This window comes from Moschus berezovskii, chromosome 15, assembly GCF_049115385.1.
Source record: "Moschus berezovskii isolate FMDL1 chromosome 15, NW_MosBer_1.0, whole genome shotgun sequence".
Classification (NCBI taxonomy): Eukaryota; Metazoa; Chordata; class Mammalia; order Artiodactyla; family Moschidae; genus Moschus; species Moschus berezovskii.
The window spans coordinates 41,192,881-41,308,335 of NC_142474.1; the positions used below are offsets into that span (position 1 = coordinate 41,192,881).

At 41.5% G+C, this 115,455-nt stretch overlaps 2 protein-coding genes and 1 pseudogene across 3 annotated transcripts; all 3 read right to left on the reverse strand.

The window, feature by feature from the left end:
- Positions 1-27,498: 27,498 nt before the first annotated feature.
- Positions 27,499-40,278, reverse strand: LOC129547517 (aldo-keto reductase family 1 member C3-like). Of its 2 annotated transcripts, none has more exons than XM_055413267.2 (9): positions 40,151-40,278; positions 37,738-37,905; positions 37,355-37,471; positions 35,847-35,924; positions 34,974-35,096; positions 32,717-32,826; positions 31,692-31,857; positions 28,642-28,724; positions 27,499-28,159 (listed from the first exon to the last, which is right to left on the reverse strand). In XM_055413267.2, the coding sequence occupies exons 1-9, from the start codon at positions 40,232-40,234 to the stop codon at positions 28,117-28,119; spliced, it is 972 nt and encodes a 323-aa protein (XP_055269242.2). In that variant the 5' UTR covers positions 40,235-40,278; the 3' UTR covers positions 27,499-28,116. The 2 variants fall into 2 exon arrangements, with proteins under 2 accessions (XP_055269242.2, XP_088700536.1); XM_088844410.1 differs by lacking the exon at positions 40,151-40,278 and adding an exon at positions 39,980-40,061.
- Positions 40,279-45,803: 5,525 nt separating this feature from the next.
- LOC148775427 (aldo-keto reductase family 1 member C3-like) lies at positions 45,804-64,060 on the reverse strand. The gene is made up of 10 exons (XM_088844411.1): positions 63,941-64,060; positions 62,332-62,458; positions 59,085-59,252; positions 58,683-58,799; positions 57,404-57,481; positions 56,866-56,988; positions 55,955-56,064; positions 54,934-55,099; positions 48,096-48,178; positions 45,804-45,955 (listed from the first exon to the last, which is right to left on the reverse strand). Exons 2-10 carry the CDS (start codon positions 62,413-62,415, stop codon positions 45,913-45,915), a joined length of 972 nt encoding a protein of 323 aa, XP_088700537.1. The 5' UTR covers positions 62,416-62,458; positions 63,941-64,060; the 3' UTR covers positions 45,804-45,912.
- Positions 64,061-72,005: 7,945 nt separating this feature from the next.
- Positions 72,006-103,292, reverse strand: LOC148775428 (aldo-keto reductase family 1 member C3-like; annotated as a pseudogene).
- Between the last annotated feature and the right edge of the window lie 12,163 nt (positions 103,293-115,455).

Consider the following 115,455-nt stretch of genomic DNA (forward strand, 5'->3'; position numbering starts at 1 on the left):
TACTGCTATTTTCCTTTTATCCCTGTTTGTACTTTTCATTCTAATGTGTCCTTTTCAATTCAATTCATTATAAAGTGTATTTTTTCCAATTCCATGTTCCAGGGGCTGTGCTATTGAATTGAGCCCACAAAGATAGGCATTCACAGCCTAATGAAGGAGAACATAGAATTTAAAAGCCTTTGAGAACTTAAAAGCCTTTGAGTACAGAAGAGGAGCTTTCCATGTTTTTTCCATGTATCATATCTTTTCTTAGAATCATGATATAGCTTTGCAACAACTGGGGCAGTTTTGAGATCTTTCACTGAAATTAAATCTTCATTTTGACAATAATTTGTATTCTCATTTCTCAAAACTCCCTTCCAAATTTCTATTGTGTCTCTTCAATCCTGATCTCCTTCTTCAGTAATTAGGCAGCTGGAGTCACATGTTAGTGACTAAGTCAGAGTCCAGGTGATAGGGGCTTCCAAAAGGTTGTACCGCTGATGGACAGAAGCTACAGTGGGGTAAGTGCTGACTCAAGAAACCAAACACCCAGCCGATCTTACCTGGGCATGTCCTGCTAAAGACAAAGAAGTCACTCACTGAAGAGTCAGTTAAGTTAATGACCTACTCGTAATTCAGTTTTGTGAAATTATAACGATGAGGAAATGGGAATTAGAATAGGGAAAAAGGCCAATGAAGAGATCAATTTGAAAAAAATGGATAATGTCTTGGAGAAGAAATGCCCATTAGGGAGAAAACCCACCAGGCACTTAGGGGAGGGGGTGGAAGTAGGCCCCCTGTGACTTCTGAGCACTGATGCACATTGGCCTGCCTGGATCCCTCCAGAAAAACAATGACATGACATTTTACAATTGTACATGTGCAAACATCAACGCGGGCTTCCAAGTTGTTCAATGGTGAAGGATCCCACTGCCCTTGCAGGAGACATGGGTTCAATCCCTGGGTTGGGAAGATCCATGGAGAGGGAAATGCTTGGGAAATCCCATGAAGAGAAGAGCCTAGTAGGCTACAGTCCATGGGGTTGCAAAAGAGTCAGACAGGACTTCACAACTGAACAACAACAAAACACGAATGTAATGCATGATGGATTCATTCTTATATAGCTATTATTAATATAATAATTTTCCCTCACACAAAAAGAATTAAAGATGAAACATGTTCACAGGTCCCTGAAGGAATAGTGGGCTGCAGGCACTATGCCATTTGTGTTTCCTGGGTCCCTCTGCCCTGAGAGTAGGCACACTAGGCTTAGGGATTAGGGACACAAAGTAGTGACATCACCATGATGTCAAAGCTGGGGATTCTACTGATGGGCTGTCCTGGGCCCAAGTCACATTTCTGTTGGTCAGAGACGGAGCTCTGGAGGAAACCTCTGGTCTGAGGTCTGCAGGAAGCCCCTGGTTTACTCCTACACTGGAAATCAGGACTCTCTTCCCAGAATTAAGCTTTTGAAAAGCTTAGTTCTCCTGCCGACCTGCCTGCTACAGAAAATACTGTGTGTGTGAAATATCTGCAAGTCACTTGCAATAGTATCTCGTTATATCTTATATTTCTGTTGATGCCATCAATTGCTTTCATGTCTTCTGGACTCAGTTCAAAGTCAACACCTAGAAGGAAGGAACAATTACATTAACCTCTTCTTGAAGGAGAGAGGCTTCCCCCTGGGGACTGGAGGACTTTCCAGCTGGACAGAGACACCAAGAGGGGACAGCAAAGCTGTGTCTGTCCTCAGCTTCCAGGAGAACAACCTGGGACCCTCTGCTGAGTTCTCACCTCTCCTTCCCACATCTTCTCCTTCTCTGTCCACCTCACAAACATTACAGTGCATCAGTCCCTTATCTTTCTTAGAGAATCACTTGTGGCAGAAAACAAACTAAACTCTTCTTTTTCCAAACACATTGCCTTTGGACACTCCTGACTCGATACCTGATCCTGAGCTAACATTAGAGTGAGTAACTCTCCCCAACATGCCCTAAGGGTGACAACATTCAGCTGAAGCACTGTAGGAAGGAGGCTCCCCATGAAAGCCTATTCAAGAATCTGATATCAAACTATCATTAGCTATGATTGAATCTAATAAAAGCTTTATGTAAATGTGTTTCTGGAGACAGTTATGAAAAATATTTAACTTAAAGAACACCTAGATAATTAAAATTTCATATCATAATCATGAAGTGGAAAGCTCAATTTTGTAAAGAAATTCATTTTCTCCAAATGATCTAGTGTTTCAATGCAACATGAACCAAAGACTTGAGCACGCATTCTTCCCTAGAAGTTGGTAGAGTGTTACTAAATTTTAAATAAAGGAGAGCTAAACAAAAGCAGTCAGGACATTCTTTAAAAATAAAAAATTATCATTCTGAAAAGCATACTTATTTTCCACTTTCATAAATAACACATTGCAGAAAACAGACTAGTTAAATAGAAGAGAGACACCAGAAATGTACTTCTGGACACTTGCTATATGACAGAGTTGACAATGAAAATCTGTGAGGAAATATGAAATTTTAGGTTTAAATTTAAATATACATAAAGGTGTATGCATCCATTTTCATATCCTCTTAGATAATCAGTTCCAGCTCAACTAGATTTAAATGGAAACATGGAAACAATTGATCAGGGGACAATTTCCCTTCCCCTTGGCTTGGCCTGACTTGTAACCTGCGGCACTAAACAGTGATATCCCAGAAGAGCTGAGGCAGATCTGAGCCAAGACAGGAAGAGGATTTTTTCCCTAATCACTGACGTGGGATCACAGCACTGTGCTGAGATGAAGATCAAGTCGTTTGACCACAGTCTAGCCACACATATATGAAAAACTACACAGAGAAGTGTGCAGGCTCCTCTAACAAGAGCCACATCCACCTGCTCAAGTAGAACTGCTGAGCTGCTCTACACTGAACTGCAAATACGTGAGAGAGCCCAGCCAAGAGGACAACAGCTTGGTTGAGTGCAGGCCGATTGTCAAACCACAGAATCAAGAGAAGCATACATTAAATGCTCTACATTAAATCCTGAAATTCGGGAGAGTTTTCTGTACACCTATGCCTAGGGGAACAATACTGGTCTCCTACACTGAAGTAAAAATAGAAACAACCTAGCTAAAGTGGACAAAGTCTTGAAGAGGAGTTCTCAAACGCAGAAACCCATGGGGAGTAAATGTATGAAAATGAAACCTTATTGGTATTCAGGGAAATATTCTGTTTTCCCCTCCACTATGTTAAGGTACAAGGAGAAGCCTGTGTGTGACCTGGAGGAGGGCCCTCACCCAACCACACGAGCCCCTGACCTCAAGACTCCAGCTTCATAAATGTGAGGGAAAAAATTCAACTTTTTCTCAGCCACTCAATCTGTGGTATTTTGTTAGTCCAAACGGCCAAAAAAATTCACAATTTCATCTATTGAGAACAAAGAAAATAAGATGTCATTTGCACAAGGTGACAGAAAAAATTGCAGCCATAACACTGGAAATAAATCTCTGTTATCTATCCAACCTTGGCTCAGTGGTAAAGAACCTGCCTGCAATGCAGGAGATTCCAGTTCAATTCCTGGATTGGGAAGATCCCATGGAGAAGGGATAGTCTACCAACTCCAGTGTTCTTGGGCTTTCCTGGTGACTCAGACAGTAAAAGCAATCTGCCTGCAATGTGGGAGACCCGAGTTCAATCCCTGGGTTGGGAAGATCCCCTGGAGGAGGGCGTGGCAACCCACTCCACTATTCCTGCCTGAAGAATCCCCATGGATAGAACAGCCTGGCAGGCTACAGTCCATGGGGTCGCAAAGAGTCAGACACTACTGAGCGACTTCACTTTCACTTTTCACTTTCATGCACTGGAGAAGGAAATGGCAACCCACTCCAGCATTCTTGCCTGGAGAATCCCAAGGACGGAGGAGCCTGGTAGGCTGCCGTCTATGGGGTTGCACAGAGTCGGACATGACTGAAGCGACTAGCAGCAAGGAATTCTTATGGGCAGAAAGTGAAGAAGAACTAAAGAGCCTCTTGATGAAAGTGAAGGAGGAGCCTCTTGATGAAAGTGAAGGAGGAGAGTGAAAAATTTGGCTTAAAGATCAACATTCAGAAAACTAAGATCATGGCATCTGGTCCTGTCACTTCATGGGAAATAGATGGGGAAACAGTGGAAACAGTGGCTGACTTTATCTGGGGGGGGGGGGGCTGCAAAATCACTGCAGATGATGATTGAAGCCTTGGAAAGAAAGTTATGATCAACCCAGACACCAATTTAAAAAGCAGAGACATTACTTTGTAAACAGAGGTCCTTCTAGTCAAGGCTATGGTTTTTCCGGTAGTCATGTATGGATGTGATTGTTGGACTATAAAGAAAGCTGAGTTCCAAAGAATTGATGCTCTTGAACTGTGGGGTTGTAGAAGACTCTTGAGAGTCCCTTGGACTGCAGGGAGATCCAACCAGTCCATCCTAAAGGAGATCAGTCCTGGGTGTTCATTGGAAGGACTGATGTTGAAGCTGAAACTCCAATATTTTGGCCACCTGATGTGGAGAGCTGACTCATTGGAAAAGATCATGATGCTAGGAAAGACTGGGGGCAGGAGGAGAAGGGGATGACAGAGGATGAGATGGTTGGATGGCATCACCTACTCAATGGACATGAGTTTGGGTAAACTCCGGGAGTTAGTGATGGACAGGAAGGCCTGGAGCGCTGCGTTTCATGGGGTCGCAAAGAGTCGGACACGACTGAGCAACGGAACTGAACTGAACTGAAGGCATTCAAAAACAATGATAAATTCCCCAGAATCAGAAAGGCTCTCATGGGCCAGGTAAGTTGTTGACTCAGAAATGAACTGAGTTTCCCTAAGTTTCCTATTGGGTTGACACAATGACCTGGCACATGCCATGCCAGCTAGTGAAGGACAATCAGGATGTGGTACAGATCTGCAGTAGGTGTGCTGTGCTTGTCCAAGTACCCAGCCATGAACACAAAGAGGGAGAGAGAGAAAAGGAATACAATAAAGAAAGGTGAAAAAAGAAAGCTAATAAAAGAAACACAGATGAAAAAAGAGAGAAAAACATGAGCCATGAAACAGTTTTGTTACTGTTTAGTCGCTAAGTCAGACTATTGCAACTCCATGGATGGTAGCCCCACAGGTTTCTCCGTCCATGGGATTCTGCAGCTAAGAATACTGGAGTGGGCTGCCATTTCCTTTTCCAGTGAATCTTCCTGGATCTGAGATCCAACCCGCATCTACTTCATTGACAGGCAGATTCTTTACTATTGACCTACTTGGGAAGACTGGTCCACGAAAGGAAGAAAAGAAATCGGCACCAACTCTTTCTGAACTATCACAGGAGCCACACTTAGCATACAGAGAGTATCACACACTGTTCTGGGAAGGAGCTCCAGATGGGCAAGAGGACACTGAGCTCAGCTCCCCCAAGAGAACATCAGGGGGTCACATCTCCTGAAAATATACAACAGCAGCAGGAAGCACCCTCCACACCAAGGCTGTAAAGAACTGTCCCCACGGAGCTGGGTGGGAAGGGAAGAGAAGCCGGTAGATCAAGACTGAGTCCCCAGGAGGGCCCCAGACGAGAAGGGGGACAGGGGCTCACGGGTCCTCCCTGCAGAGACCCGTGCACACCACACACTGGGCACCGCAGCCCTGGGAAGACCCTGGGAGGTCACAGCCCTGCAGCTGCTGTGAACCCAGGGGGACCCACAGGAGGCCCGGGAACCTGACTCCTCTCCTGAAACATGCACCCACTCCTGTTCCTGGAACAGGCTGACGAGGCCCTTGGACACTGCCTAGGACTCGGCCAGTTTACTGGGCAGTCTGTGTGCCCCCCAGCCCACAAATGCCCCCTCAGTGCCTCTGGATCCAGTTCACTCCCCCTGGGGCAAGGGCCACCCGTGCTGGGCAGTGGGCAGTGGGGGTACAGAGCTAGCTCAGACCAACAGGACATCTGGACAGGCCAGGGAGGCCATTGGCTGTAAGAGGGGATCGAGGAGCAGTGTTCTGGAAATATCCTTCTTCATTTCCCTCACAGTAAAGTCCTTTAAAATCCTATGTGACAAGGACCCCGTGCCCCACCAGCTCTCTGACCTGTCTTCAGCACCTGTCTCCCTCCTTCACTAAATATCACCCACAACAGTCGACTTGCTTGCCCTTAAATGTTCCATGAACACTCTTCCTTCCTGGAATAAGCATTCTCTGTTCCAGAGAAATTCAGGGAGCCACTGTCTCTGTGTTTCAAGGCTGTTTGGTACAAATGAAAAGTTGTGTGGAATGAAGTGTAGTTGATGCCACTGTCTAACAGAAGTATAGCGATAGGAGTGATTGTGCAGAATTATCTCAACAGGCACTCACCCATTTCTAACAGTTAAACTCTCTTGATTTCATTCACAGCCTCATTCTCCATGAGACTAGCAACTCAAAACATTTCTCATTTCACTTATTGACATTTGTTGATATGACAGTGTCTTTCTAAAGAATGTCAATAAAGTTTTGCTCAATAACCACTGAATAAACTCAAAATATGAAAAGATTCATCAAGATGCTGAGCACGGGCAGGCAGATAAGAAATTACATAAATGACTAAGATGTGCTCCTTGCTATACAGGAAGCAAAATATAATACTGGATTTTTTAAATCATATTTTTAGCTTACCAAGATACTTAGGCTGTTTCAAATGAAGTATGCAATCTGTACACTGATGTTTATAACTTTTTGTAAATAAACAAATGCACATATGTGTCTAGGAAAATTATAAGCTAAATGCACCAAAGGTAAGTATTATCGAATGGGTAAACACAGCTGATCTTTATTTCCTATCCTGCCCCTTCTCTATCTAAATATTTTGTCATACATATGTATTATTTCAATGATCAATAAACAAGAGTATTTTTACTTTTAAGTCTATGCTGTTTCATGAAATGGTTATTTTTAAAAGGAAAGGCATGTTTTCAGAAGTTCAGACACCTTATTTAAACTTCTCCATCAAGAAATAAAAACCTTCACAGACAAGCAAAAGCTGAGAAAATTCAGCACCACCAAACCAGCTCTCCAACAAATGCTAAAGGATCTTCCCGAGACACGAAACACAGAAAGGGTGTATAAACTTGAACAAAGTAAATAGCAATGGGATCATACTGATCAATAATCACCTTAAATGTAAATGGGTTGAATACCCCGACCAAAAGACAAAGACTGGCTGAATGGATATATAAACAAGACCTCTATATATGTTGTCTAAAAGAGACCCACCTCAAAACAAAGGACACATTCAGATTGAAAGTGAAGGGCTGGAAAAAGATATTCCATGCAAATAGAGACCAAAAGAAAAGAGAGACCAAATAGTGACCAAAAGAAAGCAATACTCATAACAAATAAAATAGACTTTAAAATAAAGGCTGTGAAAAAAGACAAAGAAGGACACTATATAATGACCAAAGGATCAATCCAAGAAGAAGATATAACAGTTATAAATATATATGCACCCAACCTAGGAGCATCACAGTATGTAAGGCAAATGCTAACAAGTATAAAAGGGGAAATAAACAATAACACAATAATAGTGGGAGACTTTAATACCCTACTCAAACCTATGGATAGATCATCTAAAGAGAAAATTAACAAGGAAACAGAAACTTTAAAGGACACAATAAATCAGTTCAGTTCAGTCGCTCAGTCGTGTCCGAATCTCCGCGACCCCATGAAACACAGCACGCCAGGCCTCCCTGTCCATCACCAACTCCGGAAGTTCACTTAAACTCATGTCCATAGAGTCGGTGATGCCATCCAGCCATCTCATTCTCTGTCATCCCCTTCTCCTCCCGCCCCAAACCTTTCCCAGCATCAGAGTCTTTTCCAGTGAGTCAACTCGTCGCATGAGGTGACCAAAGTATTGCAGTTTCAGCTTTAGCATCAGTCCTTCCAATGAACACGCAGGATTGATCTCCTTTAGAATGGACTGGTTGGATCTACTTGCAGGACAAGGAACTCTCAAGAGTCTTCTCCAACATCACAGTTCAAAAGCATCAATTCTTCGGCAATCAGCTTTCTTCACAGTCCAACTCTCACATCCATACATGACCACGGGATAAACCATGGCCTTGACTAGACGGACCTTTGTTGGCAAAGTAATGTCTCTGTTTTTTAATATACTATCAAGGTTGGTCATAACTTTCCTTCCAAGGATCATGGTCAACAAAAGAGTCCGAAATGCAGTACTTGGATGCAATCTTAAAAATGACAGAACGATTTCTATTCGTTTCCAAGGCAAACCATTCAATATTACAGTAATCAAGGCCTATGTCCCAACCAGTAACGCTGAAGAAGCCAAAGTTGAACGGTTCTATGAAGACCTACAAGACCTTTTAGAACTAACACCCAAAAAAGATGTCCTTTTCATTATAGGGGACTGGAATGCAAAAGTAGGAAGTCAAGAAACACCTGGAATAACAGGCAAATTTGGCCTTGGAGCATGGAATGAAACAGGGCAAAGGCTAATAGAGTTTTGCCAAGAGAACGCACTGGTCATAGCAAACACCCTCTTCCAACAACACAAGAGAAGACTCTACACATGGACATCACCAGATGGTCAACACTGAAATCAGATTGATTATAATCTTTGCAGCCAAAGATGGAGAAGCTCTATACAGTTAGCAAAAACAAGACCAGGAGCTGACTGTGGCTCAGATCATGAACTGCTTATTACCAAATTCAGACTTAAACTGAAGAAAGTAGGGAAAACCACTAGACCATTTAGATATGACCTAAATCAAATCCCTTATGATTACACAGTGGAAGTGAGAAATAGATTTAAGGGACTAGATCTGATAGACAGATTGCCTGATGAACTCTGGACGGAGGTTCGTGACATTGTACAGGAGACAGGGACCAAGATCATCCCCATGGAAAAGAAATGCAAAAAGGCAAAATGGCTGTCTGAGGAGGCCTTACAAATAGCTGTGAAACAAGAGAAGGGAAAAGCAAAGGAGAAATGGAAAGATATAAGCATCTGAATACAGAGTTCCAAAGAATAGCAAGGAGAGATAAGAAAGCCTTCCTCAGCAATGCATGCAAAGAAATAGAGGAAAACAACAGAATAGGAAAGACCAGAGATCTCTTCAAGAAAATTAGAGATACCAACGGAACATTTCATGCAAAGATGGGCTCGATAAAGGACAGAAATGGTAGGGACCTAACAGAAGCAGAAGATGGTAAGACGAGGTGGCAAGAATACACACAAGAAATGGACAAAAAAGGTCTTCACGACCAAGATAACCACGATGGTGTGATCACTGACCTAGAGCAAGACATCTTGGAATGTGAAGTCAAGTGGGCCTTAGGAAACATCACTACGAACAAGCTAGTGGTGGTTACGAAATTCCAGTTGAGCTATTTCAAATCCTGGAAGATGATGCTGTGAAAGTGCAGCACTCAATATGACAGCAAATTTGGAAAACTCAGCAGTGGCCACAGGACTGGAAAAGGACAGTCTTCATTCCAAACCCCAAAGAAAGGCAATGCCAAAAAATGCTCAAACTACCGCACAATTGCACTCATCTCACATGCTACTAAAGTCATGCTCAAAATATTCCAAGCCAAGCTTCATCAATAAGTGAACCGTGAAACTTCCAGATATTCAAGCTGGTTTTATTTTTTTTTAAGTAATTTATTTTTTATTGAAGGCAAATTATTTTACAATATTATATTGGTTGGTTTTGCCATATATTGACATGAATTCGCCCCGGGTTTACATAAGTTCCCCCTCCTGAACCACCCTCCCACCTCCCTCCTCCCTTTATCCTCCCTCTGGGTCATCCCCGCACGTCAGCCCCGAGCATCCTATAACATGCATCGACCCTGAACTAGTGATTCATTTCACGTATGACAACATACGTATTTCAATGCCATTCTCCCAAATCATCCCACCCTCACCCTCTCCCACAGAGTCCCAAAGACTGTTCTATACATCTGTGTCTCTTTGGCTGTCTCGTATACAGGGTTATCATTTGCATCTTTCTAAATTCCATATATATAGAAAAGGCAGAGGAACCAGAGATCAAATTGTCAACATCCGCTGGATCATGGATAAAACAAGAGAGTTCCAGAAAAACATCTATTTCTGCTTTATTGACTATGCCAAAGCATTTGACTGTGTGGATCACAACAAACTCTGGAAAATTCTGAAAGAGATGGATATACCAGACCACCTGACCTGCCTCTTCAAAAACCTGCATGCAGGTCAGGAAGCAACAGTTAGAACTGGACATGGAACAACAGACTGGTTCCAAATAGGAAAAGGAGTACATCAAGGTTCTATATTGTCACCCTGCTTACTTAACTTATATGCAGAGTACATCACGGGGAACCCTGGGCTGGAAGAAGCACAGGCTAGAATCACGATAAGATTGCTGGGAGAAATATCAATAACCTCAGATATGCAGATGACACCACCCTTATGGCAGAAAGTGAAGAGGAACTCAAAAGCCTCTTGATGAAAGTGAAAGAGCAGAGTGAAAAGGTTGGCTTGAAGCTCAACATTCAGAAAACGAAGATCATGGCATCTGGTCCAATCATTTCATGGGTAATAGATGGTGAAACAGTGGAAACAGTGTCAGACTTTATTTTTTTGGGGCTCCAAAATGACTGCAGATGCTGATTGCAGCCATGAAATTAAAAGATGTTTACTCCTTGGAAGGAAAGTTATGACCAACCTAGATAGCATATTCAAAACCAGAGACATTACTTTGCCAACCAAAGTCTGTCTAGTCAGGGCTATTGTTTTTCCCGTGGTTACATATAGATGTGAGAGTTGGACTGTGAAGAAAGCTGTGCGCTGAAGAATTGATGCTTTTGAACTGTGGTGTTGGAGAAGACTCTTGAGAGTCCCTTCGACTGCAAGGAGATCCAGCCAGTCCATTCTAAAGGAGATCAATCCTGAGTGTTCATTCGAAGGACTGATGCTAAAGCTGAAGCTCCAACCTTTGGCCACCTCATGCGAAGATTTGATTCACTGGAAAAGACTCTGATACTGGGAAGTATTGGGGGCAGGAGGAGAAGGGGATGACAGAGAATGAGATGGCTGGATGGTATCACCGACTCGATGGACATGAGTTTGAGTGAACTCCGGGAGTTGGTGATGGACAGGGAGGCCTGGCGTGCTGTGATTCATGGGGTCGTGGAGAGTTGGACACGACTGAGCGACTGAAATGAACTGAACTGAACTGAAATGAACGCATATATTTGGAATTTAGAAAGATGATAATGATAACCCTGTATACGAGACAGGAAAAGAGACACAGATGTATAGAACAGTCTTTTGGACTCTGTGGGAGAGGGTGAGGTGGGATGATTTGGGAGAATGGCATTGAAACATGTATATTATCATATGTGAAACGAATCGCCAGTCCAAGTTTGATGCATGATACAGGATGCTCAGGGCTGGTGCACTGGGATGACCCAGAGGGATGGGATGGAGAGGTAGGTGGGAGGGGTGTTCAAGATGGGGAGCACATGTACACCCAGGGCGGATTCATGTCAATGTATGGCAAAACCAATACAATATTGTAAAGTAATTAGCCTCCAATTACAATAAATAAATTTTTAAAAATAAAGAAAAATCGAAAGCATTTCCCCTAAAGTTGGAACAAAACAAGAGTGCTCACTCTCACCACTACTATTCAGCATAGTTTTGGAAGTTTTGGCCATAGCACTCAGAGCAGAAAAAGAAATAAAAGGAATCCAGATTGGAAAAGAGGAAGTAAAACTCTCACTGTTTGCAGATGACATGCTCCTCTACATAGAAAACCCTAAAGACACTACCAAAAATTACTAGAGATAATCAATGAATATAGTAAAGTTGCAGGATATAAAATGAACACACAGAAATCCTTTGCATTCCTGTACACTAACAATGAGGAAACCAAAAGAGAAATGAAGGAAATTATTCCATTCATCATTGCAATGAAAAGAATAAGATACTTCGGAATGTATCTACCTAAAGAAACAAAAGACCTATATAGAGAAAACTATAAAGCGCTGATGAAAGAAATCAAAGATGACCCAAATAGATGGAGAAATATACCATGTTCATGGATCGGAAAAATCAATATAGTGAAAATGAGTGTACTACCCAAAGGAATCTATAGATTCAATCCAATCTTTATTAAGCTACCAACGGTATTTTTCAGAGAACTAGAACAGATAATTTCACAATTTGTTTGGAATACGAAAAACCTCGAATAGCCAAAGCAATCTTGAGAAAGAAGAAAGGAACTGAAGGAATCTACCTGCTTGACTTCAGGCTATACTACAAAGATACAGTCATCAAGACAGTATGGTACTGGTGCAAAGACAGAAATATTGATCAATGGAACAAAATAGAAAGCCCAGAGATAAATCGATCCACCTATGGACACCTTAACTTTGACAAAGGAGGCAAGAATATACAATGGAGAAAAGACAATGTCTTCAACAAGTGGTGCTAGGAAAACTGGGAAACCACTTCTAAAAGAATGAAACTATAACACTTTCTAACACCATAAACAAAAATAAACTCAAAATGGATTAAAGATCCAAATATAAGACCAGAAACTATAAAACTCCTAGAGGAGAACATAGGCAAAACACTCTCTGACATAAATCACAGCAGGATCCTCTAGGACCCACCTCCCAGAGTAATGGAAATAAAAGGAAAAATAAACAAATGGGACCTAACTAAACTTAAAAACTTTTAACAGTGAAGGAAACTATAAGCAAGGTGAAAAAACAGCCTTCAGAATGGGAGAAAATAACAGCAAACAAAGCAACTGACAAAGAATTAATCTCAAAAATACACAAGCAACGCCTGCAGCTCAATTGCAGAAAAATAAACGATCCAATCAAAAAATGGGCCAAGGAACTAAACAGACATTTCTCCAAAGAGGACAAACAGATGGCTAACAAATACATGAAAAGATGCCCAACATCAAACATTATCAGAAAAATGCAAATCAAAACCACAACAAGGTACCATTTCATGCCAGTCAGAATGGCTGCTATCCAAAAGCCTACAAACAATAGATGCTGGAGAAGGTGTGGGGAAAAGGGACTCCTCTTACACTGTTGGAGGGAATGCAAGCTAGTACAGCCACTATGGAGAACAGTGTGGAAATTCCTTTAAAAAGTGGAAATAGAACTGCCATATGACCCAGCAATACCACTGCTGGGCATACACACCGAGGAAACCAGAAATGAAAGAGACACATGTACTGCAATGTTCATCGCAGCACTGTTTATAATAGCCAGGACGTGAAAGCAACTTAGATGTCCATCAGCAGATGAATGGATAAGAAAGCTGTGGTACATATACACAATAGAATATTACTCAAACATTAAAAAGAATATATTTGAATCAGTTCTCATCAGGTGGATGAAACCGGAGCCTATTATACAGAGTGAAGTAAGCCAGAAAGAAAAACATCAATACAGTAGGCTAACGCATATATATGGAATTAAGAAAGATAGTAACGATAACCCTATATGCGAGACAGCAAAAGAGACACAGATGTATAGAACAGTCTTTTAGACTCTGTGGTAGAGGGCGAGGGTGGAAAGATTTGGGAGAATGGCATTGAAACATGTCTATTATCATATGTGAAATGGATCACCAGTCCAGGTTCGATGCATGGGACAGGGTTCTCGGGGCTGGTGCACTGGGATGACCCAGAGGGATGGGATGGGGAAGGAGGTGGGAGGGGGGTTCAGGATGGTGAACACTTGTACACCCATGGCTGACTCATGTCAATGTATGACAAAAAAAAAACTACAGTATTATAAAGTAATTAGCCTCCAATTAAAATGAATAAATTTATTTTAAAAATAAATAAAGTGAGATGAAAGTACAAAAAATAAATAGATAGACAGATACCTAATAACCCTTACATCCCATATGATCCGTGGTTGTTCACTGGCATCGGAGGACCCCAAGACCACTTCCAGGTTAAGTGATTTGCTAGAAGAACCAAAAGGTCTCAGCATAAAGTTGTAGTCATGAACATGATTTATACTACAAGTCAGGTGAAACAATATCAGAAAACGTATAAGGTACTTGGTAAAGACATTAAACTACAGGAGATAGAGACAGGGAGCCTGGCCTGTTGCAATCCATAGGATCACAAAGAGTCGGACATGACTTAGTGACTGAACAGCAACAATAACAAAAAGCATCAAGAAGCAAGGTGAAAGCTTCTAAGACCGCTGTCTACCAGTGAAGCTATGTGGAATACACCAAATATAAACTGTGTCTATTCAAGGCGGACAAAGTGATGTTCTCATATAAGGATCCATTGTTGATGATCACAAAAATCAAGCTAGTTAGCAGATCCATCTCCTCACATACCTTACTTTAGGGGGTGTTTGTAAGAAGGATTACGATCTAGTCTCTACAAAATCTCAGGGTATCACCCATTATTTTTAACTATAGTCATGGTGCTATACATCAGGTCTCCAATTTATTCATCTTGTAACTGAAGGGCTGGACTGTTGACCAACAATTTCCATTTTTCCCAGATTTGTCTCAGCTTCTGGTCATCATTTCTCTACTGTTCCTGTAAGTTCCACTGTTTTAGATTCCACCTACAAAGAGATCATGTAGTATCGTCTTTTTATTTCTGGCTTACTTCACTTAGCTAGAGTTCTCCCAGTTCACCTGTGTGGTTTCAAATGGCTGGATTAACTTTGTTTTAAATGCTAAACAATATCCCATATCTTTTTCATGTGTCAGAATCTTCCTGTTTTAAGGAGGTAGATAATTGGTGTAACCACCCTCTATTGGGTTCAGTCCCGGTCTTTCTTAAACACTTGGGCATTCAGGGGTGTACTGAGGAATGGACCAGTGAGCTTCAGTACTAGCCTGGACACTTTAACCCCCGCAACCTACTTTGCACTACAAAGTCCTGTCTTCTCTTTCCAAAATGCCTGTGAATATTTCCTTCTGTTCTCCAAATGATAAAAGTGAGATGCAAAGTTTCAGGGTCAGAACTTGTCACAACAACAGTCTCTAAAGACGAGATGGACAGCAAACTTTCTGGCTTCAGGTCTAGAGACTTGTCCACTAGTCCCTTTTCTGTCCAAGTACTGAAAACTACACTTAATAAAAAGACATTACAACACCCAAGGATACATTGCAAAACCTGGCCTGTAAGATGGTAGCTTATCCCCTCAAATGGCACTATATTTTCCATTAGAAGAAGTTTCCAAGGAGCAACAGAAGTACAAGGCAAAACACAGCTGGAGTGTCTTGCCTGGCACCTAGCAGTCACCCCACGGTAGAAAAGAAATTCTCTCCCCTTAGTTCCTATTCACCTCATCCTTAGGACCTTCCACCTCAAATACTTCTCTGGGTCACATCCTTTTTGATGGAGGTAAGAGTTCTGGAATTAATGAAATACACAGAGAAACCCGGCCATTGCAATCACCCTCAAAGCAAAGCAGTGGACAGTCAGTGATCTTGACAGCCAAGTCTCACCTCTTCTGCCAAGCTGGGAAAGAGACAGAAGCTGAGGAGGTGGGGGGGGGGGTGGAGGGGAACCTAGAGTAATCTGCAGGTGAGCACAGTCTCAGACCCTGATGCAAAGTGAAAATGGGATGCTCTCTCCCCTTTCACAGGACATGGTTCTAGCCTGATTGTGGGACCACGTGACCCCCCCCAGAGTCAGACAGGAGCTCTGTGCATGACAGCCCAAGTCCCTTCCACTCATGTTACATCCACTACTATTTATATCTCAACCCCATACCAGTACTGATACCTCTGGAGGTACAGCGGTGCCAAATCCCAGGCAGGAATGAAGTGCCATCATTAAGCTTCACCCTCTGGCCTTTGGGATCCATTGCCTGTTTTGCCTCTGAATAAGCAGACTCTGATCTTTTCTTCCACCTCCACAGGTTATAAATAACAGGAAGTTAACACCTCAGCTGACTGTCCAATGTTAGCAGATACATTGGAGGAGGAGAAGAATTAAACCAGTGCCCATAGAGTTAGAAGAGAATTGACGCCAGTTACATTGCTTTTTTTAAATCAGAATAACTTGTTATATAATGATGAAATATTCCAAGTAATTTTTGACCAAGGGTTACACAGAAACCTCCACATATCAGTCATTTCATTTTCCTAATTGTGAAGCCCACTTTTGATCAAACATCAATTGAAACAACTACGTCATTGTATAGAAAGTCACACCAATCACACAATTGAAAACTGATGATTACTAAACATTTTCCTAAATGTAACCCTAAAATAAAGAATCAAAATGTGAAATGAAACTAAATTTGCCTTCTTAAATTTCCCAACAACAAAAGTATTTTGCTTTACACTCCTGCGGTTGCTGCAGCCAGCACAGCAAGGTAGGGATCCAAAGTGGTCGACGCACGGTATGGGAAAAAGAAACTAGACAGAATGAAAGTGTTATTTTATTTTATTTTTACTTTACAATATTGTATTGGTTTTGCCATACATTGACATGATGCTGCCACGAGTGTACACGTGTTCCCCATCTTGAACCCCCCTCCCACCTCTCTCCCCATATCATCCCTCTGGGTCATCCCAGTGCACAAGCCCGGAGCAGCCTATATCATGCATCAAACCTGGACTGGCGATTCGTTTCACACATGTTTCATGCCATTCTCCCACATCATCCCACCCTCGCCCTCTCCATCAGTTCTAACAAGGCGGATGAAGCTGGAGCCTATCATACAGAGTGAAGTAACCCAGAAAGAAAAACACCAATACAGAATGAATGTTTTAAAGATGGGACTGGGGGAATCAAGACCTCTTGGATCAAGAGCCCTGTTCCTCAGAGCTACATCACTTTTATTTAGTGTCTTGGCAAGCAGAAAGCATCTGTTGTGCTACAATGAAGTCAGCCTCCTGTGTCCCCTGTCACGTCTACCATTTTATTGATTACTTTAAACCATCTTCACTATTTCCTCGTGCAAGGACTATCACCTAGCTGGAGGTCATAGACCCGCATATGCCTTGGGAAAATATCTTGGTGTGTGCACAATCCACATTCTGAACTTGCCCTCACCTGGCATCCCAGGGTCCACACTGTTTTCCCTTAGCTTAATAGGGTATGACGACCCCATCTAATCAACCTAATGTGCTTTTATTGAGGTTATGCTCTATTGCTATATTTTGCTTTTATTCTTTTCCCATGGTGATTTTCTCATGGCTTAGCCAGAGCAACAGGGGGCTGACTATTAAACCCTGCATATCCCCCTTTTTGTTTTTATAGCAGAAAATATGTTGATCTCGCAACTTCTTTCTTCATTAGCTTTCTTGCATGCATCTAAGGACTAAAGAGAAGATTATAGTGAAACAGCAAAACATTGCTAGTGTTCCAGTGAGACCACCTCCCATACCTTTGATCCACTCAAGAGGACTCAGTGAGTTAAGACCCTCTGTTATTCCTAGAAGTGATTCTGTACCTGATAATAGCCTAAGAGAAACATGCTGTATGCCAATGATTTTTGCTTGTAGCTTTTTAATATGTAGAGTAAGGTTGTCAGCCATATGGCCCTGCAAGTGCCATCTAATATTTTCCCAGGAGTTTTCAGATTGGTTATATTCCCGGGGGGTTACACAGAAAGTAGTAATGTTCCAGTCACACTTTAGATGCATTTGTAATTTAAGATTTTGTACTTCTTCTCCTGAGAGTAGCACTGCATTTTCGAAATCCACCAACCTGTTAATCTCCTCATCTATACGAGTTTGGGCTCTGCAAGCGGAACTGGCATTTTTATGCCATTCCTGGACAAAAGCGGTGGTTTGTACTATCTGATGGAGAGCTATTTCTGCCACTGCCACCGTGGTGGTTATGGCAAAAAATGCCCATTATGGCGGCAATAAGGCCAATAAAACGTTTGGATCTTTTCAGAATAATATTTAGGTCTGTGAGCAAAGTACGAGTGTCAGGGGAGAGTGCCCAAGGTCTATTTTGAGTTACTGGCAGCCAAACTCCTAAACATCTATGCAAAATCACATAGGAATGTTTAGAGTTAAATAATGAACTGTTCAAGTTCACAGTTTGCAATCCTGGCAGGTCAGATTCCTTTCTATCTGATTAATAGTTATAGTGCCAGTTATAATCACATATGGATCTGTAACACAAGCTTGAGTATAAAATGCCCATATTGTTGGTATATTGAATGATAAAATATACCTCATGGAATAAGAATGATTTCTGTCCCAAAATCGATATTTCTTTAGGCTTTGGCCAGCTTCCATATTTCTGTTTGAGCCCTACCTAATTTGAGCTGCCACTGCCATGCCAGATAATAGGATATTCTGAGTGTGCAGTAATATTAGTGTGATTGTATACAAACACATGCCAATGCAACTTCTCATAAAGATTGTAGGATGAGTTACGGTGTGGGCAATTCGAGGCTGCATACCCCTTAGAGGACCAGTCCCAGACAATTCCATAGGAACCATTAAGTAAGATCACCCCCTCAATCCCACGACAATTATTCCAGAGTATTTGATCTTGTCATTTGGCCCTTATGTGTCTGCTCTCACACAAGGGTCTATCTGGCTTGGTTAGATTATTTTGATCAGTCCCTTGATATTCAAAGCTCGATCCAGAAAGCAAATGCAGTTGAGCCTTAGTGTGATTTCTGTTCAAAGAATTTACAGAAAGCCAAGCCTGCATTGATAGATTAAGACAGCCCTGATCAGCACCCAGGAAAACAGGACAAGTGTCAAAACACAAAGTACTACTGCAGGGGGTCCCCCTCTTCCTTTTTATGAATGGGCAAATGCTTGTCTTCTTGACCAGGGATCCAGAGGAGTCATTAACATAAACAAGGATAGATCGTTCACCCTAATCAATAGCCTTAGCAATGGTACATAGGCCCAATAGGTATAATTCTTTGCTTCTACTAAAGCTAGGGTTATTCTCACTGTGATGGTTATCAACATAACCTTGATCAGGTTGCCTGGAATCATTGGTTGTCTCTGCTCGGTTTTACTCTATGATCTGGAATCCACATAGATTCTAGACCTTCTTCTGGGGAGATACAAGTAAACCCTCGTCCCCTTGTAATTAACTTCCCCGGTGACCAAGCATTTGTTAGTGGATGTTGCCGCTGAATCACAGGCTTTGTTGTATTTGTGGGTGTAGCCTGAAAATGTCACTCAGCTGCAGTTTCTGTAGTTTGTGACAAAATATTCAAAAAGTTGAGAGTAATTAAGCAGAGACATTACTTTGCCAACTAAGGTCCATCTAGTCAAGGCTATGGTTTTTCCAGTGGTCATGTATGGATGTGAGAGTTGGACTGTGAAGAAAACTGATCACCGAAGAATTGATGCTTTTGAACTGTGGTGTTGGAGAAGACTCTTGAGAGTCCCTTGGACTGCAAGGAGATCCAACCAGTCTATTCTAAAGGAGACCAATCCTGGGTGTTCGTTGGAAGGACTGATGTTGGAGCTGAAACTCTAATACTTTGGCCACCTCATGTGAAGAGTTCACTCACTGGAAAAGAGTCTGATGCTGGGAGGGATTGGGGGCGGGAGGAGAAGGGGACAACGGAGAATGAGATGGCTGGATGGCATCCCCGACTTGATGGACATGAGTTTGAGTGAACTCCGGGAGTTGGTGATGGACAGGGAGGCCTGGCGTGCTGTGATTTATGGGGTCGCAAAGAGTCGGACACGACTGAGCTACCGAACTGAACTGAACTGAAAACTTTATTAATATTGTTTTCTGTCCTATGGCATCTCCCCCTTTTTGTTTTGCATCATATGTTTAACTGATTGATTAGCCCCCTCTACTATGGCCTGTCCTTATGGATTATAGGGAATTCCAGTAGAATGTTTTATAGACCAAATTTTAAGAAATTGTTGGAATACTCTACTGGTATAAGCAGGGCCATTATCGGTTTTTATAGTTTTGGTAGTTTTATAACAGCAAAAAATGAGCATATAGGTGTCTTTGTACATATTTCATAGTCTCACGGGATTGAGTAGTGGTCTATATAAATTGAAAGAATGTGTCAATAGTCACATGTGCATAAGAGAGCTTACCAAAGGAAGATATATGAGTTACATTCATTACAACTATGGATTTCACATGGAACTATATACCATCATTATATCAGTGGCTCAGTCACATCTTTGACAACACTTTTTGAAATACGCAATGTAGAAAACAATATAGCTAGCAGTAATAGTAAAATCATAAGTAAGAACTTAAGCCAAGAACTTTCATTAGGTATAGCCCAGTGACATATTTAAGTCATCTGACTTAGTTTGTTAAATAACTATAGATTGTTGTTAACTTCCTGGTTGTAGATCCTGGAGCATCTGATCTTTGTTTAAAGACTGGTTACTGAGATAAGTTTTAGAAACAAACTTAGAGTGTACTATTTAATGAAGGGCCCTTTTAATTTAACTTAATGAATGTTTGAGTGAACTCCGGGAGTTGGTGATGGACAGGGAGGCCTGGCGTGCTGTGATTCATGGGGTCGCAAAGAGTCGGACACGACTGAGCAACTGAACTGAACTGAACTGAATGAATGTCCTTTTAGCAATGTAACAAAACCACAAGGGACTATCTAAGAAGTGAGTCTTATTAAATACAGACCTTTATTAACAAAACTAGAACTTAATATGCAGTGAAATATATTAGATGTCATGGGCCTGACATCAGTTGGGTGGCTATTTCTTTTAGAGCTCCCTAGTATTACTCTGAGCTTTTGTATAAGTCTGGAGACAGTCTTTTTTTACCTTGATGAGGCTGTTTAGAACTCAAAATGTCTCTGATTTTTGGAGGGATGAGGCAGAGAGAAAAGAAAAATGTTTTAATTTTACCCACACGTGTAAATCACTAAATTGTTTTAAACCATCAGTGACTCAAGGAGAAGAGCTTTTTTATATCTGAAAACAAAGATTAGAAGCCAGTAATACATCAGACAAAAAGCCATGAAAATTGTAGTCATATTTAGCAGGCTGTTTAATCTCATGTAACCAATCCTTTAGTTTTGTGGTCCTTGTCTGATGACAAAGGATATTAGTGAAAGTGGTAGTCTCTAAGAAGCTCATTAAGTTTTTGCTAGTATCTGTATGACTTGTCCAGCAAAGTGGGTGCCCTGATCACTGGAGATCACAGAAAATGCATTTTAACCATTTCTTCCATTGTGGGATACTAACCCTGCAGCCAGGAAAGGCTTTATCCTATCAAATAAAAGGGAGGTTTTACAGGGAGCCAGGAAAAGCCAAGCTGCCATCTTGGACTTCCCATTGCCTTGATTGTCTGGTTTATAGCCATTGTTTATCCATTTTAAATTTCTTGATGGGGGTTAATTTTGTAGAAGCAGAATGAGCTTTGTCTCTGTGTGCCATGGATTCCATAGATCACTGTGAAATAACACTCATTTATTTTATCAAAGTAACAACAGATTTTAAAAGCAAGTATGAGTCATTTAAAGAAATTTACATAATCTGTTATCAAAAGCCATATTCCAAGAAACCTTTGTTTTTTTAATAGGAAGAGAAAACCAAATTCCAGATTGGTACCACCTTATATTCAGTGTGAAACAATAATTTTTTACTTAGTCAAAGTAACAATAAGACTTCTTATTGTTATAAGAAGACTTCAAACTGTTTAATGTCTTAAGAAAATGGTACCATGCACAAAACTCTTTTTTCACTTGTCATAAGCCTTTTTTTACGTTTTCTGTAGTCATCACTTCATTTATCTATTTAGAGAATAGCCACTTGTAAGTTTAGATATACTTTATCTTTTTCCTTAATAGACTGCAATTTTATTTTTCAGTATATTTTATTATTATTAAAAGCATAAATCTTATTTTTCTTAAGCAACCATGAACTGTCTTGTGCATTAGCATTTTACAGATTGGTGAACATAACTACCAGTTTTAATTTTTTTAATATTTGCTTTTTTTTTTCTTTTTTAATAGAGAACATCTCAGGGTGGCACCAAACATATTTATTAATAGTCCAAAATCTCTTTAGCTTCTCTGTAAGAGGAAGTTCAGTTCACTTCAGTTCAGTTCAGTTCAGTTCAGTCGCTCAGTCGTGTCCAACTCTCCGCGACCCCATGAATCACAGCACGCCAGGCCTCCCTGTCCATCACCAACTCCCGGAGTACACTCAAACTCATGTCCACGGAGTCGGTGATGCCATCCAGCCATCTCATTCTCCGTCGTCCCCTTATCCTCCCGCCCCCAACCTTTCCCAGCATCAGAGTCTTTGCCAGTGAGTCAACTCGTCGCATGAGGTGGCCAAAGTATTGCAGTTTCAGCTTTAGCATCAGTCCTTCCAATGAATACCCAGGATTGATCTCCTTTAGAATGGACTGGTTGGATCTCCTTGCAGTATAAGGGACTCTCAAGAGTCTTCTCCAACACCACAGTTCAAAAGCATCGATTCTTCGGCGATCAGCTTTCTTCACAGTCCAACTAGTGTTCAGTAATTAATGTTTCAAAATCTTATTTTATTTGGATTTGGAAATGACCTAGCTATTTAATAAACTTTTATCACTTAGTTTAGTACAACTCTAGAAATTTAACTTACCCCAATCTTCAGAGATTATTTTAGATAGACATTTCTAAAATATAGCTATTTTTAACAGACTTTATCTAAAAGTTTTCCTCTCATTTGTATATATAAAGAGTGACTTTCTTTGTTGACAAGTTTAGTTTACCTCAAACCTAGGCACAATATAAATATTACACAATGTTGATGACTTACTGCTGCTGCTGCTGCTAAGTCACTTCAGTCGTGTCCGACTCTGTGTGACCCCATAGACGGAAGCCCACCAGGCTCCCCCATCCTTGGGATTCTCCAGGCAAGAATACTGGAGTGGGTTGCCATTTCCTTCTCCAATGTGTGAAAGTGAAAAGTGAAAGTGAAGGCGCTCAGTCGTGTCCGACCCTTAGAGACCCCCACGGACTGCAGCCTACCAGGCTCCTCCATCCATGGGATTTTCCAAGCAAGAGTACTGGAGTGGGGTGCCATTGCCTTCTCCGGTATTGTCACTAAGAATGCCATAATCATAGCCTCCAAGTCACCCTCCTGTCGAGTCTAACAAACACCTTTCTGGAGGGGTGACAGAACTGCTGTGTTGTAAGGAAGGAAGTGCTTGAGCCCTTCCAAAGGTTAAGGCAGGAGGGGGCAGAGGAAACCGGTCTTTCCCAAACAAAGGTGCAGAAGGAACTGCAGTTTTAAGAGCCTCCTGCGTTTTTTGTTCTACCCCATTGGGCTCTGCATTTTCAGGTCCTCCCTCTGATGGGATTTCACTTTCATCTTCACTCCCTTCTGAGCTTTCCGGGATCTGAAGAGGTTCCAAATTGGATTTTATCAGTGCCCAAGTTGACCAGATAGATACCAGCAAGAGCACTCCCTTGCAAAGAGGTTTCTCTAATTCACTACCTACCTTCTCCCACGTTCCTAAATCTAAAGCACCGAGAGAAGGGAACTATGAGCAACGTTTCTCAATGGTTTGTGAAATCGCCAATAGCCGGCCCTCACTTGTTTTTGTTCCCCCTGCTTTCAAAAGCTGCCTTTTATTCCCAGCTTTCTCAGGTCCCATGCCAGGTTTCAATGCCTGGGAGAGTATCACTTCCCGCAAAGGGGGATTTTCAGAGGCCCCACCCCTCTCTTCTGCAGGTCCAAGCGCTGCCCATATTTCAACTTCAGTTTCTCTCTCAGAGATCCTTCATATCCCAGCCTCAAGTTGGGTGCCACTTGCTGCAGCAAGCGCAGCAGGTAGGGATCCAAAGTGGTCAACAACGCACAGTTTGGGACAAAGAAACTAGAGACAGAATGAAAGTTTTAAAGATGGGACTGCGGTACTTAAGACCTCTTGGATCAAGAGCGCTGTTCCTTGGAGACACATCATTTTTATTTAGTGTCTTGGCAAGCAGAAAGTCTCTGTTATGCTACGATGAAGTCCGCCTCCTGTGTCCCCAGTCACATCTCCCATTTTATTGATTACTTTAACTTATCTTTGTTATTTCCTTGTACAAGGGCTATCACCTAGCTGGAGGTCATAGACCTGCATATGCCTTGGGAAAATATCTTGGTGTGTACACAACCTGTGTTCTGAACTAGAGCTCACCCGGTGTTTTAAGGTCCACACTATGCTTTTCCTTAGCTTAGCAGGGTATGATAACCCCAACTAATCAACACGATGTGCTTTTATTTGGGTTATGCTGTATTGCTATATTTTGTTTTATTCTTTTCCCATGGTGATTTTCTCAAGGCTTAATCAGAGCAACAGGTGGCTGACTATTAACCCCTGCATGTGGTGGTGGAGGTTTAGTCAATAAGTCATGTCCGAGTCTTAACCCCATGAACTGTAGCCACCAGGCTCCATAGTTCATGGATTTCCAGGCTAGAATACTGGAGTTGGTTGCCATTTACTATACCGTGGGAACTTCCTGGCCCTCGGATTGAACCCAAGTCTCTTATGTCACTTTCCTTAAGGGGTGTATTCTTACCACTGGGCCACCTGGGAAGCCCCTACAGAAGTGACAAGGGAGAAATCCTACAAAGGTTACAAAACCAGATATTTTGGCAACATGTATATTGAAAGCTAATTATTAATAACTTCAGGATATCATGTGCAGGATGCAAAGAGACTCTGATTGTTTATACCTTGTACTTAGTTATAGAACATTTAGAGTACTCATAATGTAGCTGAAACATATTTATTATACATACTTTATTATCTTGTTCATTATTCATAAGAGGAAAACCTATAAACAACTGAAATTGCAACAAATTTGGGAAGAGTAAGTGAAATCATGATGCACTGGTACAAGTGGATGTTGTGAAGTAAAATACAATTTAACACATAGAGTGATGTCAGCAAAATACTGAGCTAGAAGGAGTGAAGTCCCCCTTGGAAAGGAAAACAGGGAAAGAGAAAGCAGCTGAAAAACATCACAGGAGTTTTGGGAAACAGTCAAACAAACAACTACAGCAACAAAGTGAACACGCAGCTAGGGAAGATCCAGAAGACTGGAAGGACGTGCTGTGTGTTTTTGTTCATACTCACCTCTCCCCTGACTTGAACAGAGCCATCTTGATCTGTAAAGGGTGGTACAGTTGCAGGCGGACTGTGTATATATATGGGGCCAATGACAAGGGAGTAAGGGTACAGACACAGACTAGACCATGTAAAACGCTGATAGAACTGGGGTGTGGATTTGGGGAATTGTAGGGCTTCGAGGACGGAGGAGGCAATGGCAAGCCACTCCAGTGTTCTTGCCTGGAGAATCCCAGGGACGGGGGAGCCTGGTGGGCTTCCGTCTATGGGGTCGCACAGAGTCGGACACGACTGAAGTGACTTAGCAGCAGCGGCAGCAGCAGGGCTTTGAGGAAGGAAAGGCATCAACAGAGAGTGTGTTTTCAGGCCTCTATCTATCAGGAACCGTCCAGCTTCTAAGTCTGCCATAAGGCCTAACTTCCAGAGACAGGGCAGTGTATCTCCTTGCACTTTCCATGCCTTGTAAACACATTCCTAGGTTATACTGAGACTGCCCATGAAGAAGCAGGTTGCGGGAGTGTGTCTGAGAGTGCTGGGTGCCATACTGTGGTTGCCTAGACAAGGTGATATTAGCTCAAACAGTAGAGAATCTGCCTGTGATGCAGGAGACCAGGGTTCAGTCCCCAGGTTGGGAAGTTTCTCTGCAGAAGGAAATAGCAATCCACTTCAGTATTCTGCCTGGAGAATTCTATGGACAGAGAAACCTGGCGGGTTACAATCCATGGGGTCACAGAGAGTTGGACACGCCTGCACGACTAACACACACACACACACGCACACATACACGGCACTCAAAAACAGCCACAAATTCCCCAGAACCAGAGTCACTGAGGGGCCAGGTAAGTTGTGACTCAGAAATGAACTGAGTTGCCCTTAGTTTCTTTATGGGCTGACCCCAGGACCAGGCACATGCCATGCCAGCTAGTGAAGGACAATCAGGATGTGGTACAAATCTGCAAACACTGGGTATGCTGTGGTTGTTCAAGTACCCAGTCATGAACACACAGAGGAAGAGAGAGAAAAGGCATACAATAAAGAAACGAGGCGGGAAAAGCTAAAAAGAGAGACAGAAAAAACGAAAGAGAAAAACATGAGCCATGAAACTGTTTTTCTTACGGTTTAGTCGCTAAGTCAAGACCCTTCTTTTGTGACCCCATGGATGGTAGCCCCACAGGTTTCTCTGTCCATGGGATTCTGGAGACAAGAATACTGGAGTGGGCTGCCATTTCCTTTGCCAGAGGATCTTCCTGGATCAGGGATCCAACCTGCATTGGTAGGCAGATTCTTTACCCCTGCCCTACCTAGGAGGTCTGATCCACGAAAGGAAGAAAAGAAATCGGCACCGACTCTTCCAGAACTGTCAAGGGAGCCACACTTAGTGCATAGTGAGTGTCACACACTGTCCTGGGGAGGAGCTTCAGGTGGGCTAGCTGATGCTGAGATCAACCCCCCAGTAACTCATCAGGGTCACATCTCCTGAAAACACACGACACCAGCAGGAAGCCCCCTCTACCAAGGCTGGATAGAACCATCCCTAAGGAGCTGGGTGGGAAGGGAAGAGAAGCTGTCAGATCAGGACTGAGCCCACGGGAGGGCCCCACATGAGGAAGGGGGACAAGGGATTGGAGGTCCTCCCTGCAGAGACTTGTGCACACCACACACTGGGCACCGCAGCCCTGGGACAATGCCAGGAGGTCGCGGCCCCACAGCTGCTGTGAACCCAGGGGGACCCACAGGAGGCCCGGGAACCTGACTCCTCTCCTGAGACACGCACCCGCTCCTGCTCCTAGAACAGGCTGCGGAAGACACCAAACGTTGCCAGGATTGGCTGGTTTACTGGGCAGCCCGTGTGCCCCATGACCCTTCAGTGCCTTTGGATCCAGTTCACTCTCCCTGGGGTGAGGGCCACTTATGCTGGGCAGAATGGGCAGTGGGGGATACAGAGCTGGCTCAGACCAGCAGGATGTCTGGACACGCCAGGGTGGCCACTGGCTATCAGAGAGGGGCCCAAGAAGCAGTATTCTGGAAATATCCTTCTCCATTGCCCTCACAGTAAAGTCCTGTAAAAGCTTATGTGACAAGAAACTCCTGCCCCACCGGCTCTCTGACTTTTCTTCAGCTCCTCTCTCCCCACCTTACTAAATCTGCCCAAATCAGCCAACTTGCTGACCCTTAAATGTTCCATGAATACTCTTCCTTCCTGGAATAAGTGTTTCCTATTCCAGAGAATTGCAGGGAGCCACTGTCTCTGTGTTTCAAGGCTGTTTGTAAAAATGAAAAGGTGTGTGAGGTGAAGGGGATTTGGTGTCTCTGCCTAAAAGATATATAGAAGAAATGGGAGAGACTGTGCAGAATCATCTCAACAGACACTTACCCATTTCTAACAGTTAAATTCTCCTGATATCATTCACAGTTTTATTTTCCATAAGACTAATGACTCAAGACATTTCTCACTTCACTTATTGACATTTATTGATATAACAATTTCTTACTAAAGAATGTTCAATAAAGTTTGGTTAAATGACCAATGAATAAACTCAAAATATATAAAGATTCATCCAAATGCTGAGCGTGGGCAGACAAATAAGAAATTACATAATTGACTAAGATGTGCTGCTTACTATACAGGAAGCAAAATATAATACTGGATTTTTTAACTCATATTTTTAGCTTACCAACATAATTAGGCTATATTTCAAGAGAAGTATACAACCTGTAGGCTGAAGTTTATTTATCTTTGTAAATGAACAAACGCATATATTTGTCTAGGAAAATCACAAGGTAAACACATCAAAGGTAATTGTTACCCAGTGGGTAAGCACAGCTGATCATCATTGCCCATCCTGTCCCTTCTCTATCTAAATATTCTGTCATATATATGTATTATTTCAATCATCAGGAAGAAAGAGTATCCTTACTTTGAAGTCTATGCTTTTTCATAAAATGCTTATTTTTAAAAAGAAAGGTGTGGTTTCAGAAGTTCAGATACTTTATTCAAATTTCTCCTTCAGGCATAAAAATTTTCTTCACCACCCTAAAAGTAACAACTTATGGAAGAACCACAGTGAAAGCTGAGAGTCAGTATTCTTCAGTGAATGGATACTCAGGGTGATTGGAACCACTGGAAGACAAAGAGGTGGATTCATGTATGAAATCTGGTGTCATTATACCATAGTTTTAGTTAATATAATCATTTTCCCCTGACATAAGTAGAAATAACAATTAAACATGTTCACTGCTCCTTGAAAGAATAATGGACGGCAGGCACTGTGCCCTTTGTGTTTCCTGGCTCCCTGGGCTCTGAGAGGAGGTACACCAGGCACAGGGATTAGGGGAACAAAGTAGTGAATTTATTCACCATAAATGTCAACTGTGGGAATTTTACTGATGGGCTGTCCTGGTCCCCAATCACATTTCTGTTGATCAAGGATGAAGCCCTGGAGGAAATCTCTGGTTTGAGGTCTGCAGGAAGTACCTGGCTGACTCCTACACTAGAAATCAGGACTATCTTCCAAGAATTAAGTTTTTTAAAAGATTAGTTCCCCTACTCACCTGCCTGCGACAAAAAAAAAAAAAAGCTGTGTGTGTGAAACAGTCACTTACATTAGAAATTCATAATATCTTATATTTCTGTTGAGGCCATCGATTGCTTTCATGTCATCCGGACTCAGTTCAAAGTCAAACACCTGGAAGGAAGGAACAATCACATTAACCTCTCCCGGAAGGAGTTAGCCTCCCCCTGGGGACTGGAAGACTTTCCAGCTGGATGGAGACAGGAAGAGGGGACAGGGAAGACATGTCTATCCTCAGCTTCCAGGAGAACAAACTGGGATCCTCTGATGAGTTCTCACCTCTCCTTCCCACACCTTCTCCTTCTCTGTCCACCTCACAAACATTACAGTGCATCAGTCCCTTATCTGAGTGAATCACTTGTGGCAGAAAACAAACTAAGATCTGCTTTTTCCAAACACTCTACTTTAGACACTCCTGATTTGATACTGAACCTGAGCTAACATTACACTGTTTGCCTCTCCCCAACACTCCCTAAGGGTGACAGCGTTCAGCTGAAGCAGTGTGGGAAGGAAATGCCCCCTTGAAATCCTGTTCAGAAATATGTTATGAAACTTGCTCGTTATCTACTGGTAAATCTAACGAAACCATTACATCAATGGCTTAGTGGAGAAGATCCCTGTGTTGGGAAAATGTTCTGGAGAAAGAAATGGCAACCCACTCCAGCATTCTTGACTCGAGAATCACACGGACAGAGGAGCCTGGCGGGATACAGTCTATGGGGTTGCAAAGAGTCAGACACATCTAAAGCAACTAATGCTTTAGTGTAAACAGTTATGAATGAAAAGTGTTTAAAACATTAAGGAACAACAAATTATTAAAAATTCACATCACAGTCATGAAAAAAAAGCTCAATTTTCTAAAGAAATACATTTTCCAGAGTGATCCAATGATTCAGTGCAACATGAACATGACTTAATCACATATTCTTTTGTGGAAATCAGTACAGTGACACTAAATTTTAAATAAAGGAACAGCTAATCAAGAACAGTCAGGACATCCTTAAAGACAAATGTATCATTCTGAGAAAGAACACTTATTTTCCATTTTAAAAACACAGAACTGAAAACTGAAAGTTAAATGAAAGAGAAGGGCCACAAATGTACTTATGGTCACTTATTATGACACAGTTGATAATGAAAATCTATAAAATACATTAAGTAAATAAACATATAGGCAATCATTTTTATATCATATTTTAGAATCAAATTTAAACGGAAACAGAAAAAACAATTTTTCAAGGGCCCATGCACCTGACCCTAGACATGGCCTGACCTATAACTTGTAATGGAGACTGAAATTTGCAAGAAGTGGTGACTTAGTTCTGAGCTGATGACTTGGATTTTTTCCCACTCCCTGGCTTGAAATCACAGCACTGTCCTGAGATGAAAATCAAGTTAGTTGACCACAGCCTAGCCAAATATATATGAAAAACTACAGGGAGAAGCGTGAAGGCTTCTCTGAGAAGAATCATATCCACTTGCTACAGCAGAACTGCCAAGCTGCTCTGCACTGAACTGCAAATGCCTGAGGGAGCCCAGCCAAGAGGACAACAGCTAAGCTGGGTGCAGGCAGAATCTCAAACCACAAAATCAAGAGATACATAACTGATCTCTGCATTAAATCTTAAAACTGGGGAGAGTTTTCTGAACACCTATGCCTAAGGGAAGAGCAATGGTCTCTTACACAGAAAACAAATGAGAGACATCACGCAAAAGTGGACAAAGACTTGAAGAGGAAATTCACAAAGACAGGAACTCAAGAAGGTTAAATATATGAAGATGAAACCTTATTAGTATTCAGGAAAATGCAAAATAAAATCACGATGATTTGGAGATGAAAGATTGCTGCCATAATTTTCATGCCCCAAAATTCACATGTGGATGGTGTTAGAAATGGAGCCATTCAGGGATGATTAGGTCATGATGGTGGAGCCTTTGTGAATGAGATTTCAACAATATCACAATCATATAAGAAACTTGGGGGAACTCTGTTGCCCCTCAACCATGTCAAGATACAAAGAGAGCTTTATGACGTAGAGGAGGGGCCATTACATGAACGTACAGGCACCCTGACCTCAAACCTCCAGCTTCAGAAATGTGAGAAACAAATTTTAATTGTTTCTAAGACACCAAATTTGAGGCATTTTGTTAACACAGTTCAAATGGCTTAAAATAATCACATAATGCAATTTCATCCATTGAGAATGAAGGTCAGAAGACATCATTTGTACACGGTGATAGGGTAAATAACAGACATAGCACTGGAACTAAAATCTCCATTTTCTGTCCAAATTTATTTTCCTGGGCTCCAAAATCACAATGGATCGTGACTGCAGTCATGAAATTAAAAGACCTTTGCTCCTTCTAAGAAAAGCTATGACAAAACTAGACAGCATATTAAAAAGCAAAGATATTACTTTATCGACAAATGTCCACAGTCAAAGCTGTGCTTTTTCCAGTAGCCATGTATGGATGTGAGAGGTAGACCCTAAAGAAAGCTGAGTGCCAAAGAACTGATGCTTTTGAACTGTGGTGTTGGAGAAGACTCTTGAGAGTCCCTTGGACTGCAAGGAGATCAAGCAAGTCAATTGTAAAGGAAACCAGTCCTGAACATTCATTGGAAGGACTGATGCTGAAGGTGAAGCTCCAATACTTTGGCCACCTGATGCGAAGAAATGACTCATTGGAAAAGAACCTGATGCTGCGAAAGATGGAAGGCAGGAGGAATAGGTGAAGATAGAGGATGAAATGATTGGATGGCATCAACAGCTTGATGGACATGACTTGGAGCAAGCTCCAGGAGTTGGTGATGAACGGGGAAGCCTGACGTGCTGCAGTCCATGCGATCGAAAAGAGTCAAACGAGACTGAGCGACTGAACAGAACTGAATCCTCTGCAGCCAAGCCACCTCTCCTGTTGCCACAGTAGGAGGAGAAAACCATCAGGAATACACACAAGGCATTCATGCATAGGGAAGAACAGGTAATTCATCTTGTCTCAAGGAAAGTCTTGACAGACAAAGAATGACCCTCATGAAGGATATTCCTTAGGACTCCCTCTGCCAACAGACCCACTCATCACCTGTATGTTCTCTTTGATCCTCTTCTTATTGTAACTCTTGGCCAGAACCACAACCCCACGTTGTATCTGGTAGCGAAGGGCAACCAGAGCTGGGGTTTGCTTGTGCTTTTTGGCAATGGCACAGAGAACCGGGTCCTCCAAGAGAACAGGGTGGTTCAGATTCACCCTGGAAGAAAATTCAGAAATGCTGAGGAGCTGAGACTAAGTACTCATTTCGTGAGCAGTTTTCCCAAAAAGATCAACTAGATCAACAGATCTACACCACTGCTTCTCAAAGTGTGGTCCATGGACTAGCATAATCAGTATCACCTGGGATTTTGTTAGAAATACAAATTTCATGGCTTAGCTGAAGAGAAACTCAATCAGCATCTCAAACGTGTCACGTCCCATTCTGTGTTTACAAAGCTTCCAGGTGGTTCAGATGTATTATTGACCTGAGACCAGGATTGCTAAAGTTGTGACTTTTTTCTTTAATTCTCAGAAGTTGTTTTTCTTCTATAATCAAGGGCATGAACAGAGAAACAGAAGGTAAAGACCACAGATTTTTTTTAATTTCACTTTCCTAAAGTATTGATAAAAAGTAAGTAATCTCAAAATCAGAGACATTTATTCCCTCATTACTCTTCTTTAGATATTTACAAAATGGTTCAAGTTTAGTTTTTTCTATCATAATAGACCTGAGAATTGTATATTATTACCCAATTTTAGGCATAAGGTAAATGAGACTTGGAATTTCTATTTTTAGAACTGTGTTATTAGTTAAAAATTACATAAATCATGACATAAGCTTAACTAGGGGATTATATATAGATTTTAATGCAAACATCTGTTAATGATGAGTCTATGAGCTAATACAATGTATGACAAATGGCTGGGTGATGGGAAGTTAAAAAAGAAGAAAATATTCCATCCATACCCTCTCTCCCCCATGATTATGAGAGTGATCTGAGTACCATATTTTAAAATATCTCATTGAAAATTGAATTTTAGGGAAACTCCCACTAGTCTTCAATAAGATTCAATACCATTCTTTTATTCGTTGGGATCCCAGAGCACCATAGGCAACAAGAACAATATCATGTGACTTGCAGAAATCCAACAGTTTGCTCTGATTGAGATAAGGGTGACATTCCACCTGTAGAATGTGAACAGAGAAGAGTATCAGATTATTTGAAAAAGTAATATTAATATGACAGAGAAAGATTAAAAGTTTTAAGTGCCTAAACGAAAGATAAACTGTGGAAAATTCTGAAAGAGATGGAAATACCAGACCACCTGACCTGCCTCTTGAGAAACCTGTATGCAGGTCAGGAAGCAACAGTTAGAACTGAACATGGAACAACAGACTGGTTTGAAATAGGAAAATTAGGAAAAGGAGTACATCAAGGCTGTATATTGTCACCCTGCTTATTTGACTTATATGCAGAGTACATCATGAGAAATGCTGGGCTGGAGGAAGCACAAGCTGGAATCAAGATTTTCGGGAGAAATGTCAATAACCTCAGATATGCAGATGACACCACCTTTATGGCAGAAAGTGAAGAAGAATTAAAGAGCCTTTTGATGAAAGTGAAAGAGGAGAATGAAAAAGTAGGCTTGAAGCTCAACATTCAGAAAAAAGATCAATCCTGGGTGTTCATTGGAAGGACTGATGCTAAAGCTGAAACTCCAATACTTTGGCCACCTCATGCAATGAGTTGACTCACTGGAAAAGACTCTGATGCTGGGAAAGGTTGGGGGTGGGAGGAAAAAGGGACGACGGAGAATGAGGTGGCTGGATGGCATCACCGACTCTGTGGACATGAGTTTAGGCGAGCTCCAGGATTGGTGGTGGACAGGGAGGCCTGGCGTGCTGTGATTCATGGGGTCGCAGAGAGTCGGGCACGACTGAGCGACTGAACTGAACTGAAGATCATGGCACCTGGTGCCATCACTTCATGGCAAATAGATGGGGAAACAGTGTCAGAGTTTATTTTTCTGGGCTCCAAAATCACTGCAGATGGTGATTTCAGCCATGAAATTAAAAGACACTTACTCTTTAGAAGGAAAGTTATGACTAACCAAGACAGCGTAAAAAAACAGAGACATTATTTTATCAACAAACATCTGTCTAGTCAAGGCTGTGGTTATTCCAGTGGTCATGTATGGATGTCAGAGTTGGTCTATAGAGAAATCTGAGTTCCAAAGAATTGATGCTTTTGAATTGTGGTGTTAGAGAAGACTCTTGAGAGTCCCTTGGACTGCAAGGAGATCCAACCAGTCCATCCTAAAGGAGATCAGTCCTGGGTGTTCATTGGTAGGACTGATGCTGAAGGTGAAACTCCAAAACACTGGCCACCTGATGCGAAGAGCTGACTCATCGGAAAAGGCCCTGATGCTGGGAAAGATTGAGGACAGGAGAAGGGGAAGACAGAGGATGAGATGGTTGGACGGCATCACTGACTCAATGGAAAAAGGTTTGGGTGGACTCCAGGAGTTGGTGATGGACAGGGAGTCCTGGCGTGCTGTGGTTCATGGAGTCACAAAGAGTCAGACACAACTAGGCGAATGAACTGAACTGAACTGTAAGGAAAGCTTGCAACATTAAATGTAAACTGGAAATATCAACATCAGGAGAGAAACAGAGAAAAGTGCGTTTATACAGTTAATTTTATGACAGACCATGGATGGGAGAACCAGTCCAAGACTGAGTAATCAAATGGTGTACTCTACATTTGAGTAGATATTCCCGGGTAATGTTTTATCTTGTGTTAGCATCATCACAAGCCTTTAACTTCAACCTCTACACTGGATGACTTTCATCATCTCTAGCACATTTTTCTGTTCTGTCCTCCCTGTTGAGACTCATAAATGCTGAGACAAGAAGACTAAGGATTCAGCCATCAGAACCCCACACAAACCCTTACCACCCATCTCAGCTGATTTGTTACTTTATTAATTTACTTCTCATTCTATGTTTTCATGGCTTCCTTCCTATACACAGTTCATTTCAGGGCACTTTCCCATCCAATCTTGTCATCCTTTAATCTCAGGGAAACATCTCCTACTTCTAGTTCTAGGTTCTACCTACAATTCAGCAGGATGTCCTCCCACCTTTTCCATCCAGACTACATAGAGATATTATTTTGGGTTCTACTTACACCATCCAGAGAGAGATTCTGTTCTTTAGAGTCCTCTGTCCACAAAGGTTGGATTAACAGGAGGGGAGGAAAGACAGATGTCTGGCTCCAGTGCAAGAAGGAGGGTCTGAAGAGCAGGAGGGAGAGGAGCTGAGTTGCTCACCTGGTTGCAGACGGGCTTATACTTGAGCCCTGGCTTGTTTAGGATCTTCTCCAGCTGCTTGTGGTTGAAGTTGGACACCCCAATGGACTTGGTCAGTCCTGCATCCTTACACTTCTCCAGGGCCTGGGAGGGAAGGGTGGTGAGCAGTCACTTGGAATGGGAACTAGAACGAGAATAAATGCTTTGGAGGTGAAGCTCCAAAACTTTGACGCCTGATGTGAAGAGCTGACTCATTGGAAAAGGCCCTGATGCTGGGAAAGATTGAGGACAGGAAGAGAAGGGGACAAGAGAGGATGAGATGATTAGACAACATCACTGGCTCAGTGGACAAGGGTTTGGGTGGACTCCAGGAGTTGGTGATGGACAGGGAGGCCTGGCGTGCTGGGGTTCATGGGCTTGCAAAGAGTCAAACACAACTGAGTGACTGAACTGAACTGAAAGGAAAGCTTGCAACATTAAATGTAAACCGGAAATATCAACATCTAGAGAGAAATAGAGAAAGTATGAGTATTTATTGTTTATTGAAAAAATCAATAAACATGGTCACGTTCAAGAATGAGTATCAAGAGGAAAAAACGGAAGAAAGTCAACCCATAAATTGAAGAATTACCATTTCCTCCATTAAAAAAAAAACAAAGAAGACATATCACATGGAAGGAAAAATGCATTGTCTTCATTGTCCAAAATTCTCCAATTCGTTCCTCTATGTAAACATTTCAGCAACGGTTTCCTCCCCACAACCTCAGCATCCCAGCCCTCAGGTTCATGAACTGCTGAGTCTGATGGTCCACAGCCCATTCTCACAGGTGGAAGAAATGAAAGAGGTTCCCCCTCAACTGGCTTCTCCACTGGTTCTCTCCTCCCTGGACTCACCTCCCATGTGTGACAGAAATCCACTGAGTCAACTATCAGTTTTCCATCTTCATCTTTTGGAAGTAATTCCTCCCCTGGCTAGAACAGAAGCAGGAATATTAAAGATGTGACAAAATAATTTCTCCACATTTAGCCAGGGTGCAAGGCACTTGGAATTAAATCTCCATGAGGTAGGTTTACCACTTTCTACATACTAATATTTGCAAGGTGATTTATGTATGGAGTTGTAAGCAATTTCTATAGGAGGGAGGCTTATTCTATTGTCTTACACTTATTATATGTTAAAAAAAAATACAATTTTTCTATGTCCTAAAGAAAGGGACTTCCAGTGACTTCTGTGAATTTTGTCTGTTTCCTGTACTTGCCTCTCTTGAAATATCTCTGGTCTGAGAAGGGCAGTAAGTTCCATGCCATAATTTCCAGAATAAAAATTGCAAGCTACACCTGGTCTAGATAATCAGATTTCCTTTTCCCTTCGAGTATCAGATGCCCTAGAGCAGGCATGTGAACGAGAAAGACGCTCATTAGGTTGATATGGAATGTGGATGATCCAGACATGCTCTCAAATATTCATAACCCTGAGACTTGAAATGCCCCCAAAATCATATTTGCCACCAATGGAAATGTTCAGTAAAAATATAACAATGCCATGATAAGGGATAGAAAAAGGAGACATTTCTGAAGAGTCCTGCAAATCCACAAATTTCTCTGTGTCTGAGACTTGCAGTCTACATAGTCCACTTAGCTATTTTGCGTTAGATGGTTTGAGTTGACTTCTGTAACTTGAAGAGTTCAAAGTAAACCTGTCTTTCTTTTTAATTTCTTTTTTAATTGGAGGATCATTGCTTTATAGAATTGTGTTCTTTTCTATCAAGCCTCAGCATGAATCAGCCATAGGTAAACATATATCTCCTCCCTTTTGAACCTCCTTCATATCTCCCTCCAAATCCCAACCCTCTAGGTTGATACAGTACCCCTATTTGAGTTCTAAGTAAAACATTCTTAATGACTAAGTGCAGTCATTGTAAAGTCAGGCAGGACTGTAGACAATGTCTTCCAATTCCCTATAAAGGTACAAGGTTTAGATTCACCCAAGAGGGAACACCACCAAATCTGTTCAACTTAAAAGGATGAAAGAAAAGATAAAGTCATCATGTTCAATGTAAAGCAGTGTCATGCTCACCATGGCTTCACCAAACTCTTGGTTCATGAAATCCCCAGACACTCAGGAGTCATAACCAGGACTGTGTGAAGAATTCACCTATTTCTATTTCCTCAAGTTTTTCAAGCAAAGATTCTCAGGATATTAATTCCTTTGTCTTGGAGGCACATAAGGGATTCAAAGGAGCTCAGTAAATAGATGACCACAAATGATTATTTGGGGGATTCTACTCTAGCGTAATCATCCCTTCAATCTACTAAGAAAAATCTTATTTCAACCATCCATGCAAGTTGATGTACATTCTAACACAAGATATAACATTGATGTGATCACACATATTTCCAACCTTCGCAGCCAGTGGAAAATGAATAATATAGAGATCGACATAGTCCAGTTGAAGATTTTTCAGTGACTTTTCCAAGGCTGGTCTGACCAACTCTGGTCGAAGAAAAGTGCACCAAAGCTGAAAATATTAAAGAGTAGAAATTTCATTAATAATAATTTAGGAAATTTCCTTTTGGTCTTACCATGCGGCTTGTGGGATATTACTTCCTTGACCAATGATGGTAATGTGCCAACTCTTAACCACTGAACACCAAGGATTTCTAATACCTTAAGTATATACCAAGAAGCATAGTTCACCAATCAGCTCTTCACCAAACAAATGATCCCATTATATATTAGTCACCTGGGCACACTCACTAGCCCACATATTCACACACACAACACCTTTGAAGTGTAGAATATGTCTTCTCTCTTCACAGTGCCATCTGCAATCTTGCTTCGAATGGCCTGGCCAATGAACTCTTCATTTTGGTACATATGAGCACAGTCGATATGGCGGAACCCAACCTCTATGGCGAATTTGGTGACTTCCAGAGCTTCACTCTTACGAACCTACATGAGTAACAAAGGCAGAATTTGAACATCCATATGATTAAGAGATTGCTAGAACAAGCTTTGATCTTTCAAAGAATCAACTTTTCTTCATGTCTTTGATTAGATCTGTATGTGTGGTGCTGAACCCTGGACAGTTTCCCTGAACATTCCTGGTCAGATTTTAAAAACACACCCAGTAACCTTTACATCCCTAATGATCCATGGTTGATCACAGGCATCAGAGGACCCTAAGCCCACCTCCAGGTTCAGTGGACCCAAAGGATTCAGCATAAAGTTGTAGTCATGAAGATGATTTATACTCTAAGATACTTGAAGCAAAATCAACAAAGGTATAAGGTATATGGTAAAGACATTAAACTACAGGAGATAGAGACAGGGAACCTGGCCTGTTGCAATCCATAGGATCACAAAGAGTCAGACATGACTTAGTGACTGAACAGCAACAATAACAAAAAGCATCAAGAAGCAAGGTGAAAGCTTCTAAGACCGCTGTCTACCAGTGAAGCTACGTGGAACACACCAAATATAAACTGTGTCTATTCAAGGTGGACAAAGTGATGTTCTCATGTAAGGATCCATTGTTGATGATCACCAAAATCAAGCTAGTTAGAATCTCTCATTTCACTTACCTTACTTTAGGGGGTTTGTAAGAAAACTTAAGATCTAGTCTCTACAAAATTTCAGGGTATCACACATTCTTTATAACTATAGTCACGGTGCTTTCATCAGGTCACCAACTTATTCATCTTATCACTGACAGTCTACACTGTTGACAAACATCTTTCCATTTTTCTCAGATTTGTCTCCAGCTTCTGGTCTTCATTTCTCTACTTTCTGTTTCTATAAGTTCCACTATTTTAGATTCCACCTACAAAGAGACTTCCTTGGTGGCTCAGGCGGTAAAGCATCTGCCTACAATAAGGGAGACCCAGGTGTGATCCTTGGGTCAAGAAGATCTCCTGGAGAAGAAGATGGCAGCCCACTCCAGTGTTCTTGCCTGGAAAATCCCATGGACAGAGGAGCCTGGTAGGCTACCATCCATGGAGTAGCAAAGAGTCAGACACGACTGAGCGACTTCACTTGCACTTTTCACAAAGACATCATGTAGTATTCGTATTTTTATTTCTGGCTTACTTCATTTAGCTAGAGTTCTTGCGGTTCAGCTGTGTGGTTTCAAATGGCTGCATAAACGTTGTTTTAAATGCTAAATAATATTCCTTTTTTTTTTCATGTGTCTGAATCTTTTCTATTTGAAGGAGGTAGAGAATTGGTGTAACCACCCTTTGTTGGGTTCAGTCCTGGTCTTTCTTAAACACTTGGGCATTCAGGGATGTACTGAGGAATGGACCAGTGAGCTTCAGTACTAGCCTGGACACTTTACTCCCCGCAACCTCCTTCGCATTACAAAGTCCTGTCATCTCTTTCCAAAATACCGCTGAATATTTCCTTCCATTCTCCAAATGATAAAAGTGAGATGCAAAGTTTCAGGGTCAGAACTTGTCACAATTACATTCTCTAAATACAAGATGGACAGCAAACTTTCTGGCTCCAGGTCTAGAGACTTGTCCACCTGTCCCTTTTCTGTCCAAGCACTGAAAACTACACTTTAATAAAAAGACATTACAACAACCAAGGATACATTGAAAAACCTGGCCTGTAAGATGGTAGCTTATCCCCTCAAATGACACTATATTTTCCATTAGAAGAAGTTTCCAAGGAGCAACCGAAGTACAAGGCAAAACACAGCTGGAGTGTCTTGCCTGGCACCTACCAGGCACCCCATGGTAGAAAAGCATTTCTCTCCCCTTAGTTCCTATTCACCTCATCCTTAGGACCTTCCACCTCAAATACTTCTCTGGGTCACATCTTTTTTGATGGAGGTAAGAGTTCTGGAATTAATGAAATACACAGAGAAACCCGGCCATTGCAATCACCCTCAAAGCAAAGCAGTGGACCGTCAGTGATCTTGACAGCTGATTCTACCTCTTCTGCCAAGCTGGAAAGAGACAGAAACTGGGGGCGGGGTGGGTGGGGGACCCAGAGTTATCTGCAAGTGAGCACAGCCTCAAACCTTGATGCAGAGTGAAGACTGGATGCTCTCTCCCCTTTCACAGGACATGGTTCTAGCCTGGTTAGTGGTTAGAGAAGCTAGCCAGGAGCTCTCTGCTTGACAACTCAAGTCCCTTCCACTCTTCTTACATCCACTACTATTTATATGTCAACCCCAAACCACCTCTGTTACCTCTTTAATTTCAGCGCTGCCAAATCCAAGGACAGGAATGAAGTGGCCATCGTTAAGCTTAACTCTCTGGCCTTTGGGATCCATTGCCTGTTTCAACTCTGAATAAGCAGAGTGATCTTTTCTTCTGCCTCCACAGGTTATAAATAACAGGAAGTCAACGCCCCAGCTGATTGTCCAATGTTAGCAGATACATTGGAGGAGGAGAGGATTAAACCAGTGCCCATAGAGTAAGAAGAGAAATGACGCCAGTTACATTGAGAATTTTTTTTAATCAGAATAACTTCAGTTATATAATGATGAAATGTGCCAAACAATTATTGACCAATGTTACACCGAAACCTCCACATACCAGTCGTTTCACTTTTCTAATTATAAAGCCCATTTTTGATCAAACATCAATTGAAACAACTATTTCAAAGTACAGAAAGACACACTAATCACACAATTATAAAGTGCTGATTAATAAGCATTTTCCAATGTAATCTCTTAAGAGAGAATCAAAATGTGAAACAAACCAAATTTGTCTTTTTTAATTTTCCAGCAGCAAAATTATTTTGCTTTACACACCTTTGGTGGTAGAGGTATAGTCAGTAAGTCATGTCCAACTCTTTTACAACCCCATGGACTGTAACCCGCCAGGCTCCACAGTTCATGGATTTACCGGGCTAGAATGCTGGAGTGGGTTGCTGTTTCCTACACCACAGTATCATCCTGATCCAGGGACCGAACCCAACTCTCTTGTGTCATTCGGCAGGTGAATTCTTACCACTGGGCCACCTGAGAAGCCCTTACAGACCTGACTATGGTGAAATTCTGAAAAGGATACCAAAATCAGACATTTCAGCAAAGTGTTTATTGGTGTTAATCATTCACAATTTTTGGATACCATGTGCAGGTTAAACTGTCTCTTGAGTGTTTATACAATGTACTAAATTACACAACTTTTTAGAGTACTTTTATAATGCACCCAATACATATTTTACACAGTTTGTTATCGTGCTAAACATTATTCATAAAAGTAAAAACCTATAAACAACTGACATTGCAACAAATTTGGGAAGAGTAAAGGAAATCATGATGCACTGGTACAAGTGGATGTTGTGACAGAGAATTCAATTGAACACATAGAGTGATGTCAGCAAAATATTGAGCGAGGAGGAGTGAAGTCTCCCTTGAAAAGGGAAGTATGGAAAGAGAAAGCAGCTGAAAAATGTCGTAGGTGTTCTGGGAAACAGTCAAAAAAACATCAACAGCAACGAAGTGAACACACAACTAGGGATGATCCAAAAAGCTGGAAAGACATTTCTGTATGTTTTTACTCACACTCTCCGCTCTCCTGACTTGAGTAGAGCCATCTTGATCTGTAAAGGGCGGTAGCTCAGCACCCTGCTACCTCCCTCAAAGCAAACTCATCGCAGAAATCCTTATATGCAATATTCTCCCCTTCTTGGAGCTTGCCTGAAACTGGTGTCCATTTCACTTAACTCTGAGCTTGAACTTAAGAACAGCTGGAGTAGCTAGTTACAGTTGCAAGAGAACTAGATATATATGGGACCAGGTCCAGGGAGTAAGGGTAGAGACACACACAAGACCATGTAAAACCCTGATAGAACTGGGGTGCGGATTTGGGGGATAGTAAGACATTCAAAAGGAAAGATACAAGCATCTGAATGCAGAGTTCCAAAGAATAGCAAGGAGAGATAAGAAAGCCTTCCTCAGCGATCAATGCAAAGAAATAGAGGAAAACAACAGAATAGGAAAAACAAGAGATCTCCTCAAGAAAATTAGAGATATCAAGGGAACATTTCATGCAAAGATGGGTTCGATAAAGGACAGAAATGGTATGGACCTAACAGAAGCAAAAGATATTAAGAAGAGGTGGCAAGAATACACAGAAGAACTATACAGAAAAAAATCTTCACGACCAAGATAATCATGATGGCGTGATCACTCACCTGGAGGCAGACATCTTGGAATGTGAAGTCAAGTGGGCCTTAGAGAGCTTCACTACGAACAAAGCTAGTGGAGGTGAAAGAATTCCAATTGAGCTATTTCAAATCCTGAAAGACGATGCTGTGAAAGTGCTGCACTCACTATGGCAGTAAATCTGGAAAACTCAGCAGTGGCCACAGGACTGGAAAAGGTCAGTCTTCATTCCAATCCCAAAGAAAGGCAATGCCAAAGAATGCTCAAACTACCGCACAATTGCACTCATCTCACACGCTAGTAAAGTCATGCTCAAAATTCTCCAAGCCACACTTCAGCAATATGTGAACCATGAACATCCAGATGTTCAAGCAGGTTTTAGAAAGGGTAGAGGAACCAGAGGTCAAATTGCCAACATCCGCTGGATCATGGAGAAAGCAAGAGAGTTTCAGAAAAACATCTATTTCTGCTTCATTGACTATGCCAAAGCCTTTGACTGTGTCGATCACAATAAACTGTGGAACATTCTGAAAGAGATGGGAATCCCAGACCACCTGACCTGCCTCTTGAGAAACCTGTATGCAGGTCAGGAAGCGACAGTTAGAACTGGATATGGAACAACAGACTGGTTCCAAATAGGAAAAGGAGTACGTCAAGGTTGTATATTGTCACCTTGCTTATTTAACTTATATGCAGAGTACATCATGAGGAACGCTGGGCTGGAAGAAGCACAAGCTGAAATCAAGATTGCCGGGAGAAATATCAATAACTTCAGATATGCAGATGACACCACCCTTATGGCAGACAGTGAGGAGGAACTCAAAAGCCTCTTGATAAAAGTGAAAGAGGAGAGTGAAAAGGTTGGCTTGAAGCTCAACATTCAGAAAACAAAGATCATGGCATCTGGTCCCATCACTTCATGGGAAATAGATGGGGAAACAGTGAAAACATGGTCAGACTTTACTTTGGGGGGCTCCAAAATCACTGCAGATGCTGAATGCAGCCATGAAATTAAAAGACGCTTACTCCTTGGAAGGAAAGTTATGACCAACCTAGATAGCACATTCAAAAGCAGAGACATTACTTTGCCAACCAAGATCCGTCTAGTAAAGACTATGCTTTTTCCCGTGGTCATGTATGGATGTGAGAGTTGGACTGTGAAGAAAGCTGATTGCCGAAGAATTGATGCTTTTGAATTGTGGTTATGGAGAAGACTCTTGAGAGTCACTTGGACTGCAAGGAGATCCAGCCAGTCCATTCTAAAGGAAATCAATCCTGGGTCTTCATTGGAAGGACTGATACGACAGCTGAAACTGCAATACTTTGGCCACCTCATGTGACAAGTTGACTCACTTGAAAAGAGTCTGATGCTAGGAGGGATTGGGGGTGGGAAGAGACGGAGAAGACAGAGAATGAGATGGCTGGATGGCATCACCGACTCGATGGATATGAGTTTGAGTGAACTTCAGGAGTTGGTGATGGACAGGTAGGCCTGGCGTGCTGTGATTCATGGGGTCGCAAAGAGTCAGACACGACTGAGCGACTGAACTGCACTGAAGACATTCAAAACTAATCATATATTTCCCAGAATCAGAAAGCCACTCATGGGCCAGGTAAGTTGTTGACTCAGAAATGAACTGAGTTTCCCTTAGTTTCCTGTTGGGCTGACCCCAGGACCTGGCACAAGCCATACCACCTAGTGAAGGACAAGCAGGATGTGGTACAAATCTGTAAACAGTGGGTGTGCTGTGCTTATCCAAGTACCCAGTCATGAACACACAGAAGGAGAGAGAGAAAAGGCATGCAATAAAGAAAGGTGAAATAACAAAGCTAAAAAAAGAGACAGAGGAAAAAAGAGAGAAAAACATGAGCCATGAAACTGTTTTTGTTACTGTTTAGTTGCTAAGTCAAGACCCCTCTATTGTGACCCCATGGACCCCACAGGTTTCTGTGCCCATGGTATTCTCCAGGCAAGAATACTGGAGTGGGCTGCCATTTCCTTTTCCAGTGGATCTTCCTGGATCAGGGATGCAACCCGTATCTCCTACACTGTCAGGCAGATTCTTTACCACTGCCCTACCTGGGAAGACTGATCCAGGAAAGGCAGAAAAACAATTGGCACCGACTCTTCCTGAACAATACAGGAGCCACACTTAGTGCACAGTGAGGGTCACACACTGTCCTGGGGAGGAGCTCGAGGTAGGCAAGAAGACGCTCAGCTCTCCCAGGAGCACATCAGGGTCACATCTCCTGAAAACACATGACACAAGCGGGAAGCCTCCTCCACACCAAGGCTGTAAAGAACCATCCCCATGGAGCTGGGTAGGAAGGGAAGAGAAGCCGTCATATCAGGACTGAGCTCACAGGAGGGTCGCAGATGAGGAAGACAAACAGGGGCTCAGGGGTCCTCCCTGGAGAGACCCGTGCACACCACACACTGGGTACTGCAGCCCTAGGATGACCCCGGGAGGTCGCAGCCCCACAGCTGTTGTGAATCCAGGAGGACCCACAGGAGACCTGGGAACCTGACTCCTCTCCTGAGACACACACCCGCTCCTGCTCCTGGAACAGGCTAAGGAGGCAGCTGGACGTTGTCCAGAATTTGGCTGGTTTACTGGGCAGCCCATGTGCCCCCCGGCCTATAGATGCCCCCTCAGTGCCTCTGGATCCAGTTTACTCTCCCCAGGGCACCCATGCTGAACAGACTGGGCAGTGTGGCGTAGAGAGCCAGCTCAGACCAGCAGGACGTCTGGATGGGCCAGGGAGGCCACTGGCTATGAGAGAGGGGCCTGAGGAGTAGCGTTCTGGAAATATCCTTCTCCATTTCCTTCACAGTAAAAGCTTTTAAAAGCCTTTTTGGCGAGGACGCCCTGCCCCATGGGCTTTCTGACTTGTCTTCAGCTCCTGTCTCCCCACCTCACTAAACTCCACCCACATCACCCAACTTGCTGGCCCTTAAATGTTCCATGAACACCCTTCCTTCCTGGAAAAAGCATTTTCTGTTCCAGAGAAATGCAGGAACCACTGTCTCTATCTTCAAGGCTGTTTTGTAGAAATGAAAAGTTGTGTGGGATGAAGGGTAGTTGGTGTCTCTGCCTAGTAGATGTATAGAAATGCAAGATGTTATGCAGAACTATCTCAACAGACACATACCTATTTCTAACAGCTAAATCCTCCTGATACCATTCACAATCTCATTCTTCACGAGACTAACGACTCAAGAATTTATTTCACTTATTAACATTTGTTGATGAAACAATGTCTTTCAAAAGAATGTGCAATAAAGTTCTGCTCAATGACCAATGAACGACCTCAAAATATGTATGGATTCCTCAAAATGCTAAGCATGGGCAGACAATTAAGAAATTACATAAATGAGTAAAGTATGCTGCTTCACATGAAGCAAAATACAACACCCGATTTTTTTAAATCATTCTTTTAGCTTACCAAGATACTTATGCTAAGTTGCAAAAGAAGTATATAACCTGTCGATTGAAGTTTATTTGTCTTTGTAAGTAAACAAATGCACATATTTGTCTAGGAAAATCACAAGGTAAATATACCAAAGGTAAGTATTTTTAAATGGGTATAGACAACTGATCTTTATTTTCTATCTGTCCCTTCTAGTTTCCAAATTTTCTATAATTTGGAGGTCTTATTTTAATGATCAGAAACAAGAGTTCTTACTTGAAGTCTTTATTGTTTCTTATTTTTGGAAAAGAAAAGGCTAGCTTTCAAAAGTTCAGACACTTCATTTAAGTACCTCCACCAAGTGCAAAAGTCTTCACCACCCTAGACGCAAGAAATTCTCAAAGAATCTCAGTGAGAGTTGAGAGTCAATATTCTTCAGAGAATGGATACTCAGGGTGACCAACACCACTGAAAGAGAAGGAAGAAGATTCATTTATTAAATCAGTCATATTGTCAAAACTGAAAGAGAAGGGGGAAGATTCATTTCTTAAATCAGTCATATGTCATAGTCACAGCATTATTCTATGATGCTGTCAGGGTGGGTTAAAACTCTAAATCTACAAACACATCCCTCCTGCTCCCCCAACAAGCACACATGCAGATGCCTGGTCCATGTGCACATGGCACCTGCACGTCCAGTACAAACATTCACATGTAATATTCACTTCACAGTGACAGGTAGTTTGACTCAGGTTATAATTTATATGAGACCACAAGACCTGGCAGTAACTGTAGCAATCATTTCAAACACAGGTGAAACTTCAGCCCCTAGATGATGAAAAGGTTCACAGAGAACAAATTAACTGCCCTTTTTCATACATCCGTGAATAAGCAAATGAGCTCTCCAAAAATGCAGAGTGCCTGGAACTTGTCATCTTTTGGAAAGCTACCAAAAGCACCTGAATAATCATACAGCTCAAAGTGGGATTATACCTCTTAATTTATAATGTATTAAAACACTTGTTACTCAGCAATTAGTATTACTGCTGTTTTTCTTTTTTCCATGTTTTTACTTTTCTTTCTGAATTTGTCCTTTTCAGTTCATTAAAAAGTGCACTCTGGACGATTCCAAGTGTCAGGAGCTGTGCTGTTAACCCGAGCCACAAAGATGACTAAGTCTAGTCATTCACAGCCTAATGAAGAAGAGCATAGAATTATACTAAAGAGCCGCTAAGTACAGAAAAATAACCTTCCACCTTTTTTTTATCATGGCTTTTCTCTTATTGGCTTTTCTCAGATTCATGATACTGCTTTACAAGCAATAGGGAGAGTTTTGAGATCCTTCCTTGGAAATAAGATCTTTATTCTACCAACAGTTGGTATTCTCTTCTCTCTAAACTCCCTTCCAAATTCTCCCTGCTTGATCAGTCATCTGTCTCTTCAGTCTTGACATCCTCCTGCAGTAATTAGGCAGCTGGAATCCCATGTTCCTGACTAAGTCGAAGTACAGGAGGTAGGGACTCTGCAGTGGATGGATCACTGATGAACAAATACAACACAGGTGTGAGTCTTTACTCAGGAGAGCAGAAGACCCAGATGATCTTACCTGGGTGTGTCCTGCTAAGGACACAGCAGTCACTCACTGCACGGTCAGTTCAGCTCATGATCTACTGGTAATTCAGCTTTGTGAGATAAAAATGATGAGGATGTGGGTGTTATAGCAGGGAAAAAAGGCCAATGAAGAGACCAATTTGGAAGAAATGGATGATGTTTTGGAGAAAAAAATGCCCATTAGGGAGAAAATCCACCAGACACTTAGGGGACAGGGTGGAAGCAGGCCCCCTGTGACTTTGTAGCACAGATGCACATTAGATTTCATTGGACCATCCTTCATAAAAAATATCAACAATACATTTTGTAATTTTGTTAGGCATAATATGAATGCCTTCTTCCCAGGTGGCTCAGTGGTTAAGGATCCACCAGCCAAGAAGGAGACCCGGGTTCGATCCCTAGGGTCGCAAGATCCACTGGAGAAGGAAACGGCAATCCACTCCAGTATTATTGCCTACGAAATCCCAAGAACAGAGGAGCCTGTTGGGCTATAGTGCATGGGATGGCAGAGAGTCATACAGGACTTACAGATTAAACAAAAACAAGACATGAATATAATGCATGATGGATTCATTATTATGTAGTTATTATTAATATAATTATTTTCCCCTGATGTAAAAAGAATTAAAGATAAAACATGTTCACAAGTCCCTGAAAGTATACTGGGCTTCAGACACTGTGCGTGTTTCCTGAGTCTCTCGGCCCTGAGACGAGGTACCAGGCACAGGGATCAGGGGCACAAAGTAGTGAATTCACTATGATGTGAACTCAGGATTTTATTGGTGCGCTGTTCTGGGCTCCAATCACATTTCTGTTGGTCAGAGATGAACCCCTAGAGGAAACCTCTGGTGTGAGGTCTGCAGGAAACCCCTGGCTTACTCCTATGCTGGAAATCAGGACTGTCTTCCAAGAATTAAGCTTTAAAAACCTTAGTTCCCCTGCTGAATTGCCTGCTACAGAAAATAACATATGTGTCAAACATCTGCAAGTCACTTACGGTAGAAATTCATAGTATCTTCTATTTCTGTTGAGGCCATCAATTGCTTTCATGTCTTCTGGACTCAGTTCAAAGTCAAACACCTGGAAGAAAGGAAAGAACCACATTAACTCCCCCCGAGAATTGGCGTCCTCCTGGGGACTGGAGGACTTTCCCACCGGATGGAGACAAGAAGAAGGGACAGGGAAGCCGTGTCTGTACTCAGCTTCCAGGTGAACAAGTCTGGGAGCCTCTGCTGAGTTCTCACCTCTCCTTCCCACACCTTCTCCTTCTCTATCCATCTCACAAACGCTACAGTGCATCAGTCCCTTATCTTTCTAAGTGAATAACTTGAAAAATCAAACAAATTAAAATCTTCTTTTACCAAGCACGGTCGTTGGACACTCCTGACTCAGTACTGAACCTGAGCTAACATTAGACTGATTAACTCTCCCCAACATGCCTTAATGATGACAGCATTCAGCTGAAGCAGTGTCAGAAGGAGGTTCCTCCATGAAAGCCTATTCAAGAATCTGATATCAAACGTACTCTTTACCTATAATTGAATCTAAAATACCTTATGTAAATGCCTTTGTGGAGAAAGTTATGAAAAGTGTTTAAGACATTAGAGAACACCTAAATAATTAAAAATTCATATCATAATTTTGAAACCTAAAGCTCAATTTTATCAAGAAGTTCATTTTCTCCAAAGTGATCTAGTGCTTCAAAGACTTAAACACGTATTACTTTGTGGAATTCAGGAAAGTGATACTCAGTTTAAAATAAGAAATAGCTAGTCAAGAGCAGTCAAGATAGTCTTTAAGAAGAAGAATATACCATTCTGAGAAGCAACACTTATTTTATACTTTTGTAACAGAGTACAGAAAACTGAAGAGTTAAATATAAGGGAGAGGCCAGAAATGTATTTATGAACATTTGATATTTGACAGAGTTGGCAGTGGGAAATGTGGACACTTAGATTTCCAATTAAATAAAAAATATATAGGCAATCATTTTATGTCATATTAGAAAATCAGTTCCAGTGTATTCCAGAGCCAAATTTGAATGCAAACACAAAAACAATTTTTCAGGGGATCATATAATTGACCCTTGACTTGGCCTGAATAACTTGCATGGGGCAGTGAAATTTGCCAGAAAAAACAGTGAGTCCATTCTGAGCCTAGACATAAAGAGGATTTTTTCCTGCTCCCTAGCTTGGGATCATAATTGGGAAATTAAAAGACACTTGCTCCTTGAAAGAAAAGCTATGATAAACCTAGACAGCATATTAAGCAGAGACATCACTTTTCTGACAAAGGTCCATCTAGTCAAAGCTATGGTTTCTCCAGTAGTCATGTGAGAGTTGGACTGTAAAGAAAACTGAGTGCTGAAGAATTGATGCTTTTGAACTGTGTTGTTGGAAAAGACTCTTGAAAGTCACTTGGACTGTAAGGCGATAAAACCAGTCAATCGTAAAGGAAATCATTCCTGAATATTCTTTGGAAGGACTGATACTGAAGCTAAAATTCCAATAGTTTGGCCACCTGATATGAAGACCTGACTCATTGGAAAAGACCCTGATGCTAGGAAAGATTGAAGGCAGGAGGAGGAGAGGACAGAGGATGAGATGGTTGGATGGCATCATCGACTCGATGGACATGAATTTGAGTAAACTCTAGGAGTTGGTGATGGACAGGGAAGCCTGGCGTATGCAGTCCATGGGGTTGCAAAGAGTCGGACTTGACTGAGTAACTGAACTGACTGACCGGCTTGGGATCATAGGGCTGTGCTGAGATAGTCGTCACAGTCTACCAAATATATATGAAAACATATACAGAGAAGTGTGCAGGATCCTCTGACAAGTCACATCCATCTGGTAAAGCACTGAACTGCAAACGCACAGAAAGCCAAGCCTAGAAGACAACAGCTTATCTGAGTGCTGGCGAACATTGGATTTTCAAATATTGTGGATTATCAAACATTGTGGATTTTCAAATCACAGAATCAAGAGATGCAGAAATGATCTCTGCATTAAATCCTGAAACTGCGGAGAGCTTCCTGTACAGCTATGCTAAGGGTGCAATAACAGTCTCCTACACAGAAATCCAAACACAGACAGCTTAGCAATAATAGGAACAGTCTAGAACAGAAATTCTGCAATAGCAGAAACTCAAGGAGACGAAATGTGTGAAGTGAAACCTTACAGGATTCATGGAAATAAAAAATAAATCCACAATTACTAGAGCTAATCAATGAATATAGTAAAGTTGCAGGATATAAAATTAACACAGAAATCCCTTGCATTCCTATACATGAACAATGAGAAAAAAGAAAGATACATTTAGGAAACAATTACATTCAACATTGTGATAAAAAGATTAAAATACTTAGAAATAAATCTACCTAGAGAAACAATTCAGCAATACAAAATCTGAACTTCCAGATGTTCAAGCTGGTTTTAGAAAAGGCAGAGGAACCAGAGATCAAATTGCCAACATCCGTTGGATCATCGAAAAAGCAAGAGGGTTCCAGGAAAACATCTATTTCTGCTTCACTGATGATGCCAAAGCCTTTGACTGTGTGGATCACAATAAACTGTGGAAAATTCTGAAAGAGATGGCAATACCAGACCACCTGACATGCCTCTTGAGAAACCTGTATGCAGGTCTGAAGCAACCGTTAGAACTGGACATGGAACAACAGACTGGTTCCAAATAGGAAAAGGAGTACGTCAAGGCTGCATATTGTCACCCTGCTTATTTAACTTCCATGCAGAGTACATCATGAGGAACGCTAGGCTGGAGGAAGCACAAGCTGGAATCAAGATTGCCAGAAGAATTATCAATAACCTCAGATATGCAGAGGACACCACCCTTATGGCAGAAAATGAAGAGAAACTAAAAAGCCTCTTGATGAAAGTGAAAGAGGAGAGTGGAAAAGTTGACTTAAAGCTCAACATTCAGAAAACTAAGGTCTTGGAATCTGGTCCCATTACTTCATGGGAAATAGCTGGGGAACAGTGGAAAAAGTGTCAGACTTTATTTTTTTGGCTCCAAAATCACTGCAGATGGTGATTGCATCCATGAAATTAAAAGATGCTTACACCAACCTTGATAGTATATTAAAAAGCAGAGACATTACTTTGCCAACAAAGGTCCGGCTAGTCAAGGTTATAGTTTTTCACGTGATCATGTATGGATGTAAGAGTTCAACTGTGAAGAAAGCTGATCGCTGAAGAATTGATGCTTTTGAACTGTGGTTTTGGAGAAGACTCTTGAGAGTCACTTGGACTGCAAGGAGATCCAAACAGTCCATTCTAAAGGAGATCAATTCTGGGTGTTCATTGGAAGGACTGATGCTAAAGCTGAAACTGCAGTACTTTGGCCACCTCATGTGACGAGTTGACTCACTGGAAAAGACTCTGATGCTAGGAAAGGTTGGGGGTGGGAGGAAAAGGGGACGACCGAGAATGAGATGGATGGATGGCATCACCGACTCTGTGGACATGAGTTTGAGTGAACTCCGGGGGTTGGTGATGGACAGGGAGGCCTGGCGTGCTGTGATTCATGGGGTCGCGGAGATTCGGACACGACTGAGCGACTGAACTGAACACCTTGGAAGGAAATTTATGACCAACCTAGATAGCATATTAAAAAGCAGAGATATTACTTTGCCAACAAAGGTCCATCTAGTCAAAGCTATGGTTTTTCCAGTGGTCATGCATGGATGTGAGAGTTGGGCTGTGAAGAAAGCTGAGCACCGAAGAACTGATCCTTTAGAACTGTGGTGTGGGGAAGACTCTAGCAAGTCCCTTGGAGTGCAAGGAAATCCAACTAGACTATCCTAAAGGAGATCAGTCCTGGGTGTTCATTGGAAGGACTGATGCTTGAGCTGAAACTCCAATACTTTGGCCACCTCATGCGAAGAGCTGACTCATTGGAAAAGATCCTGATGCTGGGAGGTATTGGGGGCAGGAGGAGAAGGGGACGACAGAGGATGAGATGCTAGATGGCATCACTGGCTTGATGCACATGAGTTTGGGTGAACACCGGGAGTTGGTGATGGACAGGGAGGCCTGGCGTGCTGTGATTCATGGGGTCACAAAGAGTAGGACATGACTGAGCGACTGAACTGTACTGAACTGAAAGAAACAAAAGACCTATACATGGAAAACTATAAAACACTGATGAAATAAATCAGAAAAGATACAAATAGATGGAGAAATATACCATGTTCATGGATTGGAAGAATCAATATAATGAAAATGAGTATACTACCCAAAGCAATCTATAGATTCAGTGCAATCTCTATCACGCTACCAACAGTATTTTTCATAGAACTAGAGCAAATAATTTCACAATTTGTATGGAAATACAAAAAAATCTCGAATAGCCAAAGCAATCGTGAGAAAAAAGAATGGAACTGGGGGAATCAACCTGCCGGATTTCAGACTATACTACAAGCTACAGTCATTAAGACAGTATGGTACTGGCACAAAGACAGAAATATAGATCAATGGAACAAAATAGAAAGCACAGAGATAAATCCATGCACCTATCGACACCTTATCTTTGACAAAGGAGGCGAGACTATACAATGGAGGAAAGACAATTTCTTCAACAAGTGCTGCTGGGAAAACTGGTCAACCACTTGCAAAAGAATGAAGCTAGAACACTTTCTAACACCGTACACAAAAATAAACTCAAAATGGATTAAAGATCTAAACATAAGACCAGGAACTATAACGATCCTAGAGGAAAACATAGGCAAAACCCTCTCTCACATAAATCACAACAGGATCTTCTATGACCCACATCCCAGAATAATGGAAATAAAAGCAAAGATAAACAAATGGGGCCTAATTAAATTTAAAAGCTTTTGCACAACGAAGGAAATTATAATCAAGGTGAAAAGACAGTCTTCAGAATGGGAAAAAATAGTAGCAAATGAAGCAACGGACAAAGAATTAATCTCAAAAATATACACGCAGCACATGCAGCTCAATTCCAGAAAAGTAAACAACCCAATCAAAAAAAGGGACAAAGAACTCAAGAGACATTTCTCCAAAGACAGACAGACAGATGGCTAACAAACACATGGAATGATGTGCAGCATCACTCATTATCAGAGAAATGCAAATCAAAACCACAATGAGGTACCATCCCATGCCGGTCAGAATGGCTGCTATCAAAAAGTCTACAAAGAGCAAATGCTGGAGAGGGTGTGGAGGAAAGGGAACCGTCTTATACAGCTGGTGGGAATGCAAACTAGTACAGCCACTATAGAGAACAGTGTGGAGATTCCTTTAAAAAAACAGAAATAGAACTGCCATACGACCCAGCAATCACACTCCTGGGAATACACACCGAGGAAACCAGAATTGAAAGAGACAAGTGTACTCCAGCGTTCACTGCAGCACTGTTTACAATAGCCAGAACATGGAGGCAACCTAGATGTCCATCGGCAGAAGAATGCTTAAGAAATCTGTGGTACATATACACGTGGAATATTACTCAACCATTAAAAAGAATGCATTTGAATCAGTTCTAATGAGGTGGATGAAAATGGAGCCTATTATACAGACTGAAGTAAGCCAGAAAGAAAAACACCAATATAGTATACTAACGTGTATATATGGAATTTAGAAAGATGATAACGATGACTCTGGAGAAGACAATGGCACCGCACTCCAGTACTCTTGCCTGGAAAATCCCATGGAGGGAGGAGCCTGGTAGGCTGCAGACCATGGGGTCGCTAAGAGTCGGACACGACTGAGCCACTTCACTTTCACTTTTCACTTTCATGCATTGGAGAAGGAAATGGCAACCCACTCCAGTGTTCTTGCCTGGAGAATCCCAGGAACGGGGGAGCCTGGTGGACTGCCATCTATGCGGTCACACAGAGTCAGACACAACTGAAGCGACTTAGCAGTAACAGTAGTAGCAATGATGACTCTATATGTGAGACAGCAAGAGACACAGATGTAAGGAACAGTCTTTTGGACTCTGGGAGAATGCGAGGGTGGGATGATTTGAGAGAATAACGTTGAAACATGTATATTATCATATGTGAAACAGATCGCCAGTCCGGGTTCAATGCATGAGACAGGGTGCTCGGGGCTGGTGTACTGGGGTGAGCCTGAGGGATGGGATGGGGAGAGAAGTGGCAGGGGGGTTCAGGATGGGGAACACACGTACACCCATGGCTGATTCATGTCAATGTATGGCAAAAACCACTACAATATTGTAAAGTAATTAGCCTCCATTTTGAGAGGTAATTAGGACATGATTGTGGAGCCCTCATGAATAATATTTTTAAAATATCATATAATATAAGAGACCTGGGACAGCCCTGTGGCCCCCTCCACCATGTTAAGATACAAGGAGAAGTCTGTGACCTGGAGGAGGGCCCTCACCTGGCCACATGGGCACCCTGACCTCAGACCTCCAGCTTCAGAACTGTGAGAAACAAATTTCAGTTTTTTCTCAGTCACTCAGTCTGTAGTATTTTGTTAAGACACACAAAATGATCTTTAAAAATCACATGATTCAATTTCATCAACTGAGAACAAATACAACAAGATATCATTCGTACAATGTGACAGAATAAATTGGAGACTTAACACTGGAGTTAAAAAACTCTGTTTTCTGTCCAACCGGAACCCTCTCCTGCCATAGCAACTCTCCTGTTGTCACATCAGGTGGAGAAAAACACTAGGAATACACACGAGGCTTTCATGCATGGGAAAGAGCAGGTAACTCATCTTGACTCAAGGAAAGTCTTGTGAGATGGACATAGAATGACCCTCATGAAGGATATTCCCTAGAAGCCCTCTGCCCACAGCCACACCCATCATCACCTGCATGTTCTCTTTGACCCGCTTCTTGTTGAAACTCTTGGTCAGAACCACAACACCACGTTGTATCTGGTAGCGAAGGGCAACTAGAGCTGGGGTTTGCTTGTGCTTTTGGGCAATGGAAGAGAGAACTGGGTCCTCCAAGAGAACGGGGTGGTTCAGGTTCACCCTGGAAGGAAATTCAGAAATGCTGAGGAGCTGAGACTCATTTGTCTCAGCTTCCCATACAGACCAAGAAGGTCCTCTGTAGATGGGGCTTCTCAAAGTGTGGTCCATGGGCCAACAGCATCAGCATCACTTGGGATCTTATAAGAAATACAAATTCCATGACTTAGCTGAAGACAAACTGAATCAGGACTTCAACTGTGTAACCTCCCATTCTGGGTTTACAGAGCCCTGCAGGTGATTCAGTTGCATTATTGAGTTGAGACCAAGACTGCCAAACTCAGGGATCATTCTTTAAATCTGAGAGGTCGTTTTCCTTCTATTATCAAGAGCGTGAATAGAGAAACAGAAGGAAAAAAAAAACAGGGATCGTTTTTAAATTTCACTTTTCTAAGGTACTAATTGAGAGGTCTCAAAATAAGAGACATTTATGTCATCATTATTCTACTGTAGATGTTTACAAAAATGGTTCATTGAAATTTTTTCTATCATGATTGATCTATGAGTTACATATTATTATTCTAATTTTAGACATAAAGTAAGAGGCTTGGAACATCTATTTTCAGAAATGTGTTCCTTGGTTAATAAGTAAATCATAACATAATGTTGTGTCTCTGGTCTCCACTGGGGGACTATATGTAGATTTTAATGTAGACATTTATTACTGATGAGTCGACAAGCTAATACCATGTGGAAAAACAGGCTGGGTGATGGGATGATAAAAGAGAAGAATTCATTCCATCCCTCCTTTCTCTCCCCCCTGCCTATGAGAGCTATCTGAGTACTGTACAATGTAAACTATTTCATCAAAAATTTAATTTCAGGGAAAATTCCAGTTGTCTTCAATAGGATTCAGTACCATTCTTTTACTCGTTGGGATCCCAGAGCACCAAAGGCAACGAGAATGATACCATGTGACTTGCAGAAATTCAACAGTTTGCTCTGATTGAGATAAGGATGACATTCCACCTGTAGAATGCCCAAAGAGAAGAGTGTCAGATTATATGCAAAGGTAACATTAACAAGACAGAGAAAGATTAAAAGGTTAAAAAAATGCTGAGGGAAAAACTGTAACATTAACTGGAAACTTGAAATATCAACAGCAAGAGTGCAATAGAGAAAAGTGTGTTTATATAGCTAATTTTATGATGGAAACGGATGGGAGAACAAGTCCAAGATTGAGTAATCAACATATGGGCTCTACATCTGAGTAAAACTTTCAGAGTAAATATTTTATCTACTGATAATATTACCATGAACCTTTAACTTCGCCATCTAACCTAGGCCGTTTTCATCATCCCCAGCACCTTTTTTTTTTTACTGTGCTCACTGTTGAAGGACCATAAAGGATGAGACCACCAAGACTAAGGATTTAGCCATCAAAACTCCACACAAATTCTTAAGCCAGTCTTACATGATTTGTCTTTTTCATTTACTTCTCATTCCATCTTTTCATGGTTTTCCTTCCTATACATGGTTTGCCACAAGGCACTTTCCAGTCCCATTTCTGGTCATGCTTTCATCTCAGAAAAATGCCTCTAGGTTCTACCCATAATTTACCTGGAAGCTTTCCCCACCTTTTCCACCCAAATTTATCAGATAGGGATACCATTCTGGGTTCTATTCACACCATCCAGATAGAGGTTCTGCACTCTAGATTCTTCTGTCCACAAAGGTCAGATGAACAGGAGGGGAGGACAGACAGACATCAGGCTCCAGTGCAAGAAGGAGGTTCTGAAGAGCAGGAGGGAGAGGAGCCAAGCAGCTCACCTGGTTGCACACGGGCTTGTACTTGAGCCCCGGCTTGTTCAGGATCTTCTCCAGCTGCTTGTGGTTGAAATTGGACACCCCAATGGACTTGGTCAGCCCTGCATCCTTACACTTCTCCAGGGCCTGGGGAGGAAGGGGTGGTGAATAATTACATGGAATGATAGAGAAAGAATAAATGCTAAAAAAAATTGGTAATCACCATCATCCATCAAGAATTTGCATTGATTATCAAGAAGAAAAAAGTGGAAAAAAAGTCATGACACAAGAATTACTGTCTCCTTCTTAGAAAAAAACCCTAGAGAAGACATATCACATGGAAGGAAAGAGATACCTGTCTGCACTGTCCCATATTCTCCTCCTTCATTCCTCTCTGTGAACATTTCAGCAATGGTTTCCTCCCAACAACCTCAATATCACAACCCTTAGATTCATGAACTGCTGAGTCTGATGGTCCACGGCCCATTCTCACAGGTGGAAGAAATGAAGAAGTTTCCCCCTCTCCTGGCTCCTCCTCTGGTTCTCTCCTCCCTGGACTCACCTCCCACGTAAGACAGAGATCCACTGAGTCAAATATCAGTTTTCCATTTTCATCTTTTGGAAATAATTCTTCCCCTGGCTGGAACAGAAGCAGGCATTTTAGAGATGTCACAAAATAATTTCCCAACATTTATCCAGGGTGACAGGCATCAGGAATTAAACATCCATGAGATAGGTTTACAACTTTCTAGATACTAATATCTGCAAAGTGATTTGTCTATGGAGTTGTAAGCAGTGTCTTTAGGAGGGAGGCTTATTCTAATCTCTTATACTTAATATATATTGTAATAAATACAGTTTTTCTAGGTCCTAAAAGTGACTCACAGTGATTTCTGTGAATTTTGTCTGTTCCTTGTACTTGTCTATTTTGAAATGCCTCTCTTGAGCTAGAACTGGTAGTAAGTTACATGGGCTTTATTTCCAGCATAAACATTGCAATCACTTACTTTTCCCTCTGAGGATCAGATGCCCTAGGGCAGGCATATGAACCATCAAGGCTCAAGGTAGGTGGATATGGAATGTGGAAGATCAGACAAGCTCTCAAATTTATGACCATGATCCTTGAAGTGCCCCAAAGCCATATTTGCCACCAATGGAAAATGTTCAGTAAACATAAAGCATACCATGAGTAAAGCCATGATAAGGGATAGAAATTAGGAGACATTTCTGAAGAGCACTGCAACTCTTAAAATCTGTCTGTGACTGGGACTTGCCATCTACATAGTCCACTAAGTGATTTTGCATTAGATGACTTGAATTGATTTCGATAGCTTGAAATCAAGAATTCTAAGTAAACTGTTCTTATTGGCTAAGTGCAATCTACAAACATCATCCTGAAGACAGGCAAGAGTGTAGGCAAGGTCTTCCAAGTCCCTATAAAGTTATGAGGTTTAGATGCAGTCAGAGGGAGCACCACCAAATCCGCTCCATTTAAAAGGATGAAGGACAAGATAAAGTCACCATGTTCAATGTAAGGCAGTATCACGCTCACCACGGATGCACCAAACTCTTGGTTCATTAAATCCCCAGAGACTCAGGAGTCATAACCAGGACTGTGTGCAGAACGGGCTTATTTCTCAAGCTATTCAGGCAGAAAAACTGAGATTATTTAATACCAAGAAACTCAGTAAAAAGATGATCACAAACGATTATTTGGGGGATTCTACTCTAGTTAATTATCCATTCAACCTACTAAGAAAAATCTTTATTCAACCATCCAAGCAAGTTGATGCACATTCTAACACAAGATACAAATTGATGTGATCACACAAAGTTCTAACCTTCAGAGCCACTGGAATATGAATAATATAGAGATCAACATAGTCCAGTTGAAGACTTTTCAGTGACTTTTCCAAGGCTGGTCGGACCAACTCTGGTCGAAGGGAAGTTAACCAAAGCTGCAGAGGTTAAAGAATGGAAGTTGTATTAATAACACTTTAGGTAACTTTTTTTCCTTACCACTTGGCTTGTGGGATGTTACTTCCTTGAGCAAGGATAGATCCGGGCTCATGGCATTAAAGCACCAAGTCTTAACCACTGAACCACCAGGGAGCTCTAATACTTCAGGAATGTATGTAAGAACCGTTCACCAAACAATCCTTCACCGAACAATGATCCTATTAAATAATTGTCACATGGGCAAAAGCACATGCACACATGTACACACACTCAACACACAGCACCTTTGAGGTGTAGAATATGTCTTCTCTCTTCACAGTGCCATCTGCAATCTTGCTCCGAATGGCCTGGCCAACTTGCTCTTCATTTTGGTACACATGAGCACAGTCGATATGGCGGAACCCAACCTCTATAGCGAATTTGGTGATTTCCAGAGCTTCCCTCTTAGCAGCCTACATAAGCAACAAGGTAGAAGGTGAACATCTACATTATCAAGAGATTGCTAAGGCGCAAGATTGATCTTCCTATGAATCAACATTTCTTTGTGCTGTTGTTGGTTCATTCTGCAAGTGTTGTGATGAACTCACGACAGTTTCTCTGAATGTCCTGGCCAGTGATTAACTGGGCACTAAGGAACCCTTCAATCTCAGATGACCAGTGGTTGACCACAGGCCTCAGAGGACCCGAAGACAACCTCCAGGTTCAGTGATTTGCTGGAAGACCCAGAGGACTCAGCATAAATTTGTAGTCATGGATAAGATTTATACTGTGAGATGTTTGAAGCAAAATCAACAAAGGTGTAAAATGCCTGGTAAAAGCATCAAGAACCATGAGAACGCTACTAAGACTTCTGTCTCCCAGTGAAGCCACACAGAATACACCAATTTAAAAGCATATATACTGAATAAAGTGATGTTTTCATATAAGTATACATTGCTAATGATTACCACAATCAACCTAGGCAACAGATCCATCACCTCACATACTTAAATTTAGGGTGCGTTTGTAAGAAAATTTAAGGTCTAGTCTCTACAAAATCTCAAGATATACCCATTGTCTTTAACTGTAGTCACTGTGCTATACATCAGGTGTTCAGAATTATTCACCTTAGGACGGAAATTCTGTACCCTTGACGGACATCTTTTCATTTTTCCAAGACTTGTCCCCAACTTCTGGTCACCGTACCCTACTCTTTCTTCTATGAGTTCCACTTATTTAGATTCCACTTATAAGGAGATCATACAGTAATTGTCTTTCTGTTTATGGCTTATTACACTTAGCTTAATGTTCTCCCAGTTCATCTGTGTGGTTGAAAATGACAGGATTAATTTTGTTTTTAATATTGAATAATACTCCATTTCTTTGTATGTGATTCAGACACGTTCCTCTTTCAAGGAGGTAGATACTTGGTCTAACTTCTCTCTGTTAGGGTTCAGTTCAGTTCCGTTCAGTCGCTCAGTAGTGTCTGACTCTTTGCAACCCCATGAATCACAGCACGCCAGGGCTCCCTGTCCACCACCAACTCCCAGAGTTCACTCAAACTCATTTCCATCGAGTCGGTGATGCCATCCAGCCATCTCATTGTCTGTCATCCCCATCTCCTCCTGCCCCCAATCCCTCCTAACATCAGACTCTTTTCCAGTGAGGCAACTTGTCGCATGAGGTGGCCAAAGTATTGTAGTTTCAGCTTTAGCATCAGTCCTTCCAATGAACACCCAGGATCAATCTCCTTTAGAATGGACTGGTTGGATCTCCTCGCAGTCCAAGGAACTCTCAAGAGTCTTCTCCAACACCACAGTTCAAAAGCATCAATTCTTCGGCGATCGGCTTTCTTCACAGTCCAACTCTCACATCCATACATGACCACGGGAAAAACCATAGCCTTGACTAGACGGACCTTGGTTGGCAAAGTAATGTCTCTGCTTTTGAATATGCGATCTAGGTTGGTCATAACTTTCCTTCCAAGGAGTAAGAGTCTTTTAATTTCCTGGCTGCAATCAGCATCTGCAGTGATTTTGGAGCCCCCCAAAGTAAAGTCTGACCATGTTTTCACTGTTTCACCACCTATTTCCCATGAAGTGATGGGACCAGATGCCATGATCTTCGTTTTCTGAATGTTGAGCTTCAAGCCAAACTTTTCACTCTCCTCTTTCACTTTCATCAAGAAGCCTTTGAGTTCCTCTTCACTTTCTGCCATAAGGGTGCTGTCATCTGCATATCTGAGATTATTGATATTTCTCCCAGCAATCTTGATTCCAGCTTGTGCTTCTTCCAGCCCAGCGTTCCTCATGATGTACTCTGCATATAAGTTAAATAAACAGGGTGACAATATACAACCTTGATGTACTCCTTTTCCTATTTGAAACCAGTCTGTTGTTCCATGTCCAGTTCTAACTGTTACTTCCTGACCTGCATACATGTTTCTCAAGAGGCAGGTCAGGTGGTCTGGTATTCCCATCTCTTTCAGAATGTTCCACAGTTTATTGTGATCCACACAGTCAAAGGCTTTGGCATAGTCAATGAAGCAGAGATAGATGTTTTTCTGGAACTCTCTTGCTTTCTCCATGATCCAGCGGATGTTTGGGTTAGTCCTGGATTTTCTTAAATGCTCAAGTATTTGTGTGTATACCAAGGAATGAACCCAGTGAGCTTCAGTAACAGCCTGGACTCTTCCCTCCCCTCACCCCAATTTGTACTACAAAGTACCGTCTTCTGTTTTCAAAATATGTCTAATCATTTCCATCGGTTTTATAGATGAAAAAGTGAGGCTCAAAGTTTAAGGACCAGTCTGTTGTCACAACTACATACTATAAACACAAGATGGATAGCAAATTTTCTGGTTTACAGCATAGAGACTTGTCCACTAGCTCCTCTTTTATATCCCAGCGCTGAAAAAAATACTTAAATAAAAAGACATTACGAAACACAAAGATACATTACAAAACCTGGCCTGTGAGATTGCATCTTATCACCTCAAATGATACTATAGTTCCAATCAGAAGAAATTTCCAAGCAGAAACAGAAGCACAGGGCAAAACACAGCTGGAGTGTTTCTGCCCTGACACCTACCAGGCACTCCACAGTAGAAAAACAATTTTCTCCCATTATTTTTCAGTCACCTCATCTTCAGGACCTTCCACCTACAAACTTCACTGGGTCATATCTTTTTGGAAGGAGGAAAGAGTTCTTGAACTACAAATCTACAGAGAAACCCCACCATTGCAATCACCTGTAAAGCAAAGTAGCTGACAGTCAGTGTTCTCCAGAGCCGAGCCGAGCCTCTTCTGCCTAGCTGGGTTGAGACAGAAACTGGAGGGGAACCCAGAGTAATCTGCAGGTGAGCACAGCCTCAGACCCTGATACAGAGTGGAGACTCTCTCCCCTTTCACAGGGCATGGTTCTAGCCTGGTTAGTGGAACCATGTGACCCTCCCAGAGTCACACAGGAGCTCAGTGCCTGACAACCCAAGTCCCTTCTGCTCATGTCACATCCACTACAATTTATATCTCAACCCCAAACCACTACTGTTACCTCTGGAGGTGCATAGGTTCCAAATCCAAGGACAGGAATGAAGTGGCCATCATTAAGCTTCACCTTCTGGTTTTTCGGATCCATTGCCTCTTGTTCCTCTGAGTAAGCAGATTGATATTTCTTCTGCCTTCAGAGGTTATAAATAACAAGAAGGTAACACTCCAGCTGCACTGTCCAGTGCTTACAGATGCATTGTAAGAGAAGTGTGATTAAACTAATGCCCATGGAGTCAAGAAAGTTGCCTTGTTTGATTTTTTTTATCAATATAATCTAAAGTATTATGTAAAGTGAGATTGGCTGAACAATTAATGACCATTAGTCGAACTAGAAATTTCCACACACCAATCTTTTATTTTCTATTATAGGCCCAATCGCAATCAAACATAAACTGAAACAACTATCTTACAGTACAAACAGCACAGATACATCACAAAATGTAAAAGTGATAACAGCATTTTTGAAAATTTTATCCCTGAATAAAGAGTCAAAACTTCAAGTGAAAGTAAATTTTCCGTTTTACATTTCCCACCAGCAAAATTATTTTGCTTTACAGACCTGACAGTGGTGAAATCTTGAACAGTATACCTAAACCAGACATTTTGGCAAAGGGTTTATGGTGGCTCAGAGGTTAAAGCATCTGCCTCCATTGCGGGAGACCCGGTTTCGATCCCTGGGTCGGGAAGATCCCCTGGAGAAGGAAACGGTAACCCACTCCAGTATTCTTGCCTGGAGAATCCCATGGATGGAGAAGCCTGGTAGGCCACAGTCCACGGGGTCGCATAGAGTCGGACACGACTGAGCGACGGAACGGAACTATTAACAGCTTTAGGGTACCATGTGTAGTGTGCAAAGAGATTCTGAGTGTTTCTATGTTGTACTTAGTTATATAACTTTTAGAGTATGCTTGCTTTCCAGGTGGCCCTAGTGGTAAAGAACCTGCCTGCCAATGCAGGAGATGTAAAGTTTCGATCACTGGGTTCAATCCCTGGGTTTGGAAGATCCCCTGAAGGAGGGAATGGCAACCCACTCCAGTATTCTTGGGACTAAAACTGCTTAGCACACACCCAGTGTACTCTCATGATGTAACTGATACATACTTTACATAATTTACTAACTTGTTCAACATTATTCATAAAAGAAAACCCTATAAAGTACAAGTGTGTTAGTCCCTCCGTCATGTCCGACTCTTTGCGACCCCATGGAGTGTAGCCCACCAGGCTCCTCCATCCATGGGATTTTCCAGGTAAGAATTCTGGAGTGGTTTGCCATTTCCTTCGCCAGAGGATCTTCCTGACCCAGGGACTGAACCTGAGTCTCCTGCATATACTACATAAATTATAACAGATTTGGAAAGAGTAAGGGAAATTGTGATGCACTGATATATGGGGGTGTGGTGAAGTTAAAATTTAACATATATAGTGATGTCAGCAAAATGATGAAGTAGGAGAACTGAATTCTCCCATGGAAAGGCAAGAAAAGAAAGAGAAAGCAGCTGAAAAACCTCATAAGATCTCTGGAAAACAGTCAAAGATCTATAGCAACAAAGTGAACAGACAATTAGGAAAAGTCCAGAACAGAATGGTAGGAAATTTCATCGTGTATTACCCACCTGCACCTTCCTCCTGCCTGGGACAGTGCAGTCTTGATCAGCCCCCGGTAGTCTCCCTCAATCCAGAGTGATCAAAGAAAACCAACTGTGCAATGTTCCAACCAGCTTGGGGGCTGCCTGGGGACTGGTGTCTGTTCTATTTAACTCTAAGCTCAACCTGAAGGGCAGCTGGAATGGCTATTGCAGCTGCAGGGGAATTATATATGTATATGCATTAATACACACAAAGCCAAGGACCAAGGAATAAGGGTGGAGACATAGACTGGACCATGTACTGATAAAACCCTGAATAGAATTGGGGTGTGGATTTGGGAGCCATAGGGCATTCAAAAACAATCATAAATTCACCGGACTCAAAAAGCCACCCACAGGCCAGGCAAGATGCTGACTCAGAAATGAACTGAGTCATCCTTAGCCTTCCTGTTGGGGTGAAACAAGAACAAGAAGAATGCCAGGCAAACTAGTGAAAGCCAATCAAGACAAGGAACAGGATCTACCAACAGTGAGTATTTGCGTGTTGTTTCAGGTAGCCAATTATGAACACACACACAGGAACACACACACATCAGGATGGGGCAGGGAGGCCAGACAGCCCCGAGGAGCAAGGTCTGGGGCTCTGACAGTGTGCCAGGGCTGCATCACAGGCACGGCCACCCGCACCATGGGCTGTTCCAGCACATTTCCCTCCAGCTCTGCCACCCTCTGGGGCAAAGGTGCCAGAGTCGGGGAGGAGGGTGCACACTTACAAGGGGTGGAACCAGTCTGGACCCAACCCTCAGAGCTCTCCTCCAGTGTCCTGGGACCTGCCTGGCCCAGTAGGGTGGGGACAGCCACTGAGCACAGGAGAAGCCTTTGCTCACACTGGGCTCTGGCTCTAGTCTGCCACTCCCCCTCCCACCGGGGTGACAGTTCTCAGCATAGTCTGGGAAGGGGTGACCCTGCCCTCCTCAGCTCATCTCTGCCCCAAAGCCTCTGGGCACACAGACTGCACAGGGACACGTCCACACAACGACAGCCCCGCAAAACCAGGACAGGTGTTTTTCACCTAGTTTCATAGAGACAGAGGATGTTAAGCAAAATGAGAAGACAGCGGAATCTGTTTCAAATGAAACAATGAAAGAAAAAAAAAACACCTGAAAAAATCTCTAATATGATAGATATTAATAATTTACCAGAATTCAGAACAGTAATAAGAATGTTATTCTAACTAGGATGTAGAACATACTAACAATCACATAATAGGGGTTCCAGAAGGAGAAGAGAGAGGAAAGGGGGCAGAAAATGTATCTGATGAAAATATGGCTAAAATTTTCTGACCTGGGACTTCCCTGGCGGTCCAGGGTGAGGATTCTATGCTTCCACTGCAGGGGGCACAAGTTCTGAAACTGGTCGGGGAACTACTTAGCAAAGGTGATTAAAACCATGAGATGGGGATGTTCCTGGATTACCTGGGTCACCCCAGTGTAATCACAAAGTCCTTATGCATGGGACCTGGGAGGGTTGTAGTCAAAGAGAAGGTGGAAAGGTACGAGCATTAGATAAGAGACTCAAAGACACTATGCTCTGGCTCTGAGATGGTGGGAGGGTCTACAAGACCAAGAATGGAGTGTTCTTCTGTTGTTCAGTCCTTCAGTGGTATCCAACTCTACCACAGCATGGACTGCAGCACTCCAGACACTTCTACCCTTCACTGTCTACCAGAGTTTGCTCAAACTCATGTGCATCGAGTTGGTGATGCCATCTAACCATCTCATCCTCTGTCACCGTCTTCTCCTCCTTTTCTTAATCATTCCCAGCATCAGGGTCTATTCCAGTGAGTTGCCTCTTCTGGTCAGATGACCAAAGTATTGGAGCTTCAGCTTCAGCATTGGTCCTTCCAATGAATATTCAGTGCTGATTCCCTTTATGATTGACTGGTTTGATCCCCTTGCTGTCCAAGGGACTCTCAAGAGCCTTCTCTGGCACCACAGGTTGAAAACATCAATTCTTCGGCACTCAGCCTTCTTTATGGTCCAACTCTCACATCTGTACACGACTACTGGAAAAACCAAAGCTTTGACTATACAGAACTTTGTCGCAAAAATGATATCTCTCCTTTTTAATATGCTTCTAGGTTTGTCATAGTTTTTCTTCCAAGGAGCTTTTAATTTTATGGCTAAGGTCAGCGTCCTCAGTGATTTTGGAGCCCAAGAAAATAAAACCTGTCACTGTTTCCATTGTTTCCCCATCTATTTGCCATGAAGTGATGGGACCACATGCCATGATCTCAGTTTTTTCAATGTTGAGCTTCAAGTTGGCTTTTTCACTCTCCTCCTTCACCATCATCAAAAGGCTTTTTAGTTCCCCTTCCCTTTCTGCCATAAGGGTGGCATCATCTGCATACACGTGGTTATTGATATTTCTCCCCAAATCATATTTCAAGCTTGTGATCCATCCAGCTTGGCATTTTGCATGATGTACTCTGCATGTACTATAGATAAGCATGGTGACAACATACAGCCTTGATGTGCCTCTTTCCCAATTTTGACCACTCTGTCATTCCAAATCCAATTCTGTTTCTTCTTGGCCTGTATACAGGTTTCTCAGGAGGCAGGTAAGGTGGTCTGGTATTGCCAACTCTTTAAGATGTATCCACAATTTGTTGTGATCCATCCTGCCAAAGGCATGAGCCTAGTCAATAAAGCAGAAGTAGACTGGGCTCCAAAATCACTGCGGATGTTGATTGCAGCCATGAAATTCAGTTCAGTTCAGTTCAGTCGCTCAGTCATGTCCGACTCTCTGCGACCCCATGAATCACAGCATGCCAGGCCTTCCTGTCCATCACCAACTCCCGGAGTTCACTCAAACTCATGTCCACAGAGTTGGTGATGCCATCCAGCCATCTCATTCTCTGTCATCCAATTCTCCTCCGGCCCCCAACCTTTCCCAGCATAAGAGTCTTTTCCAGTGAGTCAACTCGTTGCATGAGGTGGCCAAAGTAGTGCAGTTTCAACTTCAGCATCAGCCATGAAATTAAAAGACGCTTACTCCCTGGAAGGAAAGTTATGACCAACCTAGATAGCATATTCAAAAGCAGAGATATTACTTTGCCAACAAAGGTTCATCTAGTCAAGGCTATGGTTTTTTCAGTGGTCATGCATGGATGTGAGAGTTGGACTGCGAAGAAAGCTGAGCGCCGAAGAATTGATGCTTTTGAATGGTGGTGTTGGAGAAGACTCTTGAGAGTCCCTTGGACTGCAAGGAGATCCAACCAGTCCATTCTAAAGGATATCAGTCCTGGGTGTTCATTGGAAGGACTGATGCTAAAGCTGAAACTCCAATACTTTGGCCACCTCATGCGACGAGTTGACTCACTGGAAAGACTCTGATGCTGGGAGGGATTGTGGGCAGGAGGAGAAGGGAATGACAGAGAATGAGATGGCTGGATGGCATCCCCGACTCGGTGGAGGTGAGTTTGAGTGAACTCCGGGAGTTGGTGATGGACAGGGAGGCCTGGCGTGCTGTGATCCATGGGGTCGCAAAGAGTCGGACACGACTGAGTGACTGAACTGAACTGAACTGAGATGTTTTTCAGGAATTCTTTTGCGTTTTCTGTGATCAAATGGATGTTGGCAATTTGATCTCTGGTTTCTCTGCCTTTTCCAAATCCAGCTTGTAATATCAGCTATTGAAGCTTAACCAGAAGGATTTTGAGCATTACCTTGCTAGCATGTGAGACAAGCACAATCGTGGTAGTTTGAACATTATTTGGCATTGCCCTTCTTTGGAATTGGAAAAAAAACTGACCTTTTCCACTGCTGAGTTTTCAGAATTAGCTGTCATACTGTGTGCAACACTTTAACAACATCATCCTTTAGCACTTGAAATAACTTAGCTGAAAATCCTTCACCTCCAATAGCTTTTTTCATGGTAATGCTTCCTAAGGCCCACTTGACTTCACACTCCAGAATGTCTGGCTCTAGGTGAGTGAACATACCACCCTGGTTATCCAGGTCATTAAAAACTTTTTTGTACAGTTCTTCTGTGTATTCTTACCACTTTTTCTTAATCTCCTCTGCTTATGTTAGATCCTGACAGTTTCTGTCCTTTCTGCGGTCATCTTCACATGAAGTGTTCCCTTGGTATCTCTAATTTTCTTGAAGAGATCTCTAGTCTTTCTCATTCTATAGTTTTAATCTATCTCTTTGCATTGTTCACTTATGAAGGTGTTCTTATCTCTCTTTGCTAGTCTTCAGAACTCTGCATTCAGTTCCCTATATATTTCCCTTTCTCTTTTGCCTTTCACTTTTCTTCTTTTCTGGTATTTGTAAGGCCTCCTCAGACAACCATTTTGTCTTCTTGCATTTCTTTTTCTTGGGGATGGTTTCAGTCACTGCTTACTGTACAATATTATGAACCTACATCCACAGTTCTTCAGGCACTCTGGATCAGATCTAATCTCTTGAATCTATTTGTCACTTTCATTGTATAATCATAAGGGATTTGATTTAGGTCATGCCTGAATGGCCTAGCAATTTTCCCTAATACAGGGAGGAACCACAGTCCCACCCATTAGCAGAAAATTGGGTAAAAAGATTTACTGAACATGGCTCTGCCCACCAGAGCAAGACTCAGTTTTCCCCACAGCCAGTCCCTCCCATCAGGTAGCTTGCACAAGCCTCTTACACTCATCCATCACAAGGCAGACAGAAGGAGCAAGAATTTCAATCCTGTGGCCTCCAAAATGAAAACCACAATCACAGAAAAGTAACCAAAATGATCACATGGATCACAGCCTTGTGTAACTCGTGAAACTATGAGTCATGCCATACATGGCCCACAAGAAGGATGAGTCATGGTAGAGAGTTCCAACAACACTTGGCTCACAAGAGAAGGCAAAAGCAAACCACTTAGAATTCTTGCCTTGAGAACTCCATGAACAGTATGAAAAAGCAAAAATGATACGACCCTGAGAGATGACTCCGCCAGGACAGTAGGTGTCCAATATGCTACTAGGGAAGAGTGGAGAAATACAACCTGAAAGAATGATGAGGCCGAGCCAAAGCAGAAATGACACCCAGCTCTGGATGTGTCTGGTGGTGAAAGTAAAGTCTGATGCTTTAAAGAACAGTATTGCATAGGAACCTGGAACATTAAGTCCTTGAATCTAGGTAAATTGGATTTGGTCAAACAGAAGATAGCAAGAATGAATATGGATTTTTTAGGAATCAGTGAACTAAAATAGATGGAAACGGGTGAATTTAACCCAGATGACAGTTATATCAACTACTGTGGGGAAGCATCCCATAGAAGAAATGGAGTAACCATCATAGTCAACTAAAGAGTCCAAAATGCAGTACTTAGGTGCAATCTCAAAATGACAGAAGGTACTTGGTCCATTTCCAAGGTAAGCTATTCAATATCACAGTAATCTAAGTTTATGCCCCAACCACAAATGCAGAAGCTGAATTTGAACATTCTATGAGGACCTAAAAGACCTTCTACATCTAACACCAAAAAAAGATCTAACACACACAAAAAAAAAAAAAAAAACTAGACCAGAATGAACAAGTAGGAAGTCAAGAGATACCTGGAGTAACAGGCAAGTTTGGCTTTGGGGTACAGTTGAAGCAGGGCAAAGGATAACAGAGTATTACAAAGAGAACACTGTGATCTTAGCAAACACACTCTTCCAACAACCCAAGACCTGTTCTCTAGGAGTGGGATAAAGCAACAAAATGGATTTCCCCTACAAACTCCAGAAAAGACCACAAGCCTGCTGGCACTTTGATTTTAGACCTCAGAACTGTATTTTGAATTTCTGACCTCCAGATATGTAAACAAATACCTTGGTGATATTTCAAAGCACAAAGTTTTTGGTCATTTGTTATAACAGCAGCATTAACTAAGACAGATGTGGTTCAAGTCAGCCCCATCTCCATCTGCTGCATCATGAGTTTTACTCTCTACTGGAATGTTCCTCTGACCTCAGAAGCAGCTGGTCATCTCCCCAAACACAGGAACCTCATCTCTTGATTCCAGTTTCTTCCTTAGTGACTGACCGATTCTGTGGTGCTCATTACAGCAAAGTCTGAAAACTGTGTATACTCTGTTCCACATTGTCTCCTCACATCATTTCTTGAACCAACTTTACTCAGAGTTTGCCTTCACTACTCTATCAAAGCTGCACTTGATCCTGCCAAGGTTAACTGCCGAATCCAGTCTTCCATTTTCACGCTTTTCATACTTGACCATTGAAAGCACTGGACTCCTTTCTCTGGCCGGTTCCTTCAGTTTTTGTTTTTTTGTTTCTCTGTTTGTTGGTTTTTTTTTTCAAGCATTTTCTTAATGCTTATTTCTCATGAAGCTTGACTTCCCTGTCCACACCACTCACTGTATAATGTAAGATCTCTGACTGATTATTTTCATGGCTTTAAGAGACTACATCTGACAATTTCAGATATGAACATTTTGTCTAAACCTTTTCTCTAATTGACTTGCATGTCCAACTCTATGCATGCATCTTCACTTGGATACCTAAAGGCATTTGAAAGATACGTATCAAAGATTTCTTATCCATTTGTCTGCAGATAGACATCTAGGTTGCTTCAATTAGCCTCCAATTAGAATAAATAAATTTTTTTTAAAAAGAGTCTTCTCCAAAAGATACATATCTATAACTGAACTCATGATCTTCCAACAAAAATGAGATTCCCTGAATTGTCTCCATCTGAGAAAATGGCATCCGCATTTCCTGTCACTGAAACACAAACACTTGGAGTCAACTTTGATTCCCCTTTACCTTTCACCATATGTCCAACATGTTAGCAGTCTAGTTCATGCTGTCCCTAAAATAAGTTCCTATTCCAATACCTCTGGCCATCTTTACTGCTCCTTCTGTGGTTCCAGCCAACATCACCTCTCACCTAAATTCCTGTTAGTCCTTAAAAAGGGCTCTTTTTCCTCTTTTTCTTCTAGACATAACAACCAGAGTGACTTTTTTGAAAACACGTTAGCTCATGTAACTACTGTGCTCAGAACCAAAATATCATTCTCCACTTCTCTCAAAGTAAAGACCTCTCAAAAACCTACATGACACAGACCCATGGCCTCAGTGGTTCTCAGGCTTGTCTTCAACTCCTGTCTTCTTCCCTCACTAAACTCCACCCACATCAGCCAACTTACTGGCCCTCAAATGTTACATGAACACTCTTCCTTCCTGGACTTAACACTTTCTGTTGAAGAGAAATGCAAGGAGCCGCTGTCTCTATGTTTCAAGGCTTGTTTCTTGTACAGATGAAAAGTTGTGTGGGATGAAGGGTAGTTGGTGTCTCTGCCTAACAGATGGACAGAAATGTGAGAGATTGTGCAGGATTTTCTCAACAGGCACTTACCCATTTCTAACAGCTAAATTCTCCTGATGACATTCACTGTCCCATCCTCCACTACACTATAAACTCAAGGATTTCTCATTTAGTTAATATTTATTGATAAAACAATGTCTTACTAAAGAATGTTCAATAAAGTTTTGCTGAATGAAGGACTGAATGACAACCAGTGAATGAATGGCAGAATATATAAGTATTTATCAAAATGCTAAGCGTGGGCAGACAATTAAGAAATTAAATAAATGAATCAGATGTGCTACTTTACAGAGAGCAAAATATTATACTGGATTTTTTATATCATATATTAGCTTACCAAGATGATTATGCTAAGTTGAAAAGTATACAACCTGTAGATTGAAGATTATTTGTCTTTGTAAATAATCAAGCACACAGATTTGTATAGGATTCTATAAGGAAAACGTACCAAAGTATTATATAATGGTGAATTACAGCTTATCTTTATTTTCTATTATTTCTCTTTTACTTGCCAAATTTCCTGTAATTTCTTTTAATTATCAGAAAAAAAGAGCATTCTTACTTTGAAGTTTTAATTGTTTCATAAACTGCTTATTTTTTCACAAGAAAAGGCATTTTTGAAAGTTCAGACACTTCATTCAAGCACCTTCACCACTTACAAAAATCCTCTTCACAGCCCCAGAAGCAAGAAATTCTTGAAGAACCACAGTGAGACCCGAGAATCAATATTCTTCAAGAAATGGATATTCAGGGTGACTGACACCACTGAAAGAGAAAGAGGATTCATTTATTAATTCTGTCGTGCTGTCACAGAGAGCATTACTCTGTGAGTGCGGTCAGGATGGGCTAAAATTCAAAATCTATAAACACATCCCTCCTTCTCCCCCAACAACACACATCAGGTGTCTGCTCCATGTGCACATGGCACCTGCATGTCCAGTCCCAACATTCATGTGTAGTTGTCACTCCACAGTGACAAGTACTTTGACTCAGGTTACAATTGTAAGAGGGCGCAAGACCAGGGGCTAACTCGAGATCATTTAAGCCCCTTTGTGGAACTTCTGTCCCTAAACGATGAGAAGGATCATAGTGAACAAATTAACTGCCCTTTTTTCTCACATCCATGGATAAGCAGATACCGAGCACCCCCAAAAATACAGACTGTCTCCATTAAGGAAATTCTAATCTATTGAAGAGATACCACAGTCACCTGAATAATCATCCAGCACAAAGTGGCATTGATATTTTCTTAATTTATGATGCATTAAAACATTGGTTACTCAGTAATGAGTATAACTATTGTTTTCTTTTTCTCCATATTTCTACTTTTCTTTCTAAACTTGTCCCTTTCAATTCAATTCATTAAAGAGTGCATTCTGAGCAATTCCAAGTGCCAGGACCTGGGCTGTTGACCTGAGCCCACAAAGGGGAATAAGTCTAGGCATTCACAGCCTAATGAAGGAGAAGATAGAATTGTACTTAAAAGTCTTTAAGGACAGAAAAGTAAGTTTCCACCTTTTTTTCGATTATCATGTATTTTATCAGAATTGTGATATCGTTTTACAAACACTAGGGAGAGTTTTGAGATAGTTCCCTTCAAACAAAATCTTCGCTGTATCAATAATTTGCATTCCCTCCTCTCTAAACTCCCTTCCAGATTTCTCTTCTGTCTCTTCAATCCTGACATTCTCCTGCCGTAATGAGGCAGCTGGAATTCTTTGTTAGTGACTAAGTCAAAGGCAAGCAGGTAGGGGCTCCCCAGGGGTTGGACTTCTGCTGGACAAAGGCTAAACTGCAGTGAGTCTTGACTCAAGAAACCAGAGAGACCCAGATGATCTTACCTGAGTGTGTCCTCTTAAGGACACAGCAGTCTCTCACTGGAGGGTCATTTAAGCTCATGACCTACTGGTAATTCAGTACTTTGTGAGATAACAAAGATGAGGACATGGGAATTGTAATAGGGAAAAAAGATCAAGGAAGAGATTAATTTGAAAGAAATGGATTGTGTCTTGGAGAAGAAATGCCCATAAGGGAGAAAATCCACCAGACCCTTAGGAGATGGGATGGAAGTACGCCCGTGTGACTTCTCAAAACTGTTGCAGGTTGGCCTTCGTGGGACCTTCTTCCACAAAAAAGTATCAGCAAGATGTTTTATCATTGTGTTAGGAAGAACATGAATGGCGGCTTCCCAGGTGGTCAGTGATAAAGGATCCACCTGCCAAGTAGCAGACATGGGTTCAGTGATTGGCGAGATAACTTGGAGAAGAAAATGGCAACCCACTCCAGTATTCCTGCCTGGGAATCCCATGGACCTGTAGGCTACAGCCTGTGGGTCCCAAGAGTTGGACACAACTAAGCAAGTAAACAACAACAAAACATGAATGTAATCCAGAAAGGATTCATTATTATACAGTTTTGATTAATATAACCATTTTATCCTGATGTAAAAAGAATTAAACATGTGCACAGGTCCCTGTAAGAAGAGTGGGCTGCTGGCGCTGTGCCCTCTGTGTTTACTGGGTCCCTCGGCCCTAGGAGGAGGTGCACCAGGCACAGGGATTAGGGACACAAAATCACCAGGATGTCAACTCTGAGGACTTTACTGATGGGCTGTCCTCGGTCCCAATCATTTCTGTTGGTCAGAGACAGAGCCCAGGAGGAAACCTCTGGTTTGAGGTCTGCAGGAAGACTCTGGTTGGCTCCTATGCTGGAATCAGGACCGTCTTCCTAGAATCAAGTTTTTAAAAAGCTTAGTTGCCCTACTGATCTGCCTGCTACAGGAAAATAAACCATGTGTGTGAAACACCTGCAATTTCTACGGTAGAAATTCATAATATCTTATATTTCTATTGATGCCATCGATTGCTTTCATGTCTTCTGGAGTCAGTTCAAAGTCGAACACCTGGAAGGAAAGAAGAATCACATTACCTCTCCCCCAAGAAGACAGCCTCCCCCTGGGGACTGGAGGACTTTCCAGCTGGATGGAGACAAGAAGAGGGGACAGGGAAGCAGTGTCTGTCTTCAGCTTCCATGTGAACAAGCCTGGAACCCTCGGCTGAGTTCTCACCTCTCCTCACTACACCTCCTTCTCTGGACACCTCACAAACATTACAGTGCATCAGTCCCTTATCTTTCTAAGTGAATCACTTCAGACAGAAAACAAATGTACTAAAATACCCTTTTGTCTTTGGAAACTCCTGCCTCGATACCTGCACCTGAACAAACATTAGAGTGCTTCAAGCTGCCCAACACGCCCTAAGTATGACAGCACTGCACTGAAGCCGTGTGGGGAGGAGTCTTCCTCGCGAAAGCCTATCCAAGAATCAGATATCAAACTTACCCTTTATCTATGAATAAATCTAAAAGAAACTTAATGTAAATGCCTTTGTAGATAAAGTTATGAAAAGTCTAAACATTAAAGAACATCTAAAATATTAAAAATTCACATCGTAATCATGAAGTGGATAGCTCAATTTTATAAAGAAATTTGTTTTCTCTGAAGTAATCTAGTGTTTCAATGCAACATGAATCAAAGACTGACATACATATTCTCTTGTAGAAGTCAGTAAAGCGATACCAAATTTTAAATAAAAGAACTAATAAAAAGTAGCCAAGACATTCTTCAGTTCAGTTCAGTTCGGTCGCTCAGTCGTGTCCGACTCTTTGCGAACCCATGAACTGCAGCACACCAGGCCTCCCTGTCTATCACCAACTCCAAGAGTCCACCCAAACCCATGTCCACTGAGTCAGTGATGCCATCCAACCGTCTCATCCTCTGTCGTCCCCTTATCCTCCTGTCCTCAATCTGTCCCAGCATCAGGGTCTTTTCAAATGAGTCAACTCCGCATCAGGTGGCCAAAGAATTGGAGTTTCAGCTTCAGCATCAGTCCTTCCAATGAATATTCAGGATTGATTTCCTTTAGGATGGACTGGCTGAAGAATTTACCATTCTGAAAATAAGACTTCTTTTACAATTTAATAACACAGTACAGAAAACCGAATAGTTAAACAGAAGAAAGAGGTGAGAAATGTACTTAAAGGCTCTCTATGTATGACAGAGTTGAAAATGAAAATCGTGGAAAATATGGACACGTTGTTTTTATTCAGTTGCTAAGTCATATCCAATTCTTTGTGACACACTGGACTGTGGCAAGGAAGGCTCCCCTGTTCATCACCAACTCACAGACTTTGCTCAAACTTATGTCCATCGAGTTGGTGATGCCATCTCACCACCTCATCCTCTGTCTCCCCCTTCTCCTCTTGGCCTCAGTCTTTTCCAGCACCAGGGTCTTTTCCAATGAGTCAATCTTCTCATCAGGTGGCCAAAGTATTAGAGCTTCAGTTTCAACATCAGTCCTTCCAATGAATATTCAAGGTTGATTTCCTTTAAGATAGACTGATTTGGTATCCTTGCTGTGTTAGATTTCCATTTAAAAAACAAACATATATGTCACCATTTTCATATTATATTATATTAAAAAACCAATTCTAGGTGTTTCGCAGGGCCAAATTTGATGGAAACACAGAAGCAATTGTTTAGGGGACCATACACTTGACCTTGACTTAGATGAACCTGTAACATTGGGCAGTGAACTTTGCCAGAATTGATGAGTCAGTTCTGAGTCTAGAAATGAAGAGTATTTTTTTTCCATTCACTGACTATGGATCATAGTACTGTGCTTAGGTGATAACCAGGTTAGTTGACCACAGCTAGCCAAATATTTATCTAAAACTACATGAAGAAGCATGCAGGCTCCTCTGACACAAGTCATATCCTCCTGCTAAGGAGACGGCTGAGCTGCTCTGCACTGAGCTGCAAATGCATGAACAAGACCAACTAAGAGGACAGCAGCTGAGCTGAGTTCAGGCTGATCGTCAAAACACAAAATCAAGAGACACAGAAATGACCTCTGTATTAAATCCTGAAAGTGGGGAGAGTTTTCCTGTATAGCTGTGACTGAGGGTACAATAATGGTCTCCTACAAATAAATCTAAGAGAAACAACCTAGCTAAAGTGGACAAAGTCTTGAAAAGGAGCTTCACAAAGAGATACTCAAGAGTAAATGTATAAAGATGAAACCCTATAATACTCAGGGAAATGCAAAATAAAACCATGATGGTTTGGGGGTTAAAGATTGCTGCTATAATTTTTGTGCCCCCAAACTTCCAAATAGGACAAGGAGTACGTCAAGGTTGTATATTGTCACCCTGCTTATTTAACTTATATGCAGAGTACATCATGGGAAATGCTGGGCTGGAGGAAGCACAAGCTGGAATCAAGATTGCCGGGAGAAATATCAATAACCTCAGATATGCAGCAGACACCACCCTTATGGCAGAAAGTGAAAAAGATCTAAAGGGCCTCTTGGTGAAAGAAGAGAGTGAAAAAGTTGACTTAAAACTCAACATTCAGAAAACTAAGATTATGTCATCTGGTCCGAACACTTCATGGGAAATAGATGGGGAAACAGTGGAAACAGTGTCAGACTTTATTTGGGGGAGCTCCAAAATCACTGCAGATGGTGATTGCAGCCATGAAATTAAAAGACGCTTACTCCTTGGAAGGAAAGTTATGACCAACCTAGACAGCATATTAAAAAACAGAGACATTACTTTGTCAACAAAGCTCTGTCTAGTCAAGGCTAAAGTTTTTTCAGTAGTCATGTATTGATATGAGAGTTGGACTGTGAAGAAAGCTGAGCGCCGAAGAATTGGAACTGTGGTGTTGGAGAGGACTCTTGAGAGTCCCTTTGAATGCAAGGAGATCCAACCAGTCCATCCTAAAGGAGATCAGTCCTGCATGTTCTCTGGAAGGTTGAAGCTGAAACTCCAATACTTTGGCCACCTAATGCGAACAGCTGACTCACTGGAAAAGACTGTGATGCTGGGAAAGATTGAGTTCAGGAGGAGAAGGGGACAACAGAGGATGAGATGGATGGATGGCATCACCAACTCAATGGACATGAGTTTGGGTAACTCTGCGAGTTGGTGATGGACAGGGAGGCATGGTGTGCTGTCATTCATGGGGTCACAAAGAGTCTGACACGACTAAGCAACTGAACTGAACTGAACTGAAATTTTCATGTTGATGATGTTAGAAATGGAGCCTTTGTAGGTCATGATAGTAGAGCTATCACGAATGAGATTTTTTTTTAATTTTTATTGGAGGCTAATTATTTTACAATATTATATTGGTTGGTTTTGCCATACATTGAGATGAATCCACCTCCGGTGTACATGAGTTCCCCTTCCTGAACCCACCTCCCTCCTTCCCTTATCCTCCCTCTGGGTCATCCCCGTGCACCAGCCCCGAGCATCCTGTATCATGCGTCGAACCTGGACTGCTGATTCGTTTCACATATGACAATATACATGTTTCAATGTCATTCTCCCAAATCATCGCACCCTCGCCCTCTCCCACAGAGTCCCAAAGACTGTTCTATACACCTGTGTCTCTTTTGCTGGCTCATATATACAGGGTTACCATTTCCATCTTTCTAATTCCATATATATGCAATAGTATACTGTATTGGTGTTTTCCTTTCTGGCTTACTTCACTCTGTATAGTAGGCTCCAGTTTCATCCACCTCATTAGAAGTGATTCAAATGCATTCTTTTTAATGGCTGAGTAATACTCCATTGTGTATATGTACCACAACTTTCTTATCCATTCATCTGCAGATGGACATCTAGGTTGCTTCCATGTCCTGGTTATTATAAACAGTGCTGCAATGAACATTCTTTCAATTCTGGTTTCCTCGGTGTGTATGCCCAGGAGTGCAATTGATGGATCATATGGCAGTTCTATTTCCAGTATTTTAAGGAATCTCCACACTGTTCTCCATAGTGGGTGTACTAGTTTGCATTCCCACCAACAGTGTAAGAGGGTTCCCTTCTCTCCACACCCTCTCCAGCATTTATTGCATGTATACTTTTGGACAGCAGCCATTCTAGCTGGTGTGAAATGGTATCTCATTATGGTTTTGATTTGCATTTCTCTGATTATGAGGGATGTTGAGCATTTTTTCATGTGTTTGTTAGCCATCTGTATGTCTTCTTTGGAGAAATGTCTGTTTAGTTCTTTGGCCCATATTTCAATTGGGCTGTTTATTTTTCTGGAGTTGAGCTGAAGGAGCTGCTCGTATATTTTGGAGATTATTTCTTTGTCAGTTGTTTCATTTGCTATTATTTTCTCCCATTCTGAAGGCTGTCTTTTCACCTTGCTTATCGTTTCCTTTGCTGTGCAGAAGCTTTTAATTTTAATTAGGTCGCATTTGTTTATTTTTGCTTTTATTTACAATATTCTGGGAGATGGGTCATGGAGGATCCTGCTGTGACTTATGTCGGAGAGTGTTTTGCCTATGTTCTCCTCTAGGAGTTTTATAGTTTCTGGTCTTACATTTAGATCTTTAATCCATTTTGAGTTTATTTTTGTGTATGGTGTTAGGGAGTGTTCTAGTTGCATTCTTTTACAAGTGGTTGACCAGTTTTCCCAGCACCACTTGTTAAAGAGACTGTCTTTTCTCCATTGTATGTTCTTGCCTCCTTTGTCAAAGATAAGGTGTCCACAGGTGCGTGGATTTATCTCTGGGCTTTCTATTTTGTTCCATTGATCTATATTTCTGTCTTTATGCCAGCACCATACTGTCTTGATGACTGTGGCTTTGTAGTAGAGCCTGAAGTCTGGCAGGTTGATTTCCCCAGTTCCACTCTTCCTCCTCAAGATTGCTTTGGCTATTCGAGGTTTTTTTGAATTTCCATACAAATTGTGAGATTATTTGTTCTAGCTCTGTGAAAAATATCGTTGGTAGCTTGATAGGGATTGCATTGAATGTATAAATTACTTTGGGTAGTATACTCATTTTCACAATATTTATTCTTCAAATCCACAAACATGGTATATTTCTCCATCTATTAGTGTCCTCTTTGATTACTTTCACCAGTGTTTTATAGTTTTCTATGTACAGGTCTTTTGTTTCTTTAGGTAGATATACTCTTAAGTATTTTATTCTTTTCATTGCAACAGTGAATGGAATAGTTTCCTTACTTTCTCTTTCTATTTTCTCATTATTAGTGTATAGGAATGCAAGGGATTCTGTGTGTTGATTTTGTATCCTGCAACTTTACTGTATTCATTGATTAGCTCTAGTAGTTTTCTGGTAAAGTCTTTAAGGTTTTCTGTGTAGAGAATCATGTCATCAGTGAACAGTGAAAGTTTTACTTCTTCTTTTCCAATTTGGATTCCTTTTATGTCTTTTACTGCTCTGATTGCTGTGGCCAAAACTTCCAGAACTATGTTGAATAGTAGTGGTGAGAGTGGGCACCCTTGTCTTGTTCCTGACTTTAGGGGAAATGATTTCAGTTTTTCACCATTGAGGATAATGTTTGCTGTGGGTATGTCATATATAGCTTTTAATATGTTGAGGTATGTTCCTTCTATTCCCACCTTCTGGAGGGTTTTTATCATAAATGGGTGTTGAATTTTGTCGAAGGCTTTCTCTGTATCTATTGAGATAATCATATGATTTTTATTTTTCAATTTGTTAATGTGGTGTACTACATTGATTGATTTGTGGATATTGAAGAATCGTTGCATTCCTGGGATAAAGCCCACTTGGTCATGATGTATGATCTTCTTAATATGTTGTTGGATTCTGATTGCTGGAATTTTGTTAAGGATTTTTGCATCTATGTTCATCAGTGATATTGGCCTGTACACCTATTCTACTCAAACTCTTCCAGAAAATTGCAGAGGAAGGGAAACTTCCAAACTCATTCTATGAGGCCACCATCACCCTAATCCCAAAACCTTGTAAAGATCCCACGAATGAGATTTTAAAACAGCATATTCATATAAGAGACTTGGGAGAGCTCTGTTGCCCCCTCCATGATATTAAGATGGAAAGAGAAGCCTGTGACCTGGAAGAGGGCCCTCACCTGACCACACAGGAACCCTGACTCAGATCTCCAGCTTCAAAACTGTGAGAAATAAATTTCAATTTTTCTCAGCCACTCAATCTGTGATATTTTGATAGAGCAGTTCAAACGGTCTTAAAAAATCACATAATGCCGTTTCATCAACTGAGAATAAACAAAATAAGATGTCATTTGCACAAGATGACAGAATAAATGGCTGACATAACTCTGAAACTAAAATCTCTGTTTTCTGTCCAACCTGAACCCTCTCCAGCCATGCCGCCTCTCCTGTTGCAACATCAGGAGGAGAAAATCACCTGGAACACACACAACACATTCATGCACGGAGAAGAACAGGTAACTTGTCTTGACTCAAGGAAAGTCTTGAGAGACAGACAAAGAATGATCCTCGTGAAGGATATTCCTTAGGAACCTTCTGCCCACAGACCCACTCATCACCTGTATGTTCTCTTTGATCCGCTTCTTGTTGTAATGCTTGGCCAGAACCACAACCCCACGTTGCATCTGGTAGCAAAGGGCAACCAGAGCTGGGGTTTGCTTGTGCTTATTGGCAATGGCACAAAGAACTGGGTCCTCCAAGAGAATGGACAGGTTCAGGCTCACCCTGGAAGGAAATTCAGAAATGCTGAGGAGCTGAGACTAAGTACTCAGTTCGTGAGTAGTTTTACCAGACAGACCAAGTATGTCAACTCTACACCAGTGCTTCTCAAAGCGTGGTACATGTACTAAGAGCATTAGCATTACTGGGAATCTTGTTAGAAATACAAATTCTGTGTATTCTCCCAATCTCTGTTAGAAATACAAATTCTATGTATTCTCCCAATCTGTGTTTACAAAGTTCTCCCAGTCATTTGGATGCATATTTGAGTGAGACCAGAACTACCAAATTCGTGGATATTTTTTCCCTTTTTTAATTCTCATTTGTTGTTTTTTTTCCATTCATAGCTGTAAAGTTTGTACAATGGCACAAAAAGAAATAGTGATGCAAAAAGGCTGGGAAATGTTTTTTTTTTTTAATCGTCACTTTTCACAGGTATTTATACAAGTGAATAGTCCAAAATATAGAACTATTCATTCCATTATTTTTATAGATACAATTTTCTATAGATTTTTTTATTTATTTATTTTAATTGGAGGCTAATTACTTTACATTATCATAAGATGTTTACAAAAATGATTCATATTTAAATTTGTTATCATGATAGACCTGGAAGTTACATATTATTATCCCAATTTTAGATAAAAGATATGTGAGGTTTAGACATGTATTTTTAGAAAAATGTTCACTGTTTAATAAATAAGTAAATCATGGTATAAGCTTATGTCTCTGGTCTCAACTGGGGGATTATATATAGATTTTAATGCAGACATTTGTTACTGATGGGTCAACAATCTAATACAATGTAGAAAAATTGGCTGGGTGATGGGAAGATAAAAGAGAAGGATTCATTCCATCCCTCCCTGCTTATCCCCTGTGCCAATGAGTTATCTGAGTAATATATGATTTAAAATATTTTATCAAAAATTGAATTTTAAATAAACTTCTTGTTGTCTTCATTAGGGTTCAATACCGTTCTTTTAGTCATTGGGATCCCAGAGCAGCATAGGCAACAAGAACAATATCATGTGACTTGCAAAAATCCAACAGTTTGCTCTGATTGAGATAACGGTGACATTCCACCTGTAGAATGTCAACAGAGAAGAGTGTCAGATTACATGGAAAGGTATTATTAATGTGACAGAAAAAGATGTAAGCTGGAAATATCAACACCAAGAGAGAAATAGAGAAAAGTAAGACTTCCCTTTCTTTATGCTTCACTCAAAGTAGGGGAACTTGTGAGTTTACTTGGTCATTCAGTTGAAGTGCAAACACAGACATATATATATATATATTTCTCCAAGTCTAGTGATACAAACTTTTTTAGGTGTAGGAGAAAATAATTTTTTGTTTTCCTTGGAGGAAATATCCTAGCATTTTTCACTGCAGCTGATGGATTAACTAAATGACCTTTTACTTCCTGATAATTTAATTTACCTTCTACATGAATATTTATATCATCAGGCTTGGATGCCTGTACTTCTTAAACTATAGGACATATAAATATGAAATCATCAATGTAGTTGGTTAAAAAAAAAAAAAGTGCTTTGTAGATCCTTTAGTCTGAATATGAACTGATGTGTTAAAGAGGTATACTGCTCTTCTTGCCAGGTAAAAGTAAACATCTATTTACAGAAACAGGAACTAGTTCTCCAGATAACTATGTTGCAGAGTATGTAAAAAATCTCTATATTAAACTGCTCCAGTAAGAGGACCTTATATGGAACAACATATGTAATTGGAGACACTAATTCATTAAATTTAAATTCTTCTCCCTCCCCCGCCCCAAGAACTACCTGTCTTTTACGAATACAGTCAAGGAAGTTAAATGAAAGTAAAGATGAACACCCCTGTATATCTTATTTGTTTGATAGTGATACCAGTCAATACAGTCTTTCAGGATCATGATAATTTGTTAATTTGATTTGCTATTTAGAGACAGTCATAAGTGTCAATTTCATCAATCCTGGGTGTTCATTGGAAGGACTGATGCTAAAGCTGAAACTACAATACTTTGGCCACCTCATGCAACAAGTTGACTCACTGGAAGAGACTCTGATGCTGGGAGGGATTGGGGGAGGGAGGAGAAGGGGACGACAGAGAATGAGATGGCTGGATGGCATCACCGATTCGATGGACATGAGTCTGAGTGAACTCCGGGAGTTGGTGATGGACAGGGAGGCCTGGCATGCTGTGATTCATGGGGTTGCAAAGAGTCAGACACGACTGAGTGACTGAAGTGAACTGTGTTTATACAGTTAACTTTATGATAGACATGGATAGGAAAACCAGTCTAAGACTGAATAATCAAAAGGTGGGTTCTACATTTGAGTAAATGTTTCTGAGTAAATATTTCATGGAATGTTAGTATCACCATGAGCCTTTAAATTAACCTTCTAACCTGGATATTGTCACCTTACTTATTTAACTTATATGCAGAGTACATCATGAGGAACGCTGGGCTGGAAGAAGCACAAGCTGGAATCAAGATTTCTGGGAGAAATATCAATAATCTCAGATATGCAGATGACACTACCCTTATGGCAGAAAGTGAAGAGGAACTCAAAAGCCTCTTGATGAAAGTGAAAGAGGAGAGTGAAAAGGTTGGCTTGAAGCTCAACATTCAGGAAACAAAGATCATGGCATCTGGTCCCATCACTTCATGGGAAATAGATGGAAAAACAGTGGAAACAGTGTCAGACTTTATTTTTTGGGCTCCAAAATCACTGCAGATGCTGATTGCAGCCATGAAATTAAAAGAGGCTTACTCCTTGGAAGGAACGTTATGACCAACCTTGATAATATATTAAAAAGCAGAGACATTACTTTGCCAACAAAGATCCGTCTAGTCAAGGCTATGGTTTTTCCTGTGGTCATGTATGGATGTGAGAGTTGGACTGTGAAGAAAGCTGATCGCCAAAGAATTGATGCTTTTGAACTGTGGTGTTGGAGAAGACTCTTGAGAGTCCCTTGTATCGCAAGGAGATCCAACCAGTCCATTGTAAGGGAGATTGATCCTGGGCGTTCATTGGAGGGACTGATGCTAAAGCTGAAACTGCAATACTTTGGCCACCTCATGTGACGAGTTGACTCACTGGAAAAGACTCTGATGCTGGGAAAGGTTGGGGGCGGGAGGAGAAGGTGAAGACAGAGAATGAGATGGCTGGATGGCATCACCGACTCTGTGGACATGAGTTTGAGTGAACTCCGGGAGTTGGTGATGGACGGGGAGGCCTGGCATGCTGTGGTTCATGGGGTCGTGGAAAGTTGGACACGACTGAGCGACTGAACTGAACTGAACTGAACTGAACCTGGATGGTTTCCATCATCTCCAGCACATTTCTGTTCTGTGCTCCCTGTGAGACTCATAAATGCTGAGACACCAAGAGTTTGGATTCAGCCAACAGAACCCCACACGAACCCAACTCAGATGATTTGTCTCTTTATTACTTCCCAATCCAGTTTTTTTTAATATTATTTTTTACTGAAGAATGATTGCTTTACAGAATTTTGCTGGTTTCTGTCAAACCTCAACATGAATCCATTCCAGGTTTTCATGGTCTTCCTTCCTGCTTGCAGTTCACTCCAAGCCACTTTCACCCTCCATCTAGTCATCCTTCCATCTCAGGGAAATGCCTCCTTCCTCTAATTCTGGATTCTACCCACAATTTACCAGGAAACACTCCACACCTATCCACCCAGACTTTATCAGAGATATCGTTATGGATTTCATTTACAAAGTCCAGACAGAGACTCTGCTGTCTAGAATTCTTTGACCTACAAAAGCCGGATGAATAAGAGGAGAGGACAGACAGACATCAGGTTCCAGGGCAGAAGGAGGTTGTGAAGAGCAGGAGGGAGAGGAGCCAAGCTACTCACCTGGTTGTGGACAGGCTTGTACTTGAGCCCTGGCTTGTTCAGAATCTTCTCCAGTTGCTTGTGGTTGAAGTTGGACACCCCGATGAACTTGGTCATCCCTGCATCCTTCTACTTCTCCAGGGACTGAGAACAGATGGGTGCTGAAAAATCACTTGGAATGGGAAATATAACAAGAATAAAAGCTGGAAAAAGTGTCATCCAGCAAGAATTAGCATTGATTATCAAGAAGGGAAGAGAGGAAGAATGGCATGACACAAAAAGAAGAATTGCCATCTCCGTGGAAAACCCTGGAGAACACATATCACATGGAAGGAAATAGATATCGGTCTCACTGTCCCAGATTCTCTTCCTTCATTCCTCTCTGTGAACATTTCAGCAGTGGTTTCCTCCCCACAACCCCAGCATCACATCCCTTAGAGTTCATGAACTGCTGAATCTGATGGCCCACAGCCCATTCTCACAGACAGAAGAACTGATGGAGGTTTCCCCTCTCCTGGCTCCTCCTTTAAATCTCCACTCTTGGAAATCACCTCACATGTGTGACAGAGATACACTGAGTCAGCTATCAGTTTTCCATTTTCATATTTTGGGTATAATTCCTCCCCTGGCTAGAAGAGAAGCAGTCATTTTAGACATGTCACAGAATAATTTCTCCACATTTAGCAAGGCTTCAAGGAATCTGGGATTAAACCTACATGAGGTTCATTGACTCTGCCAAAGCCTTTGACTGTGTGGATCACAATAAAATGTGGAAAATTCTGAAAGAGATGGGAATACAAGACCACCTGACCCGCCTCTTAAGAAACGTGTATGCAGGTCAGGAAGCAACATTCAAAACTGTACATGGAACAACAGACTGGTTCCAAATAGGAAAAGGAGTACATCAAGGTTGTATATTGTCACCCTGCTTATTTAACTTATATGCAGAATACATCATGAGGAACGCTGGGCTGGAAGAAGCACAAGCTGGAATCAAGATTGCCAGGAGAAATATCAATAACCTCAGATATACAGATGACACCACCCTTATGGTAGAAAGTGAAGAGGAACTCAAAAGCCTCTTGATGAAAGTGAAAGAGGAGAGTGAAAAGGTTGGCTTGAAGCTCAACGTTCAGAAAACTAAGATCATGGCATCTGGTCCCATCACTTCATGGGAAATAGATGGGGAAACAGTGGAAACAGTGTCAGACTTTATTTGGGGGGGCTCCAAAATCACTGCAGATGCTGATTGCAGCCATGAAATTAAAAGGCACTTACTCCTTGGAAGGAAAGTTATGACCCACCTAGATAGCATATTAAAAAGCAGAGATATTACTTTGCCAACCAAGGTCCCTCTATTCAAGGCTACGGTTTTTCCGGTGATCATGTATGGATGTGAGAGTTGGACTATGAAGTAAACTGATCGCCAAAGAATTGATGCTTTTGAACTGCGGTGATGAAGAAGACTCTTGAGAGTCCCTTGGACTGCAAGGAGATCCAACCTGTCCATTCTAAAGGAGATCAATCCTGGGTGTTCATTGGAAAAACTGATGGATGCTAAAGCTGAAACTCCAATACTTTGGCCACCTCATTTGAAGAGTTGACTCACGGGAGAAGACTCTGATGCTGGGAGGGATTGGGGGCAGGAGGAGAAGGGGACAACAGAGAATGAGATGGTTGGATGCCATCACCGACTTGATGGACATGAGTTTGAGTGAACTCCAGGAGTTGGTGATGGACAGAGAGGCCTGGCGTGCTGTGATTCATGGGGTCACAAAGAGTTGGACACGACTGAGCGACTGAACTGAACTGAACTGAACCTTAATTATCAAATAATGATGAGATGTGCTGAACAATTATTAATCATTAGTTGCACAAGAAACTCTACATAGTAATCTTTTTTATTTTTCTATTATGAATCCAATCTCTATCGAACATCCATTGAAACAACTACCTTACAGTACAAACACACTCACATACAAAAGTGTTTAATAAGGAGTTTTCAAAATGCTATCCCTTAATAAAGAATTAAAACTTCAAAAGTACATAAATTTCCTTTTTTACATGTCCCACCAGCAAAATTATTTTGCTTTACAGATCTCACAGTGGTGAAATCCTGAGCAGGATACCAAAACCAGACATTTGCCAAAGTCCTTATTGGAGGTTAACTATTAATAGCTTTAGGACAGCGTATGCAATGTGCAAACAGACTTTGAGTGCTTATACTTTGTCCTTAGTTATATAACTTCTAGAGTACTCTCATAAGCTGACTAATACCTATTTTACATATTTCACTTAACTTACTATCTTATTCAGCACTACTCATAAAAGAATAACCTATAAACAACTTAAATTATAACAAATTCAGGAATAGTAAGGGAAATTAGCATGCAATGCTACATGGTTATATTGTGAAATCAAAAGTTCAATATGTACTATGATGCCAGAAAAATGGTGAGTTAGAGGAGAAGGAAATGGCAACCCACTCCAGTATTCTTGCCTAGGAAATCCCATGGACAGAGGAGCCTGATGGACTACAGTCCATTGGATCACAAAGAGTCAGACACAACTTAGTGACTAAACAACAACAATCTCTATCAAACATCTACCAGGTATCGATATTCTACCAGGTATTGTTGTCTTTCAGAATTGTTCTGCAGACAAGTAAAAGTTAAAGGAATTTATTACCACTAAACTGGACTTACAAGAAATGCTAAAAGGACTTCTTTAAAATAGAAAGGTGCTAGTTAGTAACAGTTAAATATATGAAACTATACATCTCACTGATACAGATAAATATATAGTAAAATTCAGAGTAATGTTAAGGTAGCGGGTCAAACACTTATAAAGCTAGTATGAAAGTTAAAAGACAAAAGTTGGAAAAATAACTGTAATAGTTTGTTAATAGATACACAAGGTAAAAAGATGTAAATTGTAACATCAAAAACAAAATGTTGGAAGGAAAGTAAAAACTGTAGAATTTTAGAATGCATGCAAACTTAAATAATTTTCAGGTTAAAATGGACTGGTAATGTCCACGGGTAGAGTCTTCTCTTGTGTTGTTGGAAGAGGGTGTTTGCTATGACCAGTGCGTTCTCTTAGCAAAACTCTATTAGCATTTGCCTGCTTCATTCCATGCTCCAAGGCCAAATTTGCCTGTTACTCCAGGTGTTTCTTGACTTCCTACTTTTGCATTCCAGTCCCCTATAATGAAAAGGACATCTTTTTTGGGTGTTCGTTCTAAAAGGTCTTGCAGGTCTTCATAGAACCGTTCAGCTTCAGCTTCTTCAGCGTTACTGGTTGGGGCATAGGCTTGGATTATTGTAATATTGAATGGTTTGCCTTGGAAACGAATAGAGATCATTCTGTCATTTTTGAGATTGCATCCAAGTACTGCATTTCAGACTCTTTTGTTGACCATGATGGCTACTCCATTTCTTCTAAGGGATTCTTGGCCACAGTAGTAGATATAATGGTCATCTGAGTCAAATTCACCCATTCCAGTCCATTTTAGTTCACTGATTCCTAGAATGTCTATGTTCACTTTTGCCATCTCCTGTTTGACCACTTCCAATTTGCCTTGATTCATGGACCTAACATTCCAGGTTCCTATGCAATATTGCTCTTTACAGCATTGGACCTTGCTTCTATCACCAGTCACATCCACAACTGGGTATTGTTTTTGCCTTGGCTCCATCCCTTCATTCTTTCTGGAGATATTTCTCCACTGATCTCCAGTAGCATACTGGGCACCTAACAACCTGGGGAATTCCTCATTCAGTATCCTATCATTTTGCCTTTTCATACTGTTCATGGGGTTCTCAAGGCAAGAATACTGAAGTGGTTTGCCATCCCCTTCTCCAGTGGACCACATTCTGTCAGACCTCTCCACCATGACCCGCCCGTCTTGGGCGGCCCCACATGGCATGGCTTAGTTTCCTTGAGTTAGACAAGGCTGTGGTCTGTGTGATCAGACTGACTAGTTTTCTGTGATTATGATTTCAACAACACAAGAGAAGACTCTACACATGGACAGCACCAGATGGTCAACACCAAAATCAGATTGATTGTATTCTTTGCAGCCAAAGATGGAGAAGCTCGATACAGTTAGCAAAAAACAAGACAAGGAGCTGACTGTGGCTCAGATCATGAACTCCTTATTGCCAAATTCAGACTTAAATTGAAGAAAGTATTGAAAACCACTAGACCATTCAGATATGACCTCAATCAAATCCCTTATGATTATACAGTGGAAATGAGAAACAGATTTAAGGGAATAGATCTGATAGACAGAGTGCCTGATGAACTATGGACGGAAGTTCGTGACATTGTACAGGAGACAGGGACCAAGACCATCCCCATGGAAAAGAAATGCAAAAAAGCAAAATGGCTGTCTGACGAGGCCTTACAAATACTGTGAAAAGAAGAGAAGAGGAAAGCAAAGGAGAAAAGGAAAGACATAAGCATCTGAGTGCAGAGTTCCAAAGAATAGCAAGGAGAGACAAGAATGCCTTCCTCAGTGATAAATGCAAAGAAATAGCAGAAAACAACAGAATAGGAAAGACAAGAGATCTCTTCAAGAAAATTAGAGATATCAAGGGAAAGTTTCATGCAAAGATGGGCTCGAAAAAGGACAGAAATGGTATGGACCTAACAGAAGCAGAAGATATTAAGAAGAGGTGGCAAGAATACACAGAAGAATTGTACAAAAAAGATCTTCATGACCAAGATAATCACAATGGCGTGATCACTGACCTAGAGCCAGACATCTTGGAATGTGAAGTCAAGTGGGCCTTAGAAAGCATCACTATGAACAAAGCTGATGGGAGTTGATGGAATCCCAGTTGAGCTATTTCAAATCTTGAAAGATGATGCTGTGAAAGTGCTGCATGCAATATGCCAGCAAATTTGGAAAACTCAGCAGTGGCAACAGGACGGAAAAGGTCAATTTTCATTCCAATCCCAAAGAAAGGCAATGCCAAAGAATGCTCAAACTACCACACAATTGCATTTATCTCACACACTACTAAAATCATGCTCAAAATTCTCCAAGCCAGGCTTCAGCAATATGTGAACAGTGAAATTCCAGAAGTTCAAACAGGTTTTAGAAAAGGCAGAGGAACCAGAGATCAAATTGCCAACCTCCGATGGATCATGGAGAAAGCAAGAGAGTTCCAGAAAAACATCTATTTCTGCTTCATTGATGATGCCAAAGCCTTTGACTGTGTGGATCACAAGAAACTGTGGAACATTCTGAAAGAGATGGGAATCCCAGACCACCTGACCTGCCCCTTGAGAAACCTGTATGCAGGTCAGGAAGCGACAGTTAGAACTGGACATGGAACAACAGACTGGTTTCAAATAGGAAAAGGAGTACGTCAAGGTTGTATATTGTCACCCTGCTTATTTAACTTCTATGCAGAGTACATCATGAGGAACGCTGGGCTGGAAGAAGCACAAGCTGGAATCAAGATTGCCAGGAGAAATATCAATAACCTCAGATATGCAGATGACATCACCCTTATGGAAGACAGTGAAGAGGAACAAAAAAGGTTCTTGATGAAAGTGAAAGAGGAGAGTGAAAAAGTTGGCTTGAAGCTCAACATTCAGAAAACTAAGATCATGGCATCTGGTCCCATCACTTCATGGGAAATAGATGGGGAAACAGTGGAAACAGTGTCAGACTTTAATTTGGGGGGCTCCAAAATCACTATGGATGCTGATTGCAGCCATGAAATTAAAAGGCACTTACTCCTTGGAAGGAAAGTTATGACCCACCTAGATAGCATATTAAAAAGCAGAGATATTACTTTGCCAACAAAGGTCCATCTAGTCAAGGCTATGGTTTTTCCAGTTGTCATGTATGGATGTGAGATTGGACTGTGAAGTAAACTGAGTGCCGAAGAATTGATGCTTTGAACTGTGGTGTTGGAGAAGACTCTTGAGAGTCCTTTGGACTGCAAGGAGATCCAACCAGTCCATTCTAAAGGAGATCAGTCCTGGGTGTTCATTGGAAGGACTGATGCTAAAGCTGAAACTGCAATACTTTTGCCACCTCATGTGAAGAGTTGACTCACTGGAGAAAACTCTGATGCTGGGAAGGATTGGGGGCAGGAGGAGAAGGGGAAGACAGAGAATGAAATGGCTGGATGGCATCACCGACTCGATGGACATGAGTTTGAGTGAACTCCGGGAGTTGGTTATGGACAGAGAGGTATGGCGTGCTGTGATTCATGGGGTTACAAAGAGTCGGACATAACTGAGTGACCTGAACTGAACTGAACTTAACTGAAAATGAACTGGTATATAAGTTGTTTCGTATAAGCCTCACTTAAACTACAAGTGAGTTTAAACAAAAATAAACAGAAAGCAATAATTGCATACAACTACAGAAAATTATCAAAGCACAAGTGAGGAGGTCAAAGAGGAGGAAAGGAACAGAGGTATTATAATAGCCAGAAAACAGTTAACAAAATGTAATCAAAAACATACATATCAATAATTACTTTAAATGCAAATAGACTAAATTCTTAAAATAAAAATAGAGAGGAAGAATGGTTAAAAAACAAGACCCATCTATATACTGCCTACAAGAGACTCACTTCCAATGTAAGGATACAAATAAGACTGAAAGGACAAGAAGGGAAGAAGACATCTCTTGTGAATGGAAACCAAAGCAAAGCTGGAGTAGCTTTTCTTATATATGACAAAATAGACTATAAGAGAAGGACTGTAATAAGAGATAAGATAATTACATAGTGATAAAAGGGTCAGTCCAACCAAAGAATATCATATTTGTGATATATTTGATACCCATCCTTCTCGGAAAAATTGAAGAGAAAGGAGTGCTTCAAAACACATTTATGAGACCTGCATCACCCTGATATCAAAAACAGACAAGGACAAGATAAAAGTCTGTGGATTAGTTAATAAATGAAATTTGACATATGTGATATATTTATATAAGATATTAACATAAGGAGTAATAGGTGAAAGAAGTATATGGAAACCCTGTACTATTAGTAGACCTTTTCTGTAACCCTCAAATAATTCTAAAATAAAAAGTATATTAAAAATGAAAAAAAAAAAAATGATGAGCTAGAAGGACTAAATTCTCCCAAAGAAAGATGAAAAAGGAGAGAGAAAGCAATGAAGAATCTCATAGAAGTTCTGGAAAACAGTCAAACAAAGGTCTATAGCAATAAAGTAAACAGGCAATTAGGAAAAATTCAAAACAAAATGTGACAAGGAATTCCATTGTGCATCACTCACCTGTACCCTCCTCCTGTCTGGAGCAGTGCCATCTTGATCAGCTCCCAGCTGCCTCCCTCAAACCAAAGTGATCACCGAAAACCTGTATGCAATGTTCCAACCTACTTGGGGGCTGTTTGGAGATTGCTGTCTGTTCCACTTAACTCTCAACTTAAACTGAAGAACAGCTAGAGGGGCTATTTCAGCTGCAGGGGGACTATACATGTATGGAGTGAGTGTTAGTTGCTCAGTCATGTCTGACTCTTTGCAACCCTATGGGCCCACCATTCTCCTCTGTCCATGGAATTCTCCAGGCAAGAATACTGGAGTGGGTTGCCAGTCCCTTCTCCAGGGGATCCTCCTGATCCAGGGATTGAACTCAGGTTCCTGCATTATAGGCAGATTCTCTACCATCTAAGCCACCGGGGAAGCCCAAATATATATGGGATCAAGGACAAAGGAATAAGGGGGGAGACATAGACTAGACCAAGTATTAATAAAACCCTGAGTAGAACTGGGGTGTGGATTTGGGGGGGGGGGAACATAGAGCATTCAAAAACAGTCATAAATACACCAGAATCAGAAATCCACCCATGGGCCAGGCAAGATGCTGACTCAGAAATGAACTGAGACCCCTGAGTTTTCCTGTTGGGCTAAAACCAGGACCAGGAGCATACCAAGCAAATGAATGAAGGAAAATCATGACAAGGAACAAATCTACCAAGAGTATTTGCCTTGTTTGTTAAACAAGTTGTTTAAAGTACCCAACTATGAACACCTTCACAAAGGAACACACACAGGAACACAGGCACACATGGATGGGGCATGGCAACCATCAGAGAGGGGCCAGAGGACCAGGGTCTGGAGCTCTGAATAGTGTGCCAGGATTGCACCACATACATGATCATCCATGCCAGGGGCTGCTCCAGCATGCCTTCCTCCAGCTCTGCTCCCCTCTGGGGCAAAGGTGCCAGTGTCAGGGATTAGGAGGAGGGTGCACACTTGCAAGGGGTGGAAGAGGCCAACCTTCATGGCTTCTGCTCCAGCTCCTTGGGACCTGCCTGGCCCAGTAGGGTTGGGACAGTCAGTGAGCACAGGAGAAGACTTTGCTCACACTGGGCTCTGGTTCTTGCCTTCCCCACCTCTTCCCCTCAAAGCGACAGTTGCCAGCATGCCCTGGGAAGGGGTGACCCTTCCCACCTCAGCTCCAGCTCTGCACCAAAGCCTCTGGGCACACAGATTGCACAAGGATGCATCCACACAAGGACACCCCTGTAAGAACAGAGCAGGAAACTTTTTCACCTAATTTCATAGAGACAGAGAAAGTAAAGCAAAATGAGAAGATAGAGCAATTTGTCTCAAATGAAACAATATGAAAAACACCTGAAAAATCCACTAAAGAGATAGATATGAATAATTTACCAAAAGAATTCATTTACCAGAATTCAGAATAGTAATTAAGAATGCTTCTCTAACTAGGGAATAGAACATAAAAACATTCACATGATAGGGGTTCCAGAAGGAGAAGAGAAAGGAAAAGGGGTGCAAAATGTATGTGGTGGAATTATGGGTAAAAACTTTCTGAACCTGGGACTTCCCTGGTGGTCCAGTGCTGAGAACTCTGTGCTTCCACTGCAGGGGTCAAAAGTTCCGAACCTGCTCAGGGAACTACTTAGCAAAGGTGATTAAAACCATGAGACAGGGGATGTTCCTGGATTACCTGGGTCACCCTAGTGTAATCACAAAGTCCTGGGACCTGGGAGGGCTGTAGTCGAAGAGAAGGTGGGAAGATAGGCGCATTAGAAAAGAGACTGCAAGATGTGATGTGCTGTCTCTGAAGATGGCGGAACAGACTACAAGACAAAAAATGTATTCAGTCGCTCACTTGTATCCAACTCTTTGCCACCCTATGGACTGCAGCACACCAGGCTCCTCTGTCCTTCCCTATTTCCCAGAGTTTGCTCAAATTCATTTCCATTGAGTCAATGATGTCCTCCAACCATCTCGTCTTCTGTCGACCCTTTTCCTCCTGCCTTCAATCTTGCCCAAAATCAGGGTCTTCCCTAATGAGTCAGCTCTTCACATCCAAAATATTGGAGTTTCAGGTTCAGCATCAGTCCTTTCAATAAATATCAGGGTTGAAACTAGGACTTCTTTAGGGTTGACTGGTTTGATCTTCTTTCAGTCCAAGGGACTCCCAAGAGTCTTCTCTAGCACCACAGTTCAAAAGCATCAATTCTTTGGTGCTCAGCTTTCTTTGTGGTCCTACTCTCACATCCATACATGACTACAGGAAAAGCCATAGCTTTGACTCTATGGACCTTTGCCAGAGACATCTCTGCTTTTTAATATGCTATCTAGGCTTCTCATAGCTTTTCTTCCAAGGGGAAAGTGTCTTTAATTTCATGGCTGTGGTCACAGTCCACATTGATTTTTTGCCCAAGAATATGAAGTCTGTCACTCTTCCCATTTTTTCCCTGTCTATTTCCCATAAACTTAAGGGACAAGATGCCATAATCTGAGTTTTTGAATGTCAAATTTTAAGCCAAATTTTTCACTCTCCTCCTTCACCGTCATCAAGAGGCTCTTTAGTTCCTCCTCACTTTCTGCCAGAAGGGTAGTGTCACCTGCATATCTGAGGTTATTGATATTTCTCCTGACAATCTTGATTCCAGCTTATGATTCATCCAGTCCTGCATTTCACATGATGTACTCTGCATATAAGTTAAATAAGCAGGATACAATAATATACAGCCTTGACACACTTCTTTCCCAATTTTGAAGCAGCCCATTGTTCCATATCCAAATCTAACTGTTGCTTCTTGGCCTGAATACAGGTTTCTCAGGAGGCTGGTAAGGTGGTCTGGTAGCCCCATCTCTTTAAGAATTTTCCACAGTTTGTTGTGATCCAAACACCCAAAGGCTTTAGCATAGTCTATGAGGAGGAGTGGATATTTTTCTGGAATTCTCTTGCTTTTTTTATGATCCCACGGATGCTGGCAATTTGATCTCTGGGCCTCTGCCTTTTCTAAACCCAACTTGTACATTTGGAAGTCTTTGGCTCACATACTGTTGAAATCTAGCTTGAAGAATTTTGAGCATTAATTTGCTAGCATGTGAAAAGAGTGCAATTTGCAGTAATTTGAACATTCTTTGCAATTGCCCTTCTTTGGGATTGAAATGAAAACCGACATTTTCTAGTTTTCCAAATTTGCTGGTAAATTGAGTGCAACACTTTAATGGCATCATCTTTTAGGATGTAAAATAGTTTAGCTTGAAATCCATCATCTCCACTACCTTTGTTCATGTAATGCTTCCTAAGGCCCACTTGACTTCACACTCCAGGATGTCTGGCTGGAGGTAAGTGACCACACCATAGTGGTTATCTGGATCATTAAGACATTTGTGGTAAATTCTTCTGTGTATTCTTGCCATCTGTTTTAATCTCTTCTGCTTCTTTTAGGTCCATACTGTTTCTGCCCTTTACTGTGCCCACTTTGCATGAAATTTTCCCTTGGTGTCTCTAATTTTCTGAAGAGATCTCTAGTGTCTCTCATCCTATTGTTTCAATCTATCTCTCTGCATTGTTCACTTATGAAGGTGTTCTTACCTCTCTTTGCTAGTCTTCAGAACTCTGCATTCAGTTGCCTATGTATTTCCCTTTCTCTTTTCCTTTTCACTTCTCTTCTTTTCTCATGATTTGTAAGGCCTTCTCAGGGAACCATTTTGTCTTCTTGCATTTCTCTTTCTTGGGGATGGTTTCAGTCACTGCCTACTGTACAATGTTATGAACCTCCATCCACAGTTCTTCAGGCATGGATCAGACCTAATCTCTTGATTCTATTTGTCACTTCCACTGTATAACCATGAGGTATTTGATTTAGGTCATACCTGAATAGCCTTCACAACAAACTGTGGAAAATTCTTCAAGAGATGGGAATACCAGACCACCTGACCTACCTGCTGAAAAGTCTGTATGCATGTCAAAAAGCAACAGTTAGAACTGGACATGGAACAACAAACTATTTCCAAATCGGGAAAGGAGTACATCAATGCTGTATATCATCACCCTGCTTATTTAACTTATATGCAGAGTACATCATGAGAAATGCCAGGCTGGGTGAAGCACAAGCTGAAATCAAGATTGCTGGGAGAAATATCAATAACCTCAGATATGCAGATGACACAACCATTATGGCAAAAGCAAAGAAGAACTAAAGAGCCTCTTGATCAAAGTGAAACAAGAGGGTGGAAAGGTTGGTTTAAAGCTCAACATTCAGAAAACTAAGATCATGGCATCTGGTCCCATCACTTCATGCAAATAGATGGGGAAACAATGGAAACAGTGAGAGACTTTATTTTGGGGGGCTCCAACATCACTGCAGATGGTGACTGCAGCCATGAAATTAAAAGGTGCTTGGTCCTTGGAAGAAAAGCTATGACAAACCTAGACAGCATATTAAAAAGCAGAGACATTACTTTGCCAAAAAAGGCCATATAGTCAAAGCTTTGGTTTCTACATTAGTCATGTATGGATGTGAGAGTTGGACTATAAAGGAAGCTGAGCACTGAATAATGGATGCTTTCAAACTGTGGTGTTGGAGAAGATTCTTGTCAGTCCCTTGGACAGCAAGGAGATCCAAACAGTCCATCCTAAAGGAAATCAGTCCTGAATATTCATTGGAAGGACTGATGCTGAAGCTGAAACTCCAATAATTTGGCCACCTGATGTGAAGAACTGACTCATTAGAAAAAACCCTGATGCTGGGAAAGATTGAAGGTGAGAGGAGAAGGGGACGACAGGGGATGAGATGGTTGGATGGAATCACCAACTCGATGGACATGAGTTTGAGTAAGCTCGAGGACTTGGTGATGGACAGGGAAGCCTGGTGTGCTGCATTCCATTGGGTCACAAAGAGTCAGACATGACTGACCGACTGAACTGAACTGACGTGAATTGCCTAGTTGCTTTCCCTAGTACAGGGAGGAACCACAGTCCCACGCATTAGCAGAAAATTAGATAGAAGATTTACTGAACATGGCCCTGCCCACCAGAGCAAGACTCAGTTTTCCCCACAGCCAGTCCCTCCCGTCAGGTAGCTTGCACAAGCCTCTTACACTCATCCATCACAGGGCAGACAGAAGGAGCAAGAATCTCAATGCTACGGCCTCCAGAATGAAAACGGCAATCACAGAAAACTAACCAAAATAATCAGATGGGTCAAAGCCTTGTGTAACCCCAGTAACTATCAGTTCAGTTCAGTTACTCAGTCTATAAGTCATGCCATTCAGGGCCACCCATGATGGACAGGTCCTGGTAGAGAGTTCTGATAAAATGTGGCTCACTGGAGAAGGGAATGGCAAACCACTTAGCATTCTTGTCTTGAGAACCCCATTAACAGTATGAAAAGGCAAAAAGATATGACACTGAAAGATGAGCACCCCAGGTTAGTAGGTGCCCAACATGCTACTAAGGAAGAACAGAAATATACCAGCGGAAAGAAAGAAGACGCTGAGCCAACGCAGAACAACACCCAGTTGTGGGTGTGTCTAGTGATAAAAGTAAAGTCTGGCACTTTAAAGAACAATATTGCAAAGGAACCTGGAATGTTAGGTCCATGAATCAAGGTAAGTTGGATATGGTCAAACAGGAGATGGCAAGAGTAAACATCAACACTTTAGGAATCAATGGACTAAAATGGGCTGGAATAGGCAAATTTAATTCAGATGACCATTATATCTACTACTGTGGGCAAGAATCCCTTAGAAGAATTGGAGTAGCCCTCATTGTCAAGAGAAGAGTCTGAAATGCAGTACATGGGTGCAATCTCAAAAACAGCAGAAGAATCTTGGTTCATTTCCAAAAGAAACCATTCAGCATCACAGTCATCCAAGTCTATGCCCCAACCTCAAATTCCAAAGAAGCTGAAGTTGAACGGTCCTGTGAAGACCTACAAGACCTTCTAGGTCTAACACCAAAAAAAAAAAAAAGATGTCCTTTTCATCATAGAGGACTGTGAGGCAAAAGGAAGAAATCAAGAGATACCTGAAGTAACAGGCAAGTTTGGCCTTGGAGTACAAATGAAGCAGGGCAAAGACTAAGCAGAGTACTACAAAGAATGCTCTGGTCTTAGCAAATACCCTCTTCCAACAACACGAGACCTGTTCTTTAGGAGTTGGTAAAGGCAAGAGAACAGATTTTCCCCTACAACTTTCAGAAAAGAATGCATGCCTGTTGACACTTCAATTTTAGCCCATGGAACCAGATTTTGAATTTCTGACCTCCAGAAATATAAAATAATACATTGTTTTTGTTTCCGTCCACAAAGGTTTTGGTCATTTGTTGTAGCAGAAACAGTAACTAATACAGATGTGGTTCAAGTCAGCCCCACCTCCGTCTGCTGCATCATAGATTTTCGTCTCTCTGCTGGACTGTTCCTCTGACCTCAGAGGCAGGCAGTAATCTGCCCCATCAGGGAAACTTGTCTCTTAGTTCCACGTTCCTCCTCAGAGACTGTGCAACTCTGTGGTCCTCATTGCAGCCTCATTAAAGTCTTTGAAAACTGTGTATACTCTGCTTCTCATTGGTCTCTTGAACCATTTCTTGAATCCATTCTCCTCACGGTTTGCCTTTACCACTCTGTCAAAGCTGCACTTGACTTTGCCAAGGTTAATTGCCCAATCCAGTGGTCAGTTTCAGTCTTGTCTTACTTGTCCCCTTGTTAGCATTGGTCTCTTTTTTCTTCCAAACATCTGCTTCACATGCATTTAAGAACAACCCCTCCTTCCTCACTCACCAATCCTTCTCAGCCTCTTTTGCAGGTTCCTCCATATTTTATTTAAATCGCCTTCTTAATGTTGGGTTCTCATGAAGCTTAACTTCCCTATCTATACCACTCACGGTATAACATAATATCTCTGATTGTCTAGTCTCGTGGCTTTAAGAGGCAACTAAAATGAGCAAACCATAAATTAAATATTTTATCGAAACCTTTTCTCTGATAGAATTCTAAGTCCAACTGTATGCATGCATCTTCACATGGGTACCTAAACGTATCTCAAAGATACAGATCTATAATCGAACTCCTTCAGTTCAGTTCAGTCGCTCAGTCGTGTCCGACTCTCCGCGACCCCATGAATCACAGCACGCCAGGCCTCCCTGTCTATCACCAACTCAAGGAGTTCACTCAAACTCATGTCCACAGAGTCGGTGATGCCTTCCAGCCATCTCAATCTCCGTCGTCCCCTTCTCCTCCCGCCCCCAACCTTTCCCAGCATCAGTCTTTTCCAGTGAGTCAACTCGTCGCATGAGATGGATAAAGTATTGCAGTTTCAGCTACAGCATCAGTCCTTCCAATGAACACCCAGGATCGATCTCCCTTAGAATGGACTGGTTGGATCTCCTTGCGGTACAAGGGACTCTCAAGAGTCTTCTCCAACACCACAGTTCAAAAGCATCAATTCTTCGGCGACCAGCTTTCTTCACAGTCCAACTCTCACATCCGTACATGACCACGGGAAAAACCATAGCCTTGACTAGACGGACCTTTGTTGGCAAAGTAATGTCTCTATTTTTAATATACTATCAATGTTGGTCATAACTTTCCTTCCAAGGAGTAAGCGGCTTTTAATTTCATGGCTGCAATCAGCATCTGCAGTGATTTTGGAGCCCAAAAAATAAAGTCTGACACTGTTTCCACTGTTTTTCCATCTATTTCCCATAAAGCGATGGGACCAGATGCCATGATCTTTGTTTTCTGAATGTTGAGCTTCAAGCCAACCTTTTCACTCTCCTCTTTCACTTTCATCAAGAGGATTTTGAGTTCCTCTTCACTTTCTGCCATAAGGGTAGTGTCATCTGCATAACAGAGAATCTCAGAATATTAACTCCTTTCTCTGGAAGGCATGTAAGGGATTCAAAGAAATTCAGTAAAAGATGATCACAAATGATTATTTGGAGGATTCTACTCTAATGTAATCATCCCTTCAACCTACTAAGAAAAATCTTAGTTTAACCATCCATGCAAGTTGATGAACATTCTAACACAAGATGTAACACTGATGTGATCACACAAATTTCTAACCTTCAGAGCCAGGGGATAATGCATAATACAGAGATCAGCATAGTCCAGTTGAAGACATTTCAGTGACTTTTCCAAGGCTGGTCGGACCAGCTCTGGTCGAAAGGATGTGCACCAAAGCTGCAGAGGTTAAAGAATAAAAGTTGTATTAACAATACTTTAGGTAACTTATTTTGGCCTTACTGCAAGGCTTGTCTGATATTACTTCCCCAACCAAGGATCAAATCTGGGCACATGGCATTAAAGTGCCAAGTCTTAAGCATTGAACCACCAGGGAACTCGAATACTTTAGGAATTTACCAATAAGCATAATTCACTAAACAACTCTTCACCAAATGATCCTATTCAATAATTGTCACCTGGGCACAATCACTTGCACACATGTGCACACACACAACACACACAGTACCTTTGAAGTGCAGAATATGTCTTCTCTCTTCACAGGGCCATCTGGAATCTTGCTTCTAATGGCCTGGCCTATCTGCTCTTCATTTTGGTTTGCATGAGCACAGTCAATATGGCGGAACCCAACCTCTATAGCAAATGGAGTGAATTCCAGAGCATCCCTCTTAGCAACCTACATAAGCAACAAAGGTAGACATTGAATATCTACATGCTAAAGAGATTTCTAGGCACAAGATTTCATCTTCCCAACATCAACTTTTCTTTGTGCCTTTGGTTAGATCTGTATGTGTGGTGATGAATGACTGATGACTTCCCTGAACATTCCTGGTCAGTGATTAAGTGGACACCCAGGAACCATTCATCCTGAGGTGACTGTGGTTGATTATGGGCATCAGAGACCTCAAGACCACCTGCAGGTTCATTGATTTGCTGGTAGAACCCAAAGGACTCAGGATAACGTTGCAGTCATGGATAGGATTTATACTGTGAGATCTTTGAAGATAATTCAACAAAGGTGTAAGGTGCCTGGTAAAAGCATCAAGAAACAAAGTAATTGCTTCTAAGACCTCTGTCTACCAGTGAGGCCAAAAAGAATACACCACATAAAAGCTGTATGCAATCAAGGTGTACAAAGAGATGTTCTCATACAAGTCACTGTTTTTGTTCAGTCACTCAGTCCTGTTCAATTCCTTCTGACCCCATGGACTACAGCTCTCCAGGTCTGCCTGTATTTCATTATCTTCTGCAGTTTGCTCAAACTCATGTCCATTGTATCAATGATGCCACCCAACTATCTCACCCTCTGGCACCTCCTTCTCCTTGTGCCTTCAGTCTTTTTCAGACTCAGGGTCTTTTCCAATGAGTTGGCTCTTCGTATTGTGTGGCCAAAGTATTGGAGCTTCACCTTCAGCATCGGTCCTTCCAAGGAATACTCAGGGTTGATTTCCTTTAGGAATGACTGGCTTGATCTCCTTGCTATCCAGGGCATTCTCAAGAGTCTTCTCAAACACCACAGTTCAAAAGTATCAATTCTTCCCCGCATAGCCTTTTACGGTCCAACTCTCACATCCATACATAACAACTGGAAAAACCGTGGCTTTGACTATATGGACTTTGTCCACAAGCCAATGTCTCTGTTTTTTAAGATGACGTCTAGGTTTCTCATAGTTTTTCTTCTGAGGAACAATCGTCTTTTAATTTCCTGGCTACAGTCACCATCCACAATGATTTGGAGTCCAAGAAAATGAAGTCTACCCCTGTTTCCATTTCTCCCCCATTTATTTGCCATCAAGTGATGGGACTGGATGACATGATCTTAGTTTTTTGAACGTTTAATTTTAAGTCAGCTTTTCACTCCCTCTTTCACCTTCATCAAGAGGTTCTTTATTTCCTCTTCCCTTTTGCCATTAGGGTGGTGTCATCTCCATTCTGAGGTTATTGATCCTTCTCCCAGCTAGAGCTTGATTCAAGCTTGAGTTTCAACTAGTCCATTTCCCATGATTATTCTTACCAATGTGAGTATCCACTCTTAATGAATTACCAAAATCAACCTAGGAAACAGTTCCATCACCTCACATACCTAACTTTTTTGGGTGTTTGTAAGAAGACATAAGATCTAGTCTACAAAACTAAAGATATATCCCATTATTTTTAACCATAGTCACAGTGCTTTACATCAGGTCTCCATGATTATTCATTTTATAATTGATGGTCTGTACCCTTGACTAACAATTTACCATTTTTCCCAGCCTTGACACCAGCCTCTGGTCACCACACCTGTATTATCTGCTTCTGTGAGTTCTACTTTTTAAGATTCTAGCTACAAGGAGATTATGCAGTATTTGTCTTTCTATTTCTGGCTTGTTTTACTTGCCTTAGTGTTCTCACTATCCATCTGTGCAGTTGCAAATGGCAGGATTAACTTCGTTTTAATGCTGAATAATATTCCATTTCCTTTTATATGATTCAGAATCTTTCCCATTTCAAAGTGTTAAAGTGTTAATCATTCAGTCATGTCCAACTCTTTGTGACCACATGAACTGTAGCCCATCAGGCTCCTCTGTCCAAGGGATTCTCCGCAAGAATACTGGAGTGGGTTACCATTTCCTTCTCCAGGGGATCTTCCCGACCCAGGGATCGAACTCAGATCCCCTGCAAGGCAGGCAGATTCTTTAACATTTGAACTATCCAGGGAAGCCCAAGAAAACATTCCAAAACCTGGCCTGTAAGATAGTACCTTGTACCCTCAAATGGCACTGTATTTTCTCTGAGAATAAATTTCCAAGCAGAAACAAAAATATGAGGCTAAACACAGCTGGAGTGTTTCTTGCCTGCCATCTAGCAGGCACTCCACAATATAAAAGCAATTCATTCCCATTATTTTTCATTCAACTCATCTACAAGACCTCCCACCTCAAATACTTCTCTGTGTCATGGCTTTTTGGAAGGAGGAAAGAGTTCTGGAATTAATTAAATATACAGATAAACCTCTCTGTTGCAATCACCTTCAAACCGAAACAGCTGACAGTATTCTTGACAGCTGAGTCTCACCTACTGAAGATGGAAACTGGAAGGAAACCCAGAGTAATCTGCAGGTGAGCACAGCTTCGGACCATGATGCAGAGTGCAGGCCGAATGCTTTCTCCTCTTCCATAGGAAATGGTTCTAGCCTGGTTGGTGGAACCACGTGACCCTCCCAGCGTCACACAGGAGCTCAGTGCTTGACAACCCAAGTCCCTTCTGCTCATGTCACATCCACCACTATTTATATCTCAACCCACAACCAGTACTGTTACCTCTGGAGGCGCATAGGTTCCAAATCCTAGGACAGGAATGAAGTGGCCATCATTAAGCTTCACCTTCTGGCCTTTGGGATTCATTGTTGCTTCTCTGAGTAAGCAGACTGGGATTTTTTTCTTCTCCCTTCAAACGTTATAAATAACAAGAACATAACACCCCAGCTGCACTGTCCAGTGTTAGCAGAGACATTGTAGGAGAATCATGAATAAACTAGTATCCATGGAGTCAGAGATGATTGAACACAGTTAACTTGTTTGATTCTTTTGATCAGCACAACCTCAAGTATTATATAATGATGAGATTGGGTGAGCAATTATTGACTATTAGTTAGACTAGAAACTTCCAACAACAATCTTTCTTTAATTTTCTATTATGAAGCCCAATCTCTATCAAACATCAATTGAAAAAACTACCTTACAGTACAAACACACACACATACATAAATCACACAATCTGAAAGCGTTTGATAGCATTTTTCAAAATGTTACCCCTTAATAAAGAATTAAAAGTTCAAATGAAAATAAATTTCCCTTTTACATTTCCCACAGCAAAATTATTATGTTTTACAGACCTGACTGGTGAAATCTTGAACAGAAAACGGAAATGAGACATTTTGGCAAAGTGCTTATTGGAAGTTAGTTATTAATAGCCTTAGGATACCCTGTACAGTGTTCAAAAAGACTTTGAGTGTTGATTCTTTGTAGCTAGTTATATATATAACTTTTGGGTACTCTCATAATGTCACTGATACATATTTTACATAATTTACTAACTGCTCCACATCATTCATAAATGAAAAACCTATAAACAAATTAAAATGCAACAAATTTTGAACGAGTAACAGCAGTTGTGATTCACTGATACACTAGAACGTAGTGAAAACAAAATTTAATGTGTACAGTGATGTCAGCAAACTGGTGAGGTTGGAAGACTGAATTCTCCCGTGGAAAGACAAAAAAAGAAAGAGAAATCAGCTGAAAAACTTCACAGGAGTTCTAGAAAACAGTCAAACACAGATCGACAGCAACAAAGTGAACAGGCAATTAGGAAAAATCCAGAACAGAGTGGAAGGAAATTTCATCATGTATTACTTACCTGTACCCTCTTCCTGCCTGGGGCAGTGCAATCTTGATAAGCTTCCAGTTGCTTCCCTCAATCCAGAGTGATAACAGAAAACCTTATGTGCGGTATTCCAACCTACTTGGGGGTGTCTGGAGACTAGTGTCTTTTCCACTTCAGTTCAGTTCAGTCGCTCAGTCGTGTCCGACTCTTTGCGACCCCATGAATCACAGCACACCAGGCCTCCCTGTCCATCACCAACTCCTGGAGTTCACTCAAACTCATGTCCATTGAATCGGTGATGCCATCCAGCCATCTCATTCTCTGTCGTCCCCATCTCCTCCTACCCCTAAAACCTCCTGGCATCAGAGTCTTTTCAGTGAATCAACTTGTCGCATGAGGTGGCCAAAGTATTGCAGTTTCAGCTTTAGCATCAGTCCTTCCAATGAACACCCAGGATTGATCTCCCTTAGAATGGACTGGTTGGATCTCCTTGCAGTCCAAGGGACTCTCAAGAGTCTTCTGCAACACCACAGTTCAAAAGCATCAATTCTTCAGTGATCAGCTTTCTTCACAGTCCAACTCTCACATCCATACATGACCACGGCAAAAACCATAGCCTTGACTAGACGGACCTTGGTTGGCAAAGTAATGTCTCTGCTTTTTAATATGCTATCTAGGTGGGTCATAACTTTCCTTCCAAGGAGTAAGCGTCTTTTAATTTCATGGCTGCAATCAGCATCTGCAGTGATTTTGGAGCCCAAAAAAATAAAGTCTGACACTGTTTCCACTGTTTCCCCATCTATTTCCCATGAAGTGATGGGACCAGATGCCATGATCTTTGTTTTCTGAATGTTGAGCTTCAAGCCAACCTTTTCACTCTCCTCTTTCACTTTCATCAAGAGGTCTTTGAGTTCCTCTTCACTTTCTGCCACAAGGGTGCTGTCATCTGCATATCTGAGGTTATTGATATTTCTCCCGGCAATCTTGATTCCAGCTTGTGCTTCTTCCAGCCCAGCATTCTTTATGATGTACTCTGCATATAAGTTAAATAAGCAGGGTGACAATATACAACCTTGATGTACTCCTTTTCCTATTTGGAACCAGTCTGTTGTTCCATGTACAGTTCTGACTGTTGCTTCCTGACCTGCATACAGGTTTCTCAAGAGGCAGGTCAGGTGGTCTGGTATTCCCATCTCTTTCCGAATTTTCCACAGTTTATTGTGATCCACACAGTCAAAGGCTTTGGCATAGTCAATGAAGCAGAAATAGATGTTTTTCTGGAACTCTTTTGCTTTCTCCATGATCCAGCAGATGTTGGCAATTTGATCTCTGGTGCCTCTGCCTTTTCTAAAACGTACTTGAACATCTGGAAGTTCATGGTTCACATATTGCTGAAGCCTAGCTTGGAGAATTTTGAGCATGACTTTACTAGCATGTGAGATGAGTGCAATTGTGCGGTAGTTTGAGCATTCTTTGGCATTCCCTTTCTTTGGGATTGGAATGAAGACTGACTTTTTCCAGTCCTGTGGCCATTGCTGAGTTTTCCAAATTTGCTGGCATATTGAGTGCAGCACTTTCACAGCATCATCTTTCAGGATTTGAAATAGCTCAGCTGGAATTCCATCACCTCCCCTAGCTTTGTTCGTCGTGATGCTCTCTAAGGCCCACTTGACTTTTCACATTCCAAGATGTCTGGTTCCAGGTGAGTGATCACGCCATCGTGATTATCTTGGTTGTGAAGATCTTTTTTGTACAGTTCTTCTGTATATTCTTGCCACCTCTTCTTAATATCTTCTGCTTCTGTTAGGTCCATACCATTTCTGTTCTTTATCGAGCCCATCTTTGCATGAAATGTTCCCTTGGAATCTCTCATTTTCTTGAAGAGGTCTCTTGTTTTTCCTATTATGTTGTTTTCCTCTATTTCTTTGCATTGATCACTGAGGAAGTCTTTCTTATCTCTCCTTGCTATTCTTTGGAACTCTTCATTCAGATGCTTATATCTTTCCTTTTCTCCTTTGCTTTTCGCCTCTTTTCTTTTCACAGCTATTTGTAAGGCCTCCTCAGACAGCCATTTTGCTTTTTTTGCATTTCTTTTCCATGGGGATGGTCTTGGTCCCTGTCTCCTGTACAGTGTCACGAACCTCTGTCCACAGTTCATCAGGCACTCTATCTATCAGATCTAGACCTTTAAATCTATTTCTCACTTCCACTGTATAATCATAAGGGATTTGATTTAGGTCATATCTGAATGGTCTAGTGGTTTTCCCTACTTTCTTCAATTTAAGTCTGAATTTGGCAATAAGGAGTTCTTGATCTGAGCCACAATCAGCTCCTGGTCTTGTTTTTGCTAACTCTATAGAGCTTCTCTAGGCTTAAACTGAAGAGCACCTGGAATGCCTATTGCAGCTGCAGGGACACTATATATATAGCTTGTGTGTATGTATATATACACACATACGGAGCCGAAGACAAAGGAATAAGGGTGGAGACATAGACTAGACCATGTATTAAAAGGCCCTGAGTAGAATGGGGGTGTGGCTTTGGGGGGCATAGTGCATTCAAAAACAGCCATAAATTCACCAGAATCAGATAGCCAGTCTCGGCCAGGTTAGATGCTGACTCAAAAATGAACTGAGCCACCCGTAGCTTTCCTGTTGGGCTGATCCCAGGACTAGAAGCATGACGAGCTAACTAGTAAAAGTCATGACAAGGAACAAATCTTCCAAGAGTGAGATTTTCCCTGTTATTTCAAGAACCAAATTGAATACACACAAACACAAACACACAGAGGAACACACATACAGGAACACACACACACAAAGGGACACACATATAGGAACACACACACACACACAGGAACACACACGCATAGGAACACACACACAGGAACACACAGGAAAACACATACAGGAACACACACACAGGAACACACACACACACACTGGAACACACACACATCTGGACGGGACAAGGCGGCCATCACAGAGGGCCCCAAGGAGCAGGGTCTGGGGCTCTAATGGTGTGCCAGGGGTGCACCACATGCACAGCCGCCTGCACCAGGGGCTGCTCCGGCACAGCCACCCTCTGGGGCAAAGGTACAGTGCAGGGCATGGGAGTGCACACTTATAAGGGGCGCACACTTATGAGTGGAACCAGTCTGGACCCAACCCTCAGAGCTCTTCTCCAGCGTCCTGGGACTCGCCTGGTCCAGTAGGGTGGGGACAGCCACTGAGCACAGGAGAAGCCTTTGCTCACACTGGGCTCTGGCTCTAGTCTGCCCCTCCCCCTCCCACCGAGGTAACAGTTGCCAGCACGCCCTGGGAAGGGGTGACCTCTGACCAGCTCAGCTCCAGCTCTGCACCAAAGCCTTGTGCACACAGACTGCACAGGGGTGGGTCCACACAAGGACAGCCCTGCAAAACCAGGACAGGTAACTTTTTCACCTAACTTAATAGAAAAGGAGGAAGCTAAGCAAAATGAGAAGAGAGAGGAATTTGTGTCAAATGAAACAATAAGAAAAAAAAAACTTGAAAAGATCAGATATTGAGATAGAGATTAATAATTTACCAAAATAATTTACCAGACTACAGAATCATAAGAAGAATGCTACATTAACTAGGGAATAGAACATACTAACATTCACAGAGCAAGGGTTCCAGAAGCAGAAGAGATGGAGCAGGGAGCCGAAAATGTAGGTGTGATGAAATTATGACTAAAAATTTCCTTTAACCTGGGACTTGCCTGGTGGTCCAGTGGTGAGGACTCTGTGCTTCCACTGCAGGTTCAGATGGTTCTGAACCTGGTCTGGGAACGATCTTGTAAAGCTGATTAAAATCTTGAGAAGCAAGATATTTTTGGTTTACCTAGTAACCCTAGTATAATGACAAAGTCCTTACATGTGTGACCTGGGAGGGTTGTATTCGAAGAGAAGGTCGGAAGATAGGAGCATTAGATAAAAGACTCTAAGATGCTATAGTCTGCCTCTGAAGATCTCAGTAGAGTCTACAAGATGAAGACATAAGAGTTCTCTTGTTTAGTTTCTCGGGTGTGTCCAACTCTTTGCCACCCAATGGACTGCAGCACACCAGGATTCTCTGTCCTTCACTATCTCCCAGAGTTGGCTCAACTCATGTCCATTGAGTCAGTGATGCCATCCAACCATCTCATCCTCTGTCCTCCCCTTCTCTTCTTGCCCTCAATCTTTCCCAGCATCAGGCTCTTTTCCAATGAGTTGGTTCTTCATGTCAGATGACCAAAATATTGGCATTTCAGTTTCAGCATCAGTCCTTCCAATGAATATGCAGGGTTGATTTCATTCAGAATTGATCAGATTGATCTCCTGGCTGCCCAAGGGACTCTCAAGAGTCTTCTCCAGCACCACAGTTTGAAAGCATCAATTCTTCAGGGCTCAGCCTTCTTTACAGTCCAACTCTCACATTCATACATGACTACTGGAAATGCCATAGCTTTGACTCTACAGATCTGTGTCAGCAAAGTGATGGCTCTGATCTTAAACAGGTTATCTAGATTTGTCATAGATTTTCTTCCAAGAAGCAAGCATCTTAATTTAATGGCTACAGTCACCAACTGCAGTGATTTTGAAGGCCGAGAAAATAAGCTGTCACTGTTTCCATTTTTTTCCCCATCTATTTGCTGTAAAGGGATGGAACCAGATGTTATGATTGTAGTTTTTCAAATATTGAGATTTAAGCAAGTTATTTCTCTCTCATGTTTCACCTCCATCAAGAGACTCTTTAGTTCCTCTTTGCTTTCTGCCATTAAAAGAAAGAAAGAAAGTGAAGTCACTCAATCGTGTCTGACTCTTAGTGACCCCATAAACTGTAGCCTACCATGCTCCTCCATCCATGGGATTTTCCAGGCAAGAGTACTGGAGTGGGTTGCCATTTCCTTCTCCAGAGGATCTTCCCAACCCAGGGATCGAGCCTGGGTCTCCTGCATTGTAGGCAGACGCTTTACTGTCTGAGTCACCAGGGAAGCCTTTTCTGCCATTAAGGTGATGTCATCTGCGTATCTGAGGTTACTGATATTTATCCCGGCAATCTTCAACCCACCTTGTGATTCATCCAGCTTGGCATTCCACATAAGGTACTCTGCATATAAGTTAAATAAGCAAGCTGAAAATATACAGCTTTGATGTACTCCTCTCCCAATTTGGAACCAGTCCATTGTTTCATGTCCAGTTGTAACTGTTGCTTCTTGGCCTGCATACAGGTTTCTCAGGAGGCAGGTAAGGAGGTCTGGTATTTCCATCTCTTTAAGAATTTTCCACAGTTTGTTGTGATCCACAGAGTCAAAGGCTTTAGCGTAGTCAATGAAACAGAAGTAGATGTTTTTTCTGGAATTCTCTTGCTTTTTCTATGATCCAATGGATGTTGGCAATTTGATCTCTGGTACCTCTGGCTTTTCTAAACCAAGCTTGTACATCTAGAAGTTCTTGATTCACATACCATTGCAGCCTAGCATCAAGGATTTTCAACATTACCTTACTACTATGTGAAATGAGTGCAACTGTGAAGCAGTTTGAACATTCTTTGGCATTGTCCTTCTTTGGGACTGGAATGAAAACTGACCTCTTCCAGTCCTGTGGCCACTGCTGAGTTTTCCAAATTTGCTAGGCTATTGAGTCCAGTACATTCACCACATCATCTTTTAGGATTCCAATAGCTCAACTGGAATTCCATCACATCCACTAGTTTTGTTCATAGTGATTCTTCCTAAAGACCACTTGACTTCGCATTCCATGATGTCTGGCTCTATGTGACTGATCACACCATAATGGTTATCCTGGTCATTAAGGCCTTTTTTTTTTTTTTTGTATAGTTCTTTGTATTCTTGCCATCTTTTCCTAATCTCTTCTGCTTATCTTAGGTCCATACCAATTCTGACCTTTATTATCCTCATCTTTGCATGAAATGTTACTTTTTTATATCTCTAATTTTCTTGAAGTGATCTCTAGTGTTTCTCATTACATTGCTTTCCTCTATTTCTTTACACTGATCACTTAAGACTTCCTTACCTCTCCTAGATATTCCTTGGAACTCTGCATTCAGATGGGTAAATCTTTCCCTTCCTCCTTTGCCTTTTGCTTTTCCTCTTTTCTCAGCTATTTGTAACGTCTCCTCAGACAACCATTTTGCCTTGTTGCATTTCTTTTCTTGGTGATGGTTTGGCCACCTCCTGTACGATGTTACAAACTTCCACCCATAGTTCTTCAGGCACTCTGTCTATCAGATCTAATCCCTTGAATCTTTTTGTCACTTCCACTGTATAATCATAATTTCATTTAGATCATGCCATAATGGCCTACTGGTTTTCCCTTCTACTGGAGGGAGCACAGTCCCACTGTTACCAAAAGGGCATTTGTGGGGACTGCTGCTCTTCACTTCAAAGCAAATAACTAAGCCAGGTTGGTGGAAAGGAAAGTTTGTTTGATTTCAGATTCTGGCAACTGGACTGTTGGGGTGCCAGACATCGAACCAAAGCCCAAACCCCCTCCACTTCAACCAGTGGGGCAAGAGCCCTTATAGACAAAAGTGACAGGGGTGCTATATGCAGAAACAGCACAGTCAGCTCTGACAGTCATCTTCAAACTGGTCATCAGTGGTCTGACCCATGTCATATTGATTGTTTTAAGTACATTAGTCTTCAGTTCCAGGGCCCATTTGTTTGCATTTCTAGAGGCCAGTACTCAGAACTGTGGCAGTTTATGTCATGGATATATTCTGGCCATCATGTGGTTAACTTCTCCACCTGGTGTTCTAGTATCTATAAGGCAGCTCACTGGATATGGTTCAGAATGTTATCTATAGCCCTTGAGACAGAGCTGAAGGTCCTTGATTATGCTTAATGACCACACTGTTATTTTTAGTCTCTTTTGACCCTTTTCCCCACAGTCATTCCCTTCCATCAGGGCACTTCCACAAGCCTCTTATCCTCATCCTTCAGAGGGCAACACAGAAGAAGCAAGAATATCAATTCTATGACCTCCAGAATCAAAACTACAATCACAGAAAACTAAACAATATGATCATATGGATCACAACCTTGTGTAACTCATGAAACTATCAGTCATGCCATGCAGGGCCACCCAAGATGGACAAGTCATGATGGAGAGATCTGATGATGGAGAAGGAATGGTGAGCCACTTCAACATTCCTGCCTTGAGAATCCCATGAACAGTATGAAAAGGTAAAAGTATATCATACTGAAGGATGAGACCCCCGGGTTGGTAGGTGTCCAATGTGCTACTAGAAAAGAGTGAGAAATAGCTCTAAAAGGAATGAAGAGGCAGAGTCAAAGCAGAAACAACACCCAATTGTGGATGTGTATAGTGGTAGAAGTAAAATCTGATGCTGTAAAGAATAATATTGCATAAGAACCTAGAATGTTATGTCTCTGAAACCAGGGAAATTGGATGTGGCAAGGAGGTGGCAAGGAGATGGCTAGAGTAAACATGAATATTTTAGAAATCAGTAAACTAAAATGGACAGGAATGGCTGAAATTAATTCAGACGACTATTATATTCACTACTATGGGCAAGAATCCCTTAGAAGAAAGGGAGTAGCCCTCATAGTCAACAAAAGAGTCTGAAATGCAGTATACTTGGGTGCAATCTCAAAGAAGACAAAATGATCTCAGTTCACTTCCATGGCAAACCATTCAACATCACCGTAATTCAAGTCCATGTCCCAAGCACAAAGGCCAGAGAAGCTGAAGTTGACTGGTTCTCTGAAGACCTAAGAGACCTTCAAAATCTAGCACCAAAGAAAGATGTTCTTTTCTTGAGGGGATTGGAATACAAAAGTAGAAAGTCAAGAGATACCTGAAAGAACAGGCAAGTTTGGCCTTGGAGTACAAATGAAGCAGGGCAAAAGCTAACAGAATTTTGTCAAGAGAAGGCTCTGGTCTTAGCAAACACCCTCTTCCAACAACACAAGACCTGTTCTCTAGGAGTTGGAAAAGGCAACAAAATGGATCTCTCCCTACAACCTCCAGAAAAGAATGCAGGCCTGCTGGCATTTTAATTAGCCCATTGAACCGGATTTTGAATTTCTGACCTCAGGATATGTAAACTAATACATTGGTGTTGTTTCAAGGCACAAAGTGTTTAGTCATTTGGTGTACCAGCAGCAGTAACTAATACAGACATGGTTCAAATCAGCCAATCTCTGCCTGTGGCATCATAGGTTTTCCTCTCTCTGCTGGACTGTTCCTCTGACCTCAGAGGCTGGCAGTCCTCTTAAAGGTACCCCAACAGTGTACTTATCTCTTAATTCCACTTTCTTCTTCAGCAACTGCCCAATTCCATGGTCCTCAATCCAGCAAAGTCTTTGAAAGCTGTGTCTACTCTGTTTCTCACTGATCTCTTAACACCACATCTTGAACCCACTCTACTCAGAGTTTGCCTCCACCACTCTATCAAAGCTGCACTTGACCTTGCCACGGTTAACTGCCAAATCCAATGGTCAGTTTCAGTCTTCTCTTCTTGTCCCCTTGGAAGAGTTGGATTCTTTTCTCCTCCAATCATTTCCTTCACGTGCCTTCTAAGAACAGTCCCTCTTACCTCACTAGCCTCTTCTTCTCTGCCTCTTCTGTTGGTTCCTCAATTTTTTTTTTTTTTAAGAAAAACCTAACTTCTCAATGCTGGATTCTCATGAAGCTTAATGTCCCTGTCTACACTCACTCAATGTATACCATATTATCTCCGATTTTCTAGTTTCATGGCTTTAAGTGGCAACTAAATTTGAGAAACCACAAATATAAATATTTTACCTAGCCCTTTTCTCTAATAGACTTCTATGTCCAACTATATGCATGCATCTTCACTTGGGTAACTAAAGGCATCTCAAAGATACATGTCTATAATTGAACTCTTAATCTTCCCACAAAAATGTGCTCCCCTACATTGTCTCCATCTGAGAAAATGGCATCTCCTTTCCTATCCCTTAAGCACAAACATTGGGAGTCAGCTTTGATTCTCCTTTTCCTTTCACTTTCTGTCCAATATGTTAGACAGTCCAGTTGATGCAGCCGTTAAAATGTATCCCTATTCTAACAACTTTGACCGCACTTACTGTTCCTTCTGTGGTCCAAGCCAACATCATCTCTCAACTAGATTGCTGTAGAGTCCTAAAAGAGGGCTCTTTTTTCTCTTTTTCCTCTCAAAATAACAACAAGAGTAATTTTTTGTGAAACGTGTCTATTTATGTAACTACTCTACTCAGAACCCAAAATATCATTCTCCATTTCCCTCAGAGTAAAGTCCTTTCAAAACCCCTTGTGACACAAACCCTATGGTGCCACAAACCCTAACCCTAACCCTAACCCAAAACCCCTTGTGACACAAACCCTATGGTGCCACTCTGGCTTATCTTCAGCTTCTATCTCTGCACCTCACTAAGCTTCACCCACATCAGCCAACTTCAGTTCAGTTCAGTCGCTCAGTCGTGTCCGACTCTTTGCAGCCCCATGGACTGCAGCACACCAGGCTTCCCTGTCCATCACCAAGTCCTGGATCTTACTCAAACTCATGTCCATTGAGTTGGTGATTCCATGAGTCAGTTCTTCACATGAGGTGGCCAAAGTATTGGAGTTTCAGCTTCAGCATCAGTCCTTCCAATGAATATTCTGGACTAATTTCCCTTAGGATTGAATGATTGGATTTCCTTGTAGTCCAAGAGACTCTCAAGAGTCTTCTCCAACACCACAGTTAAAAAGCATCAATTTTTCAGTGTTCAACTTTCTTTGGAGTCCAACGCTCACATCCATACATGACTACTGGAAAAACCATAACTTTGACTAGATGGACCTTTGTTGGTAAAGTAATGTCAGAAAACTTGCTGTCCCTTAAATGTTACATAATACTTTTCCTTCTTGAACTGAGTATTTTCTGTTCCAGAGTAATGAATGGAACCACTGTCTCTATGTTGCAAGGCTGTTTCTTGTACAAATGAAAAGTTGTGTGGGATGAAGGGTAGTTGGTGTCTCTGCTGAACAGATGTACAGAAATGAGAGAGATTGTGCTGAATTATCTCCTACAGGCACTTACTCATTTCTAACAGCTAAGTCCTCCTGATTTCATTCACAGTCTTATCCTCCAGTAGGCTATCAATTCAAGAATTTCTCATTTTAATTGATATTTATTGATAATATCATGTGTTACTAAAGAATATTCAGTAAAGTTTTGCTGAATTAATGAGTGAATGACAACCAATGAATCAATGGCAAAATATATAAAAGTTCATCAAAATGCTAAGCATGGGCAAAAAACTAAGAAATTAAATAAAAGAATAAGATATGCTGCTTCATAGTAAGCAAAATATAATACTGGATTTTTAAGTCATATTTTTTATTTTACCAAGATAATTATGCTAAGTTAAAAATAAGTAAATTAAGAAATGAGAAACCAGAACTATAAAGGTGGCATAGAAATACAAGAAACTATTCTTAAGTAATCTTTTAAAACTTGGAACAGAGTTACAGATTTTACCATTTGTTATAAACTGGTATATATAATTTAACCAGAACCAAAAGAAAATTAGTATTGTGTGAATTCTGAAGCACTTTCAACATGCTGTAGAAATAATGTGGACTTTCTTGAGTTTGACACATTCATAAGTAAATGGTCTGTATCTCATGCCTTTGTTGGCTTTCTGTGAGCTGTAGTTTCTGGGAAGTGATCAGCTCTCATTCCTGTAACTCTTGTAATCCAGTCATTCATGTGCCTCCTTCATGAGGATTCAGTATGGCTGTGGTGCTGTTATACCTTTGATAGGAACTCTAACTCAGTGTAAAACCCCAAAGGTCTGTTACTTATTTTTATTTTATATTGTACCATATTTTATTTACAGTGTTGTGTTTGTTTCAGCTGTATAGCAAAGTGATACAGTCATATAGATATATAGATATATATGAATTAACAAAAGCAGTTCCCGTCTTTTGATGGGGTGCTCATGGTTTATAACATTAATGGCATTATTTTGAGAGAGGGATAATTTAGGTATGATATTGGGGTTTTTTTTCTTTTTGCAGCTTGAGGCAGTGGTAAAATAACTTAATGTAGCTTTTCACAACTGTGTATTCTATAGTATTTGTTCATTTGGTGAAATTTTAACTGTTAATTATTTTGGCATTGTGCTTTGTACCATTTATTAAATTAA

What these genes read in the sequence shown, in the direction of transcription:
- LOC148775427 (XM_088844411.1), bottom strand. Translation starts at nt 62,415, where the DNA reads ATGGATCCGAAAAACCAGAAGGTGAAGCTTAATGATGGCCACTTCATT. An exon ending in ATCTCTGTCTTACGTGGGAG is followed by an intron (nt 56,989 to 57,403) that starts GTGAGTCCAGGG and finishes CTTCCTCCCCAG; the next exon opens with GCCCTGGAGAAGTGTAAGGA. An exon ending in AGATACTATGAATTTCTACC is followed by an intron (nt 45,956 to 48,095) that starts GTAAGTGACTTG and finishes CTTCTCTTTCAG; the next exon opens with TGGTGTTGGTCACCCTGAGT.
- LOC129547517 (XM_055413267.2), bottom strand. Translation starts at nt 40,234, where the DNA reads ATGGATCCCAAAGGCCAGAGAGTTAAGCTTAACGATGGCCACTTCATT. An exon ending in ATTTTCCACTGGCTGCGAAG is followed by an intron (nt 35,925 to 37,354) that starts GTTGGAAATATG and finishes CTTCTGTTCTAG; the next exon opens with CCAGGGGAGGAATTACTTCC. An exon ending in TCCCAACGAATAAAAGAATG is followed by an intron (nt 31,858 to 32,716) that starts GTATTGAATCTT and finishes ATTTTCTTCCAG; the next exon opens with GGTGAATCTGAACCACCCTG.